General features: G+C 31.8%; 3 protein-coding genes across 5 annotated transcripts in view; 1 reads left to right on the plus strand and 2 right to left on the minus strand.

Moving 5' to 3' along the window:
- Positions 1-3,012: 3,012 nt before the first annotated feature.
- Positions 3,013-39,031, minus strand: LOC129227241 (eEF1A lysine and N-terminal methyltransferase-like). Of its 3 annotated transcripts, none has more exons than XM_054861754.1 (14): positions 38,878-39,031; positions 34,436-34,536; positions 33,085-33,313; positions 29,391-29,599; positions 27,801-27,921; positions 24,340-24,461; positions 23,473-23,607; positions 21,821-22,001; positions 20,011-20,191; positions 19,786-19,896; positions 17,027-17,097; positions 6,146-6,281; positions 4,302-4,430; positions 3,013-3,359 (listed from the first exon to the last, which is right to left on the minus strand). In XM_054861754.1, exons 2-14 carry the CDS (start codon positions 34,525-34,527, stop codon positions 3,085-3,087), a joined length of 1,992 nt encoding a protein of 663 aa, XP_054717729.1. In that variant the 5' UTR covers positions 34,528-34,536; positions 38,878-39,031; the 3' UTR covers positions 3,013-3,084. The 3 variants fall into 3 exon arrangements, with proteins under 3 accessions (XP_054717729.1, XP_054717728.1, XP_054717727.1); XM_054861753.1 differs by having other exon boundaries at positions 38,844-39,031; XM_054861752.1 differs by having other exon boundaries at positions 38,828-39,031.
- Positions 39,032-39,429: 398 nt separating this feature from the next.
- On the plus strand, positions 39,430-77,669 carry LOC129227707 (phosphatidylinositide phosphatase SAC2-like). The gene is given in 20 exon segments (XM_054862309.1): positions 39,430-39,526; positions 52,129-52,209; positions 52,294-52,430; positions 53,598-53,737; positions 55,578-55,689; positions 57,001-57,051; positions 58,108-58,296; positions 59,247-59,384; positions 59,386-59,629; positions 59,927-60,119; positions 60,272-60,349; positions 62,845-62,965; positions 63,044-63,172; positions 65,582-65,652; positions 66,089-66,334; positions 68,538-68,609; positions 69,730-69,803; positions 71,616-71,771; positions 73,573-73,982; positions 76,761-77,669. Coding segments are annotated over 20 exon segments (3,648 nt in total).
- Positions 77,670-95,001: 17,332 nt separating this feature from the next.
- Positions 95,002-144,179, minus strand: part of LOC129227228 (girdin-like) — a 58,396-nt gene continuing 9,218 nt past the window's right edge. The window contains exons 4-31 of the mRNA XM_054861736.1: positions 143,276-143,345; positions 141,190-141,332; positions 139,254-139,394; positions 138,497-138,645; positions 136,242-136,323; positions 134,671-134,742; positions 134,472-134,558; positions 134,131-134,277; positions 133,035-133,173; positions 131,513-131,649; positions 130,638-130,715; positions 129,532-129,702; positions 126,226-126,528; positions 124,275-124,463; positions 123,203-123,327; positions 121,810-121,887; positions 121,576-121,728; positions 119,854-119,950; positions 119,444-119,704; positions 118,599-118,772; positions 116,698-116,826; positions 114,939-115,133; positions 109,103-109,245; positions 107,639-107,731; positions 107,201-107,258; positions 104,281-104,395; positions 99,743-99,867; positions 95,002-98,336 (exon numbers count right to left, since the gene is read on the minus strand). Of these exons, the coding sequence (XP_054717711.1) occupies positions 97,923-98,336; positions 99,743-99,867; positions 104,281-104,395; positions 107,201-107,258; positions 107,639-107,731; positions 109,103-109,245; positions 114,939-115,133; positions 116,698-116,826; positions 118,599-118,772; positions 119,444-119,704; positions 119,854-119,950; positions 121,576-121,728; positions 121,810-121,887; positions 123,203-123,327; positions 124,275-124,463; positions 126,226-126,528; positions 129,532-129,702; positions 130,638-130,715; positions 131,513-131,649; positions 133,035-133,173; positions 134,131-134,277; positions 134,472-134,558; positions 134,671-134,742; positions 136,242-136,323; positions 138,497-138,645; positions 139,254-139,394; positions 141,190-141,332; positions 143,276-143,345 (4,068 nt within the window). The 3' untranslated portion in view covers positions 95,002-97,922. The remainder of the gene's footprint in view (positions 98,337-99,742; positions 99,868-104,280; positions 104,396-107,200; positions 107,259-107,638; positions 107,732-109,102; positions 109,246-114,938; positions 115,134-116,697; positions 116,827-118,598; positions 118,773-119,443; positions 119,705-119,853; positions 119,951-121,575; positions 121,729-121,809; positions 121,888-123,202; positions 123,328-124,274; positions 124,464-126,225; positions 126,529-129,531; positions 129,703-130,637; positions 130,716-131,512; positions 131,650-133,034; positions 133,174-134,130; positions 134,278-134,471; positions 134,559-134,670; positions 134,743-136,241; positions 136,324-138,496; positions 138,646-139,253; positions 139,395-141,189; positions 141,333-143,275; positions 143,346-144,179) is intronic.

Genomic DNA, 144,179 nt, shown 5'->3' on the forward strand with positions numbered 1-144,179 from the left:
CAAAAAAAAAAGCACGGTTTATTTCTACAAGATGAAGTACAAACTAACCCTTTTTGTAACATGTTTAAAAACAAAGATTATACAGTTATGTAACTGCTTCCGATTCCCTAAGTCACTGTGTATCATGTTGTATGTAAAAGAAATTCAATAATTTTTCCAAAAACGAATTTTTTTTTCCAGATAGGACAGCACTATAACAATATGTTTACCCCCCCCCATACTATGTTTTTATAATCAAGGTTTTAGTGTGGAAGGAGAATAGTATGCGTAGAAGGTTAAAAGTACATATGGGCATTCAAATGAAACGTGGTCAAAGCCTTAAGTCAACTAGCTTAAAGTAACGGTTACAATTTTATTAACTCAAAATAGTTGCCAAAACTGTTGGCACATTTATCCCATTGCAGCAGTAGGCGGTCAATTCCATCTTTGAAGCAATTAGTAGGTTGCTATCGGATTCAGGACTGTGTGTGTGTGTGAACCCAGTCACACACTTTGTCATCCATTGTGATATCTGCAATATCTGGTGTATCATCTGCGAATAGCTTGTTTTAGAGGTCCAAAACATGAAAGTCACACAGTGAAAGGACTGCACAGTGAAAGAGTACACCATTTATGTTCCAACTCCAACGATTTCCACCGAAACTACTGCAATGTTGTCTTCGCCGCATTGGCCGTATGTGGATGCCTTTGGACAACATGCTTGGCCGTTTTGATTTAATGGCTCGTCTAAGGCTCTCTCTATAAAGTGGCTCGATAATGCTGGGCATTGATGGTGGTTCTCCTGTTTCAAGAACTCGACAAGCAGTGGGCCCCCTCCCCCTGAGTGGGCCCATGTGGTCAAAACAGGACCTGTATTGTAGTGGACGATAACTTGTGTGACCACTTTCTCTTTGGCGATAAACCACACTGTCACTGTGCAACATGAAACGTTGCACATGTGTGTCTCTCTACCAATATATGGTGTGTCCATACATGCAGTTACATGGCATCGTCTAACGTCTAATGTGAAGTTAGATGCACTGACCTCGTTTCATTTGAATGAACCTTATACATAAGATCTGTACAGCATCTAGTTGTGTATCTTAAAAGTATTGGTAGCAATCGCAAGTTTCAAAAGAGCGCTTTACTTGTTTTATATGGAATACAAATCAATCCCCATGCCAAGTTTTTTTTTTTCAATTACTCCCTTCTAACTATCATTTTGAATCATGCTGGAAATCAAGTAAATGTATCGTGCCATTTAACGAGTGTTAAGTAACCCAGACCTCCTAATACATACCTTTTTGTTAATTTACTGAACACAATTAAAGAAAAAGGAAATAATTCATGCAAAGTTGCAGAGAACATCATGCACATATTTCAGGGTTACTTAACTACGGTAGGCAAGTAAACGGCAGTATCTGGAGAAACGAGTTTGAGACATTTGAAGATACGCATTTTGGATTCAACACTAAAAATAGGGAAAAGTTTGTAATGTGACTTTTTGGGCTATTTTTTAAGAGGTAACCAAATAAGCAAGCTTGTACTAAGCTAATGTACTATAGTTGACAAAAGTGCAAAAAAGGAAAAATTTGTAGTTACTGCCCTTTATCTCCCCATGGCAGTATACTATACTAAATTCCAGACTCCCCTGTATCTATCACTACACATGATTTAACTGGTTGGATGATGGGGATCTAAAGAGGATTATGTTTTTGATTCAGACCAGAAGTCAAGCAACTTTTCATTCGGCACTCCCAGAGGTATTGATTACAAGGTTCATACTCTTCCAGACAAAATGAATTTCGGGAGTTTTTAGGAGTCAAAAGCAAAATTTTCAGGAGTAATAACACGAGCGGTTTTTACAAGAAAATTAGTTTCAGTAACATTTAATCTACTTTGTCAAATTTTTATTCGATTAGTAATTTTTTTTTCACACACTATTCAATCAAAAAAAAAAAAAAAAAAATTAAAAATTGGATTCAAAATATTCGAAAATAACAGGAATACACAAAATATTAGATATATCGTCATATTATCAATACTAAATATACAACAAAATAGCAATAGCACTACTAATTAGCAATATAGAAAATATGCTTAATAGCTGTTGCTGTTAATACAAAACTAGCACATGCTCTTGGTTCATTCTCTACTGGCAGTTACAATCAGTTACCGTAATGGGTCAGTTACCGTAATGGGTATGTTTGAACAGAGTAGCAGGTCAGTCGGTTCCAACACACCCCATGTCTTTGCAAAAAGCACTGGGTGCTCTGTATAATACGAGAATTTTGATTGGTTGGCAGCGATTCAATATGGCTGCCTAAATGGAGATGACATGGAATTAAAATTAGCGATTGTTGTTGAAAATTATTTTCAGGAGGAGAGGGGAAAAATCAGGAGGTTAAAACAAAAATTCAGGAGTTTTAAGGGCCCTTAGAAGAAAAAACTAAATTTCAGGAGTTTTTCAGGATTTTCAGGAGGCAAACGAACCCTGTGATTAGGAATGGAAACTTGGAAGATTTTGTGACCACGGAGATATTTAATGTGCCACAGTTAAGGAGGTTATGTGGTACCCACACCAGAGTATTTTCCCTTTAGTCTCATAATGTACAAGTGATTTCACACTTTGAAGAAACTTTTGATGTTTTGCAGAATTCCTTTTTCAGATGCTTTACCTAAAGAGAGGATATGTTTCTGAATCAAAATGATAATGACCCCATAAAGAAACGAAAGGAACTGCATTCTTACTAACAAAGAGAGAAAAAAGTCTAAATTTTGCAAGTTTGAAGTTTTGCAATGAATTAAAACAAAACTTCAGAATTTTGAGACTTGGATTTTTAAGACTCTAATGTACATAAATTTCTTTAAATAAAAAAAATAAGTTTACTAACTTAATATTTCTGTACCCATCCAGAACATTCAAACCATTCATTAAAATAATTAATAAATAAATAACTAAATAAATACTGCCAATGCCATTTGTGTTAAACTTATTAAGTAATAAAAGATGAATAAACATTGTACAAAATATAAGTTTATTTTTTAACGCTCAATGTTACAGTTTCAAAATGCAAACATTATAAACTACGAATAAATCAAGGCTTATGTGATTTCATTCAAACTAGACATAATATCTGTAGTATCAAAAACATCATTATGCTTTGATCCTTTTTCAAGAAATGAAACTAGATTCTCAAACTGGTCCTTTGCCTTTTTCAAAATGTCTTCAGGAATTCCATCTTTTAAACAAAAAAGAACTTCATTAACTTCATTGGGAATTTTCCTTGAAAAAATATACTGAAATACGGATTTTAGTTTGGCAAGCGTGTCTTTCCGTAGTTCCAAGTTTCGGCATGCAAGGTTCAAAATGACTACACCTAAAAATAAATAGCAGAAATTTTATGAGTCTTAAAACTACATTTTATTTATTGTTAAAAACAATACACAACACAGCAGAAGTGTGAACGTAAAAAATAAACTATTTCTTATTTCTGAGCTATTTGAGGGGTAGAAAGTGTTTACTTTTATGGGGAAACTAAATTTGAGAGAATAACGGAGATGCACAAAGTTGCAAAATATCTTGCATAATTACGTTTTGGGAGTATAAGAAACCCTATTTCAAAATAAAAGTTTTGCATTGAAAAGGGGCTTCTAGAGCTATGGTAACAAGTGTATGAAATGCATTTTGTATTTATATGGGCTGCGGAGTCAGAGTCGAAGATCCGAACTGTTTATGGAAGGAGTCGAAGGTTTAAAATTTGAGGAGTTGGAGTTGGTCATTTTCCCTCCAAGTCTGCAACTCTGTCGGTGCTTGTGGAATCAGAGTCAGAGTCGGACTGATTTTGAGGTAAAAAAGTCGGAGTCGAAGGCTCTAAAATTCCTGGAGTCAAAGTCGGTCATTTTCACTCTGCAGCCCTGGCATTTATTGCACACACATTTAAAGAAGCCACTTTTTTATGTCAAATATTCTTCTTCAAACAGGGGTTCTTGTACATGTGAAGCACATGTATACAACAATTTTTGCATTTTTGTCTGATACAACTTTTTAAAAACTAACAATAAGAATGAACATAAAATTACATTTATCACATTAACCGTTGATAAGTAATTTTACTTTATTTTGACCATGGGTATTGGGGTGCTATCTGACTAATGGCACCATGCTTTAATGTTCAATATAACATTGTGCATGTCTATATAATAACTTTTCCCTCCTGAAATCTTTACATCAAAGATGTGCTGTGAGAAATATGCAGGGGGGTCCCAGCTAAGATCCAAATACAAAAGTGATGACCAACAACATGGACCTTTCGTCATACCTGAATCAGAAACAACTTGAGTCAATAAATCCAATACAGGTTCTTCAAGAAACTCAACTGGTGGACTGTTGATTCCAAGTGAAGGATCTTTGCTGTCTACATCTAATATCACAGTATCATATTTTTGTCCTACATTAAACAAAGTATTAATATTTATTTTTCATTTTATATAAAACAAATAGATAAGTGAAAAAAAATCAGTCAGATTCCACATGTTTATAAATTACCAATATACACATACCACCATAATTTGTGGTTGAACACTTTTCCAGTAATTTACAAAATTTAAACAGTTCTTGTTTCCTTGAGGTTTTTGTTAATGACTCATGTATAAGCTTTTTAATAGTCACTGTAAAACTATATAGCTTCAGATATGTGAAGCCCGTACAGTCATGTAAAATGTAAATGGTGAAATGAGTTTTTGAAATGATAGATCAATAAAACACTTACCAAAAAGTTAGCAAAAAAAGTAAAACTTGTCATATGGTATGTTACAGTAAAGCATAATGTAGCAGAGAAATAATAATGAACTGATTTTAATTCAAACTAAAACTAAAAAAAAAAAAAAAAAGGCTAAAATAATTGATTCCTTTATTTTAGCACTCATAATGTCATTTTTATCTTAAATTTCTACTAACACTTCAGTTGTAAATTTTTTTTATTTACATCTGAAATCTTGTGTAGATGTTTTAACACTTTTATATGAGATTTACTACTGATGTTATGATAAGAAATATTGTTCAATAACAGCAAGCAAAATACTTATAACTTCATTGCAATTGTATAAGAAAATTCATAGATTCATTGATTATATTAAATGTAAAATGAAAATAATAATAGTAATAATTTGAAACCAAGGAGAGTCTCCGAGAGAACGAAAGCACTGCCAGACATGTTTTTAAATATATGTGCGTAAGACTTTTATCTTTAATAGACCTGACTGACAAGGATATCTTATTTCTTTCCATAAACTTGATTTATTTATTGATTTATTCCGCATAAGGTATTATGATACTAATTTTTTTTTGGTTAAGTTCTTAAAAAAAATCCTATACAGTATGGGACCCCGAATCCAAAATGCTCGGGACCACGAACTTTCTGGATTTTGGATTCTGAGTCAAAAAATAGTGGAAATTCTCCTGTTGTGCAGTATTTGTCACATTTTTTCCTGGTTTTTCTAATGTTTGCGCTAAATTTCTTTTATTTTTTGATCAATCTGAATGAAAGTATACTTTATTATACTAAAACAAAAGTCGGAGATAATTTGCAGAGGCGAGTAATCAGCAGATGTTGCTTTTTTTATTATGCAATGTGTCGATCGATACAATAAATAAATCATATTTTTACTAAGCCTTTTTAACAACCTTTGTACTGCATATTTATGAGAAGATAAAAATAATTATTGTTAACTGAAAGTAGATGTTAAAAGATTGCTGCACCATTACAGCAAAACACTTATTTACACATAACAAGGCTTTGAAACAACTTTTTAAAAAAAAAAGTTGAACTGAAAATACTGTGATTTCAACAAGTAATCTCCAAACGTTAGGAATTTTAAACTTTTAAACAGAAAAATATGAGGAAAATTAAAAAAAAAAAAAAATATGGAAAAAGTTCCAGATTTCCCATATTTTGATGGTTTTAAAGGTGCACGGACACCCTGCATTTATTATTTGCAATAAAATACAAATAAATAATGTACAAGTGATATAAAATATTTGTACCATAAATTTCTTTTCACATCACTTTTTCTGAAAGATTGAAATTGCAACCATGTAATTACACTAAAATTTTAAACATAGGTTTGAACATTAAACATGTTTAACATGGGGGAAAAGTCATACCTTTCTGTACCACTTCTTTAAAAAATTCTATACCATCCTTGACATAAACTTTCAATCTATCATCAGTACCAAGTTGAAACCATTTCTTTGCAACATTTACTATTTCTGAATCCAACTCAACAGCTTCAATTACTGCCTTAAGGGAAGACAAGGAAAAAAAAAAGAAGCATTTAAATACAAATAAGAAATCCTACCACTCAAATAAAAGCTAAGCAAAGCTTATTTAGGCTCATCCTGATTTTCTTAGTCAATTAGAGGGTTTTTTACACTTAAAGTAAAAAAGATCTACTGATAGAATTACTTCCTATTGAATAATAAGCAGTGTGCGTAATCTGTGAGTCAGAAAAACGGATTACTAACACATGTATTTCATTTTTGAATACATAAAAAAAAAGTTTTTCTAGATACTGGCATCTTTTATTCATCTCTAGTGGTGTAAGGACCACTGTTTCTCACTCTGGGAGTGATCCTTGACATGGACCAAGCGGAGATCTCATCACTTTTCCCATATTCTATATACGGCAATCCTACTTCTTTCCACTAAAAGGTAGGGAAATGGATAGAATGGTTTTAGGTAAAAAATTATGTTCTACCATGAAATTTGAGAAAGATTTTCAATTCCCCTAGTGTGACCAGTTTTCCATTCACCATGTAGATCCTGTATTATTTCTACTGTATGATTGATAATATAAGATACCAGGGGTTTGGGCAGAGGAAATTTGGGTCCGTTAAAGGACCCTTCACAAAAATGTGATCAACCAAAACAGACCTTTCACAAAATCCCGATCAATCAAAACAGAGGCTTCCCAAAACTCTGATAAACCAAAACGGATCTTTCACAAAAAAAAAAAAAAAAAAAAAAAAAAAATTATTGAAAGAGCAAATCTGAAATCAAAATAATGCATATTTCTGTGTATAACCGAAATTTTTTGGAACCTTTTCTAAAGTTAGATTAGAGGAATCAGCTTATACAAGATCTACTAATTTTGCAAAAAAAAAAAAAAAATCAGGACTCTTGCTATGTTTCTGCAAGTGATAAATAACTAATACTAACAAATAAATATAGTTTTGTTTGCATGTTTGTTTCTTAAAAAAAAAAAAAAAAAAAAACAGCTGAAAGTCAGTTTTGTTTCAAGTAATTTTGAATGTTTGTTTTATGGTAGCTGTTTTGCAGCGGTGTTGATACTAACTTTTCGGAAAAGGTAGCAGACGCACTTTTCTCCTCACTCATGATTTAAACAACGATAAAAATAATAATAACATGTGTCAGAAAAATGAACTTAGAACTTCAAAAGGATAGTAGAGGTGAAGAGAAAATGATTGCTTCAGATACTACCAAAAGTTTCAATGATACAGTGTGCGTCATCTAAAAATTTTGTTTTTATAATTTTTTTTTTACAAATTATTTGATTTTTTACAAAATCAATTAATTTTTCACAAAAAACGAACCCTGTGAAAAATCCCGGACAGACCCCTGAATACTACAAAACAACTGCTGCTTGTAAGATAGATACATGCTCCGGAAGACTTCGAGGACAATATGACTACTGATACAAGAAAGAAGCTTTTCGTCTTCAAGTTCTGCCATTAAAAATGATTGCAAGGTATAAAATTTGAATATGAGTGTTGAATGTATGCTATAAATGCAAGGAAATTATAAAATTCTGACAGAAGGAGTTTTTTTTTACTATTTATTTGTTATAATTTCTAGCTTTAGATGTCTTTCATTATGTCTAGTGACTTGCTTAAAAGAAAAAAAAAACATAATTTTACAACAAAACTATTCTCCTCACCCTCAAAAAAAAAAAAAAAAAAAAAGTTCTGTGACAAAACATTTTGTATATTCAAACTAGTATGTTGTGGCCATCACGAAACTTTCTTCTATATTTTTCTTTTTTTTTTCTGATCCCTCCCCATGCTTGACAATATGCAGTATTCCCAACAAAAACAAAATTACACATGCAAAAACTAGACGCCACATCAATGTCTGAATTATTGCAAAAGCAAAGCAAAGAGCGAAAATTGAAAGTTAATTTAAAAGCCTTGCTTGAATTAATTATAAATATTTTATTTGTTAACAAACATAAGATGGCAACAGTTAAAAATTTTAAATCATCGAGATAATATTTCCGATCATTTCCATACAATTAAAATCACGAGAAATACGCAGACGACAATCTATTACGATTTATCTTTCTTATTGTTGCATTAATAAAGCTATTTTTATTCGCAAAAAAAAAAAAAAAAATCAACACCTCTTGGAGCGATTGGCGTCAAAATTGAACCAAAGTCTGTTTACATATGGATTAACATATATTCCAAATTTCAACCAGAACGTAGTATTACTTCTTGAGATAGGGCACTCACAATGAAAAAAAAGAACGGGCGATTGCGCTACCCCCTTTCTAGCTGTTGACAACAAAATAAAATCAGCTCTTATACCCACTAAGGGCTATTTGCCAATAAATTTTTCTTTCATTCCGTTCATTATTTCTTGAGATACAGCAGTCACAATTGACGACAAAAAACGTTCTATAGCTCAACCCCCGTTTGAGTTATTGACACCAAAATTGAATCAGCACCTGTTCCTGTTGATGGCAACATATGGACCAAATTTTGTTTAATTCCGCCAGTTACTTCCTGAGGAATAGCAAGCACGCGTAACTCAAAAAACGTCCCATTGCTCCACCACCCTTGGAGGAATTCGCGCCAAAAACCAATGGGCACAAGTTCACATAGGGGCACATATGTGTACCAAATTTCGTTCGATTTCATGCGGTAGTTTTTGCTGTAGAGCGGCCACAAAAAACTGGTCACACACAGACGTGACACACACACACATACACACACACACACACACAGACAGACAGACATTTTCCAAAAATAGTCGAAATGGACTCAGCACACCTCAAAACGTTCGAATCCGTCAAAATTCAAAAATCGAAAATTTGCACGAATCCAATACTTTCTTCTATATATTAGATATAGAAGAAAGTAAAAACAATACATAACTAGAGATGTAAAATTTCCAGAAATTTTGAAGTGGTGGGAAAAAACTGGTTTTTATCGGAGTTTTTTCAGAAAAAATTGGAAAAATAGAAAAATTGATTTTTCTATGAATGAAAATAGGGTTTCTTAATAGCTCTGTGTTTCTTGGAACACATAAAGAGTAAGGCATTAAATAATATATGCAATCCACACATCTTGTTTTTCTGCTTGACAGAAATACACATAAAGCTAAGTTTAATTAGAAAAAAATAAACTTTCTGTTTTATAACTGAGAGCTTTTTCGGTCAAACACCAGAACTCTATTTAGTAGTTTACTCAATAAATAAAATGTTTTAGGGTCATTTGATCAGGAACTACTTTTTTTTTAATTCTGGGAAAAAAAAGACATTTGAATAAATTATATGGAAGAGCTAAACTTTAAAACACATGTCTCAGCTTGAGCTCAACTGCAGATTCCACTTTAGTGCTTAGCATGGCAGTATACAAGTTGCGGAAAAAAAAAAAAACTCAGACAAAGGTTGCATTATCGAATGGAAGTAAAGTAATTTCATTTTAATGAGTGTCTTATTTATTTTTGCCTCTCACTTTATTAGGAAATAATTTACAATATATCTACTAGTTTATGTAGTGTTTTTCAGGTTTTTTTTTTAAAAACAATTTTAAGCAAAAGACCGGCAATTTAAAAGTTGTTTAACCAAGTAGAACGACAGTTCGTTTGCTTGTTGTGCCTCAGCAAAAAGTGTTTGATGCAGTATGCCGCTTCAAGTAGTTTGGAAATGATAGTCGATGTCCGGAAAGTGTACAAAAACAAACAGTGAACATTTCAGTCCCTCGTCAGGTCATCCAAAAGTGAGTTCAACAAAGTCCTTGGGTTTCCACGATAGAAAAGTTCATAAGATGGGGGAATTTGTGGCTGATAAATGCGACTAAGGGCAAAAGCAGCTCAAACAGAAGTTTTATGAGTTCCAAAAGTTCAGGCATTCTGTAACAAGAAGCTTGTCACAATTCAAGGTGATTAAGAGTCAAATAACGATTCACGCTTCCTGCCTAACATAGATGGCAGCACGAGCTTGTCTGCGAAAGGCCCGAACGAAGAACAGAACGCTGAACCATTTTGTTTTCCGTAGCGTCACTTGAGGTCTAGGTGAGAAGGATGTGTGTGAAGAAGCTTGACCATGGAGGCGTTGCCTGGAAGAGGGCAGAAACAAGGAAGAGTAGGGTAAAGACCCCAGTAATTGGCACTTTAAGAGTTTGTCCTTAAACTTACCTCTGCTTTCAGTACTTAGAAAAAAAATACTCTCTTGCAAATATTTTTGTAACAAAGAGTTCAAATCTGTGCATCTATTTGGTTCACTAAAATCAAAAATATCTTGAATCGATACTTTTATAAAAATATGTATGTAAAAAGTTACCAAAATCCCCAGTAATTGGCACCTGACACTCCAGTGTATGACACCTTGTGATCCAGTAATTGGCATATGTTAATAGAACTGGAAAATCACTTTATTTTTTACTTTTAAATTACATACAAATATTATCATCATAAGAAACATGAGTAATGTTAATGTAAAGTAGGTAATCTTTATTAATAATAAAGCAGAAAGTCTCTCTGTCAGGATCTCTGTGACACGCATAGCACCTAGACCTTTCGGCCGATTGTCATGAAATTTGGTTCACAGATAGTTTGTAGCATGGGGGTGTGCACCTCGAAGCGATTTTTCAAAAATTCGATGAGGTTCTTTTTCTATTCCAATTTTAAGCGCATTTTTCATATAACTTTGATAATATGGGGAAGAATGTGTTTATCTTTCTTCTTCTTTATCTTTACTAATAATAAACCTGGAAGTTTCTCTGTCTGGATCTCTCTCTGTCTGGATTTCTGTCTGTCTGTCAGTATCTCTGTGACGCGCATAGCGCCAGACCGTTCGGCCGATTTTCAAGAAATTTGGCACAGAATTAGTTTATAGCATGGGGTGTGCGCCTCGAAGCGATTTTTCGAAAATTCGATTTTGTTCTTTTTCTATTCCAATTTTAAGCCCATTTTTCATATAAATTTGATAATATGGGGAAGAATTTGTTTTCTTTATCTTTACTAATAATAAAGCTGAAAGTCTCTCTGTCTGGATCTCTGGGATGCGCAAAGCGCCTATACCGCTCCTCCGATTTTCATGAAATTTGGCACAAAATTAGTTTGTAGCATGGGGGTGTGCACCTCGAAGCGATTTTTTGAAAATTCGATGTGGTTCTTTTTCTATTGCAATTTTAAGAACAAAATTATCATAAGATGGACGAGTAAATTACGAAATTATCATAACGTGGAACCGTAACATGGGTACAAGCCAACTGGAGAGAAAATTCACCACACAGGGGAACCAAAAGACCTTTTAATTTTTCTATTACGGGCAAAGCCGTGCGGGTACCACTAGTTTTATATAAGTTAATGCTAAATCACTGTTCTTCATGATGGAAAAGTATTTTAGAGAAATAAAAACATAAATTTGGAATGTTCCATGGAAAAGATATTGAAATTAATGCTGTTTCATCCTTTGGTTTACAGTTTTGATTTTACGAATGCTACCAACTTAGGTTAGCCCCAAGTATAGTTAAAAACTCATATAGCATACTTTTTGCATAAGTTTTCCTCTTTTTTATTTATCAAATGCAACAAGTCGGTTTTCTTTCTCTGGAAAAACCACCCGCTGCAGGCGGCATTGAGATACCACAGGTGGCGAACGGGGGTTAGCGAGCGAATCGAGCAGAGGACGAAGCCCCCAGTATAAAACTAATTACTGACAATCTGTCATTTGGATATTTTTCTGGTGAGAGTCACTCCATTTGACAAAAAGCCGCAACTTCAAAAATTGATGACTTTCATGATTTTTTTTGACAATTACTGTACAAAAGCTACCGATTTCAATTTCCGCTTTATCACATTCGTAATCTACGCAAAAAACTGAAGATAATGACACCTCACTCAGCTTTATCACGAAAATGACGCTATTTCCCCAGTACTTGGCACACATGCCAATTACTGGGGACTAGCAAAATTGAAGCACCAGTAAATGGCACCCATCATTATTTTAAAATTCCAAATAGGGACGAAAATATACTTCTACACAGTTAAAGTAACACCTTTCAACTAAACAAAACTTTTGACAACGAAATTTTAAAATTTATTTTAAGTCAGATTTTAATGGATTTATGTGCATGCTTCCCTTAAGCCAGAGAAGAAGCTTTTGCAAAAAAATGGCTGATTTGACACAAACCACAATTGTTTCTCTTTCCTACGTACTGCTGCCATCTAGTAACATGAATTGAAGTTATAATTTTTAAAATTAATGTACATTCAGTTGGTATATAGCCTTCTATCTTAAAAAAATTGGATACAAATCTTTTTTAGGACATTTTTGTTGGAAGCAGGGGCGGCATTTCAGCATTTCATTTGGGGGGTCAAGTTTCTTAAATATGAATTACCTCAGTATGGAAACAAAACACATATTGGCTAAAAGCAAGTAATCATGATATTGAAGGGGCGGGGGGAGACTGCATAGTTAAAGAGCCCCCAGAAAAGATATTTGATGATGCAAAATATTTTTTTGAAAATTAGTATGTATTTTTAAAGTGTATCTATGAAAGCATAATATGCATTGTGCAGCAGAAACGTGTTTCTAGCAGAAGAAAGTGACGAACACTCATTAAATAGACACACTTAAAGTATGAGCGCAACAATGAATGTAAAATACCAAGGCATTTTCATGTGAAAATCAAGCAGCAACACCACTGCATGGGCCTCTCATAACCATCGTTACTCTGAGCACACAAGAACGACATATTTAGCCTATATAAGGAAATTACGTCTTTTGTGAAAATTAACCATGATTCTTCATCGTTTTTTTTTTCTGTTCTGAAAAGGCCGGTAAAGGCTTGATGAGTTTCTAATAATTTAAAAAACGGAAAACACTTGCTCTTGTCTGGAAATGTGTCAAGTTTCATCAACCATTACAGAGAACCAACAAGATTGTTTTTCTTCGACGTTGATTGGCGATTTACGTAAGTTGAGTTTGCTCACTTTTTATCATTCCTCTCAAAAAATTTGGGGGTGCGACCGCCCCCTCTTGAACCCCCTATTTGCCGCCCCTGGTTGGAAGTGCCAATCACTGGTGCCGTGCCAATTACTGGGGGTGTTACCCTAGTACTATTTTGTTTTATCATTCAGCACCCATAAAATAACTCTCATGAACTCTTCAGCCACTAAATAGGGAGCGACTTTCCAGAACAGAAAGACCTGGTAAACAACACCAATCTGGATGTTAAAGAGATCACCTTCGATGTTCGTCGACCAGCAAGAGACTGGACTGCTCCACCTTCCGACCGGAAAGCTGCAACCCCTGCCCTTCTCTGTACCACTGAAAAGACATTGATGCTCCTAGGAAGTGAATTCCTGCCCCTGCGCATGGGTGGCACCCCTGCACCCGTCCGGTTTTGAATCTACAAGCGAATCCGTGCCGGCGCCAGGATGCAGGGTTCATACTGTATTCGGATGAAAAAATTCCATGACTTTTCCAAGACTTTTTTATGACTTCATAAAAAAATTTCATGACCTTGTTACATGAAGAGACTAGTACTATTTAATTTCAAACTGGAAGTTTTTTGGAAATGAGCATTAGCGAAACTTCTATGTGAATGCTTCTACCTCATCGAAGCACTTACTTGTGATTGAAAAAATATCAGTGTACACCTAAAAACTAAACTATTCTTATTTGTCTTCATCATATAACTTTTAGTAAAGTTAGTAAAACTACAGTGAATGAAATATAACGGTACTTAAATGTCTAATAATCTTTATAAACAGGTAGAATGATAATGAATAGGACAAAGTTGAATGAGTCTTTACTAAGTTTCACTACATTTGCTTCAAAGGTTGCCTTCAAATGCAAAGCATCAGCAGTGCATTTAAGCATACACATAACTTGACAGTACTTTGATTCATTAAAGAAAAAGCATTCTTTAGTAAATTCACGTTTCTAAACCAAATATTTATATTTAAAAAAAAAGAAAAACATTCAGTAGCGAATAAATCTTCTGATTCAAATGTACTTGTTTACTTATTTGCACATTTTCAAATGCATATAAATTAGTAGATTCAGAAATTCCTGAACATAGGGTTTGATTCCTGACATTGAACGTAGCATTGGGTCGCATGTATTAGTTCTGCGGGCCGTATGTTGGGCAGTACTGTTTTAGAGTATTAGAATTCTCCTATTCCTGTTTTATCACCTAACCAAAGATCTTCATTTTCTAAAACTATCAACAAGTTGAGATAAACTCTGATAATTAGTAATAAAGTTCTTACAAGTGATGGAAACAAACTCGGATGCAATTGAATTGCATTTTTTAAGTGGACGTGGCAAAATTAAGAATGTGCAAGTTCGCTACTACAGAATATAAAAGTCTTGAAAATAATGGTTAATGCAAAATGAGTGATGTCAAAGCAGTAAAATCACATCGCAAAAAAAGACGAGCGGCTGCTAGAGAAGTGGATATAATGAGATTTCAAAATTCAGAATTGTTTTTGGAATCGATCAATTTTCCAGTTTTAATATGTAGGACTGTTAAATCACTCAATATTTCTGATGCTCTTTTAGCAACTGTTACTTTCTCTTTGGCCAGGACATTTTTTCATGACTTTAAATAATTTTTCATGACTTTGAACGAAAATTTCATTTTTCCATGACTTTTCCAGGTCTGAAATTCGTTAATTTTTTTCCCATGACTTTCCAGGATTTCCATGACCCGTACGAACCCTGAGGATGTTTTCTCCGCCCGGACTTTCGACCGTTGTGTGCCCTAGCCAGTGGATCTAGTGCGTAAGAAGCATCCCCACGCCGTAGACAAAGGCTCTGGTTTTGTGCAGGTATAGTGGCATGTAGGCGTTGACCCTACAGCCACCAGATTATTCACGCTCGGGACTCGAGCAAAGTGTCAGCGAAGGCAGACCGAAGTTTTTTATAGTGTTTTTGTATTCAAATAATCAGAAGTCATATTTATCCGCAATGTTCCTATATTATTTACTATGAGTACTGATTGTGATCACCAGAATGCACACAGGTGCGCGCCATGGCAACTAGCATTTTTATGATACATTTAAAGTGCATAAATTAATAAATGCTAACATCTAAACATAATTATCTCCTCATCATTTGGTGCGGCAATTCTTTTAAGTTCAAGCGGTTCCTGTAACCAGGACCTCTACTGGCAAAATTTATGTATGTTTTTTTTTCCAGTAACACAACACATTGTACTACCACTAGTATTTTCCGTCACACACGGACTTTCACCTTAACATATTCGTATGACTCCAAAGATGCCAGAAACGTTTGAGATGAGCCGCAAGTCCACGCTGGAAGAGATACCTTCCACTGATTTACCATTCAACCAGCAAATAACCCCCAGAACAATAGGATTTGGCCTGTAGACACTCCAAGCACCTTAGAAAATGTTAAACATTGCCAAAATCCGAAGTCAGCATTTGTCTTTGATGGAATCAGCACAAGCGACAAAAAATATTGGTTTTTTTGTGGATGAGGGCCATAAAATGAATGAAAAAGTGTAGCAGAAGGACATTTTAGAAACTGCTTTACTTCTGTGAACTAAAGAGAACTTCAGCGCAGTAATGTAGACGGGACATTCAATTTGACTTCACACCAGTTCATACAGCCAGAAAGACAAGAGTGGTGCAAGGTGCAGTGTTTTTGACATGATATCATCTTTAGAATGGACGCTCTACTCACTAGACCTCAATCCCATTTATTTCACTGTGAGGCCTGTTTTAGAGTCAAAGTTCTACCCTAAACTACACATAAGTTTGGACTCTCTAAACCAATTGCTTTCATAGGGAATGGGATTGATTAAATGGTTTGCGGCTCTTGAATGAAAATTTCAATAAGCAGTTGCACCTCTGTATTACTTTGAAAGGCGGCCAGTTAAAAACCAATTAATTTATTAATTGCTAAAGAACTTCTCATATTATTTTTTGTTAATTTATTTTTAAAAAAGTTACATGAAAAATTGCTTGCCCAGGTTTTTTTGCCACACCCTGTACATTTTTTTCGCACAGTCAGCAGAAACATAGTTCTGTGATTCAAATTATGATTGTTTGTTTTATGAAGAAGGAAAATAAATTCTTCACTTCTTCTATTAGATATTCATTTATTATTATTATTTTTTTCTTTTTTTGAGAAGAGAATCAAATGTTTTTTTGATCTATTTGCAAATTATATTATCATACTTGCATTATCAAAGTTAGACAGTATTTTACCATACAAGGAGGGGGTGGGGGGAGGAAAATGCATCAGAATTCAAGTATGGGAAAGTTCTAAGCACTTTTTGCTGAAAATTTCAATGAAAACTCCCTAAAAAGTTGAAAAAATTCATTTTTTCAATATTTCCGGAGGGAAAATAAACCCTTTTGGAATTTTTTTTTTACCGTTTTTTTCTGAAATTTTCCGTTTTTTTCTGACTGTTTTCATCTCTATGCATAACACACACCATTCCTATAACTTTTACATCTAGTGTTTAAAGATAAATAAAAGTAAATAAACAAAATATATGCCAGTTACATGAGGCAGGCCCGTCGTTTAGGGGGTTGAGATCAATGGCTCCCCCAGGCTTTTCAAAATTAATAAATGAGTGTGGTTTTTACTATTTACCAAAAAAAAAAAAAACAAATTTCATTGAGTATACACCCTCTCCCCCTTGAAAAATTTGAAATGACAGGTCTCAAGGAAGGTAATAATTTTAATAGCAAAGAAAATACATGATTAAAAACAATACCAAATGAAGACGTAGTAGAAACAAAAGGAAATAAAGTACCTCAGGAAAATGTTTATACAGATACATTGCTAAAGTTCCTCCTCCTAATCCAATTTGGAGTATTTTAGGACCTATAATAAAAAAAAAAGTTATGTACTGCAATAAAGGAAAGAAAAATGAAATTTTTACAATTTATTAGAGCAATACAAATTTCAAGCAATATCAGGTTAACCGGCAAAATTTATAAGTGATAATCCCATGTTTGAACTGAATGATGCAAAAACTATGGAGGACATTTAGTGAGCTAGTGAAGAAATAATTTTGTAATCTGAGTGCAGTTACAAAATAAAGTAGGCTCACTAAATCAGCCAAACAGGTGAAGAACCTAACAGTTTACTTAGATACTTACTCCAAAAACTTTAAACACTCCAAAAAAAAAAAAAAAATGCATTACAATTCCGACAGTCCGTGGCCCGACAGCCCGTGAGGGCCAAGGCCTGCTGGGCCCATCTCAGATTTCCTGACCGAGGTCTCTGGGGTGCAAGGCAGATGTTTTGGTTAGGTGATCAACCAAACGTGGAATCCCCAGGGTTTAGTTCCCAAGCACGCTTAGTACTTATTTCATAGCTGCCAACCTCAAGATACAAAAAATAGGAGCACTTAAGGGAAAAAATAGGAGCACTGAGGGCTAAAATAGGAGCATGAAATCGTGGCCTGCGCAAAACCTTCCTTCTGTACCATAAGTTTCCATAAATTCTAAGCACTTATAAAATGCTTTTCTAAATTTTCATGTTAGATTTTCAACAAAACTACAACCAAGTTTAAAACAAAATTATTTTACATTAAAAAAGCAACATTACATAGAAACATATTGAAAAGTTTTAAAAAAACACAATTACTGTTTGATTTAATAAAACTGCAATCCTTTTTAAAAATATGCTTTTATACATATTCTACATGCATAAGAACATATTGAAGATTAAAAAAAAAAATTCTTATACTTGGAAGTAAAGCAACTTCATAGTAAAGGTCAAGACTCTGAAATTTTGAAAGTGGCCATTGGCACTTGACTCCAAAAACTTAGTGGCCACCAATGTCATTAAGTTTTGAAATACAAACTGGAGAGGGGGAGGAGTTTTTACAACTTCCCTAAAAAAAAAGAAAAAAAAAAAAAAAAGAAAAAAAAAAAGATAAAATTTAAAATTTCCCCTTCAAGAAAATTATTTAAAAAAAAAACATAACTTTTTGCCTTCTGTTATTTTTAATAGTTTGTATTGAGACAAACAACTAATTCTGTTTTCGGGAACTTAGGCTATTAATAGTCTTGTCTACTTCATGTTGCAAATGACAAAACATGGCAACAACGCGAAAAAGTCAAGACAATAGATTTTTGAGTTTGTTGCATTAGAAGTAATTATAAATAATTAATGAGCCTTAAAAAAAAACTAAAATTTAGACGAAATACGAGTTTTTAGCACATTAGAGTCTAAACCAATGAAGATAGAATAATATTCTGAAGAAAAAATTTAGAATTTTCCGGAAAAAAAAAGCCTATTTTGCATTATTTTCAATAGTTTGCATTCCAATAAACAACTAATTCCAATTATGAAAACTTGGCCACTTAAGAGTCTTGTGTACTAAAATCTCGCAAATGACCAAATATGGCGACTAAGTCAAAAATTCAGATATAAAATTTTGAATTTATAGCATGAAAAACAATTATAAATAATTAATGACCCTTAAAAACTAAAATTTAGACGAAATAGCGAGTTTTTAGCACATTAGTCTAAACCAATGAGGATAAAATAATATTCTGAAGAAAAAATTTTGCATTTTTCAAGAAAAAAATTTAGAATTTTCCGGGGGGAAAAAAAACAGCCCATTTTGCATTATTTTCAATAGTTTGCATTGCAATAAACATCTAATTCCGATTTTGAAAACTTGGCCACTTAAGAGTCTTGTGTACTAAAATCTCGCAAATGACCAAATATGGCGACTAAGTCAAAAATTCAGATATAAAATTTTGAATTTATAGCATGAAAATAATTCAAAAATAAAAAATCCCCATGAAACTACAATTTAATTGCGAATTTTTAGCACATTCGTGTCCAAAGCAATAAGGATAAAATGAAATTTTAAATGTTATAACTGTTTTCATATTTCTCAATAAAATTATTTAAACTAACCAAAAAAAAAAAAAAAATTTTGCAGCACATTTTGCTTATTTTCATTAGTTTGCAGTTAAAAGAAACACCGAATTCTGCTTTGTCTTTGAAAACGAAGGCGCTTAAGTATCGTCTGCTAACTTCCATCTTGTGAATGACCAAACATGGCGGCTACGTTTTACACGTAGCTGAAATGCTCGATGAAAAAACGACGATCTCCAATCGGCGCTCCCCCTCAGTGTTTATCCTGACACTAAGCTTCCAAAGCATCAAATTGTCTTCTCTTTTGTTGAGTTTGCGCACAATTCCTGCCTTCGAGGATAGGGAATCTTCTTTTAGAGGATCTTCTTTTTCCTCAAAAATCGAAAAGTGTACAAGCAAAATAAAAAAAAAAACGGAGTTTTTTGGTAAAAATTGGATTTTCGGAGTACGCAATAAAAAATCGGAGAAACTCCGGGAAAAACGGAGCACTTGGCAGCTATGTTATTTTATCGACCCACTGAAGGGATGAACGGCTGAGTCAACCATGCCCAGCCCGGGAATAAAACCCCAGCCTGCGACATGGCATTGCAAAGTGCTACCACTGAGCCTCAAGATTGGTTATTTACTTATTTATTGATCAATTATTGCCTTGAAATGTGAAGATATACTTACTCAGCATTTTTGATTGCAGAAAAGCTAATCCATATATCATTGTCACGTGATGATCACAAGCCAAATAATCAAAGTCAATATCCATTTTGCATCCACCTTTCTTCTTCTGAACTTGAAAAATAATTATTGTTACTTTACTTAACTTCAAAAAGGAACCTAATCACTGTTTTTGATATCATATGGTACAGATAAACATCTTACTGGTATTTTTAAAAAATGTCTCACCTTTTGTTAGTTTAACTTCAGATTGAATTAAGTAAGGATTATTGAGAAAAATCAATCTTCTAAAAATGCTATTATTGTCTAACGTTACATCTTCTACAACATAATCACCACTCGTTTTACTTTTTGAGGAACATTTTATTTCTCTCTTGCCAATATCTTCTCCAAGTGACAAAATCGGTACCTAAGAATAAAGCAAATTTAAAAAAAATATATATTAATTTAGAAGTATACTTGAATATAGAAGAAGCAAGTTAATCTGGTGTGGATTAACAGAGTATTCAACTTTTAATGGTAAGAAACTAGGCACTGAATATCTCCTTTCAGTAATACTGATAAATTTCAGTAACAAGTTCAAAATATGTAAGATACATTAAAATTCAATCTTTCTTTATGATACAGTATACTCTCGATATTACGAAGTGGAAGGGACGTTAAAAAAATCGAGATATCGAGTTTTTAAGATAACAAGGTCATAATTATAAAATAATACTCTAAACATTAGTCGCAATAGCTAAAAATAAGTGGAAACATGTAATGAAAGTTGAAAAAAATTCTTAACACAATAACAAAATTTTAATTTTTAAAATGAGCCAAAAATAATGTAGAAAAGGGAATAAAAAAGAACGCTGTAGTGAAGTAGCAAAATGAAGTGATTTATCACGACTAAACTTACCAAAGATTTGGATTACCAAGTTACAGAACAGTTTCAAACAAGTTTCGAGCGCCCTGAAACAAAAGAAGTTGGACAAAGGATTGGTCCACTCCCTGTGTCTTTAAAGGGGGGTTTCCCGCTCACCTCCCCTTTTGAGAAGTGGGCGAAAAGTTTTAGGTAGGTTTTTGGACTTATAGGACTTACATTTTCTGACTCACCCGGTCTCTAGAATGAAAGCAACAGTAAATAAGCTCTATGAATCATTACTAGCCCCTGAGAGAAATTATGAAGGGTGTGAGAAATTTTTGGAAGCATTCCAAATTGCTTCAAAACAATAAACTGCGGTTTTTCTGGAAAAATTACATTTGACTTCGAAAAATATTCAACATAACAAGGTTTTGATTAAAAAAATTCTTCGATATAAGAATGAAAAATAATGTTAGATAAACATGCAAAATCAAGAAGAAAAATAATTTTTCCTCAAATCAAGGTTTTCGAGATATCGAGAGCATACTGTATTCAACAATTTCTTTGAATCATGATTTAAATCAATTAGTTTCACACCTTATCATTATACAGAAAGAATTCTTAGAATATTAATCTAATCAACAAGTGTTTCTCTGAAGAGTTTTAAAACAATTTTCTTGAGTCATTTGTGTATCTCAAACAAATATAGTAAAATGTCATTACAGCGAATACCAATACAATGAAATATCCATTTCAAAGAAATAAATGTGCAGTCCCATTCTAATTGCTATTATTGCTTAACTTCCATTACAACAAAATTCCTGTTACTATGAACAAAAGCTGTGGATTCTTGCAGTTTGTAGCAATGAGATTTTACTGTACTGACAGTACAATTGAATCGGTTATTTCAGAAAGGGCGTAAGTCCATTGGATTTTCGTAGGATTTACGCCCTTTCTGAAATAATAGATTCAATTGAGGTCCCATTAATGTAAAAAAAGCCCGGAGCTAGGAACTAGCTCGGAACCCCATTTAACAATTCTAATGCAGAAAAAGTCACGGTAAAAAGAACATGTAAGCAGTGAAACTCAAAAAAAAAAACAATGCTTAATTAGCTATTGTTTTTAGTAAATAATAACAGTAATATTAATAAAAAATTAAAAAATAATAATAAAGTTTAATTGGAAATTTACCTGAGATTTTAGTTCTGAAGGAGCAAGTTCTAAAATTTTAGCTGATATTTCTTTTTTCACTTCATCTAAATCAGTATATACATTATTTTGCAACAGATGTACAACAATTAAACGCTCAAATTTTGCATTCATCGCCAATTCTCTTCTACCTTCTGGTGTGGAAAATAGCCAATCAGTTTCTCTGTAACAAAATAAATATTTTATTAAAGAATACTGGTCAGTTGTCACAATGTACAACTTTTAAAATTAAGTGTTTTACGGCATATAATTTTTTTGTCAAAATATTAACAATAATATTTTTTAAAAAAAGGTTCTTTTTTCTTTTGGCTAAATGAACCCTTGAACTTAGAACGAAATATGACAGTGGGGATTATACTTACAAAAAACTAAGAAAGTGCAACAAAAACGAACAAAATCTATCAGCCTAGTAGAGTCATTAAATAAATAACATAATAATATTTAAGTTCTAACACCAAAAAAGTGGGGGGCAGAAATAACAATTACATTTCTATCATGTCAAAAAAAAAAAAAAAAACACAATTTGTTAGTCTCATAAATTGATGACTAACAGTATTTTTCAAAATGTGACATGCATATTCCATTTCAATAAAACACACAAACACATTTAAAGTACTGTTAAAAGGTACTTTAATTATTTCATAAAATTGAGCTGGTGGTTTTATTTAAATGATCAATAGTGATTTTTGATAGTGTACAATCATGTTTAGAGCAAGATATGTCAGTCTATGTAAAATCGGAAGTTTCTTTACGAAGAAGATAATAAACATGAAAAAATATTATTAACCCTTAGAGCATCTCAAATGAAAAATATGTACAATTTTTTAAAAAATGAAATAGTGGGAAAAAAAGATTTTACTTTCCTTTTATATACAAGATTTACGCCAATATATTAATAATTATTGTTAAAGGTTAAGGAGAAAAACTTTAAACGTATAATGGGAGGTAATATTACACTTGCATTACTTTTATGACAAACTCATAGAGATTTTAAATGATGAAGCCTTGTTATTAAAATCTAACATTATTTCTAATGTTCAGAAAAATATATTGAAATGGTTTCAATCAAATTGTATAGAAAACTGCCCATAATCAAAGGTAGTTATTTTTATGACATTTCAAGAATACTCAGATAAGGAACTTAAAATGTACATTTTAAGATTTACAATATCTTAACTGAAGAGTTATCAAAATAAAAGAAGTTTTGTAAACAGGTGGGAGGGGGGATAGATAGCCAATAGTTGAAAATGCAATTCATGCTAACAGTAAAATTTGTTTAACAATGCACCTACTAACATTTCAATAATATGAATAAAACTAAGACACCTCAAATTTGTAAATAATTTTACAACTCATTTGGATGCACTCATTCTGTAATTTTACAACACATTAGTTTATGAAGAAATAAGTGTTGAAAATATAAACTATTCGAGTCTCAATTTTAAAAAAACAACCACCCATATTTTAAAGTATTGAAATTTTATTATTAGTATGAACTGTCACTAAAAATATACACATGACAAAATGAAACAAGTAATATTATTTGCAGATTGAAATTTCAAATTTTCAAATTCAAAATATACCCAATAAAAAAAAAAAAAAACAAAGTTACAACAAGCAAAAAGTTTCATCACCTTCCTTGTGGTACAATAAATATGGCAAATTTTGAAAATGAAGCATCTTTACTATCAACAACAAACATTCTATACTTGACTTGGCCACTTTGGGAGCAGTAAAGTTCCAAACAAATATCTTCTCCAATTACTTTCCTGTGAAGAAACCAAAATTAGCATTAAATAGGCTGTGAACATGAGTTTTTACCTTTTGTTAAACTAATCATTTTACTGAACAAATCAAATGTACAATGTGTTTCAATGACTGCATTTCAAACAAGGAGATAACAGTCAAATTTTGTTTTAATTTTTAGAGATTAAATTACAATAAGCAAATACAGTGAAGCATCGTTTATACGTTTTTGAAGGAACTGTATGAAAAAAGCGTACAAACGAAAAAATGTATAACAGGTATAGGTTAACGTGTATTAGACTTTGCAGGGACCAATTTAAAAAAAGTAGAATTGATAAAAACATATAAAAGAGAAATGTATAAACGGTGCTTCACTGTAATATTAAAATATTAAGCAAAAAGGGCAACATAGAGAGCAAATGTGAAGCAAAACAATCACCTTAAATACGTTTTAGTTTTAAAAATTTTAAATATAAAGCAAAAAGTGGAATAACTGTGTGGCAAAACAATCAAATCAATGCTGTTTCAATTTTAAGAGATTAAAACATTAAGCAAAAAAGACATTAAAGGGAATAAATGTGAGACAAAAAAGTCAAAATAATTTTGTTTTAGTTTTAAGAGATTAAAAATATTAAGTAACAGGAGCAAAAACAGAAATAAATGTGCAAAAAACAGCAAAATTAATTTTGTTTTAATCTTATAAAATTAAATTATTGGGCAAAAAAGCCAATAAAATGAATAAATGTGCCTCTTACTTCTTGTGGAGGTAATATTTAAGAAAAGAATAGTGTTGTGCAGATTTGACATAATCAATTGCTTCTTGTTTTGATGAACATCTCTGGGGAGCATTCTGTCCATCATAAATAATTTCTAATATCTGAAAAATGAAAGATATTGATGTACTTCTGTTAGAGTTAAGAAAAATGGGAGAGGGGGGGGGGGGGGCGGGGCGCAAAGAATCACTTCAATTAGCTAAATATAAAATAAATACAATAGATTACATTCATAAATGTTATTTAAAACTAAAAACAATTTTGTTTAGTGTGTGTATTCAATTCACTATTTCATTGAGTTTAAATGATTTTTTAAGATTAGAATAGGTCTCAAAAATTGATCTGCACTTTTTACAATATTCTATAGATCTTGTCACATGAATATATTTCTATTTGTTTGTTCACAATAGCATTGTTATTTTTTAATAATCAGATTTTAAGCTGCCTGAAATGCATAATCCTAAGTAAACTAGAAATCTGTTTAAAATGAGTGACACTCCTTTAAATTCGTAAATTTTCTGCAAACTACATGTCTATCTTATAATGGAAATTATTAAACCACTATAAAAACGTCTGAGCAAGCATGCAGGTAAAAATGGGGTAAACACCAGTGAACATAGTTATAAAAGTTTCTAGAAAAGGAATGAATAGCAATTTCTTTCATTTTGATAGAATCGCATAGGAAAATTTAAACTGGCAAATGGAAAATTACACTGCTGTAGGAAAGTAAAGGGCAGCATCTGCATTTTTCATATTTTTATCATCTATCACACTTTAGCTTTTTTATACAAGCTTGGTTATTTGGTTTTTTCTGAAAATAGGGCATGAAAAAGCGTTGAATCCTAACATTTTCCTATTGTTAGTATGGAATCCAAAATGATTTTTTTTTTCAAGTATCTCAAAACCTCTTTTCTGCAGATACTGCTCATTACCTCTTCACGGCAGAACACTTCATAACTCTTTATTGCTTTTGCTAAAAATGAATTAATTTAGAAGCATTATAAATTTGCTAAAACTTTACAGTTCATGTTACATTAATTTTTTTTTCCATATAAAAGTATAAAAAACAAATTTTTCCACAAAACATATAAAGTACAACTTTTTTTACTTTAAAATTACTTTATGGTAATAAAAGAGCAAAATAATATGTTTCAATAAATGAAAATCTTAATAATTAATAAATGCAATGGAACTTCAAAAATCTGAACCCTAGAGATCTGATACTCCGAATAATACGAACCAGCTTGTGAAGTGAAGGCTTAAAAATAGATTTGAAAATAAATAAATAAAAATCAATAACTATGATTCAAAAGTGTAGCAAGTTTTTTAATGAGTTACTTTTTTAGAAACATTTGAATAAAATGTAATATACAGCTTTGATGAAATGTATTATACAACTTTGAGGAAAAATAAAAATAAAAAAACAGGGGGACTTTGTCACTCTCCAAGGCAAGGGCCCTGCCTTGCTCTATCAAGATCCAGCATTGCAGCTCTGAACCTTATTATGTATAACTGAATTTACTCTCTAAGACAGGCCAAGACTGAACCAGCAGCCTCCCTGGCTTACATCCAAAGAACTGCTTAATTTGAGTAAGAATGAGATCAAGAAATCTGTTGGGTTACTAAATGGACACTGCTCTCTTAATAGGCATCTTAATCTGATGGGTGTTACTGACAATCCGTCGTGTAGAGAATGTCATGTGGTTGATGAAAGTTCAATTCATGCGCTATGTAAATGTGACTTCTACTCTGCCCAAAGATTTGAGCACTTGGGATACCACTATGTAGATCCCTGGGAACTGTCTAGAATTTTGGTTAGACAACTGCTGAAATTTATTTCTGTTACTAGGCTCTTTTAGTAGTCTAAGCGGGGACAGTACAATAGACCTGGGGTCTCAAAGCTCGCGCTCATAACTGAATTTTATGATATTTCGGCGATGCAACAAACTGAAGGGGATTGATGACACAATGCTGAACCAGCAAAGCGTGAACATTTACACATAAGCTGGAGTTACTCAGGTTCTAATGCTGTTCTCGGACTCTATTCAGGGGGTAAAATTGCATTATTATAAACTCACAACACATACTTTTAGATCACTATTGAGCAAATAACAAGAGTTTGAATACGTCTTACAGTAAATACGACCTTTCAAGGATCTGATCGGGGCTCGGACCCAATTAGTTCAGATTTCAGAGGGGCCACTGTAGGTTGGCAGAATTTATAAATAGTTCAAAAACAGTAAACAACTCTCAAAGACATTACCACATGTACCACACATTCAATTCACTGTTGATATGGAATCTAACAATCATGTCTCTTTCTTGGATGTTTCCATCACTCGTTCAGACAATACTTTTATCACTACTGTTTTCCGCTAACTCTTTGCGGTCACTCCTTCCCCACATAAATTATCTGTTCATCCCCCTAAACAAAAATTAGCGGCTTTCAGAACTTTTATTTTCGGGGCATTAACGATTTCTTCTAACTCCATTTTACTTTCTTCAGAATTGAATTATTTAAAAAATGTTTCATTGGATTGGGGGTTTACAATTGATATTATTGACACCATACACAGGAAACTTATCAAGTCAACTAATAAAAATCAAGCACTGGCTAAGGTTAATTATTCTATTTCGTTTGTTTTTCCCTTTTTCCAAAAATCAGTCTTCAAATTGGAAAATTTTTAATTTTTTCTGTTGCATTTTCCTCTGCCAATAAACTTACATTTTTGCAATTAAAACAACCGGTTCAGGAACATGACATATGTGGCATTTATAGCATCTCTTGTCAGTGTCAAATGACATACATAGGACAGGCCCAACGTTCTCTTAAATTCTGTATTAAAGAACATGCAAATTATGTCAAGAAACAGGATTTAAAATGCTCTTCTATTGGGCAACACTGTTGGTCTTATACTCATATATTCAATTTTTCTTCTGCCAAAATTATTCATGGGTGTTCTTCAATTTACGATTTAGATTTTTGTGAATTTTATTACATCTGGAAAAATTCTGCTTCAGTAGCTAATGATTTGTCGAGTACGCCTCCTTTCCCTCGTGTTTGAAATTCTTATCTTTAAAAAACTTTTCGTCCATGACGTTTTTCTTCGGTATACGTGTCCTTGCTGTTCAGGTGACGTAATAGTTTCCGGTTCCTTGTCTGTGTTTACTTTGCTTCCTTCCACTTTCCATTCATTTGTTGTTTGATTCGCGCTGGAGAACCATTCATTCTACTTTTTATGTACTGGTAAAGGGGCTTGCATTTGATAGCCCCGAAATAGCTGTTGGCTGAGTTTTTACTCTTTTAAATGCTTTTATCTGTACTTCATACACGTTGTGTCATTTTAATTTCTCCACAGTACAAAGTTTTCGACTGCTTTTTTACAATATCAAGGACAAATTAAAATTATCTTTTAATTTTAATATTCAAATAAATCAAGTACCATAGAAGAATTCGCAATCTGCTTCATTTTGGTAAGAATAAGAAGAAATACTGGAAATGTGATTGAATCATCATGCCTGGTTTCTGCTTTCATACATCTATGAATGCGCACAAGCCAGCCCCTTGAAACAAAAATGGAAGAAGAAAAAAAAGTTTTAATCATAAAATATGATACACACTGATTTTTTTTACTGTAATTTTATCAGATATTTTTTTTTCATCATTTCAATATTTTGTTTATTTAAAACTATATGTAATTTTAATCAAAAGAAAAACATTTAAAAATAAATCTGCCCTATCTAATTGTTGAAAGTTAGTACCAAAATATAAAAATATGAGTAGTACAATAATTTAAGCGTAGATTTAGTAATGATGCTTAGTCTTTTTGTAAATTATTTTTTTTTTTATCTAGATGACACCATTAAAATACCAACATGCAAATTGAACTCAACATAAAATAGTGATGAAATTCATATAACACCACTGAAAAGAAATAATTACAATCTGTTGTGTAATAATAAATCTATTTTATTGAATCTTCAAGTATCAAATATGCATAAAAGATGTATGCATCGAAAACAAACACTGAATCCCCAAGGACTTAAGTTTAGCTCAGTATGTACCTTGCGAGAATATAATGACTGACATTTACAATTCTAATATTTATAATTTTAAAATAATGTAACATGCACAATAGTAAAATTGTTGTATTTTAGAAGATATTTTAATAATGTTGAACAAGTCACATTTAAAAAGAAAAAAAGCCGTAGAACACAATGAGAAATAAATAAAAACCCATATGTAAAAAAGGATTAAAATGTAACATAGCAATTATCAACACCCCCATAAACACCCGTAAAACTGTCAAAAACCAAATCTATTCAAGAAATTTAATATTTAGCTTAATGCCAAAACATTAACATCAGTGTTATTAGAAGAGATGACTCAAATTTACTATTATTAGGGAATGTCATTAAAATATTAAAAGGAAGACATTAAAATTAGGAGTGTACAAATGAATTTTTGAGACTCCCTACAGTGAAGCATTATTTATACATTTCTCTTTTATATGTTTTTATCAGTTGTGGGTTTTTTAAATTGGTCCCTGCAGAGTCTAATTCACATTAACCTATACCTATTACACGTTTTTTTATTTGTACGCTTTTTCATAGTCCCTTCAGAAACTTATAAACGGTGCTTCACTGTATTTAGATTGCAGATGATATTTTAAATAAAAATACACTAATGCAGTAAAATCTCATAACAACAAATACCAAAACAAAGAAATATCTGTTTCAAGGAAATAAATGTTCAGATCCGTTTAAATTCCCATTACATTGCTTGAATGCCATTACAACAAACAAAATTTGTAGTACCTTGAAATTTATTGTAACAGAATTTATCTGCAGTGCATTTCCTAGAACGCACCATCCACATCAAATCAACCAGTAGTCTGGCTTAAGACATTTTAGCTTTAAATAAATTTTTAAATTAAAGAGCATACTAAAAGAGAATAAACAAATTCAATTTATAATCAACAAAAAAAAAAATTTTTTTTAATTTTTTAAATGAACACTCAAAAAATACTTACTTATCCAAAAACCAGTCTAAAGCTTTGTTTAATATATGCTCTTGCAACAGTGATATGCATATGTATCTGCCACCATAACGTAACACTCTTTCAATTTGAGAAAACATCTTTTCTATTTTACCCACATTGTCAGAAGATTCATCTACAAAAAGAGCATCCAATGTACCTTTATCGAGTACAACTGCAAAACTGTCGTTATCATATGATAGCTGAAAGAAAAAATTAAAAAGAACATAATCAGATACATATGAGGTAGTGAGAAGCAAAGGGATACAAGTGGCAAAATTAAAAATTTCTATATAACCAGTACAAATGGTAGGTGAACTCCTCCTCTGTCTTAATGCAAGAGATGGTACTAGTAGCCCTGGTAGTTGCTGCTATACAGCATGATTTAGAAAAAAATTCAATGAAAGCCTACCTAAGATGTAATCTTTATATGCATTTTACTCAAAACTTGAAAATGTTCACTTACATCCCTTTGTTTCTCACTGCCTCATAATTATGTAGTTTGCACATAAGAAAAATATTACACAAAATTTGCGTTAAAAGTGAAAGTGCAATCTTTGTTACTCATATATAAGATATTAATCACACTTCATAAAAATTTAAAAGGATTACCTGGTTAAAGCATAATTAACATCAATCAAACCTGCTTACCTGAAGTAAAAGTTTTATGGTATGTGCAAAAAAGGCGATATTTCTTCAATCTCATTCACTCTTTATATTGCAATATTTTATTAACGTTTTAACTGATTACGTAGCAAATTAAAATATAAATATTATGTTGTGTTCAGTTAATGAGTATTTAATATACAGCTAATATTCATGTTTTAAAAATATTTACTCCTTTAAAATGCAAATATAAAATAATAATTATTGAAGGGATAATCTTAATATATAAAAATCTTCTGTGCGGATGTTTGTCACCATAAGGCTTTTAAACGGCTGGACCGATTTTGATCAAATTTTGTGTGTGTAATTAAGTTGTGTCAAGCATGGTTTCGAAGCGCGATGGATCAAATCGGAAACGTTTTTGCGAATTAATTAATTAATTTCAATATTGGATAGCTATATCTCCCAAATGATTAATATTTATTTTAATCTATTGTTGAGCGAGAACTGAAATAAATATTTAACCCGCTGCCAAAGGACAATAAGAAAGCCAGTTCTGCTTTTTGTAATGAAATTTCCAACTGTGATACGTCAATTGAGAATAGATAAAACGTAGAGAGAGAGAGAGAGAAGCCTTCATTTCTTGAAAGCAACATTTTAGGTCCCGAGATATATTTTAAAGTAAGGTACTGGTAAAGTAAAGTTCATGCAAAACGTGTGTTCTGTCATCTTACTTGAACCATGTGATTGGATCAGTGCTTTAGGTTTTCCTAACCAAATCAGAAAGTGCCGCACCTAGCAACATTTGTTTCTCGGCTGAAATCCATCTGAGTTTTGGTACCAATGTCAGGAATACTTTAAGGATTATCTAATTAATCAGTATATTATTAAAGGAAAAAATGGTGGAATTTAAAGACGAAACAAATTTAATTTTCCACCATATAAATTACAACAGGGTAGTTCTGTACACAAAATATCAGTGCAGTGGAAGATCTTTATCTTTGGTGGAAAGAACAAATTAGACAATATTTGAAGTTTTAAAAGTTTTCATTCAAAAGATCGAACCGCTAATTGGTCGGAGTTAGCTTCGCTCACTGATCCGCTGGATTACAGTGACTTGGTGGCTTGGCGACTTTAGCTTTAAACAATAGAGTTGCGTGATCATTTGTTTACATTTTAAAGCTACTGAATGTAATTTATTGTATTTTTTGTTTATTTGGCGAAATATTTCGAATTGCAAAGAATTGTTTTTCGTTTTTGAAGATTGTTTCGTCACCTTAATTCAAGAATGTGTTTATTTTACAACGGGGGGTGGGAGGGGGGAGTGATTTTTGCCTTATTCAAAGAAATGTTTTTACCTTTATCATTTTTTTTAATGATATCCTTTCGATTGTTTTATTCTTTTTGATGTGGGGGATGTTGCAGCGGGATTTTCCGTTTGTTCTAGATGGGTAGTTAGCTTTTTACACTTAATATCTGAGGACGCTTCTTATCCTTTGAGTATGGTTGAAGGAACAAACCATCAAATACGGGAGAAAAAATAGTTAATAAAAACAACTGCCCAGTGGGCCTTAGATAAATCAAGTTGTAATAAATGTACGCATTCTGAAATCAAGCAGCTTAAAACATTTTCTTTTTACTTATTTTTTTCAATAAAACGGTTCAAACACTTGATACTTTATTGAAGTTTTTTTTAAGTTTTCATTTTACAATGTTTGAACAGAACAACGTCTGTCGGGTCCTCTAGTAGTAATATAATATTCAACTGCCTTCATTCAAATCTAATGCATTGGAAGAAAAACTACATCTAAGCTGAAACTTTTTAAATCTGGACCGACCTTGTTGAACTGCTGCTGATTCTCTTATTACTACTTTTAATTTTAATCATTTATTTTTTTATCTACCTTTTTAATAAGTAAATGATATCACTTTAAGATGACCAGAGGCAGCCACTTCTACTACAGGCACCAAACTATTCATGCAGTTCTACAAATCTGTTTTTTTTTCTTTTCAAATTCCATTTGTAAATTTTTGAAACACTAAATAATTCCAGTTTTTAAAATGTTATTAAATTTGAAAGCAGACAAATCTGAAAGTAAAGTATTGTTTTATTAAGTAAAACACTTTTAACTGCATATTTACGCTTAAAATTAAAGAATGCAAAATATTGTCAACTGAATCATTAATAATGCAGTACAGATTAAAGTTTACTATATTACCTCTTACTAAATTTACTTTGAATTTGGGGACTTGTCTGATATTTATTGAGCAAATTTGTTTATAATAATAGCAATTAGTAATGTAGAAAACCTTCGTAGTCTGCAGTAATTTTGTAAATGTATACATGTTTAAATAGAGGGGTAAAATTTTTACAGGTTCCTGTCAGGCTGTTTAAAGTGCAGACATTTATCTGGAATGTTTAATCCACTGATCACTTCAGTTAAGCAAAGTTACACTGTAATTTTGCTTAAAAGTAGTACATTAAGGCATACATTTTGCAAATATATGCAGGGTGTTTGAAACAAATATACTGAATTTGAACAACTGATTAAAATTAAGTGCTACAACGATGATATTGGCCAAATTTGGCAGCTGAATTCCAGTTTGAGGACAATTTATTTCTTGTATCTGATGCAACTGTGCTTTTTATGAGTGGTCTAATGGGAGAATAGTGTCAAGAAAAGGCAAAAATTGTTCTCTAGTATGCAGAGCAGAAACCCGTAATAAAAATTGCAAAGACTGTTGCAAACAATTTATAAAATAAATAAACTCCAGGAAAAAACATTAAAAAGTGGCACAAAACTTTTCTTGAAATGGGAAGTGCACAGAAAAGGCCACTAAGCTATTAAGAGAGTTCAGGGCTACTAAGGAAGCACATACGGAATTGTACTGATTTTTTAATAAAACCTTTGTGAGTATTAGTGTCTAATTTTACTGCTTTCTAATGCCTTTAAACTTTCTGTTAGGTACAGCCATCTCTCCAAATTTAGTACATTTGATTTGAACACCCAGTATTGTAATAATTCTACTGAGCGAAACAAAAATGTTGCCTGATTATGTCTACACTTTTTTAATCAATTACCTCAAACACATCCATATGTTCAAAGACAAGGTTAGGTCGATCTTTGCAATAGTTTTCCTTCATTTGCTTAATAACGAGAGGGTTGGAGTCAATGCTAACGGAGTTGCTTAATCCAACATCATACAGATCAACAGACAGTTTGGAATTACCACAACCTATTATTAAGATTCGGTCTTTAATTTTGATGTATCGATCAAGGACTTCATTGAGACTGTTGTAATCTCCATACCTAAAATACAACACAAATAACATAATTGCTTTACTTACATAAATATAATTTTCACTGATTAATTAAATGTTACTGTACTTTTACACAGATTACATAATTTTATAAAGAAAAAAATTCTTGAAAAGTACTTAAATTACATATCAAAGATAATAAAACTTTGTAGTTCCCATAAAATTTGAGCTATAACAATTTTGATGCACATTTTAGAAAAAATTGCAAAAGTTGTCCTACATTATTTGCTGTAACTGCTGCAGAAATTTTTTTGAGGTATTCATTAAAACACATTGAAAATTATTAATATTTTTCAACATTTTCAAAAATACAACTTTGACTTTTTTAAGTTTTAATGTTCTGTGAAAAGAAAAAAAATCTTGAGAAGTAAGTGCATTGCAATTAATTCCTTCGAAAATGAACTATTACAAAACTCTGCAGTTTCCGTGAAACTTTAACTATACTTAACAATTTTGAAGCACATTTGTCCACATTTTTTGCATAAATTATCCTACATTATTGCTATAACTGTTGATTCTTTTATGGTCTCACTCAGAAATTTTTCAGATGAATTCATTTAAAAATCACGTAATTGTTTAAAAAAAATTTGATGACAATGTCTCGATTTTTTATTTTTTAAAAAGTATTTAAGTTGCATATCAAAATCAAGTGTATTTACTATGTATTTACTACTTAAATGAGCTATAGAACAACTCGGCAGGTCCCAAAAAACTTCATCTGCAAGATTTTAAAAGCTATTTTAAAAGCAGCCAGTTAGTAAAAAGTGCTTTAAAACAAATTTCCAAAACTAATTCATATATACCATCAAGAATACTTTGTAGAAATTGTCTTTCACAAGCGACAATTTGATATCCCCCCAGAAAATTTATTGTCTGAGTGCACTATCATTGGAAAAATTCCAAATGATGGAGCCTGTATAGAATAGATACATTAAATTGCTTTCAAAGAATTTTTAAATGAAGAACAAAAAATCCTTCTTTTTAACAAATCAATACGTCACCAACAGCACAATTTCATAAGAGAATATTAAAACGATTTTCCTTTGGAATCACTTATAATTTTAAACAATTTTTACAACTTTATATTGAGTAAATGAAAAATAACACATACCATTCAAAATGCTGAGATTTTTGCTTTATAAAAAAATCTTGCCAGTATTCTTTTGTGCTAAATTCTTTGTGATCTTTAGGCAATAAATCCATCTTTAGGATCTATAAAATTAAAAAATAATTGGTTAAAATCTACAAATTTATTTAAATATTTTAAACAGACTCATCTTAAAACCATCAAAAAAAAAAAAAAAAGTTATATCATAATAATATATATAATTATCTCATAGCATTAAAAACAGAATGTACCCATCTATGTCCCTCTAACTTTTTCTGAATGCTAGAGAATTGACAATCAAACTAGGTTATGATAGATTTTTAATTTATATGGCATCATGCTTAGGAAAGTTTCGTTTTTCTATGACTTTAATTAATGGGGATATTAATTAAAAACGTTTTGTTTCCCTCTGTAATCTACTGGTAGTCCATTTTTTCTTTCCACTTTTAAGCTTCTACCTTCATTTCGTTTCACAGCCATATCACTGTCTGAAAGGAGGAACTAATAAGGCATGTTCTTTGAATATCCTTTTCCTTTCCAAGAAGAGACAATTAAAGGTGCGCACAGATCTTGGAATGGCTCCAGCGAAAGTGAGTCAGGTTAGGTATGCCGTGTGAAAAATTAACGTATTGTCCATTAATTAGTGTATTGCCGCAAGAGGTAAGCAGGAGGCAAAGTTGATACGTCGCACCAAAAATTAATGTACTGCCCATTAATTATTGCTCCACCGCAGGCAACAAGGAGATGGTGAAGCTCCTAAAGTACAATGCCGAGGGCAGCTAGTATTCTACGGCGGCTACCATTAATAACACTAAATCTTTGACTCTTTTGAATGTATAACAAGAATATCCAGATGAAAGAAAAATTTATTAGTTTCACTGTTACAAACTATAAAAAGGAAATTTTTTTAACTTTAAAACCAACAAACTAATAAAAAAAGCATCAACTATTATTTACATAATTTTTTTTTTTTTTACTGTTTTCCTTTTTTCAGAATAAATACCTCCTTAACACTGAATGGCATTCGTTGATCAAAAACCAGGGTTTGCTTTTCCTTTTATATAAAAAACAGAATACATGGGCGGTAAGGTCATAACCCATCCCTGGATCTATGCTTAATTGCTGTCAAGGTTGGGTTTTTTGCCCCCAACAGGGACCCCCGGGACAGTGGGAAAAACCATGGCAAAAATGGAAAAAAACGGCAAAAAAGGAAAAAACGGCAAAAACCTAATTGCAAATAAAGTAGCATTATATTGTTAATCAAGAAATAGTGACAATATAATATAAATAATGAACTTTAATATTTTAGATACGTCTCTCCATGTTACTTCTAATTTAAAAAATGAAAAATAAATTAAAAACAAATGTTGGGATTGCAAAACTTAAGATTTTAAATGTTTGCTAAAACATTTTTTTTCAGAATGAGCCAACTTTTATTTCTTTTATTTTATAGTTGCATCTTGATTAAGTATACTTCATATAGATATTTAGTATTCTGTAAAAAATTCTATAATAAATAAGTTAATTACATTTTCATTGTAAGTTAATTATTTGTCTTACATGTTACTAACTGAAATTTTATCTTAATGTTTAAAAATTTAAAAGTAAAAATGTTCCATAACTTTAAAAGTAAGTTAAACCTTAATTTTTTTTTTTAAACTATAAAAATAATTGAATTAAAATTTTATCAAAATCTTTTCATGCTTTTACTTTTATATAAAAAGGAAAAAAAACTGTCCGTAAGTTGTTAATACAAAATCTATTTTTGCCATTTTGGCAAAAACCTATTTTTGCCGGGCGGCAAAAATTGTGGTTTTTCCCATGGTTTTTTCCGCCCCCGGCAAAAACTTGCCAACCCTGATTGCTGTTGATATTAAATGAAGCAGTGAGAAGCTAAGGGATGTAAGTGGTCATTTTCAAGTTTTGAGTTGCCTCAAATGTGGTTTTTGAAAAAAATAAATTCTGCTTTTTACTCTGAATTTGATTTTAACAACCCTCCCTAGCCAGGTATACAAACAGGCTTCAGGCAAGCACATATTTTAAGAGAAAATATGAAAAAATATATAAATGCGAAGAAAAGGTAAAAATTAAATCATTGCGTTTTGGGCAATTCCATGATAACTTCAACCAGATGAACAAATTTTCAAAATTAAAATTTCTAAACAAATGAGGTGTCATTTTAAAGGTAAAGAGTTGTATATTTTGACATGACAATGTCTAAAATTTGATGACTTCAGTTATAAATAAGTTACAGGAGGTTAAACTGAGGTCAACATCTTGAGTATTTTCAACCATATTTGGTGACTCACGAAGAAATTCTGTTTTTTCCAAAAAATACATAGTACTAATCTTATGAATTGAGATGAATAACCATTTAAAGATACAATGTGTTGCTCGTGATGTTGCAAAAATGTGTCAAAATAAAACTCATTTTGATTTGTAAAAGAATTCCCCTGGGGTACATTAAGTGTTTTACGTCCGATACCAAAGTGTGCAGTTAATTATGCTGAGTCAATAATTTTAAAGCTACATACATGTATTTTTGGGTACAAAGTGAGAATTTCAATCCCTTTGATGTAACCTATTTTCATTTTGTAACAAGTGAATATTTTTTACTAAAATCTAGGTGTCAGACGTAAAAATTTTTTTACGTCCGACACCATTTACGTCTGACAGTTACATTCCTTTAAACAACATATGTTTTCAACTGTGTTTCTTCTTTTTTTGCTTTTAATTTCAAAGTTAAAGTGAAACATGCATAAAAAACAACTTTGTGAATTTACTGTATATACATTTAGGGCTAATAGGGGTAAGTAGGACCCCTTTTGAGAAAAGGTGTATTGAATGAACGTAATACAGTTTATTAAGATCAATTTTAGCAAATTTACCAAAAATACAAGCAGAAAAAGAAATTGGAAACACTAAATGACTGCGTCTATGTAAAGTTGGCTAAGGAAGAACCATTATCAACATTCAACCCAAATAAATCTTGATGGTTTTCTTTCAGGTAAGTTTCACAAATAACTAATCACCAGCTTTTGTAGCTGAACTATCAATTCATACTAAGTCATCATAGTTGTCTTGTATTTCACTAACACAAATATTTCATCAGAGTTGCTTTTGATTTTCAAATCCTCACTGTTATGGGGGGAAACACTTACCCCATAGTGTGGGGACCTCTTATAGCGATATTTTACGGGGTAAGTGGGACCCCTCCTCTAAAATAGTTTTTAATAATATTTTACTCAAAAATTCTGATTGCAGTATGCACTTTAAGTTAAACTGTACATGAATGTTTAATGATCATAAAAAAATAAATGCTAACCGGGGAACACTTCTATGAAAAATGCTGACTCGCAAAAAAATATTTTTCAGATTTTTTTTTTGACGAAGTTCTATGACCTAGAAAAAAAAAAAATTCCACGTAACCCAAATGTATGCAAAACTAATCACTGTGATGAACCATGACATGATCAATGTAAAAAAGCATAAAAACCATATTGATGTTTCAGTTTTTGGGGGGTGATCCACTTACCCCAGTGTCCCACTTCCCCCAATCAACCCTACTTTTGAATTTATTTGATAAATTTTGTTTCAGTATATGTAACCTATAATTTACATATTTATAACTGTAATCATTGTTATGTATTTACATTTAAGAGCAATAGTTTACGTCCAATAAAACAATTTACGTTCAGACACCGAAAATTTACGTCTGACACCAAGCTAAAAATATTTTTTAAATAATTTTATTCTTTATAATATCATTTAAAAACTGTGAAATATGCTTCAGTCAGAAGTATACTTTAGAATTATTCTGTTTTTAAAATTAAAATGTAAGCCAATTCACAGACTTTTAATAATTTTTAAGTGAACCATCAGTTTTACTATTTGTGTGTTTACATCCGACACCAACTCTTTTAATTTTTTTTTATTTATACTTTAGGGATCTATTTTGAAAAACTAACATGTTTTTTTTATTCAGTGGGATGTAGTAAGTATCTTGTAAAAAACTTGATCATTTTGGAACATTTTATTTTTGGTAAATGGAATTAAAACTGAGAAAATTTTCTTCATTTTTTACGTCCAACACCATGGAATTGCCCTTTTGCTAGTTGGGTACCCAATTTGAATAGTTTTGCATTCATTTGGAAATAGCCTGACATTTTTATAGCATCCCTTTACCTGACCATATTGATTAGGTCGCCTTACTGTTGAGTTTAAATGGGTAGGTTGAAAAGTTTTGCATGTTTCCTTAACAGAAAATGATGATGTAAAGCAGTTTCACACATAAATTCAGTTAGCTTTCACTTTATTGATATTTTCAAATGAAAAAAAAAAAAAAAAAAATGCGATTTAGGAGAAGGTAGGTAATTGCAGTAAAATTAAGCTTACTAAATGCAAAACTAACTATCAACTATCAAAGGGACCTCTGGCCATCAAACTTCAAACAATGAAGGACTGCGTGCCAGGAGCCTTGCCTAAAACCAACTAATTGTTGAAAAATCTTTTATCATCTTCGTTCAACACTAAAGAAGAAAAATTGTTCACACTCATATAATTAAGATGTAAAATCTTTTCCACGTTTTTTCTCAAAGCTTTTCAAAGAATAAAAAAAAAAGGTAAACAAACGTAATCGATACCGATTACTTTTGATAGCTTGATTGCGTGTAGCCTTAAATATTAAAAGTAAAAATGCTATTTATAAGAGAAAAATGATCTATTTGAACACAAATAAGTTTTATGCAGTGAGTTAGTGACGCTTTATAAACTGTACTCTTGCTTTTTTTTACTGAAAATTAACCAGAAAAGTTCAGTCGAAGCCCATCAAAAAAGAGAACCGAAACTATTTGGCATGTGTCTTTAAACTGTGACCGCTCTTTACTTTCGTTATGGTTTTTTTTCTCCAGACGAAGTACGGAGTACGGGTGTTTATATGTAAAGTTTATATGTAGTCCTTTTTCAGTTAAACCCTTCAACGTTATTTATTTTCCAAGATGGAGCTTTTAATGAACAGTGAATATTATGTTCTTGTAAATGATGATTATAGTCTTTGGTGTAGCAGAAGTGATGGATCTTTTACTCCCAAGCATGGTGTGTAGTTAAAAATATCTTCCTTCTGGGTGAAATTGATAATTATGTTTTACGCTCTATTAACAAGAGTTTTTCAGGAAACTGTCTGCATTCTTCTTAAATACGGAAATGTTCTCAATTTTAACTGGGCACAATGTATAATAGTGCATTTAAATGTCACTTAAATTCTGAATTCCTGTTTATTTAAAAATTTGTTTTTTTTTTTGGGGGGGGGGGGGAACTCGTTTTAAATCTTTTTCATTAAAATGTTTCGTTCATAATTGCCAAAACTTGCTCTTGTGCTATTGTTTCGTGAAGACTTTTAATTGTACATATTTTAGTCTAAATATTGGGGGGGGGGGGGGGGTACAGATCTGTAATTTTTTGTTTTATACTGTCGAAATATTGCTTTTTATTGTGACAACATAACCATATATTTTAAGATATGTTGATATTGTAACTTTATGAATATGTTTATTCAGGTACATATCAGTTAATGCTATTATCTCATTACAATTGGGTATATTGGGGGCTTAAATTAGGGGTGGCCGGATGGGAGGCATGTCCTCCCAAAATTTTCCTTTTTTAGCAAGTTTTGCAGACAGTTTGGCACATTGGAAGACAACGTAACAACATTGGATTCCTTTTTTTCTTTTTACGTAAAAATATTTAAATTGCTTTTTAATGATGATTAATGTTCTTCTCTTTAAATGTTCTGTACATATGATGTGTATATACTCGTATTTTATCATTTGGAAAAATTTTCTTTCTCTTTTTTTTTTTTTTTTTTTTTAAAGATTGAGAATCTCCTTCCTCTCAAAAATTTGAGTTTGGGGTGAACCTGGCTAAAATTAAGTTTTATGTAGAGGGCAGAGTCTCTTTCAAGCTTTTATGTGTGGAGAGGATCACAATTATTTTTCTGAGAAGGAGAAAAGCCAGGGCCGATCCTAGCAGGTGTGCAGAGTGTGCATCGCACAAGGGCGGCCGCAGGCCGCATCATATAGTTCCTTTAATCAAGCAAAATTCCTCAAGAATTTCTCAAAAGATAACTTATTAGTCAAATAAATGTGCAGATTCTTAAATGTTCAATTATCAAAGTAAGTGCCAATTTCCCGACAGCATAGCATAGTTTAAGAAAAATAGATTGTTAGGGAACATTGTGTTGGTTCATTGTCCATTAATATCTACTCTTTACATACATGCTTCATTTGGTTGCAAAATTTATGACAGAACCGGTAATCAGGCATGGATGAAGGGGAAGGGAGATGAGGGAAATGTCCCCCTCCTGAAGCATGAAAGGGTGCCTTCTAAAAGGAGCACTCAGGGCCCAGGGAGGTCACTAATGTTTACCCTTCAAGCTTTTATAGACCTAAAAAATAAAGACATATTTTACATATTATATTTTAAAAAAGCTATACTGGTTAGATACTCTCGCAAGCATTTCAAACAACAAATTCTGTTTTCAACAATCGCGGCTGCATGGAGAGACAGTGAAAATTGCGACTCACCTGAAAGTCAAACATATATGAATGAACTAAAATTTTGTAATTTTCCCCCTTTACAGCATTTTTATTTAATTAAAATCATGAATGAACTGCCCGGTTTCAGATCAGGACTCTTGCCTCGGGTAGTAAATTTAAACGTAGCTCCAAAACGAAGATCCAAAAGGATGCCATGACTTTCTTGACGAGATTAAAGAAGGCTTAACACAGCGTTTTTAAGCCTTTAATTTCGGAAAATTTTGCTGTTTGAACCACCGATCTTGAGGACCCAATTAAATCTCTGACTCACACCCCTTCCAACTTACCTTAAACATAGCCTGAAAATGTTGGCTTTAAAATCCAAAATGTGTTTTCAGAGAACAGCCCTTCTTAATGTCATCACAAATTGCTTAATGACATTTTTCGTATTTCTTTTTCGAAATTTTTGCAATGGAGGGCCCCGAAATCCATTCCCAAACATTACTACCAAAGATAGTCTCAATTAGCATCTTTAAAGAGGTCCCTAATCCCACCCCTTCAGTTTAAAATTGACTTCAGTTTCAAAAAACTGTTCATGAGGGCACACTGAATCCCCGCCCGCTCTTTGTCCCATCGTTATCAAACAATGCCTAAAATACGATTTTGGGACTTCAATTTCTAAAAAACTCTAGAGGAGAACTGCCTGGCTTATATGTAACTTTTCACGGCGCTAGGGCATGTACCCATCAATCGTCGAAGTGAGGTGGACAGAAGTCTATAGTTGTGTTTTTCAGATACAGTGAAACCTGTGTAAGTTGACCACTCGCGGTGCAGTACTTTGGCGGTCAACTTAGACAGGTGGTCAACTTATAAAGGGTGGTAATGTTTTTTTTTTTTTTGTCATTTTTTGCACCATGTATTCATTTTTTGAGGAATTCACCCTTACTCTTTCTGTTCAGCTCCACTTTGATTTTTTAACATTATTGAAAGTAAAACAATAATTAAAAATACTATTCTAATACTTTTTCATTTTCAACTTGTTTTTAACTATATTAGACACTTAAGTTTTAGAAATTCATATATGCCAGCTATTTTTCTCTGGCTTTCTCCATTTTCAATTACTTTTAATATTTCGTGCTTTTTATTAATCTCAAGCTCCACTAACTTTCTTTTTGAAGCCTTTTTATGTAAAACTTATAGCACGAAGAGCAGCAAGCTCGACTCTCCCAGTTCATAAAGGCAAAATTAAAATGTCCTATCTCTTAATCCCTTGCACCAGAAACATGTAACTTTACTCATTCCTCATTAGCAGGCCCAGATCTGCGTACCCGCAGTGCGAGGGGCCCGCGTCCTTAATGGGGCTAACGGCCCTAGAAATTGATGAAAAAATAGGAAAAAAAAAACTAGCACTAAGGCTTATTCGCTTTTCAAATAGACACTGCTGGCCACTAGGGAGAGGCCCTACATATTTTGTTGCAGTGGGCCCAAAATGTATAGATCCAGGACTGCTCTTTTTAGCAGAATTCCCGTGTTGCCACAACATATTGCAACTGAAAGAAAGGACTTTGAACTTTTCTACTGACAACTATTTTCATTGAACAGAGTACAAAAAGCTGTCTCAAACAGAACAACAAATAAAAAATAAGTTTGGAGAATAAAGAGCAGCATAAGCTTTATGCTGCTGTTAAGTTCGTAAAATGCTATAGTATGTCATCAAAGCTTTTTTTTTTTTTTTTGAAAACTATCCAAAAAAAAAAGATATTATTATTATTATTATTACTATTATAAATAAATAAATAATAAAATTAAGTAATATTCTGAAGAAAGTTTTAAAAAATAAACCAAGTGGTCAACTTACAAAGGGTTTTTTACAATACTCCAGACCAAATTTGGCATACATTAGTGGTCAAGATAGACAGGTGGTCAAGATAGAGAGGTGGTCAAGTTACAGAGGTTTTCCTTTATTATATGAGATAGGGCTAGTTCCGTTCCTGACAAAAGCGGTCAACATAGACAGGTGGTCAACTTACAAGGGTGGTCAACTTTACAGGTTTTACTGTATTAATATCGAAAAATATCCGAAAGATCCGCCGAAGCTTCCCAAATTTGTTTAACGTCACCAAAGATAACATAAAATTGCGCTTTTAGAAATATCCACTTGGGAGCCCCAAAACCCTTCCTTCCCAAAAATAGCCTAAAATGGATTTTAGTTCCGAAAAATATTTCGGTTCGGAATTTTTTCACGTTTCCCCTATCGTTTTCAAATCTAGCCAAAAATGGGTTTTTGAAACAATAGTGCCGAGAAATTACCGGAGGAAAGCCGCCAGATCCCCTGCCGTCACCAAAGACAGCCTAAATTTGCGTTTTAAACTTCAACTTCGAAAACGTTCAATGGGAGATGATTGAATCTCCCTCCCTCTAGCAATGTCATCAAAGATAATCCAAAACTGCTTGCTTAAAACTTCAGTTTCGGAAAATTTTTGGGAAGAGCGCCGATCTTTAATAAGTTACGGTCACAAAAAATAGCTTCGAATTGATTTCAATTTTGAAAGAATTTTAGGAGAGAACTCCAACATTACTATTCCCTTGAAGTCTCGAAAAAGTTCCTAAAATAGCGATATTTGACGTCAATTTCGAAAATTTCTCCATGCACCTTGAATATACCCGACTCTTTTCTCCTTGCAACCAAACACAGCCAAAGATTACTAAAACTATTTTTCGTACGCCAATTTCGATAATTTTCTGGGGGCAATCCCCCTCCCCTGATTCCCACTCCTCCGTCCTTTCTCTGATGTTCCCGAAGACAGATTATAAAATGCATTTTTACGACTAGTAAATTTTGGTTTCTATTACTTTCTTCAAAGATATAAATTGTACCTAAGAAGTTTCTTACTATGAAACTTTTCTTCCTTTTTATAAGTTCATCATTCTTGTTTTTTTTTTTTTAAATTAGAACTTGATATAGAAATTTGAAGAAATATTTATATGGACGTCAAAGATTAGTCAAAATTTTTTAAATTACTGTAGAGGGGCGGCACATTAGGGCTTTGCACACGGGCGCCCGACACCCTAGGATCGGCCCTGAGAAAAGCGACAACATTGCTTTATTACATCAACCTTTCGATAATTTTATACAAAATTTTGCATTCAAAGTGTTTCTTGTCCCTCAACTTTTTCCAGATTTTAACAATTATTTACTTATTTTCTACTAAAGGTTCAAATATATTCCAAAAAATAAAAAAAAATCTGCTGCATGGTTAAAAAGCATTACTGCCCAACGCCTTTAATCTGGCATAACTTTGATGAATTTTCCAGGGGAAGGCGTCACTCACTTAGACTATTTTCAAGGAGGAGGTCTAGCAAATTGTGGCAGGAATCCTGCCATCTTGCCGTGAATTTAGCCATTGTATATGTATTAGCAAGTTTCTATCTTAAATAAATCATTAAAGAAGTTTTTGTAATTCAAGTCTTTTAACCTAACTAAGAAAAATCTTCCCTTTTTCTTCCTTTAATCAATTATTTGTTTTATTTTGTTTCTATGTAGAATGCTTGTTTGGCAAAATTTATGTTTGATACAGGTTCTTTATTATAGCATGTATTACATATTTTATTCTTTGAAAACAATTGTGTGCAAAAATGTAGAAGAATATTTGAAAATATAAGTGGTAAAAAAGTGCTGGTATGAAATAAATCTCTTAGTAAAATTAATTCAGAATAATTTTTGTTACATATTTATGAAATATAACATTTCTTTTTTTTTCCTCTAAGCTTTTGTTTTTATTTCCAGACATGTGTAACATGAAATTTGAAATAAATGTGTAATATACAAACACTCAGAATATTTTCAGTAAGTTACCGCCCTATAGCCAGGGCTAAGGCACAAATACATGAAATACATCGCCTTAAGAGGTTTTCAACCTCCCGCTCAGTCACTCCTGTGCCGGGCTGATGAGTGCTAACAAGCACAAAACTGCAGTCCTCGGCTGGAATTGACTGAGCTGGCAGTGTATTTCATGTATTTCTGCCTTAGCCCTGGCTATAGGGCGGGAACTTACTGAATATACCTGCCTTGCCTGCAATCTTCGAGTTGAACCAAACCATTGCTTCGGTTACTCGTCTGGTCAGTGCTAATTCTGTAATAGCTACCAGTTTGTTTGGCACTCTTGGCTTCCTTAAGAGGTTTTCCACCTCCAGCTCAGTCACTCCTATGCGGGGCTGATGAGTGCTAACAAGCACGAAACTGCAGTCCTCGGCTGGAATTGACTGAGCTGGTGGTGTATTTTATGTGCTCAGAATGTATTGAAATTTAAGAGAAAGAAAAAGATTTTAATACTTGGAGTAGGTTGGTTCAGTTCTATATGCCCTGCAAAATGTGGACTAAGATACACCACTTTCTTGGTCTGAAGAGATGATGTCATAATTTTTTCATTTGTGACAAAAAATATAAGAAAAACTACAAATAATTGTGAACTAAAAAAACTTAATGTAAAAAAGAAGTTTAATTTTTTTTTTTCTTCAATCTTGATAAAATCCATTGAAAAAAAATAAAGTTGCAGTTTTCTAACAATTACTCAGCACTACTGAAATTGCACTTTCTGGAATAGAATTTCTTCAATATAACTTTACCATGAGATTCTATTATAGAATCATAGGTGCTATTTGTTAGTCATAAGTTCAAATAAAAAAATATTAATAATATTAAAATAATTGGGACCAGTCCAATGTGTTCCACGGTCCAACCCGCCCCATCTCCCCCTATTTTGTACATTAGCAAGTTTCTGTTTCAAATAAATCATTAAAGAAGTTTTTGTAACCCTAGTTTATTCTTCTCATTTCTATGTTGCAAATTACTATTCAGTTTAAATTTGCTATGGGGCTGTCCACAAATGATGTCCTGCTTTGAAGGGGGTTCATAAAATTGGCAGTTCAGGGCTCTGGCCAGAGAAAATTTGGGTCAGTTAATGGACCCTTCACAAAAATCCGTTCAACCAAAATGGATCTTTCACAAAATCCCGATCAACCAAAACAAACCCTTCACAAAATTCTGATAAACAAAAACGGATCTTTCACAAATTGTTTATTGAAAGAGCAAATCTCAAATCAAAATAGCGCAGCATATTTCCATGTGTAAAAACAATAATGTTTGGACCCTTTTTTAAAGTTAAATTAGAGAGATCAACCTATACAAAATCTACTAATTTTGCCAAAAAAAAAAAAATCGGCACTCTTGTGATGCTCCTGCAAGCGATAAATAACTACTACATAATGCTTGTTGTTGGTTTCTTTGAAAGAAATTAACAGCTGAAAGTCAGTTTGGTTTATAATTTTGCTTGTTTGTTTTATGCAGTGGTGTTGTTGTAAACTTCTCTGAAAAAGCGTCAACCTTCTCTTAATAGGAGCTGCAGTCAACCTTCTCTTTATAGGCACAGCCATAAGCACTTTTCTCCCCAGCACATGATTTTATAAACGATAATACACAGCGAAATTAATTTAGAAACTGCAAAGGATAGTAGGGGGGAGGAGAAAATGTGATCACTTCAAATAGGGTAGACTTCAAACTTATCGCCGCTTAGCGTCTGGCAATGTTTAACTGAACTGTTATTTTGCAAGAAAATTATATGTATTTGATTTTTCTATGCTAAAAAAAAAAAAAAACTTTAAATAAACTCTTTTATTTACCGTTTTTTTCTTTAGATGCCTACATTTTGAAAAACACAATCTTTTTACATCCGATATGAGAATCATATTTTATTCTTTTTTCAAACTAACTTTGCTTTGTTAGGATGCAAATAAATGAAAAGTCTCTTTTTTTTGTAACAGCGCTTATTTCAAGTTTTTAAAGTGGAATTCCATTTTCTTTTATAAGTCAAAAATTAAAATGCTGAATTGATGGTTTATTTTATATGTATATTTTTTTTGTTTCAACTGTGTCCAGATATTAATATGTTTATCATAGGACTCTACAATGCAATTCTAAGAAAATTTTATCAAAAATATTTATTTTACAAGCCGTTTTTATACTTTTGATGGACTGCAATCTCTTTGCATCCGATATGAGTATCTGATTTTTCAATGTTTAGTACACTTTTTTAAAAGATAAACAAATAAAATATTTTTTTATTTTTGTAAAAATCACAAAGTTTATGAGTTTCAACGAAATTCTGAGCTTTTTAACAGTGTCTTGGTTCAAAAAGTTAAGTGCTGAACCACTGCCTGAATTTCTTTATTACAATTATTTTAAATACTTTTCATAAAACATTTCTGGTATAATTTAACATAATGTAGAATGGTAAATAAATATTGATACTTGAGGGGTGCCCATCTCCCCAGAGAGCTATGCCTCCCCCCCCCCCGAATACTCAAAAAAAATTCTCAACAGAAAAGAGGGAAAACACTCCACTTTAAGTGTCAATAATGCAGTTTGCGCTATCTCAAAATTCTAAAATTTCGTTTTTACAATTTTTTTTTTTTTTGCAAAACTATTTGATTTTTTACAAAATGAATTGATTTTTCACAAAAAACAGACCCTGAAAAATCCTGAACAGACCCCCTGCAGTTAGTAACAAAGGGAAGGAAGGGGGCAACAAGAAGTGACATCGCATATTTTTTATTAAGAATTAAAGACGTACCGAGTAGCACTTTGGCCGAGTACCGAGTTACCAAGTACCAATTATGTTTTAAGAAGAACCACCGACACACATGTGATGAATTTTGAACTTATTGGAATAGTAGTATAGACCTCCTTGTCCATAAAATAGTTTTTAAAACTAAATTCCTGCTGAAATTTAATTACGCATTATATAAACAATTTTGTTTGTGTCAAAAATTTTACAAAAAAAAAAAAAAAAAAATTTAAATTAAAAATAAATAAAAAGTATGATTTATCAAGTTGGAATTAAAACAAATTACAGTGAAATCCCTCTAATGCAGACACTAACAGGACAATTTTTTTTTTGCCCGCAATAGAGAGGTGTCTGCAGGACAGGGGTTAATAATGTTATTCGCATTGGAACTGGGGAATTAAAAATTGTCCGCATAAGAGGGATGTCCGTTAGGAGGGGTTTCACTGTATACCATCAATTACAGTTCTAGTCCGCTAAACATAAATAATTTTTAAAAACAGATAAAACAAATGTGCAGGAACACTGCAGACACGTGTTTCTGACCCCCAATTACAAGGAACGTCTTTTTCAGTGCATAACATGTGAGCTAAAGAATGTAAAGATATACGATAAAAAAATCCGAGTTTTGTCTTTAAATCCACGAGCTCCCATTTTGTGCATTGAAAAAGAAATTCCTTGTAACACCAAAACACGTGTCTGCAGTGTTCCTGCACTGTGCTTTTAACGTTGTTTTATTTCCTTTTATTTTTTAAGCAAAGGTATTTTTATATTTTTTATAACTAATTTTTGTTTGTAGCAAAAATTCATTCTTAATATAAAAATTCCATATTTTCTATACTTACCTTTTTTGCATAATTTTTAATAAATAAGTTTTATTAACTTTGGGGAAATTAAAATAAAGATTTATTCCATTGAAGCATTACAAACTTCATTTATCTCAAAATTTAAATTTGACTTATAAATTTTAATTGTAAATGATTGCAGAATATAATGTTTGCTCTTTTTTTTTATAAATTTTAATATCTGTCTTGGACATCATTCAACTTTTTGCAACTACTCGGTATTGGCCTAGTATCTGATCAGAATTTGGCCGAGTACCGAGTACTCGGCAAATTGGCCGAGTAGGCCGAGTACCGAGTAGTTACCGAGTACTCGGTACGTCTCTATTAAGAATATATTTAAAAAATATGTTGAATCTTGAAATGTGGCCATTTTTTTCCCTTTATGACAAAAAATAAGAAACTACAAATAGTTGTGAACTGAAATCACTTACTTTGGAAGAGGAATTAAATTTATTGCTCCAATCTTGATCAAACTGGTTTTAAAAAATGAAGTTGCAGGCTTCTGAAAGTTACTCATCACTGCTAGAAAAACACGTTCTGAAATAAAATTTGTTCAATATAACTTACCACATGATTTCATTATAGAATTTGTAAGAGTATAAGTGCTATTCATTGGTCATAAATTAAAAGTATTAACAGTGCTAAAATAATCGAGATTGGTCTAAAGTGCTCCTAGGTCTAATGAACCTAGCCTCCCTACTAGGGTGGACCGAAATAAGCCGAAAAATATTTTTTTACAAAATCCATTTTTGCATAGCGCACAAAAGTTGCATAGTGAGCTAGTTAACACTTACAAAAATTTCTTGGATAATTAAAAAATGTCTAGCCGGCACTATTTGACGCTGAAAAACCGAAAAAAGGAGAAAAATGAATTTTTGTCAACAAATTTTTTGAAAACTAGATTCCAAATTTTTTGCTGCAACGTAACGAAAATGTTATACAATGAGCCAGTAACTCATTGAATGTCAATGAACCCATAAAATGTTTTATTGATTTTAATGAGCATTTAACCGCACTTTTCTGCCATCAAAAATTGGAGAAAAATTAAAAATATTGGATTTCTTTGAAAACCGATATGAAAATTATTTTTCATAATTAATCCATAGACTGATTAATTAAAATCACTATTAATCATAGTAATTATTATCACAAAATAGTATCATACATTTTCTAGAATAGAGAGAAGAAAATTTTGAAAAGAAATCTACAAATTTGGTTTATAATACCTCATGCATAATGAATTTTTTTTTTCTGAATAATATTGTCCCTTGTTATCAGATGATGGAAGTTCTCTCCTAACTTGAAGTTTGGCTCAAATATATCCATCTCGTGCAGTTTCACCTCAAACTTTTATTGCAGCTTCTGTTATAAGTTTCACACAACGTTCCACAGCCTGCGTGTAACAGGGAAATTTCTTGAAAGTTAACTCTGTAGGCTGTTTTTTGCATATTTCTTTCAAGTCTTGGTCTTTTAAATGCATTGTAACAGGTGGCCTGTTACAACACAATTTGCCCAATCAACTAAATCAACATAATCAACTGCTTCAAAATTGAGTTTTGGACGCTTAAAAAATTGTACGCCATCCGAGCTCTTTGTCTTCTTATTTTTAGAGTTGGAAATGTGCCTAACTGCTGATTCTCGAATGTATTTTCTAGAGTCAAACAACATGTCAACAGTAGCTGTTGGGGATGAGCGAAACATGTATTGTTTGAGAAAAAATTGAAATTTATCTGTTTAACGTTGTCTGGAAACTGCCTTGCAAAAGAAATCATTTTCCAAAAATGTTGGGCACCATAGTGGCAGTTTGGTTTCATTTTTATTTCAAACCACATTGGAGCATAAACCAACATTATGTACTTAGGTTTTCTGAAAAACTTGGAGTGGCTATATACAAGCTTAACAAACGGTTCGAAGTCTGCCATTGTGCATGACTTGAGTTTTCCTGGGCCACTGTCTGCTGTGCTAAAAGGGCAACTACTATCTTTTACAGCAAGACAGATTTGATACAAATACTGTTGTTCAGTACTTATTTTTTTTTATATCTACCATATCTAAAGCCAAAAGATAACAGTCAATTTCATCGAATTTGGCCACTGGATTTTTTTTACAATCTCTTAGAAGTTGTCCGATAGCTCCAGAATATGAATGTGGTCCCTTTGTGCAACTGTTCATTTACAGAATAAGATGTCTCAGTGGCAACTCATTTGTATGTAGCAGACATATATTCCACTGTAAAATCTTTTGACATGTGTCTCAAGCAAACAAATTACTCCATTTCTATCCCGTATTTACAATTGGTCGGTCACATCCAATAATCGATAAGTTGAGCACGCTCATATTATACTTTTTAGCCTATAATATCTTGCGAAATTTCTTTTTTACTTTCACCAGCTGTTAACGATATATGACCGATGTACTTGCTACCTGGTTTTTTGATTAGTGCTACATGTGCTTCAGATACTAATTTTTGATGGCCAGATATCTTTTGAAGGGTGTTATCTTTGCGACCGTCAAAATGCAAACTCTTTATAGTTGCCTCTTTAACTGCTTTTAAATCCTTTTCTTGTGACTTGCTCTTTTTTTTTATCAAATTCCCTCCTTACTTTGTTTTTATGGACTATATATTTTTGTTTTGCTTAGGAGAAATTAAGTCAAAATCAATGAGAACTGCTGTAGCAATTTTGGTCACTGCTCTATTTGAAGCGCCAGTTAGATATGCAGCTAAGGCTGATGAGGCATATAAAGTCTCATTTGACTTGTCGATGTTGATGGGACATCAGTTCGCTTACGTTTTCTTGAAAGCGAATAATTCCATTTGAGATTGTCATCTGTATTTTCTGTGCTTTCTCCTGATTCAAGCACTGTTTCAGGTTCATTCACTGTAATATAACTTTCCTTAACCCTCAATCCACTTGTGCTGGGCATTGCTATGTTTTTTTCATCCAAAGCAATGTTTCAAGATGTTTCAATTTTCTAGCATCTTTTTTCTCTTTTTCGCAGTTTCTGGGTTGTTACCTTATCCACATTACCAATAGCCATTTTTCCTTCCGGCCTTTGATCAATTAGAAATTGTTTTTCTCTATCACTGGAACTAGTTTCAAATATATTTGTTTTTTAGACCCCCCCCCAACCCCCCATTTTTTTTAAAAGTACATTTTTGCCCTTTTTTCCAATTTTTCAAGGCTAAACTGGGCCGACTAGATGTTAAACATTATTAGAAATTTTTTGAGGGTTATAACAGACCCATATAGCAACTTTTTCACACTATCCAAAAACAGATTTCCAAAAAAAGTTTTTTCGGCCCACCCTACTCCCTATACTCCATGGCTACAACTCAGCTAGTGATATAGCCAGGGGGATAGGAGGGTTATAATCACATCCCCCCCCCATGAAGCATCATAATTATATGTTTGAACACACATACAAGGACCTTAAAATTGCGCTTTTTGGCCTTTAATTTTGAAAAATTTGATATGAACCACCCTACGAAAAATTTCTTGCTATGCCACTGGTCTTGGCATCATCTAATGTACTGAACAGTCCAGCATTAATAGACTTTAGTATAGCATTTCTTTTAGAGCTAGAGAATTTTCTTTAAAAAAGATGGGAAGGGAGTACAAGCGTAATTTCTTATTATGTATTGAAATTAAATTTCCTCTACAATCAAACTGACAATAATATTTTCCTTCTTTTTCCAGCTGATGCTGCTGAAACTTTACCTGATTCAGTGTGTATAGGAATCGTATTTGGTCTAATTGGGAAGTTTGCTATTCAACAAGGTAAAATTTTTCTCAGTTCATTGTACAGAATAATTGGCAAATTATTTAATGCGCTTTCTTTTGATTGTGGTTGATTTCTTCCAGATATTGATAAACGACTTGTGTTAATCCGAGAGCATTCTGTGGTTGGATGTCTCCCCGGAGGCCATGATGTGTATAAAATTCAAAAAATTGCTCTTTTACCACTAAACCAACAATATCTTCCTGATATAGAGTTTGAGGTATGTCTATTTTTTATTGTGTTCTACCATTGTGAAAAAAAAAAAAAAAAAAAAAAACTATATGCTAGTTTTATTTATTTATTTATTTATGAAGTATATTGAATTGTTTAAAATAAATAAGAACAAAAAACATTTACTGTATAGTACAAATATGAAACAACAAAGTAAAATTACTGATATCTGTTTCGGGGTTCCAAGGAAACATTTTTTCAGTGGAAAATAAGTGAGCTTATGAATGAAAAGACATCTGACAAAAGCTAAGCCAACAAAAGTTTTTTTTTTTTTTTTCAGATATCTTTTCATCCATAAGCTCACCTATTTTGCATTGAAAAAGGGGTTCTTTGTAAACTCAAAACAGGTATCTGTAGCAATTTGCAATTTTACGTTTTTATTTCTTATTTTTACTTTTCAAGCACAAAGGTATTTATTCAACTTTATATTCAGGATACTTTCAATCCAAAAATAGTCATTTTAAAATTACGTGATAAAATCTTTTGTTGAACCAGTTTACCTAAAGTTGGATGTGTTTATATTTTAACAAATGAATTTTACTGTTTAAGAATTATCATGTTTCATGCATCATACAGTGGTGATGACAATTCCAATTTATTTCTGAAAGTTAAATGCCTGAAAAAAATTATGAAGAATACAAGGAATAAGGTGAATATTCGTGTTCTCATAGTCTGTTCTTGTCCGTGCTGGATCTAGAGGTGGGGGTGGGGGTGGGGGGCAACAACTTCTGAGAGGTGGGGGTGGCAAATCCACCCTCTTTTTGTTAAAACTTAATATAAAAACTGAAAGGAAAGTGGCAGTTGTAGAATGAATGTGCCTTGGCTCAGAAAAATAAAGTTATGGCACTGGTTCCTGTATTTTAATATGTCAGTCCTTGTGGGGGGGAGGGGGGAAGAAGCTTTATGACTTTGGAGGAGTTCTTTATTTAAAGACTCAGCTACTGTTTTTTTTCCCCCACAAAATTTATGCATAAGTACAAGTTTTGAAGAACAAAGGGTTCCTGCACTTTTTTCTCGGTTCCTGCACTTTTTTCTCAGAACTCAAATCCTACCTTTTAGAAACTAGCACATTTTACCTTCTTAAGAAGTATGGTCTTTCTGTTATTTATGCCAGTTATTTTGTTTTCACATGAAATTAATTATTATTTATTTTCAGGTGTGTAAAAAGCACAGATTTAACCCTAAAAAAGTTGATAAGCCAACAACTAATCCTGATGTTCAGCAGAAAGCCTTTATGAAAACTTGGAATACATTAAAGACAGCAACATCTCAGGTCAAATCTCGAAAGGTAGATAAGTTAGTTGCTTTCTAAAACATATTGGCTTATTTCAAATTTAAATTTTTAGGATAATGGAATTTAGTTCATTGAACTGCAGGATGTGCTTTTTGGGAATCGGTATAACAACCAGGGCTCTAGTAGTTTTACCGTCCCATGCAATGTTTACAAGTGCTGCCCCCTGATCTTAATAATATCTATATTGCTGAATCGTCGAGTATCTCTCATGTATACCTGCACATATTTGAGCTGCAAAAAAAAAATCCTTGCATTTTGCAATCATGAAATTTGCCGCCCTTAAAATCTGCCATCCTAAGCAGTGGCACAGGTAGCCTGTCCCAAGAATTGGGCCTGACAACAATGCATTGAATAGTGTTGGCTCCCAAAAAAAGTCATATCAATTTTAAATAAAGACGTATGCTTCATTGTAAAAAGGAATCTATTTATTCAACAATGAACGTTAAATTCACTACTTTAATATCCTAGATAAACAGTATTTGATGCATTGAAAGGGCATTATCTCTCGCTGCAGTTAAACATTTTTCATGTATCTATTTATTATTCATCTATCCATTTGTTCGCATAAATAAATCAGTCAAAATGGGAATTTCTGAATATAAATTACATTTTTTCCCAAAGACTACAATAAAGTGAGCTGTTCACATGTCTGCAATATATGTATATTTTTATGAGTTGGGACATTAATTTCAATGTTCTTTCTTGGCATCCTGTTCATATTATGAAATAAAAGTATGCTAAATGGTGGTTAAAAATCCTGTTAATAGTGTTTTTCCTTGAAAGTATAATATTTCAAAATTGTAATATCTTTTTTTCTCTTTAGCATAGCAGTTAATTATTTTTTATTGCTTTGGTATGCTTACATTGTGCAATTTATGCTTACTCCTTAGCTGATTTTGTTCATATTAATTTTCATTTCCCTTTCTTTTATTTATTTATTTATTTTGGTTTGTTTTTCTAACTTTTTTTTATTTTTTAAACTCTTATTCTTATTTGTTTTCACTACTTTTTCAAACGGAAAATTTTTTCTTCTTTGACATAAGATAATTTTCAGTTTTTGCCTTTACATAATGATCTGTACGATTTTTGTAAATATTGCAATGTTATACTTCTAATTTTTGATAGTGGAAACATGGAAAATGCTAAGATAATTGTTCAAAAATTTTGTTTTCATTGTGAGAATCTATTTTTAAGTAGCTTGAAAAATATTTTTGAAGAATAATATGCATTTTATTGTGATAATTTGATAATTAAAGCAAAATGTTGACACAGTTTCAAAATTTCCTTTCTTTCTGTTCTTTTTTTTTAATCAATAGAAATATATTCCTTTTTTTTTAATTTTTAAATTTTTAATACATTTTTTGAAGATATGAAGTGCATAAAGAGCTGTCTATTTATTTCTAAGTTATGTCACTTATTGTTCCTTACATCTAACATAACTCAGAATCACATTTTCTGTGATATGGCTGGCTACTGTGCTACTCAAAAAAACCAAAAGAATTTCAGTGCAATCATTAATTATGTGCATTAATTATTATTATTGTTCTGTTACAAAAGTTCTGTGTTACATTAATAACATATACAAACACATATACACACAAAATAATGAAATAAATAAAATGAATTTGAAATAAAATAAAATGAATATTTTAAACTAAAAATAAATCAACAAATAAATTTAAATATTTAAAAAAATTTCTCCCCTTCATTTTTGAGGGCACAACCTGCGTCATAACCCCCCTCCCCATGTGGGAACCCCTGGTTTTTAAGGTAAACCTTACAGCTGTTCAGTTAATCCTTTTTTGCAATAGCATAAACAGCTGTTTTCCTTCAGGTTTGCAGCACATTGTTTACAGCTGTCTCTTTCCTGACAAGCAGAATTATCATTCCTGCAATTTTAAACCAAACAGAGTTAGATCCTTGGAATGTATATCCTGGAATGCTGCCTATTCAGGTACGATGGGTACTATTGCATGACTTTTAAGGCTCAGTCTGTGGCAGCTAACAACAGTTTCACTAACCCTCTAACTCCTTGTGATCAGTTTCTAGCTTATTTCTGTTTTATATGATTTGTAAATTTTCAGGGTAATGGTAGACTATATTCTTTTTAATTCTTTAATGAATATCTTCTGTTTTTGCTTCAAATTAACAATGTTATTCTTTCAATTATCTTCTTACATTTTGGCGACTAATTCATATCTGCATCGTGTTCATGAACCTTCTTGCAACTTTTTTTGTGCATTCAGGCATGACTTTTATAATGTGTTTTCTTTCTTGCATTAATTTGTAGTTTCTCTTTAAAAAAAAATTAAGGTAAAATTTTTAGAAAAATTAAATACAAGCATAAATTTTAATGTTTCGTAAGTCTTTTTATGATCTGTTTCATTCCTATTTTAAAACATTATCTTTATAATTTGTTCGCATTAAAATTATCTGTGTGATAAAATTCTAACAGTCATTGAGGTATCAAATTAAGTCTGTAATTTAAAGTGGAGAAATTGTATGTGAAATTTATATACAGTGAAACTTGTGTAAGTTGACCACTTGCGGTGCACTACTTTAGTGGTCAACTTAAACAGGTGGTCAACTTACAGAGGTTGAATTACATGATATAGATCTAATTCTGTGCCTGAAAATAGCGGTCAACTTAGGCAGGTGATCAACTTACAAAGGTGATCTACTTTATAGGTTTTACTGTATCTGTTTTTATTTCAGAAAGTTTTTCTTCATAGTATTTGTGCTATATTGATAGTTTTACAGTTATGCAGTTTAATAAAATGCTATATGTTATTAATTTCTACATATTAAATGGACCACAAAAAGCTGGCTATGCTGGTACTTGTGGTGAATTATAATGCAGCTAGTTTTATGGGGTCTGCTTTGTATATACATGCATATACAGGATTAATTTGATTTAATCTGCCAAACGAAAGGGGATAATAGAGGAGCCCAAGTGGAGCATAGAACTACCCACTATCTTGTCCAATCCCTAACTTAACTGAGTTAGGGCAGCTAAAGGGAAAATGAGTCAAAAAACAAATTTCTGAGAAAAAGACAAAATTTTGAAATTCATAGAAAATTTACACACGAAATAAGTACATATTCAGAAAGATCAGACAAATTCCTATAAAATGCGACTTTTTTCAGCAAGATAGTTGAATTTTTCAGTGAGCCACAAGCTTTGAAACATTGAAAGTACTCAAATTTGAATTGGCTCCACAAAATTGAAATTTTTTTGTTCATTACTATTTATTTTCTTTTCTAGCAACCAAAAGAACTGAGAGACAGAGAAAAGTTGGAGAAACGTGTGCTTGAAGTAAGCCCAAGTTTCTTTTAGTTTTTAATTTACTATTTTAAATTACTTTGCATACAAGCAGGAACATGCAAGGGGGGGGGGGAGGAACACCTGTTGGCCTGGTCCCAAGCCTGAAGGGGGCCCAATATTTTAAAAACAAGGCGTGTAATATAAGGGTAAGCAATATGGAAAGGGTGGGGGGCCAGAAAAGTCATTTGTGACAAGCCCAAAAATTTCTGTGCACGGCCCTGTGTACAAGTTGTTCCATATCTTAAATTTTTACTGATTCTCAACAGCAAGTCAATATTTGACTCATAATTTCATCTTGCCTCAACTTAAAAATATAAACCCACCTTTATTTACAATGAGAAAATCGCCCATCAAGTAATGATGGGTGGAAATTGCTTCTACATTTGAACGAAGCAATTACCTTTTTGGTAATATTTTGATAGTTGAAATTTTAATCCTCCAGTAGATAGCGTTCATTTTTGACCACTTTTTCGTTTCTTCATTCTCTTAAAATGAGTCTTACCAGTAAAATGTTAAGATAATGGATCCAGTTCAGCCTCATCAAGATAAAGCATTTCCCTGCATGTAACACATTATCAAAAAATCGTATCAAGTTATCATGCCGTGGAGCGAGTTTCATTGTTGATGACGTCAGGGGGCGTTACTTGATCATTCGCTATTATATATATATGATGATAATGACTACAAATGTGCACAAAAAATCTTTCTTGAGACAAGGAGACCAAAACAATGTGTGTAATTATGTAATTGTTTATAAGAATGATTGTTGTAAAAAATATTGTGCTTGTACTTTTTTTCTAAATTACATTGTGACTTAAGGTTTTTCATTCATAGAAATTTAGTTTTGTCACTCGAGTCTGGTTGACTAGCAAAAACTTAACTGAAGTGGTAACCTTGAATAAATGAACTCATTTAAATCACAGCATTTGATGTGATTCTTGTGCCTTTTCTCTGAATAATCGTGTAATAGACTACTAAATGTTAGTGCTTAACATTTTGTGAAGAAAATGTTTGTTCTATAATTTTTTGTTTTCGATTCTTTTGCAGGAATTCACAAAAATGTTCACTGAAACAGATTCCTTCTATTATTCACTTACTGGTGATTTAACAAACTCAATCCAGAGGCAGTACTCCCAGTCACGAGATCCAGAGAACAAGGCGTTACCTTTGTGGAAAAGAATTGATGATCGATTTTTTTGGAACAAATTCATGCTGTCTGAATTAATCGATCTTGAAGTATGTACTCTGTTTTTGTTGATATAAAAAACAAAATAATTGATTATAAAAAATAAAAATAGCTTTTTATTTTTTATAATCAATTTTGATCTTTTATTTACATTATTTTGATGATTCTACTAAGCACTGAATGACCACTCATTGTCTACTGTACCCATGACCTCAACATGGGGGGAGGAGGAAAGCTAGGGCATGCAACAATAATAGGACTCCAGTGGAAAAAATTATCAAAACTTTTTATTTTTTTTTTGTATGCAATTTTGTTCACAGGAAAAAAAGTATGTCATTTGACAGCATGTTTAATCACATGTTTGGCATGGATTGTTGTCTATTTAGATGGCAAATATGAGTTTTCTTTTTTATTGCAGAGAAACTCGCCAAAAGTGGCGATCCAATTGGCAACCCATTTTTTTTTTTCTTTTAGTTTTTTTTTTAAATGAAATATAATGACAAAAAAGTCTAGCTATGAGCTTTCTAAAAAATATGGGTACTGTAATTTATTTGATGTAGCATTCAAATTTATCCATTCCTGTTTTCAAGTTATTTTGTGAAGAATTATTAATTCAATCTTTTTTTAAAAAAATTTTTCCTTCAAAAGTTTTTAACAAAAGATTGACTATTTGCTCGTTTGAGCATAAGAAGTCTTGCAGTCCAGTATAAGAGCCCACCCTTCCCGAGAATGGCTTAAACTTTGAGGTTGTTGTTCTGGCACTTAAAAGGGAATTTATTAAAAGCAATAAAAGCCTTTATATAAAAAAGACTGTAAGGTAAAAGACCAAGGCTGTGACGCATCTTGCATTATCCAGGGTGCAACACGAAGAAGAGGGCTGTCACACTGCACCCCTTATTTGATAGTGGACTTCGAAATTCTCGTAACTGCATCTTTGGAAAAGAATGTTACAAGTACCTTATTGTATAACTATACTAATTGTTATATTTTTTTCTTTTAGGATACTCTTTGTGATCCTTGGATTATCCCTGTTATTCAAGGATTTGTGCAGATGGAGCAGTGCTGGATCGATACAGTGGATGATGCCGAATCACTCTCTGCCGAAGGCGCACGTTTTTTCCATCCTCCCCGCTTATCCTCAGGACTGTCCTGGTAAAAATTACACCATGATTCTGATCTCCAGGAGAAGTCGCCACAGAGCAGGGACCAGGTACAAAAGAAGAGGTGTTGATGAATCTGGGAAGTGCGCAAATTACGTAGAAACGGAACAGATATTTGAATATGCCTCTCACACGGTCTCTTTTGTGCAAGTTCGAGGATCAGTTCCCGTGTTTTGGAGTCAACCTGGCTATAAATACAGACCTCCTCCCCAGTTGGATAAAGGTAAGTGTTTGATCAGCAACTTTAACCATTCTTGATTAACCCCTCTGATATCTCTGAGACGTGAAAGAGTTCGTGACAAATAACATCTCAGAAACATCAGTCTGCAATGGTACTTGAAGTGAATGACATCTCTGAGACATCTGTCCGCAATGGCACATGGAATAAATGACATCTCCCAGATGCCATTGGATACCAAGAGGTTCAAGTTATTGTTAACTTGTTGTAACTGCAAGTACTTTTATTAGTATGCTACAAAGTTAAGTTTAACCTTTAGTTAATCTTTGTTCCTTATTTCAGGGGAAGAGGAAACTCAGTCTGCATTTGAGAAGCATTTTGCTGAAGAACTAAGCCTTTATAATAGTCAAGTCATCATCAACTTGATGGAGCAAAGTGGAAAAGAGAAGATTATTAATGACGCTTATTTGAACCATATTCTTGAATTCAGTTGTCCTGATCTTATTTATGTGAGCTTTGATTTCCATGAATACTGGTAAGAACTTTTATGAATAGAACTAATAGCTAAATATTTAAGAGTTTTGTCGGCTGTGCATGTTGTTTTCCGAATCAATTATTAGTAAATATTGAGTTGATCTATTTTATTCCATAGTTTTTAATATTGTTAATTAAATAATAAAATTTCAGCCGAGGCATGAAGTTTGAAAATGTATCTGTCCTAATTGAGAGCATTCAAGATGTTATAAGAGACATGCGATACTGCTGGTAAGTTTTAATAGATATTCAGAGTCAGTAGTTTGAATGTGAGTTAAGATATTTTCTGGTAGATAGTTTTTTATGGAAAAGCCATGAAAGTTAACCACACATAAATTGCAAATTTCAAAGAATTTATATATGTTTTGTAGTGCTTTATTTTTTCAGTTTTCTGTGTTGTTGCATCCTTCATAAAATAATTCAATTACATGTGCAATTCAATTCAACTAACTCTCAATTTAATACCCTCTTAAAAGGTTGCAGTTTGACTAATGGTTCGCATAGTAAAAATAAGCTTTAAGATCATGTAAAATATCAGATAAAATTGTGAATGGGGTTTTTTCTTGTAAAAGTTTAAGTTGTTATGAGAAACCAAATGCTATTATAGTTATCTGATATACATCTGATATTGGGCTGTGGTGGCCTGATTGGTAAGCAGGGTTGGCCGGATTGGACCCAATGGGTTTTTTTGAAAAAACCCATTTAAAAAAACTAATATTTAACCCACTTTTGTTTTTTTTTTAAATTTTATGAGAAGTTTTTTTAAAAAAAATAATTAATTTAATTTGTTCTTCACCACAGACAATGGACATAAAAAATGAATTTTAAACTTTATAGTATTTCTTAACTCTTTATGGCATTAGAAAAATACTTTAAAGATTTTAAATAAATATATTTAACTTTTTTCTTTAACTGATCAATAAATATCTCAAATTATCTTGACTAAGTCCTGTCACGTCCGATTTTCTCAATATTTGTAAGTTGTACAGAGGAAACTATTCTAGCTAAAAGGCTTTCATTTGAATTATTTTCTTCAAACCAACACGTCACAAATCTTGAATAAACAAGATATATTTTTTAGAAATTAACCGGTTTTACAAACGGTCGGACAGGAAACAGAATATCATGTACAGTATTTTCATTATCTTACGAAAAAGTTTAATATTTGTTACTCTATATACAGAAATAGAGAAACAGGCAACATAAAATTCAAAGAAATGTCTTGATTAAACTGGAATTCAGTAAAAAAGGATTTTAACTACTTGAGGTTCTACAGTAGTTTTGCATAACATAATGAAATACAATAAAGTAAAATGCAAAAAAAATGTAGTAATTAAAAATGAACAATAGGTTTTATCACTCGAGAAGTATTTTTGCCTTAACTGTTAGTAATCATGGAAACTAAAAAATCCGAAACTTCACCATTCTTGGGTTTCGTAGTCTTTTGTACTTTTCTTCAGAAAAGGCTGAATTTTAACTAGTTTTCCAGCTTGTTTTACCCCAAGACAATTTTTGCGCTTTGTCCATATATTCACGCTACAATATGCTACAAGTACCCCACATTTTCCCTAAAAAAAGACAAAAAACCCCACATACCCAGCTTTAGTTGGGTTTTTTGGGATTTTATTTTAAAAAACCCTGGGTCCATGGGCTTTTTTTTTAAAAAAAAACCAGTTTTTTTCCAACCCTGTTGGTAAGGCATCGGACTTGTGACAGGAGGGTCTTTGGTTTGGTGCTAGCCGGTTGAAAATCCAGCGTCTTTATTAAGGGTGACTGGGGGACGTTAAATATACTCGTGATCACAAAATCCTCCAAGTGAAACAATGCCTCTGGGGAGGCCAGAAGTTGTTCGGCTTTTGGTCTAGTTCTAAATTATCGAACTGTCCGTAGATGGTGCTGCCACCTAATGTGTTGTCTGAGCCAAATCAGACTTCCACGTAGAAATAGGCGCTTGATTAAACGGAAGCTGTATCCCTCTGCCTTAAAATCCAGTAGCATTGCTACTCGGACTCAGGTTCCCGAGTGACATAAGTAACAACAACACATCTGATATACATTTTAGCTCTTATGTGTTAGAGATACTCAGAGCTGCCAACTGCTACAAAAAAATCATAGTTTCTACGAGCTACAGCTTTGAACTACGACGGCACGAAAACGTGTCCAAAACCTATGATTTCTTTTTTTTTTGTTATCACAGGAAAATCTTCAATCATTACAGGTAACATCCATATTATATTTATTTAGATAATATTGCCTTTCTTGATAAAAATCTAAGCGTCTTAAAAAATAAACAAAAGCAATTTACTACAGTTAATGTAAAAAAATGATTTTCTCATTAGTATTTTTTTTTCAGAGTAAAGTGTTACTTGCCCGACTGTAAGTTCAGACACAAATTAGTCATTGCATCTGTTGCGTTCAGAATTAAATTTGCCGTTTAGCCCCCCCCCTCCCCGCCACTTGCATAAAACTCAGCTACTAATTTAGTTTTCCAAAAGTTGGCAGCTCTGGAGATACCTATACCAATTTTTAGCTTTTGAAAACTCAACACACATTTATATTGATATACCCTCTCCAATACAATTGTTATACCTCCTTCATACTTGCAAAAGTGTGGTTCCCAGTTATTCTTGCTTTGTGAAAGAAAGTTAAGATAAAAGGGCTAAAAGTTGTAAGTTTTCAAGTCATGAGTACTGTATTAATTGAGCAGTTTTACCTTTTGACTATAGGATTGACAGTGAAGGCCTAATTTGTGAGCAACGGGGAGTGTTCCGCGTCAATTGCGTTGATTGTTTGGACAGGACAAACATTGTGCAAACTGCGTTGGCAAAAACTGTAATGGACATACAAGTATGTTGCACGCTTCATATAATTAATTCATTAAACATGAAGTAATCTGTGATGGATTCATATTAATTTGTGTTTTAGTTCAACAAGCTGGGTTTGTTACCTCCTGAAGGTATTCTTCCTTCTGGATGTCGAAGAATATTTCAGATGCTTTGGGCTAACAATGGTGATATAATTAGCCGGCAATATGCTGGTACCGTGGCTTTAAAGGTAATTTTTTTAATTACTTGCAGAATTAGTATTCTAATTATGTGTAAATTGCTTTATATGATTATAATTTTTACCTCAAAATGCTTAATTGTTTTTGACATTTAATTTCTTAGATTTTTTATTTTATTTTTTCTTTGTTATTCAGTTTTATTTTATTTTGGCAATTTTCTACTTTGTCCACTCTTTTGATACCTCAATATTGTTGTTTCTTTTAGAAATAAAATCCATCTTCGATTTTTTTCATGATAAAGGCATTTAAAATCATAAAGTAATAAAATTACGTACATTATAACTAATTGGACAAGAAGCATATCAATCAAACCAGTTCTTATTCCCCCTTTTTTTAGTGTTGCCATTTAAAAACCAATAAGTATATGATATTTCAAGCAATATAAATACAAATATTTATTCATTTGATTTTGGAATAAATCTTTTATAACCAAAGGTGCTACTTTGTACTGAAGACTGACTGTTTAATTGTAAAAAAAAAAAAAAAAAAAGAAAGAAAGAAAATGTTCAGTCATAATTTTCTAAGAATGGCACCCATGTTTATAATTTCTCTTATAATTAACTAAAACAATCTAATGTTAATTGTGTATTAGTATTGATAATATTGAGATTAATCGGTGTTGTAGAAACCTCTTTGAGTGGCAAGTACGTTAGCACAGATTTTTTTTGATAGTTTATTATCTGGCTTGGGTTCTTACTCGTCATTATTGCATTAATAGGGTAACACGCCCAATAATTGGCAGGTCGCCAGTGATTGGCACTTCCAACAAAAATGTCCAAAAATAAGAATCATATCCAATTTTTTAAAAGAAGAAAGCTATGAACCAACTGAATGTACATTTACTTTAAAGATTATAACTTCAACTCGTGTTGCTAAATGGTAGCAGTGCGTAGGAAAAAGAAACAATTGTGGTTTGTGTCAAAGCAGCCATTTTTGTTGCAAAAGCTTCTTCTCCGGCTTAAGGGAAACTTGCACATCAATCCATTAAAATCTGACTAAAAATATATTTTAAATTTTGGTTGTCAAAAGTTTTGTTTAGTTGAAAGGTGTTACTTTGAGTGGATTGAAATACATTCCCCCCCCCCTTTTTTGGTTTTTGAAATAATGATGGATGCCATTTAGTGGTGCTTCAGTTTTGCTATTCTCCAGTAATTCGCACATGTGCATATAAATACTAATGTGTTGTGCAATATGTCACTAGTTTGATTTCTGATACATTTGCAGCAGCTATATTACATGGGTTCTACTATTTATTTGAATCCCACAGAATATACTGTTAAATTTTTAGAGAAATAATATACAGCAAATATGTTTGACCATCAGTCAGATATTGCCACTGTAGAGAATAGGTTCATTTTTTTTATGGGCTCTTAGAATCACCGGGCCAATGTTCCTTTTTCTGTAAAAATAGCTATAATTTGTAAAATCCAAACTGCAGGGGTGCCGCTCCCTCTGAGCGCAAGGACGCACCTCCTCCTCAATATTGCGGAGACTCATCCAAAAGTAAGAGCCCCCCAAATGAAAAAAATGCCCCTAACCCCCCTTAAAATTCCAATGGTGCAGCCTGTGCCATGATTCCCCCCCCCTCCCCCGCCCCGGTGGGCACCCGTGGAAACTGCATACCGACTAATGAAACAGCAATAATCTCGATATTTTTTTTCCATGCAACACTCCAAATTTATTTTTATTTCTCTAAAATATTTTCTCAACATTAAGATGTGTTATTTAACATTAATTTATGTAAATTTACAAACTTTAAATTAACGTTAATTATGTTTCTTATGATAATAAAATTTGTATGTAATCTAAAAGGGAAAAACAAAGTGATTTTCCAGTTCTATTAACATGTGCCAATTACTGGATCACAAGGTGTCATACACTGGGGTATCAGGTACCAGTTACTGGTGATTTTGGTAACTTTTTATATGCATATTTTTATAAAAATATTGATTCAAATATTTTTGATTTTGATGAATTAAATAGATGCATAGATGTGCATTCTTTAATACAAAAATATTTGCAAGTGAATATTTTTTTTCTAAATAATGAAAACAGAGGTAAGTTTAAGGACAAAATCTTAAAGTGCCAATTACTGGAGTTGTTACCCTACTTTGTAGTTTTTTTAAATAATTTACTCCTCCACAGATTAACAAGTTACTCCAAAACCAAAATAAATCTAAATCATATTATTGAGGAGAAGAAAATCATGTTCAAAGAAATGAATTTTTAAATTTAATTAAATTACTATGTGCAGATTTTTTATTGAAGAAAAATTGATGAAATAATAAGATATACTTATGTTATACATTATGTGTAACATCTTTCAGTCTGCTGATTTTTCACAGATAAAATCTAGGTTTAAGATTAATGCTTAATTATGCTTAATTTTTTTTTTTTAGGGAGACTTCACTAGAACTGGTGAACGTAGAATTGCTGGTTTGATGAAAGATGGATATCATTCAGCTAATAGGTAAAGTTCTGCTTACTGAAATTAATAGCATTGTTTTTGCATTTTACCTTAATCAGTCACCCCTTGTATCAGTCACCTTCCATACACCTTGCATGCAAGTTCAAAAAGGGAAAAATTTGCCAAAACATACTTCCTGCCCCTCATAAAAAGAGGTTCTGATAGAATTTACAAAAAAAAAAAAAAAAAAAAAACCTCACTTATGCATTGTATAAAAATAGCAAAAAATTTACTTCAAAATCTTATTTAGTTTATTTTGTGTACAGTTCTTCCACAAGCGTTTAACTGTAAGTGTGAACTGATTTATTTATTATTACTTGCAGAACTTGCTCACCAGCAAGTTCTGCCTTAGCCCTGGCTTGAGGCAGTAACTTACCACTTAATTATTAACTTGGTTTATTTTTTGTTTCACATTCATTGACTGCGTTTTTGTTTCCAGGTACTACATGAATCGTTTCAAGGATGCCTTTAGACAGGCAACCATTGACTTGATGATGGGGAATCCTCTCACGGAGGACATTAGTGCCGTCACTCCGGAGCGGGAGGAAGCGGATCCAGAAATCGAGATTAATGAGCAAGAGCACCATGAGAGAGTGAAGCAACTGATTGAGGACTGCAAAAAAATCTTAATTCCCGAGACGGAAGTGGTGCTGGGTGGATGGGCTCTCATTGATGCAGACCCTGTGTGAGTATTGATGTTTTTGTATTGGGTTGTTGGGTTGCTAAAATAAAAGCAGGTTCCCTTTGTATCAACAAAAACATGAACAGAATGTGAGCTTGCATTGCTGTGATTTGTGGCTTCATTTTATTGGATTTACTCTGACATAATTGACCGCATAGGAATCTTATATATTAAAGAACAAGTGTATGAATCTTTGTATCTATCTATGTCACTTCTATCTATCTGTCTATGTAACTTCCGAATGCCAAAGAATTGAGGATTGAACCAGATATTGATAGATTCGTAATTTTTCAGGCATCGTGTTTAGGTAGTTTTCGTTTGTCTACAACTATGATTAGTGTAGATATTAATTAAATCATAAATTCTCAAGGAGGTTTCTACCACCCAAAGAAAAAACACAATGGCAGGAAAGTGGGCACTTTGCCGAAACCTACCCTCAGTTCTTTTTTTCTTCAAGGTGATGTTTTTCTCGCTTCTGCAAAACAAAGGCCTCTTTTTGTACGACTTATAGTTTCTCTCTCCTTTTCTGCTTAAAGCAGAAGTGATTAAATGATTTAAGTTAATGGTAAAGTAGAGGAGCGCTGCAGATTGTTACTATAATGGTTTTAGAGGTGGACCGTGCTGAAAATTAATGTACTGCTCACTAATTAATGTACCTCTGCATTTGGCAAGAGCGGATTAAGTCCCTAAAGTACACCACTGAAAGCGATATACACTGATACATCCTGGGGTGCCATCCCCCAAATCAAGAGCCCCCCCCCCCCCAAAAAAAAAAGTGGAAAAACACCTTCCTAAAAATTTCAATGCCGCAATCTGTGCCATGACTCCCCCTAGGTGGGCATCCTTGAATCCACCGCTGGCAGTGAGGTAGAAGTGGCCAACAAGGTGGCCTTAATGGCTAATCTGCCCCCCCCCCCCCCCGGCGGCTAGTAGATTAATAATATCAGATGATGAACTGAGATATTTGACTCTTAACAAGTCTTGTTGCAGGGTTGTACTTCAGAGAAAACCTGAAAAAGTAGGATTGGAATATTAAATTTTGCTTCAAATCTTGAAAAATGGGGAAAAACGTCCCCCCCCCCCAATAAAACAAGGAAAAATGCACGTAATTTTTTTTTGTTCCATACTTGAAGTCAAAATGTATTATTTATACCAGTGGCATCACTATGGGAGGTGGGGGGGACGGTTTGCCCCAGTTATCACCCAGAGTGGAATTGCAAGTTTCTGAAAAATATGAAGCTAAAATGCATTTTAAAGACTGCAAATTTGGAAAGTTTTGGAGGGGAGACCCCTCAAACCCCCTCCCTTCCATCTCGAATCATGCAGTTTATACTATACTCAGGATTAGGCTCATATTGTCAGTACTTAGACTGAAAATTGAATGAATTTCATGCTTACATAGAATAATAAAACCTTTTATTTGTGTTTGTTGGGGGGGAGGGTTGACATCCCAAATTACCACCCCCCCCCCCTGTGTCACCCATGCTAGGTATGCCACTGTTTATAGAATTGCATGCATATTTCTACAAAGAATGCCAATTTTCTTATTGATGTATTGTTTTTTTGCTTCTCTAACTCTAGACTCTCATTGTCTTATGTATTATGATCCCCGCTATTGACAACTTGTATTGGTAGCATATGTCCATCGAACTTTACTAAAGCTTATTCAGATCAAATTTTGCTAAATTTGATGATTGATAGCCAAATACGCTCTGCAGCGTTTATGTAATATTAAGAGCACATGTGGAAAGTTGAAAGAATTTTTTTTCATTATTTCAGGTATGAGCCTTGCATTCTGTCTTAGGTTGTTTGTAACCCTGTTTAATGATGGAGCCAGCAATGCCCCAATGGAAGGTCATATTGCAGTTTTTAAATTTTTTTTTTTAAAATAATGATGCCTATTGTGTTTTTTTTATTAAATGCAGTCTTTTGGTAAAGTCCAAAATTTTGTTCAGTAAATTGAGGGTTTCCCCTTTTCCAAAAGTTCTGGGTGCCTCTGGATGAGGCAGCATAAACTAAATTCAAACTAATATTCAAATTTCCAATTATTGTACCATCTCAATTTCAAACTACCTTTTAGTGCATTCATTAGGATTTTAAATTGAACTTATCATTGATATTCTAAGCATTGCATTTTACTTTAAAAGGTTAAAATGAGTAGTTGAATTTTTTCAAGTATTTAACTGATTAACAATTATTTGTCTAGCACTGGGGATCCAGATAAACAAGATATGGATGCAATTTTAATTCTTACCAAGGACTCTTATTTCATTGCTGAGTAAGTATGATCAGAAAAAAATCTCTAAAAATGGTATGCATGATGAAATTTAATGTGTAAAAAATAAAATTTTTACTGCAATCTTTTAAAAAAATAAGTTGGATTGAGTGGTAATGAATGAAAATTTTTTCCCCCTTCTAATTTTGTAATTTTTTTCTGTTTATCATTTTTTTTTCAAATGCTCTAGATAATTTCCTTACATATTAGAAATTGTTGTAAAGAAAGTTATAGAATGTGAATAAAAATAAACTAAAAAATAGTCATCTCGTCAAATTTAAACCCAACAGAGACTTTCATTCTTTTGAATAAAATGTCACAATTAAATACTCTTAAAGTCATCACACTAGTAAATATTTTGATATTTACTTGAATAACTTGTATGAAGTCTAAATCTGTCCAACCAAATTTTCAGTCAATAAAATTTCTAGTTATTAACAAGCAAGTCATTACTCAAAAATTCTTCTGTATTTTGTGAATTTTTGTATGTATATTGCACCGGATGTAATCCTTATGTCTTTCCCTCATATCTTGAGTTTCAAATTGTTATAAAATATGATTGTTTTAATAAAAATTTGAGTAAATTTTTTAAAATTATTTAGATATTTTTTAAGGGTGTCATCTCATTCATATTGTATGTGTTATAGTAAAGGAAAAAATTAAATTTTTGTTTAAGCTTATTTAAATTGATTATTTACTGTTTTTCATTTACATAGTGAAACCTACTAATTTGCCATAAATTGTCCTTTTATGTCTTTCATCTAAAATCTTGTTATATTTTTTCACCTTGCTTATTTTATCCCTTAAAATAACAATTAATGCATTTTTGTGAATTGAAATGTCTAATCATACATTTTGCGATGTTAATTTGTTTACTTTCAGTTTTATGCATTACAGTAAATAAAAATGTATCTCTTCTTGTTATTTTTTTTTAAATTATTATTTTAAATTTCTTATGATTTGCTACAAAGACACGCATTTAAATATCCAAATGAAAAAATTGCTCACTTCCGAAAATACTATTTATTGTTTGTAACTTCGCATAAATATCAGTTTTACTAGAAACATTGAAATGATTTTAAAAAAAAAAAAATTCATACATTAATTATTCTTTCAAATTTAGATATGATGATCAGACTGATAGGATTATCAAATACCAACATGTGTTACTTGAAGATCTGGAACGTATAGAATTAGGTGAGTTGTGCTTTTTATTTAAAAGTGAGAAATTTCAAAAAACAGCTTTTGTCAAGTAAGAGTGTATGTTTATAAAAATAGCAATTTAATGTGATGAGTATTATTATCAATTATTACTTTGAATGACCAGTAAGCCAAGACTAGGCCTCTTTTACGAATTTAAACATATAATTTCAATTTTTTTTGTTCATATCATCAGGACGAGAGGCCATGTCAGCCTAGTGGGAAGCTAAGGGCTTAGCTCTTAGGAGGGCCAGGCTCATTATCAGAGTAGTGTTATGGGGATGTTAGCCCAGGGTGACCAAATTGACAAGGAGCCTGCCTTGACTCTCGGAGTCCCTGGACATTATTGTGTCCTATCTCTGTGATTGAATAATACATGTTTTAGTGCTGGAAAAACTTATGGGATTAAACAGTCATTAAAAAAATGTTATTGCAGTCAGATCCCGATTTAATGAACCTCTATTTAACGAATTTGGCGATTTAGCAAATTTTTCTTTTCCCCCCGTCTAAAATGAAGGCAAACCCCCCATTTACCAGATAATAAACCCGAATTAACAAATTATTTCAACAACAGATTTTTTTTTTCTTTTTTTTGTCAATTTGAGTTGGGAAATATTGGATTGTTTTCCAAATGAAAAGTCGATCTTGCAGTTTTTGACAGGGTAGGGGGCAAGCAAGGAATAGCGATTCTTATACAGAAGGCGATAGTGAAACTCCCATTAAAACTTACTTTTTCTGATGCTTTCTATGGCCTAGAAACTGAAAAAACATATCTCATGCAGCAGGTTGTAAATGACGTAGTATTTTCTTTTCTCCATAAAGTCGAAAGAACTATTTCAAGTCTAATTTCAAGGAAATTGTCAATCATCTGTTGCTCAGTTCTTTAAATTTTCAAATTGACTAGTGTGTAATAAGTCATGGAATGCTGAATAAAAAAGTGTACACTTTTCTAATTTTGGATGTGTTTGTGCAGTTGCTTATTAGGGCTTTTAGATAAGGATAACTGCAATTTTTTAAATATATTTTTTTTCACACGCGATATTACGAATAACCCCCATTTAATGCATAAAAGTTTATTACAGATGAATTTGTTAAATCGGGATCCGACTGTATCTGAAAATCTATGCCAAGGTTTTTACTGTGATGTAAATATTTTTTATCACATTAATGATTGTTGAGCTGATTTGCTAGACTTAAAACGTCTACTTGTATGCTTTAACAGGACCATATGTAGCATGCCAGAAAGTACATCTGTGTGTAAAATTCAATTGAAACAACTTTCCTTGTCTATTGCCTAAACCACAGTGGTGCCCAACTTTTTTTTACTCAAGGGCCACATCTCATACTAAGATAATTCTCACTGTCCAAAATAACTATGAAATTAAAATGCGTATATCATAAATTAAAACATATTTAAATGTTTTGAGATACCATGGGAAAGCACTGAAACTGATAGAAAATTGCAGACCAAGAATTGTTATTATCATTACAACAAGCTAATTTTGATTGATATGAAGTTTCCATCTCTCTTTTATAAACTAATTTCTGACTATTTGGCTTCAAATTTGCAACAATCATTTGAAATACCGAATGAAGATTTGCAGGCATTTTGGAAGGTTGCACAAATTAGTTTTCGATCCGTCACATCCGCTATAGCAAAGGGCCTCATATGGACCGCAGGGCGTAAGTTGGACTCTACTGGCTTAACAAAGTTGTTTATTAAAAATCCATAGAATGTTCTTAGTGTGTTTGAAACACAAATGTATGCTAGAGAATGAAAGTAATAGTTCTCTTTTCATATGAATATAGGTCCAGAACCTGGAGTTTTTAAGTCTAAGCATTATTGTCTACGCTTACATTACTCTGTGTATGGACAATCTGGTTATTTCCATATGTTTCGCTCTACAAACACTCGCTTCTTCAACAATATGGCTGTGCCCATATCCAGTGAAGAAGAAGCTGCAGGTAATACTAATCCCCCAGTTATGAGAAATCCTTATCATTCCTGATAAATTCCTTATATTTAGATGCTATTGCATGCTTATAATATGTGCCTGAATTGCTACTTGCATGAAATATCTTATGGAAAGATATGATATGCAAATTATTTCTAATATTGCATGCAAATACGAAAAAGTTTGTTGTAGCACCCAGATACAGCAGCAGGCCCGTGTCCAGATTTTCATAAAGGGAGGGGTTTTAAACTTACCAGTAGGGGGGGAGAATTCAACCCCCTTACAGCTTTTAGTTTTACGACAAATTGCCGATCCCAGTATGGCGTTTATTCACATGTAAGGACTGCTGTATTCTTGAAGGATACCTCTAGCTGTACAAGTTACCAAAGTATTCCTTCGTTTCACAGATTCGCTTTAATCAAACTTTGCTTGCTTCTTTTTAATTAAATCTGTTTACTATGTAGTATATTGCAATGAGTATTAAAAACTCTTCACAAATTCTTTTATAATGTAGAATGTATATCAGGTTATGTTCTGAAATAATGCTTAATAAACTAAAGAAGAAAGAGCTCTTTGCAGATGCAAATTACATAGCCAAGCACAATCACTAATGCATCTTCGTAGATGTAACCTATGCCAAATTCACCATAAGCTCCTTACAATAAGCAATATTCTTTCTTTGCATTGGTAGATCATTCAGCGGTTCGTCCGCCATACTTTTTCCGAAATATTACATCAGTTTGTAAGGCTTTAGCAGTTGTAAATCGCAAAAAAACTTCAGAGAGAAAATTAAAATAAAATAAAAACGCTGAACGCAAACTTTCTTATTAAAGTAAATTTAAGTCAAATATATATTTTATTCATTTTGCTTATTTTTTCCCCAAGGGAGGGGTTTAACCCCTAAAACCCTCCCCTTGGATACGGCACTGTACAGCAGTTTTACCTTTGTTTGAGCTCATCAGTCTGGAATAACAATAACAGAGGTCAAGGGCAGAAAACTACATGAAAAAACTGATCATATTTTCAGAAGTTACAAACATTTTGAGCACACGAGCACTTAGTCTACAAACGTGGTACAGCTGCACCTCAAAAAGTGAAGATAAAAGCGGAAGTATAAGCCTGGTGTGCTGAAATATTTTAGGTACCAGTGTACCAATATATTAGCTTCTTTGTGAAGTTTTGTGCTTTCTGCCTCTGGCTATTCCATACAGAAACGCTCAAAATAGGGGTGCAACTGCAGCTCTGTGTGCTATAACTAGCTGTTTGATATTTGCTTTTAATTTCGCCTCAGCTTTAAGTATGGAGTGATAATTTGTGAGGTTTTCTTCTATTAAATTAAAATTACATAAGTGTGTTATTTAACTTATTTTTTGAATCAATCATTATGAAATACTATGCTCTTACAAATATTTTTTAGCAAATTATCTTTTAAAGCAACAGCAAATGATTTTGGGATTATTTTAAAAATACTTTATTCTATCTGCAGTTTCTTATTAAGGCTTTATAAAGCCCAAAAGTAAAAGTGGAGAATATTCGTTGCTACCTTTAGCATTGAAATTTTAATTTATTTTTCTTAATCCTCAATATTTTGAATGATTATCATCATGTAATTTATGTTATCTAGTTCAAAGACGAAAACTAATAGAATGAATGAACATAAATTGCATGAAGTTTTATGTTAAAGCACTAAACTGTGCTTGAATACATTGCAGGATTATCTTTCAGTTTTTATGTATTGTTGAAAGAAATAAATTGAATGTTATCCTTTTTGATGTACCAAAGTGTTTCCATTTCCTTTTTGAATGCTCTAGAATCCTTGAAAGCTATTTGTGAAACCTTCAAAGTGGCCTTGTGTGTCAAAGAGTTGAATGTCCCAATTTTCGAGGGCAAACTAGAGAGAAGAAAGAGCAAGATGCCGCTTTCCCAGGCCGGTGTTCGAGCCAGCGTATTTCGCAGCAACCGCAACCATCATAACCACAACCAGAACCACGGCTTCCATCTGGAACTTCCCTCCTTCTCTTCCATGCCGCGCAACATCTCCGAGGGCCAGCTCAATTCCCTGAAGACAGTGGGCTCACGAGCACTGAGCAACGTCACATCCCATTTTGCAAAGCTCAACCCTATCCGGAGTGTGAAAGCATTGAGTAAGAAGAGTGGCAATGGGTCGTCTTCTTGTGTTCCTACAAGCTTAGCGTCTGTCAATGAAACCAGTACAGCAATGGTGAGTGTTTTTTTTGTTGCCAAAGATTGCTATGCATAGCTCTCACTAGCTACGGACTCAGTCACTTACCAGTAAAAGATAGGGTTTCCAATCCCAAAATCCCAATCCCGCAGGATTTTGCTCTCAATCCCGCGGGATTCCCAATCAAAAAATTTTTTTCTATTCAAGCGTTTTCCAGCTTTTGCCGCTCATAAAACGATGATTTTTAAAAGCATCGTCTGAAGTTTGAATCTTCTTCCTCGTATATCTGCGAGAAGAGCAAGAAAAACTGTGTTTCATATGACCAACGATGGATTTACCATTTAAGAACACAACAAGAAGAGTATATTCTTCTGAGAATTCATTGGTATTCTCATTCGATGCTTCAACTTTTATACAGTTGGCAATTGAAAAAATGCGTATAACTTATAAGCATTTTTGAAAACCGTTTCTATAATTTAAAATCCAGTAAATTACGCTTTAGAAAAAATAGAGAAAGTGTATTAAATCCTATTCCAAAACCCGCTGGAGTGGCCTGAATGCAATGTTGGAGAACTTCTGTAAACTTTAGTAATGCACTCAAAAAATTTTAATTTACAAAAAGTGCACTCCAAAGAAGAAAACAATGAAATATCTGACATTATTTATATATTCGGAACGACTTCAAAAGGGGTGACAGAAACTTGTATGAAACACAGGATGACTCGCATGGCAATGTGGTAAGTTAGGCTGCTCATGTTTTTGAATTCCTTTTTAAAGTGAGAGGTAAAATTAGCGAAGTTATCCAAACACTTTTACTGAGATTGCGACTTGGTGAAATGGTGAAATCAAGCAGTATTCACCCCTTGCTGTAATGAATCAAATTCACTGATACAATGACCAACGTGGATGAAGCAACAAGGGTATTATTAATGCAAGTTAAATTGGATACAACAAAACACATATCCAACAAACATCGTTTTTGTCCAACTGTCCGAAATTTGCAGTTCTTGAGCAAAAACCCAGCAAAGAAATAGGGCTAAATGCACCGTATGTGAAAACTGAACACAGATTTCCTGGAACTAGGATCTAAAACTATACACTGGGGTTTTGCCTCGACTATTAGAAGCCAATGGCTATCAATAATAGTCCTCCACTGTACCAACAGCAGAAATTCAAAGGTCTTACCTAATATTCTAGGTAAGAGCTCAGTACCATGTCCCGCAAGTCAGTGTTCATTCCAGTCAATAAAATGTAGATCCATTCAAATAAAAAGATATTCATCCATTAAACCAGTTCCGTAAAACAAGCAAAGTCGACCCAAAAACTAATTTCTTAAAACACCATTAACTAAAGTCCATGTGTTGTGGTTTGCTAAAAAAGTCCTTTCATTAGAAGCAGTTAAAGGGTTTACAGTGAGGCAAAGTGTTGATCAAAGGTTATACAAGCGAAAATGTTGTTGACAAGATTATTTGGGAAATTGTTTTCAAGTAATTTATTTTTAAGCAGAAAAATTTCATGGTTGAAAGCTGTAATGGTGTTGCAAATTCTTTTGATTCTGATGGCTTGTGAAACTATGATGCCGATAAATTTTTTTATTGAGGCAAGCAGAAAAACTGACAATTAACATTGAAACGAAACTCGCATCTTTTATCATAAATGGTGGATTTACAGTCGAATACAATATTAATTTTAATGTCAAGAAAATTAAAAATTTTACAATTAGAACTAGTCTTTTAAATTAGAACTAGTCTTTTAAATGTAAGGGAGTTATGATAGATTTTTTTGCTGAGTTCAGAAAAATTGGGGTAGTTGATACACAATAAATCATCAATATATCTGCAACAAAAAGGAACAATATCAGGATTATCAATAGAAAATTTCCTTTCATAAAATAAAAGGAAAAGATTTGCTAGGGTAGAACTAAAATTAGCATCTGTTGCAATACCATTGATTTGTTGAAAGCAGGAATTACCATTTTGGAAAAAATTGTTAAAGATGCAAAATTTGAAAAGTTTGAGAAAAAATTCCTCATTTATTTGGAGTGAAGAGTTGACTATTTTGAACAGTTCAGTAACGGCAAAGAGAAGTTCATCAAGTGGGATGTTGGTAAACAGATTTTCAAAATCAAATTCTTCTAGATGATCGATGTCCAGAAAATTAAGTAAATCATTTACCTCAATGCTGTTGTCAACTATCCAAAACCATTTCTCCTGACAAAGTTTAAGTTAGTATAAAAATTTTTAAAGATAGGATTCAAGTTTAATACTGAGATTGGTGTTGGTGGAAGAGCAGATAAAGCGGAAGGAAACTGGTGTTTTGTCGAATTTTGGAATTACATAAAGGTAAGGTAAACAAATTGAATCAGGCGGGGGTAAGTTCAAGAGTTTGCAAGCGGCTAGGAATTTTTTTAAGATGGAAGTTTCATTAAGTGAGGATTTTTTGTACGTGGTGGTTTTTTCCAATTCTGACAACTGATTTCTTAATTGATCATTGCCCTCTTACCCACTGCAGTGGAGAGTTTCTCACTTTGTAAAAGCTATCCAAGAGTATTCTTGTCCTCTTGTTTCAAGCATTAATAAAATAAACTATCAATGTATTTCCAAATTCTGTTTAATTCCTTATATACATGATTTTATTCAAGATTTACATTCCACATTTATTTTAAATATTGAACTTTACCATGAGACTTGAAACTACAACATAAAGTTTGAATAATCATCTCTCTGATATTTGAAACTAATGTATTTTTTGCAATATTATTCATAGAACTAATTTTTGAAAAATGTGTGCTATGAATTAACATATTTCTGTTTTTAGAATCCCCGCTTCAATATGGATAGTTCATCTGAATCTGAAGAAGATTCTGTCTTGCATCACAAAGCTTATCCTGTAGCAGGACTACATGGTCACATTAGTGATCGTACACTGAGTTCCGATTACTCTGAATTCAGTGACGTGGATGAACAGGAGATGATGCTATCCACCGAATGTTTAAATAATGGTGCTAGTGACAACAAGCATGACACCGTTCTTGAAAGTTGTGGCATTCTAGCAACATTTAACTTCAAGCAAGACGAAGCAGCTAATGACAATTTTGTTTTCTTGGAAAGTCATGGTCCCACAAACCACAGGAGGTATAACACGGAGGTCGACGACTTTGTATTGGATGCAATGAAAAGAGCTTCAATGAGGCAGATGAACAGAAAATCTTCTAAGTCATCAACAGATGGAATTAAGTTGCCATTGACCTCAATGCCCCAAATCCATATTAGCACAGAGAGTAATTTGGCTGCTTATGCCAAGCCAGAGGAGTGTGGTACCAACAAAGTTGGAGTGTCCCGAAAATTGTCCAAGTCTTCGGAGGACTTGGACTTCCGCCCTTGTGCAATGGCTACCTCAAACGAAGTATCTCATCTGCTAGTGCAGGAAGAAGTCATGCTCGACACTGATGGTCTCAATGCCAAGATGAAGACATCTCATTCAGAGAGTGCCATCCAAGACTTTTCCCTCTCCTCTCTCAACCTGTCCAGTACTCTGTCCCCTATTGCCATTAAGAAGGATCTTGTGCTGTCCCCATTGTCGAGGATAGCTAAAGGCATGCAGAACTTTGGCATGAATCTGAGGCCGGGCCATCGAAACAGCCCAGTAATATCTCCAGATAATGAGGACTATGAACGAATCAGGCAGAAACGAAAGAATTGTTCTACAAGAATAATAGAATTGTGATGATTGGTTTTCTCTTCATAAGGCCATGCTATTTCATAGCATGAGGTTCTTTTTAAATCAAATGCTATTGTAGCATATTGATAACTATGGTGTGAAAGATAGTCAAACCAGTTTATTGAAATTTGCTGAAATTTTCCTCGTGAGCTCGCACTGACTGTAAATGATAAAATAAATGTAAATAGAAATGCAATTAGAGCATAATTAAATTAAAAATTTTATTTTGTTCTATAATGTGTAAAATTCTGTGCATGCTCACTTGATTGAAAATTTTTTTGTAATTGATTTGATCGAGCTTTTCAACGCTGGTTGTTGAAAATAAAGAGTTTAATCACACTATTAAAAGGGGTCATCCACAAGTTGATAGTTTTATTAATACAATTATTCTTGAAAGTTTATGTAGATGACATGCATGCATAGTCTGATGCATCAATATCATTTTTAATTGAAATTTACACTAGAAGCAAATAATCAGTCCACTATGGTTTCAATTATAGTCGACTTTTACACAATGTGTGTATAACCTAGACTTACACATAGTATTAGCATAGATTAATACGTGTGTGTGTGTAGATTTGTACTAAAATAGTTGTTTTGCTTATCTTATTATAGATCACATGTTTTTGCAAGTCTAATGTTCATACATTATCAAAATTTATTGTTGCATTAATTTTCTTCATTCTTGCTTCCATGAGAGATTTCCTTTTTAATCTGAAAGAACATCTGGAGCATCTTTTTCCTTCAAACATTCTCATGACATTGACAGCAAAAGTTCAATAAATGAAGTGCCTTGCTATGTAGCTATCTGCGAAATGATGATGAAGAGCTATCTGAGAAAGTGACCTTTAGGCACAATTCGAATTGTTTCAACTGACTTTATTTAGTATGTAGTGTTGCTTATTTGTCTTGTTGACTAAGTTGTTTACGATAATTTTTCTGCTAAAACTTTGCAATATTTTGCATTGTGACTTTCTGAAATAAAATACTTAGATTTGCGAAGTAAATTTTGCAGCTATAGTAGAGCTATTAGAAAAAATATAGTCATTTTTTTAAATAAAAAATGTAAAATATGTTTACAAAGCAGAATTAGTAACTGAAGTAGTTATCAAGTATGATTTGTGCTTTGTATTAGATTCATTTAAAATCAAAGGGGATATTTTAAAAACAGCAAATAACGGTTCCAATCTATTTACCAATGATTTAACTTTGATTTTTTTTTTGTTATTTTTGATTTATTTTTTCTTTTCTTGTTCTGTAAAGCAAATTAAAGTATCATACCAAATTCATCAAAACATTCATATTCATAGCCTGTCAAAATATTTTAAGCAGTTGGAATAATAAAATAAACTTATTTCTATCACACAAATAAGTGCCATGCCATGAATTAAAAGGTCATACTCTAGGCTGCATGAGCTTAAGATATTCTTTTTAGCATTTTCAAGGTTGTGCAAATCATACTACCGGAGAGAAGGCAATTTTGTTATTCTGCATAATACTAATTTACATAACTTTACATTTTGTTGAAAAGAAACATTCTTTTTCTCATCCTGAAAACTAACCCTGTGTTTGAATCATGTTAAATCTTTCTTTTGCACCCTTAATATTAATGTGTTCTATGATGTAATTATTCTTTGATTATGTCACTCATTTATCTTTAAATGGCCATTTTAGAGTAAAATTCATTTTACGAAAATGAAAAAAGTGCTTTTTCAGGTCCTACCTACACAAAGACGGTTGTACATATTATTGGTTTTTTTTTTTTTTTTTTTTTTTTTTTTTTTTTTTTTTTTTAAATCATGGTTTGTTACGGATTTTTGACTGCCTTTGATGGGCCAATTACAAAAGCTTGTTGACTTGCTAGTTGAGTATGAAGTCTTTGAGGCACAAGTAGAGCTGTGGAGTCCATTTTGGAGTAAAGGAGTCAAGAGTCAAAAATTTTAAAATTCCAGGAGTCGTAGTTGGTCATTTTTCCTACTGAGTCCTTAACTCTGCCAAGACCACAGAGTTGGAGTCGGTCATTTTCCTTATGACTTTGTAGTCATGTGCGCAAGGAGTTTTGTTGGTGAACCCCACCAGAAGGCTTGTTCTTAAGTCATATTGTATCAGTATATGCACTTGAACTCATCGCTGAAAATAACTGTAATTTAAGGGCTAGCGGCTAAAGAATAAAATGTGGGTTCAAAGAAAATAATCTCATCCAGCCAGTAATCTCCATTTTATGTCACTTAATATGTTTTCCCTCAAAGCTCTTCAAAATAAATACAAAAATGCAAAATCACAATTTTTTTACTCATTTAAGAATTTTCTCCAGATATCACCTTTTCTGCTTTTCGAAATTACATCATTGCTCAATACTCTCGGTTATTAACTTAAACGTCACTGTTCTTTTCCTTCAAAAAACAAAATGCACATTTCTTGGAAAGTTGCCTGTTTAAAATTTTTTTAATGTTTGAATAATTATGTAAATAAGTTTTTAAATGATAACATTTTAATTTCTACAAGAATATAAATTCATACAAATTTCTATTTTCCTCTTCTCTTTTTCTTCCTCCCTCTCACTTTAAAGTGTCAAATAAAATGATATTCAATTATCTGAAATTGAATATTTGAAGATTTATTGTCTCTCCTGCTGGAAAAGCAATTTTTATAGAAAACAAAAATTATCAAAGTATTTTGCATCAACACGAAGGGTATATTCAAATAGAGCGACCAGTTAACCAGGCGGTTGATTTCCTGATGTCCAGTGTTAGTACGGTGAGTGTCCATGGAACATTTTCATATATAATCAGCTAGCTGGTAATCTATTCGAATGCTTCTGGTTAGTCACTGGTGAGCTCAAGTTAACCGGTTGCTCTATTTGAACATAACCAAAATATATCTTTCTTGTGGATGGCTCCTAATAGTATTGCTGGACAGATGCCTTCTGTTTACTTAGAAGGTTTAAAATAGAATCAATAATAGAATTTTTGAAGTTTACTTGCTTAGTAATGCTTGTTTTCATTATATGCATTGCAATTATGGTCGCAAAGATTTATACACCATTTTCCACCTTTGTATATATTGATTATCAATTTGTCTTTCAGGATCACATAATGTTTCTAAAACATTTTTAATGTTTTTTTTTTACTCACGGTAATTACATTTTTTTTCCTACAATGTTTTATTCAAAATAAACTTTTTTTAAGTTTGTTAAATATATCTGAGCATGGCCTCACTTAATTCTTATAGGCTGTGGCAATTGCTGAAACCCATGGCAACAAAGAGGGTGCTACAGGGCACCCTTGTTTTCATTACTTTGCCATTGATTGGTGGATGCAGGGGTTCCCTGTGTTGCCTCTTGCGGTCAAAATGGGCGACGTCCAATCAAAAACAAACTTTGAAACATTGACATTGATTGGTGGATGCATGAGCTGCATTAGAATATTGACATTGATTGGTGGACGCATGAGCTGCATCGGTTTAACACAGAAAAATCAAAAATTGTCAAAGCCTGTAAGCATAAGCGGAAATTGAGTGGGACCATCATCTGAGCTAATAGCATCTTGAAATACATATAGCAAGTGTAAATCAAATGCTTTTTTTACATTGATCCACTTATGTTTTTCTATTTATATTAATTCTTTTAAAATGTTTTTATACATTTTAAGTATTTTTCCATTTATTTACTTACATTAATACAGGGGTGATTGTGTTCCGGTATTTTACCGAATTTCCGGTATTTTCGGACGTATTTCCGGTATTTTTATGTCCGAAAATACCGGAATTATATATTTTTTTTGTTATGCTTTTATCTCCCTACCTCCGCAATTTTTTTAAAAATTCTATAATACTCATCAAATATACCTGCAAGAGCCTTAAGATGGACACCTATCCCTTAAGATGGACAAATGTCAAGATAATTTTGTATAACACCAGCTCAAAAGTAACTTTGTAACCCATTAAAATTTTAATCAAATGTACACACACTATTTTGACTCTGACTATTGGACTATTTAATACTGTAGCATAGGTGCACTTAAGTAATAGGGGCCAAAGATTACCCCCCCCCCCCCCGTTCTCGCTTTGAAACTTTCAGGTATTTTTTGATGAACTCACAATCACCCCAGGGCCTGATTAACGCACGGTCCGGCGGGTTCACGGACCTGGGCACCACAAATTTAGGGGCACCAAAATAACCTAGCCTAAATTCACTTACTTACTTCCTTTTTTTTTTAAAGCTCATTTTACTTTTTCTCAACTTTAAGGGAGGGGGGGGCTCAAAATTTTTTAAAAATCACCTCAAAAACTCATAAAGTTAAAAAAAATTCGCGTAAAGAAGTCGTTCTCCCCTTAGCTCTGGAATTTCAAAAAAAAAAAAATACTCGGATGACATAGATGAACATTTTCCAGAAGAATTAACACACTTTCAAATTTTTGCAAAAGGTAACCCTTCTACTGGAGAATGTTTTAAAAGGATAAGATCACTAAACATTACACCTACATTTCCGAATGTGGATTCACTCCTGCAGCTTCTTCTTACCTTGCCTATCAGCAGCTGTTCCAGTGAATGTTTCTTTTCATTTTTGAAAAGAATCAAAAATCATTTGAGAAGCTGCGTTTCTCAGGATAATTTATACAGGTGTTTTCCTTATTGACCATTGAAAATTCTGTGACATCAAACATAGATTTCGATTATTTGATCGACACATTTGCCTCTGTTAAAGCCAGAAAGAAGCCTTTTTAAAGCTTGATGTCAGAATTAGTAACATTTTTTTTTCAGTTTTTAATTGTTTTTTAACTCTTTTTCGCCTTAAGAGGCAATTTTAACTGTGATTAGTTTGGTGACTATCAAGTGTTTGGTATTCAAATCCGAGGTTTCCTTTTAAATGTAGTAATGTTCCTTTAAAATGTAGTTTTCTAGTATATTAGGCTTCTAGTATGAAACATTGACTTTAAAATTGTACGGATTTTCTCATGGGGGGGGGGAGGAGCACCAAATTCTACTCAGGACCTGGGCACCAGTTTGGTTTGATCGGGCCCTGAATCACCCCTGATTAATAGTGCAGACTTTTGCTAATCTTCAGTATATGTTCTAGAATCCGTGCCAACAGATTACAGTATAACCCCTATTTAACATTATCAAGGGACTGGATAAAGTTATCATTAAATCGAGGAGCATATACATTAAATGCAGTTAAATCCGGACCAGTGAAATGTATCATTAAATGGAGGAAACCATTGAATGAAGTGTCGTTAAATCGGAGTTATTCGGTAATTAAAATTAAAATGAACTCCAAGCGTGCTTAGAACCTCTGAAGTTTTGACTAATTGTGAGTATGTCAGGAAAAAGAGCTAAAAAAATAAAGAGCTAAATACCCTTGTATTAAATTTTATGAAATAGATCATCTCAAGCTTTATAAGCTGTAAAAACTTGAAATTTCAATAGGCAGCTAAAAATAGGACAGCTTAACTAGATTATACTTTGTCTCATGCAAGTGTGTATTACACAAAATATAAAAAAGCACAAACATGAACAGTAAGTTTTTAAACATTTGCTGCTTATATATCAGTTGTAAGATGGGCTTCTATCAAAATCATTATATGATATGAGCATTTGGGGTGTTAAAAAGTTTTTTAAAAACATAATGTTTTTATCCTGCTCTCATCTTCAGCAGTATACATTTGGCAAAATTCTGCACACTTAACGTTCTTACTTATACAATTATTTCAAAATAAGTAAAAAAAAAATTAAAATCAGATACATTTCTTATACTTGCTTGCAACTTAAGTTGACTATGACGTCACGACGCGTGGAAGAAAAAACGAGTTAACAAATAAAACATCACACTTACTAGCAAATAAGACGACATTGCCACCTGTTGCTATTGGCAGGCACGTTTGATTCAATTCGATAAATGCTCCACGCTGCTTGCTGGTAAAAATGAAAATATTTAACGATTGACAGAAATTATGACAAAAAAAGGTGGGTTTAACGAACTAATCCGATTCCTAAAGCAAAGAGCGTAATTTCACCTGAATATCGGACAAGGCACTAGGAACTATTTTCTTCCCTTGACCTCAGCTCATTTCTCCAATGTCAAGCAAGCTTGCAGTCAAGTATAAAAAAATCAAATCAATGGAACGACTATTGCTGTCAATGTTTAACAGATCTGACTTATTTTTTTAATGAATAAAACTATAGGAAGTTTTATAGAAAGTTTCAGTTTCATACCTAAAACTGAATCAAATTTTTAGGAGTTATAACTTCCTTGCTTTGTTTTGTTTTTTATGATTTTTAATTTGTTTTCATTTAATATGTAAACAGTATTAAGTTTTTTATGTGTTTCTATTGTGATTTTTTAAAACAATTGCTGTACTTAAACTTACATTAAGTAGGCAATGCAATATATTTTATTTATTTATCTTTTTTTATGTAAAAATTTATGTTATGCATCAAATTATGTTGAAACATAGTTCCTAGATTTTTTTTAATCAAGCTATTTAAAAAAAAATTCCATTAGTGTTAAATGGGGACACTTGTGTGGTTGATGCTCTGTATTGTGTTTTACACATTTATGCTTTGTTGTTATGATCTAGCTTGTTAAATTTATTCCTTTAAAAAAAAATATTTTTGCTACTTTTTTAAAAATCTATGTTGTCTCTTGATTTTTTAAAAAATTTGTTCTGTGTTGTTAAAAAACTGTAGTGAAAATAAGCATTAATTGCTGTTTTCTTTTTATTTATTTATTTATTTATTCTGGTGGTTTTGTATTCTAACAAGATACTAGTTCCATTTTAAGTCACATTTCAATTTTGTAAATTGTGCTGTGAATTTAAATGCAAACTGAAAGAAATCATTGTTTTTTTATCATTAGTTTTACAGAGTTAAAAATCATTCGGGTTAATTTTTCTTTTCTTTTTTTTTTGACTTTTAAAAATTAAAAGATTTTTCTTTGTTTTTTTTTATTATTATTTATTTAGCAATTTTAAATTCTATAACAAATTGTATAAGTCTGTTCTGTCATAATCTTAAGTGGCATAAAAAGTGGCAATTTATTGCCTGTTTTAAAATACTTCATCACTTTGGTACAAAATTTAAATTATATTAGTTAATTTTGTACATGCTTATTAAAATTCACGTGTTAAGTTTATAAAATAAATATACTCGTTTTGAATTAGAAATGAAAGAAAAATCATCTGGCCAGAAACTTGTTGATAAGAAATAATTTTTTTTTTTGGTATAATTTTTTTCTGAAAAGAAACGAAAAAAAAAAGCTAAATTATTTACTATGTGTTTAGCATGTCTCGCCATTCCCGTTTTAATGCTTGCATATGAAATCTTTAATTTGTGAGATTGATTTCATTTTTCAAATCTTGTGAAAACTCATAGCTCATATGATTGTTTTAAATAACATTAATTTTTTACTTTGAATTTCTGTGTCTCAGAGGTTATTTGTTTCTACTGCCTTTGCATCAGTATTATTTTTACGTAATTTTTATTGAGTAAAGTATACAGAGAGTAATGAATAAATGAACCTATCTCAGAAAGATGAATGATTTCAAAGTCCTTTGGTCAGCCTCCCTCAGAAAGTTAATTCTCTAGAATTGGATTATTGTTCGTGTTTTCCATTATGATTTTAAACTCAAGTTTTTTGATAGTAATAAATGTTTAGTTGAACAAAGATATTAAAAGATCTTTCGTTTGTGCAATCATGTCTTAGTTGATTTAAAGTTGACTTGTTCTTTTGAAGTGCTTAATTTTTATCTGAGTAAATAAATAGTATTCTGTATTGCTATTTACATTAAATTTTTAGTTGAAAATTTTTGAGAAATAAATTTATAAAATGCATAGCATATTCTTTTTTACGAGAAGTTTTGCTGCAGCTAATTAGATTTGATTGTTGTTATTAGTCAAGTATGTTGCTTTATCAGAACAAATTGCAATAAATTACACGTGAAATTAGTCGTTACAATGGAGGCACCTATAAATGTAAATTGTATATTCTAGATTAAAGAAAAATTGCATGAAATATTTTGAACTATCATTACTGTAAGATATCAGCCTCCTGTACATTCATTGCTCCCGGTGTTATTCTACTTCAAAGATCTAGTGAGATTTGGTGCTTTCTTTAAGAGTAGCCTAAACTAGGCTAAGTGTTGGCTAATAATTGTTATCAATTTTAGATAATGCTAGGCTCATAATACAGTGTTCTAGTCAACTTTTGTTTTTGAATTCAAATTTTGTGAACTGGTATGTTTTGTAAATGTAAACTAAAATATTTATTTTCAAACAAAAGTGACATTTCATTTGGTGAAATTTCTTACTTTGTTTTTGTAATAATGTACGTAAGGCAGGGTGCCCATCACCTGCTTTCCAAGTGGGATGCTGTTCTTAAATGCTGCAGAGCAGCCCCCAAATGGAAAAAAGGCCATTAAAAACACCTGCTAAATATTTCAATGGCACAGTCCTGCCTTTGGCCGCAACCCTGCTTAACGGTCATTGTGATAAATTAACTGATATTCTAAAACTCAAATCATGTTTTAAGAATTTTTCTTTTTAAATTCAATAATTAAACATATTTAATAACTAACTTTTCTGCCATTTTAAAAGTGTTTTTAATTATTATAGTGAGGCAAAAAAAGCATATATATTTTCAAACAAAATCCTGCTTGAAAAAAGAAATTGATTAATATTATATAAGTTAAATTTATTTGAAACACGTACAAAAATTTTAAGTTACTTATACTGTTAATTCTCAAAGTCGGTATTAAATTTATCGTTTGTTTCATTGATATCATAGGAGTAAGAGCAATTGAGCTGTTTCTTATTCCTAGAGGTAACTATATTTTGTACCTTTTCTATTTCAACCTACAGAGGTGCCTACAAATGATATCACACTTTGGGGGGGGGGGGAGAGGGGGGTGAAACACGAGTTTGTGACAAAAGGGATGAAGGGGTTGCACAATGTGTGATTTCACATATTTTAAAAATAATATGCTTATGAAAAACAGCGTTACATGGGAAAAGGGAGGTGGGAAGTGTGACAATTTGTGACAGAGGGGGAAGGGGGGTCAAACTTGTTGAAAAAAAGGGTGACATCATTTGTGGACAGCCCCTATATCTATTCATCTTTTCTACATTTGTTAATAAAAAAAAATTACAAATCTTTCAGTATTCACTTAGAAAAGTACTGAAAATGTATATAGCTTGGAAATATTTTTGCCACACAAATCTTTTGGAAATATTTCTCTGATGTAAAATAATGTTGCTGTTATTTTATTTAAATATAGTGCAATTGATGTATTTAAAATATTCATATTATGCAATTTTTTTTTGAAAATCAGAATGTAAAATTTAAATTATGGAAGTAATTTAATTTTATTTATTTATTTTTTTGAACAAAAGTAGGAATTTTAAAAATCAATGCAAATTTAAAATAATTATAAAATATAAAAGTAATATTATACAAAAAAAAGTTACAGGTTGTTAATTGTGTAAGTTAATGGTTAAAAAAAAGAAAAAAAGCTAAATTCTTCATGATCAAACAAAATTTCTTACTTCACAACATTCTATTTAGTTTTTCTTTTTTTTAAATCCAAGATTTTAAAATATAGTAAGATTTAATGTCAAAAACTCACAGCTTTCATTGTGTTCTGATGAAGGAGTACCTTTTAACCTTGAAACTCATGCATGCAACATTGTTTTCAGTCTGAGCCATATTGGTCTGCTTTATTTTAATTTACATTTCGTGTGTATTGTAAACAAGATTTTTTTTTCACAGATACATTATTCAAAGTATTTTTTAGCTTCTATTATAAACAGACAAGTTGCAGTTACATAAATACGTTGAACTGTTTTGAACTTCCCTTTTCATGTATAATATAAATGAAACTTGAGCTGCATTATTTTGGCAACATATCCACAAATGACAATGAAGAAATTGTTACACCCTGTACAGGAGTACAAATAATATTTAAAAGTTTTATTGATTTTTGATTTGATCAGTAAAGTCCTGTATTATTACACTAAATTCATTTAATGTACAGTATAACCTCATTATCTTGAATCTCATGGGAAGAAGGAAAAAAAAAAGATATCTAGTGTTCGAGTTAGCAAAGTAAAGAAAAAATTGCACTAGAAACTCTTACAATTAAGTACACACACGATATACCGGGTGTTCCAAAAGTCAGGACTAACTTTAAAAATGAGTTTTTCGAAAACGAATCAAGATAAAAAGACGGCACTAAACGGATGTAAAAGAATCCGGGTTTTGTCTGGCAAAGAACAAAAAATAGTTCTATTGGCGACCAATAGATGGCGCTGTCAGATTTCCGATCTAGGATCATGTAAAGCAACAAACGATATAAAAAGGAGCAATGGTAGCAGGTAATTGTAGTCAAAGCTTATATGCATCGAAATGCTGTCCATAGTTGAGGAAGCCAGTTTAGTCAAACAACACAGTTATTACAAGAAAGTTGGAGAAGTAACATGCTATAGCACCATCTGTTAGTCGAAAATAGAATCATTTTTGTTTCGTTCCCCCCCCCCCTCCCTCCGACTCTTTTTTGATTTTTTCAGTGCAAACTAGTGGTGCGACATCGATGGAAAAACATCGATGTTTCAGAACATCGATGTTTACATTAAAACATCGATGGTATTGATACATCGACCAAAAAACATCGATGTTTCCGAACATCGATGTTTTAAAACATCGATCTTTTTGTCAATATTTAATATACATTTATCAATATACTACACTAAAAAACTTACATAGATGATAATCTCTAATAAATTTTTTATTAATGAATCAGGGAATTCTTTTGGCATTGCGTCTAATTTAAGCAATACAAAAGAATACGAACCTCACAAATATATTGAAACTACTGAACCGCAAATCATGAATACAATTTAATAGGAATAATTTCGCAACATCTTGGTACTATAATAAGACAAAAAATGATAGTAAGACATGCAACAATTAATGCAAACTAGTTAAATCTACGAAAAAATACATCATAGCACTTACAGTCAAATGTATGATGAGAAAGAGTTGTGCAAATTATATTAAAAGTACAAAATTAATTCTGAAAATTATTATTAAGAGCAAGAAATATGTTTTGCACTGTAAGTGCTATATAATTAAACACAAATCGTGAGTAATTGAGGGACGGGTTGTTGGGGGTAGACGCAGTGGCGGATACAAGTGAGGGGGTCATACCCCCCTCCCCCAACCCGCAACAGTATTTGAATATTGGCTCGAAAAAATAAAAAATTTGATCGAAACCGCAAGTAGTGTATACAAGGAGGAGAGGGGGATCATGGGGGTCATGACCTCCTCCTCCCATCAAAATCTGCGACAATACTTGGTAATCTGTTTCAAGGTTCATTGCATTTGAGTATGAAAATGACTGCTTGAAAAAAAAAAAAAAAAAAGCCGGACCAAAACCATAATAAAAAACAGTAAATAGTTCTCGATTTTTTTTCAGGGGGAGGGTATTAACTGTCACTTTCTATTTATAGCATATGTATTTAAAATATGTAGACAATAAAAATAGCTTTTCTTGAGACAGTTAGTCTGCGGCGCTGGGTTCAGAAGCCAGTGCCAGTATAATGAAAGGTAACAAAGAAGTGTCTGACGCCCGTTTGCTTTTTATAAGCAACAACTTTAATCAACGATAGTTTTTGTAAAACCATATCCAAAGCTTCAGGCATCGCTTCAATCGGTAAAACATTTGAGTCCGTAAATGTTTTTTTTTTCCAATGTGAAGTCTCTATAGATTAGAATTTCTTTCTGTTGTAATTTTTAGATAGTTCAGTTTTAAGTCATGCTGAGTTTATTTTTAAATGTGCTGTAAATAGTTGATTAGTTTAAATCAGTGTTTAGGATTTATTATCGTGCAAGAAATGTAAAATTTGAGTGTCGTGTTAGTGCAAAACCTTATTATATGTAGGTTCTCGCAAGGGTGTCCACCCCGGCAGTGGCGGATACACGGGGAGGGTCATAGGGGTCATGATCCTCCCTTAAACGTCGACAATATTATCCGTTCGCATTGTATTCAAACACTTTATGGATAAAATGTAAATGATTTCAGTTTTCGTTTCCGTTTTTGAATCATTTTTAAAAGTAAAAACTTGAAATACTACTTCTATTGTTTATAAAATTTATTCGTGAAGTTTTTGTCCCATTAGGTGCCATATTCCTGACCGATGTAGTGTTTTTTAAACACCTAAGCAGTTTCATAAATTTTTCATACCAAAAACCATAAGTTTATTCATGGAGGAGGGGGAAAGGTCACTCTTTAGCATGAACCCCCTAAAATGTTAGTCTGTATCCGCTCCTGCTGGGTAGACGATAAGTAACCCCCAATATTTGGTGTTTAAGCGCATTGCTCTTTTTGCTGACTATTCCACCAGGCAGAGAAAAAACTCTTTCCGATGAAACAGAAGTCGCCATCACTATCAATTACTTCGACACAACTTTTAACAGTTCTGAATTTTTACAGTTATAATATTCACCGTAGTAATATATAGGATTCTCCTTTAGTTTAAGATTGGAGCCTTAGAATCGACTGCAAGTTCTGGCAACAGACTACGAGTGTGGAGTTCTTCCAATAGCTTTGACCTCTTCCTCACCCTCCAGTTATCTTTTACCATCTTGAAGTGATCTTTCCAAAAATCATCCTTTTGACAGAAAAATCGATCTTTTTAAATGTGCGCAAATAAATGAAATTTTTGGAGCAATTCCATAAGTAAACTTAATTACCTAGCGAGAAAATTGGAGCAAATTTTACTATAATTTTCAATTATGATACAAAAACATCAACATCGAAAAAACATCGAAACCAAAACATCGATGTTCCGAAAACATCGAAAGTAAAACATCGATGTTAAAAACATCGATGTTTTAACAAAAACATCCACAGGGTTGCCACGGAAGTTCAAGAATGAAATTCCCTGACATTTCCAGGTTTTCCAGGTGGTTTTGAGAAAAATTCCAGGTTATCGATCTCCACCTTCATTTTGTAACATTAATATATACATCTCAAATTTTGATAAAACTTACCTCATTTTCAAACTTTACAAACAATGGTTACCAAATTTAATTTACTCAAGCTGAAATAATCAAAAATATGTACTAAGGGTGATTCAATTTTTTTTTCTCTCAGCTCGAGTCTAAGACACCCTTTATGTTTTTTAGACTTACTAATAGTATTGTGCTGTAAAAGTTTTAGCTTCTTATTCAAATTTTAAGAGGATGCTCAATGACCCCTTAATTTAACATTAGCTCTAGCATAGAAATTCACAAATTTAGAAACATTTAATTTCCCCAGCTGTTTTTTTTTTTTTTTCATGTAAGTAATTATTCTATTGCAATGAATATGCATATAACTCGTGTAGATTATAGTATGTAACATTGTTTTTTCAGTTCAATGTATTTTTTAACCCCCTCCTCATACTTATGAAGTTTGAGGGAGGGGGTCGAGCACCCTCTTTCAGTTGGAATAGGAAGTTAAAATTCTTCCAGTATTTTACTATCCACAAGTCTAAAAACATTGAGTGGTGTCCTGTTTTCTAGGAGAAATCTTTTTTTTAAGTGTAATTTTGAACTACCCTAATGTACTAACACAAGTGAAGCAAATAACTGTAATAAACAATTAATGTAAATGTAGCATATCTAATTTTCAATAGCGAGGAGCCACTGCCTTACATCAAGTGAAAGAACTGCAAAATTAACAATTGTGACATCCGTATCACAAAAATAAAGTTAATTGCTAAAATAATCTGGACTAAAAACTTATGAAACCTAAACTTTTTCAATTATTGCCTTCTACCCCTCCAATCCATTGAACTCAAAGCGCTTTTAGACTTTGGCCTGTGAAAAAATCATGCATATTTTAGCTTCACATATTTCCCCTGTTTGTTGCTCATAAAACAGGGGTGCTCCCCCCCAAGTTCAATGGCACCCCCCAATATTTCTGAACGCCTTAGCGCTTTTTTTATTTTTAATCCTCTTTTTTTATTTTTTTTTTTACCTATTTATTTATTTTTAATTATTATTGTTTTGAAAGAAAAGTGCGCTCGCTCCCCAATAAAATACACACACAGAGATGAAAATAATAAAGTAAAATAACATGAGTAAATAATTTGAATAAAAATAAAGTAAAATAAATAATTAAAAAATCCCCCCCCCCCAAAAAAAAAAAAAAAAAAAATTTGATGGCGCAACTTGCGCCATAATCACTCCTGTGGGCACCCTGTCATTAAGTTAAATTTTGAGCAATGATCAGAAACTTCTCTGATGAGCAGATTTTTTTTTTTAATTGGATTACTTTTATTTTGAAAGAAAGAAGCGCATTGGAAGTCTTTAAAGATCACTACCAAAATACTAAAAGATTAGCGATACTTCTGTAAAAAATAAACTATCTAAGTTTAAAATTGTCTAATGAACTAAATTTACAGAACAAAATTGTTTAGAATAATACGATTTCATTAATTAATTTAAAGAAATAATATAAAATATGAAAAGATTATTGCAGCTCATTAAAAACTTCAGTCGCACTCGCAGACAAAACAATGTGCTGTGCATCATAACAACTTCAGAACTGCCGACGTAAACAAGAAGCGTTTAAACAGAGCCCGCTCGCTCAAACGAGGAGGAAAAGAAGCACCTTCTGCGCATGTCCGCCGCCGACTGCTATGGCGCACGCGCTAATGGCAGAGAGTTGATAAAAAGAACTGCAGGGGGAAGAAGAAAGAGGGGAATGACAAAACGACGAATGGGAAGGGAATGGCGGCGAAAAAACAAGGCTGAAAGTTTTTTTTTTTTGGACGTCGCGGGCCGCGCTAAGAACGATCGGAAATATGCAATTTTTCATTTTCCCTGACATTTCCCTGATTTTCGGACATTTTCATTTTCCCTGACAATTCTAGGTTTTCCTGGTGCGTGGCAACCCTGATCGACATCGATGTCGCACCCCTAGTGCAAACCGCATCTTTTTATCTTCATTTGTTTTCGAATTATTCATTTTTGAAGTTGGTCTTGAGTTTTGGATCACCCTGTATATAATTTATATAGGTACTATGCAACCACTTAGTAATCAAATCAAATCACTTTGCTTATCAATTAACAAGTCGTTTTGAAATAAGTAACAATTTCTTATACTCTCCAAGAAAAGGGATGAAAAATTAAAAGCAGAAGTCTCCAGAAATGGATCTCCTACAAAAATTACGCAGGGAAAACAACTTTTAAAACTCTGTTCTGTGTAAAAATTTCAACATATCAAGGGTTGTGAAATAACTATGGGAAATACATAGGAGTTTTTATGTAAAATGCAGGGAAAATTCTTTTTTGCAAGACATTAAGAGTTAGCAGATGAAGAGGTTTGAGATATCAAGGTATGGCTGTACCTAAAATTGAAGAACCAGCTAAATGGTAAAGGAGTAAAATCCATAACTTTTTATAAGGGAAGTCTCATTCTTTTGAACTTTTCTAAACTTCGTCTACTTTTCTTTTTTTTACTATTTCCTGCTACCTCAAATAATGCACTGAATTGGTGGAACTGAAAACTTTTGTTTATTTGTGCTTCTACACATCACCTTTTTTGATGATAACGTTTTACATTACTCTAAGCAATAACTTGATGTCAACGTCTGTGTACATCACTCAAAGTTGTAGAATTGTGTTTAAAAATATTCCTTCTGGTGCTCCATGGCCTAATTTTTTGGAGTTTTATCATACACTGCCTTTAAAATGTCCTGTTTTAACTATATAAGTTGTGAAATTTTGATACAAGTAGATGTCTCAAATTATATTTTCAATGTTTTAACCCAACCTTTTGTTATCAGAGGGCCAATCTAAGTTTAGTGTGGACATTCCAGAAGTAAAATTAATTATATGTATATATTAAAAAAAAACTCTTATTGAATTTATTAAAAAAAAGTTGAATGTATTAATCCATTTAATGTACTACTTAATTTTAGTCAACAAATTTATAAATAAATTTCTATGGGCCATTTTAAAAATACGAACATTCATAAAATTAAAATTAATGAGGAATCTTGTGATGTAAGAAAAAAATGCTTCAATGCAAAAGTTGCAATAATTAATTTGTAGTAAATATTAAATATTAATACACAGATAGTTTTCATTAAATGCATTCTCCTTTAATACAGTAAGTGTTCCCGTGGATTAAAAAAATGTTACGTTATTATGCAGGACATTGAAGTAACTTGCATCTGATTTTAAATATGCCAACTAAGAATTTTTTTATGAAAGGAAAATATCTGAAAGTAATGTTTTTGATTCTAAACATCAATGGTATACTAAATTATCATACATTATAAAGAAAAAAAAAAATCTGACATTTTTCAAGGTAAAATATTAATAGTTTAAAAAAATAGTGAAAGTGCCTGATATTGAAATATGAATTTGGCTGTTCTGCTCGGAATTAAAACATTACGTTAATGAAAATCAAACTTCTGGTAAAATATTTAACTATAGTGTTAAAACACTTCACTCATTTTTCAGTCACGGTGTATGAAATCCTCATTCATTCATTCATTCTTAAATTCTTTATTTTACACAGACTTGTATAAAAAAAAAATTCTATTTCTATAATGTGCAAATTCTTATTTATTGTATAATATTTTGGTAACTTGTAGATAGAAGTTGAAACCTTTTAGTATTCCTATGCATTCAGTGATTCACTCCCTGTGATATGCCTAGCTTCACAATCTGCTAAAAGAATTGCTGTATGTAGATGAGATATTGTAAATAAAATGAATTAAGCAAATTTCTATATTTTTTTCTTTACTTTTCGAAGTTAATACAAACTCCAGGAGCTGTGCTGCAAACCTAACCTGATTTGGAAATTACCCCCCCCCCCCCCCTCCCTCCACAAATGACGTTTATTAAATAGAGACAATACAAACAGGATATCAGATGAAAAAAAATTCTATTTTGCCTGAAATTTGACTCCAAAGTTTGAGTATCTGGGTACTAACATAAAATTTGTTTGCAAGATAAGTGTAACCACTTATTTCTGATATTTGTTAATTGTAAAACATTGCTTTATGATTGCTTCAACTTTTCAAAATGAAAGTTACATCATTACAATTTACAGAACATTAAATTAATATGAATGAAGACAAGATAAAGAAAAAAATATTTGAATTTTTTTTTGAGTGGGATATGTTCAATGTGAATTTAAAATATGCCGACTTTCTTGACATATGAAATAGTTTTCCATATTTTTGAGGCTTGTAATGTCAAAAAGCCAACCCTGAGCAATAAATCAAGGGTTGCGAATTTCATAAATTCAATTAAGAAAGAAAAATAAATGCATTTTAGTCATCAGAGAATTAAATTTTATTTTCTTGTATTAGCTACATATAATCATTTTATAGATATACACTGAGTAAGCTTAAATAATTTGCTATCCTTTGCAATGCTACCTGAGTGATAAAAATTTCTATCTAAAATTTAGGAGAATAAGATGCTTACAAGTTGAAGGAAACCTGAATTGAATAGCAATAAAAGCAAACTTAGTATCACATATAACTTCTAATAAAACATTGATCATTTCTAGTATGCATGACTTCCTAAAACAGAAAAAGAGTTACTTTTTTCCCAGAAAAAAAAATTTAAAAGTACAAATCAACACATTTAGGTGTTTTATAATGAAATATGTTTCACAAAATGAAAAAGAACAACATTAAAAAAATGCCAATTGAATAACATTTTCAAAAGCCATCAGTAACATTAAATGCAGTTAAACATGTGTAAGATTTAAAAAAATGCATTTTAACAATTTTGATCATTTAATATTTTGATAATAATATAAAAACATAACGATGTAAAACAAAATTTATTAACTGTTAAGTGCATAAAAAAATTCAAAATATTCAACTGTTTTTTGATTAATAAAACAAATTTCCAGTAACAAAATTTCACACATAATTCAAAGTTCCTCAAACATGCTCGATTGAGTTTTACTTATGAATTTTTTTAGACTATTTATTGTAAAAACTTATCTTGTTTAGCATCGATTTCATATTCTAGTAAAAATGCTTAAATGCAAATTCAGTAAGCTTCACAATTGAAACACAGTTACATTTTGACGGGTGATCAGGTCAAATGAGTTTAAAATCCTCCCTTCCTAACATAAAATTGAAATAAATTGAAAAAACAAGTATAAAACTTCAAAAGTAAGTAGTAGTCATAGTACACAATACATATTTGAAGAACTTTTAATGAAAGCAATATTAGTGTGCCTTAAATGTTCAAATTAAAAAAAAAAAAAAAGTATAGTTAAAATACTAAAAACTTATACTTAACATGAAGTGTAATCAAACTAATTAAAAAAGTTAAGTTACATCTGACTGTACACCTTAAATATTTAGTCAACTAGAGTCTTTGATATTTTACATTGAACACTAAAAAATAAAAATTCTTTATGCAAAAAGAGAAATTGTGCTATTTAATCACAGACAATATACCACATGCATGAAATAATGAAAAACAAAGGACAAACTTTCATACAAACAACTCAACATATTCACAGTAAATCTTTTGTACAATAAAGAAATTTCATACAGTAACATGCTTACTAAACAATAAAAAAATGCTACTAACAGTAGAATATTTGAACAACTGTTTATAAATGCAATATAAGGCATCAAAATATACACATTTTAAATATCCTATTTGAAATCCAGAGTATACATCAACAGATTTTAAACTATAATGGACAATATACATTTTTATAAGATAATTATATATATCTTTGAAAACAAAATCATAAACATTTGGTTCCTTTACATTTTTCAAAAATATGAACACACTAAACACAACCATTTTTTTTTTTTTTTAAATTTCACATAACAAATGGGCAGGTTGTCAAACATAAGAAATTGTGGCAGTATTTTATAGAACAAGGCAAATAGCATTCTCTTAATGTTAAACATAAGCAACATTTCACTTTAAAATTGAACTGTGAATGTGCATATATAAATAATTTATCACTATTTTATTTATTTATTTCCATTTTAATAAAAAATAGGAAAGTAAAAGTTTTCCAGGAAGCTAAACTAATTATTTCAACAGTAGCGGTAGCTCTATTTTTAAATATCTTAAGAGAAAAAAATGGATGAATTTATATAACTACTATTGCAATTGTTTTTATATAACGCTGAATAATAAACAGTATAATACTGTGATTAATAAACACAGTAAATTTGAATACAAATGAGATCATACTAAAATAGTGAAAAATAGCAACAAGTATAACTAATAAATATATATTTTTTAAAACTCAAACAAAATTTTACCTTTGCATTTTAATACTTAGAAATGTACATTAATAATGTCAATTTGCTAATTTTTTAGAGATGGGTGAACTTGTAACTACCTGTTTTTTTCTTTCTTTCTTTTTTTTTTTTTGACACCTCTCATCCATTTTACATATAACTTTGGGACTGCACAGCCACAAGATGTTTAATATTGATAAGATCTTATTACACAAAAATAGACGCACATGAATGGGTTTACAATAATAAAATTCATTTATTCGTTTCATTTTGACTACTAAAGACAAAAAAAAAAAAAAAAAAAACTAAAAATTTAAATTGTTTAGGTATTTGCCTTGAAAACCCAAATGAAAATAAGTCTGTAAAAAGGAAAGAAAATGAAATTGATCTTAAAAACTCTTACGCTATCAAAGCTGAATATTATTGCTAGGTGAAATTTAATGGGATCTACTTAAAAAAATTTCTTATTTTATTATAAAAGCACAAGATGTAAAACCTGAGGTAGTTCCAAAGATGCAATTGTATTTTGTCAACCAAAATAATTTCCTTTTCACTTATTTAAGATCATTTTTTGTAGTGGTACTATGCAACTTATTTATCACCTAACTCGGTTAGAAGTAGTTTGATCAAGAAGGAAATATTTTTAAGCATTTCTGTAAAAAAAATATTTGAGTCTTGGAAAATTACTAGATTGTTTAACGTTATATGATTAAATTGGATTGGTTTCAGAGCCTCAAAAGCTGAAATTGTTGGCAGTCAAGATGTTGGCAGCAAAAATATCAATCATAAAAGAGGATATATATATTGGAGTGCAGCAATAGTTGGAAGCTCTCAAGTTCTTACTGTAGTGAAGGATGAAAAGCCAACTGGCCAATTCTTTTTTTAAATCTGGCAGCAATAATTAAAATCTTTTCTTAAGCAATTTTCACCCATCTCTAATTTTTCAGTTACGAATAATAAATAATCTGTTATACACAGCCATATTCATACCACACTGAATTCTCGAGCGCCTTTTCTTTGGGAGTATTCCTGGAACTCTGGTCACAGCTCTTGTCTGATTTAGTCCTAGAAAATTTGGAAGCCTCAGTAGTATCAATGTTGCTGTTGGTGTCTGAGTACCCAGACAGGGGTCGAGGTGTTTTGTTGCTCTGAGAGATGTCGTTGGGGGAAGTGACGAATGGCAGTGGCTGGAATGAGTTGTCAGCATTGCGATGACGTCCGATGTTGTAAGGTGAGATCTGTTGAGAGGAAGCACTTCTGGAAAAGATTTGGCCAGGATTGTTCGTCCCTTCTGGTTTGGTCAAGTTAGTGATGAAGTTCAAGGTCATGTTGTTCTCTAAAGTGGTGTGCTGAAGTCCTAGGTCGTTGAGATCAGGTGAAGACTGGAAACAAAATATGGACAGCTTGAGTCAAGTTTTCATGTAAAGAACAATATACAGTATAACCACGATTTAACGATTATCAAGGGATTGGAAAAAGTTGTCACTAAATTAATTATATTGTTAAATCGAGGAGCATAGACATTCAACGCAGTCAAATCCAGACCAGTGGAACGTCTCATTAAATTGAGGAAATCGTTAAATCAGGTATTGTCAAATCAAAGTTACACTTAATTATCATGTCTGCTTAAAACAAATACCAAAAATAAATAAATAAATAAAATTAACTGTATAAAAAGGGAGCTTTTTATTGTTATTGCAAAAAGCATGCATGATTCAATAATATAATCATTCTGCAGTATACAGGGTTGCTAACTGCTTCGCATTTTGTGGAGTTGCTCCGTGAAAATGGTCAACTTCCGAGGCTCTGCAAAGAAGTTCCTTTGCTCCGCATTTCCTGGGCAAAAGTTTTGAAGCTTACATTTTGCTATTTATCATAACGAACATGTAAATACGAGAAGTTAAAGATGCTCATACTCAAAGATTGAAAAAGTGTTTAAAGCTGTTTTAAAAATAATTATTTTCAAACTCAAGCTTAAAATGATTTAATAAAGCTATAATACAATTTTAGATATGTGATTTTAGTTATTTTTAAACAAAATACCAAACTGCTCCGCAAAATTTTAAATTTCTCCTCAAAATAACCACAGATGCTCCTCAAATCGTTTCTCCAAGGTCGGCTACCCTGCATTATACATTGTTAAAGTATTTTTTACAGCATCTTTTCAAAAATTTTTTAGCATTTTACATTTACTTGTGCATGAACTTCAGCTCACATCAAAATCAAGTTTAGGAAAAAGCAACTTTTCAATCCAACACAAAAGTTTTATTTTCAAAACAGATGGAAAATTATGCAGTTTACTTAAAATTGAGTATGATCTGATAAATAAGAAATCAAAAATTCCAAATTAACTAAAATTAACAGTAAAACACTTTTTAAAAAAAATAAAAATAAAGGTCTTTTTTTTTGGGGGGGGGGGGGAGGCTAGAATAAGTACTTTTCCACTCTCAAAATATTTCAAACATTTACAGGGTGCAAAAGGATTGAAATCTCAAACACAGCATGCAATTTGAAGCGAAGCAATGATTTGTTATTGGCATGTTTCTAAACATATACTTTAATTTATGCCTGTTAGACATTATAAAAATTCAATAAATGTACAGGAGTTACACAGAAAAATTTAAGAAAACTGTTTCAACATTAGAAAATTTGATTGAAAGTCAGAACATGTTTTATAAAAGTAGATTTTTTTTCTTTCCTTAAAAAGTCAAAAAAAAAAAAGGGGGGGGGGGAGGGGAATCCCCAATCCTGTATGCTAAAAATAAAACTATGCCGCAGAGCAACTCACATCATGTTTGTTTGAAGGCAGTAGAGTACTTTGGTCATTCCCATCTTTCTGCACAGCTAAGCCAACATCTCTAACTGGAATGTGATCCTCTTGGCAGGAATCCTCCAAATTCAAAATCAGGCTTCCTAAATAAATAGAATATTTGGATGAAGATTGATTACGAAACATTTCAAACATGATCAATAATTTTGGGCAGGCCCAATATTTAAGGGGTTAGGTAATTTAGGTCAAGGGGTACATTGCCCTCCACTAAGTGTTAAATATGCTGAATTAAACCTTAAGGTTACATGGCTCTTATTGCATTTACTATAGTTTTCTTGACAACGGCTGAAAGGAACTGCAATAAATTATACAGCTTAACAAATGAAACAGCTATTTTTTGATGTTAGAGGAATAATGCAATTTATTTTTCATATTAATTCAAAATTGCCACTCTCTGCGGCCAAAAAACATTTTCAAGCCTTCTTTATTAAGCCTTTTCAAAAAATCTATTACAAAACTTCGGACACAATAAAACATTACATGCAGAAAAATGCTTTAAATGGCTAGACCATAAATATACAGTAGTACCTCCTTTAAGGGACACCTCAATGGGACTGGTCCCAGTCCCATTGAATAAGGACCTCCATGTTTTTGCCTCTCATTAAGGAACAGTCACAGAGAAAAAATATTATAGATGCATTATAAATAAGAATTTATTCGAATTCCAGGTCCCTTTTTTATTCAAAAATTAACTGGTAAAAATTTGACTTGACATTTACATAAATATTAAATACTAGCAGTACCCACACAGCGATGCTCGTGCGAAAAATTTAATGGAAGTCTGTTGAATAAAAAAAATTGACGCCCCCCCCTGATGTAAAATGATCATTTTTCTTTGTATAAAATGCGTACACACCTTTTCAAAGAATTAAATTTCAAAGAATTAATAGTTAAATCATTCAACGAATTCTTTAGAATTAAATGTAAAAGCGCATACAAATACAACTTCCATCCCCTCCTGCTTTTACTACGATGCACTGGTTTCTTTTCATTAGTAATTTCGAAGATGTTTCGATAACTGGGGTTTGGCGCTATCTACAATTATGGTCTATAATTGTTCGCTTCTGTCACTATCAGCAAGGCCATGGCCGAAGTACATTAGCCTTGGTCTTTGGCGTCCACAAATTTGGCAACAATTGGGAAAATTGCTAAGACTTCTAGTTTTCAAACTCTTCCCGTAATTTCTACATTGTCTGGGGGAATTACCATAAAGTAGATCGCAAAATATGCAGAATTGGCGAAAACATTTCCCCATTGTTTACAATTCCTTGGCGCCAAGTTTGTGGACCTTTAAGAAGTTAAAAAGAAGTGAAGCTAAAAGACATAACCATGGCAATGCGAAACAAAACATCAGTAATTTTAATGGAGATTAGATTTATTCGAACTTTATTTTTAACGACTTGTAACTTTTTTTCCTTTGGAGATAGGTTATTTTTCCGACCATAGGTCGAGATATTTCTGGAGTAAAAAATGTCGCTTTTTCCAACGGTGTCAAAAAGAAAACTGTGGGACAATTCCTTCACTTTTTATTGATATATTTAATGAAGAAAGTAGTGCCTAAATTTCAGCTAAGCCTTAAAAAGTTCGAGCTAAAAACGCAAATTACTCCTGCCGTAATTAAGTTAGAGCATTGAAATAAATCGTTTAGAACGCAGAAAATTCTATTCTTTTTAACGATATATAATATTAATATGCGCAAGTAATTTTTCACCCCTTTAATAGCCAATAATAGGCAATTTACGTGAAATTTGGGCCTAAATTTGAATAAAAAAGAGCTATTCATCGGATTTTTTAGAATTATAGCCTATGTTACTCAGTAAGAAAGCACCTTTCATATAGTGAAGGAATTTTTCAAATAGGTGCAGTGGTTCCGGAGATTACCTCGAACATATAAACACACAAAAATCAGCCCTCTCTCTTTATAATATTAGTAAAGATGTACTCTACAATTTTTGCTGAGACCTCTACATTCATGCTCTTCCCTCTCATCAATTTCTTCATAGAAGTTGAGTCCCGACAGATAGTATGTCGTCCATGAGTAACTTTGCATAGTACACTTGAAATATGAACAGTTTTTTGCATTGTAAACTATATGAAATCAAACAAATCCATGTAGCACAAAAATTCAAACTGGTAACTAGTGAAAATCAGTTATAAAACTTTGATACTACGAAAGTTTTGAGACAATTTTATTTTTTTATTTCAAGTTGGAATAATTCTGAATTTCATTTAGTAACTCTGAAACATTTTCAATATTTAATCTTAAATGTTATTAGTTTACATTTATTATGAAATTATACTGAGTTTAGTACACGGTATGTAGCAATTCATCTACCTCTGAATAAGGGACAAGTTGTCCGGTCCCCTTAGTGTCCCTTATTCAGAGGTTCTACTGTATTTTCAAGAGACTAGAAGTATAAAAGAAGTAGAAGCTTTGTTTTTGCAAGATCATTTTTTAAAACAATGCAAAGTGTTAAAAGTGATTCTTTGAAAAAAAAATTAATTAATTCATACTATTTAGCATACATATTTTTAAGTGTCTCACATCAATCAATAATTTTAATCTGCTAGGAATATTCTGGCACTATTTTTAATTATTTTTATGGTACAACATATGTATCTTCCTAATCATTTTTTAAGCACAAATTTACAAGAAAAATCACAAATAGCAAATATTTTACATCATTGTGAAATCTAATGTTGCTCAACCACTAAATTCCCCCTTCAAGAATTTTCTGGACCTCAAACTGGGAAACAAAATTTTAGACTTTTTAAGGATTATAACAGTTAAGCAATTAATGAAACAAAATTCTTAGTTTTTTCTTTTTTTTTTTTTTTTTGACTAATATAGAATGCCAAATAAAAAGTTAGAAGTAGGAAAATTACTACTTCAACAGGGTTGAGTCATTTGAAATAGTTTACTCAAAGCATCTGTTAGTTGCAATGGAGAGGGAAGCTTTAAAAGGGCTTTTAGTCTTCTTTAAGAATCAATAAATTGACTAAGATGAGTCCAGCTAGGCAAACTGTAGCTGGCCATCAAGTTAGTACTTAGGGGCCATTCATTAATTATGTAAGGATGATTTTTGTAATTTTTGACCCTCCCCCATTATAAGGGTACATAAGACCTTTCAAACTCCTCCCCCCTATTCTTACGTAAGATTCCATTTCGTTTTTCAAAATAATAAAATGTTATAAAAAGATCAGTAAACCAAAACTTAAAGTTTGACGTAAATCAAACATTTTTATTTTTCAAATATATGATGTGATGTGATACTAATTAAAAATAAAACATACTATGCATAGTGCGATACTTTTATCATATTTTACACTATTCATTCTTGGTTATATAAGTAAAAAACAGCTCATACTAATATGTTTTTAAATTTCAGACGCAAATGAAGTATCTTTTCAGCCAAACCATTTGATTGCGCAATTTCTATAAAATAGCGAATTGAAAAATATTATGTAAGAACGGGTTTGACACTGCCCCCCACCCCAAAGTAAGCATATGTAGATGTTTTTCTAACCCCCCTCCCCTTTGGGGGACCTTTACATAATTAGCGAATGGCCCCTTATATTAATAACCATAAACAATTTGTAATATGTAATGCAGTTATTGCACTATTTCGAGACGGGTTTCAAAACATCAGAGAGGGTCAAAAATGCATTATGTGCATTAAAAAGGTGGGACAGTTTGAATTGCATTATTCTCCTTCAAGTTAAACATATAAATAAACCAAAAATGCTCTTTTCTTGAATAGTAGAAGGTAATAAAAGCTTATCTTCATCACATTTATATAGCCAGAATTTCCTTTGACAGGCTTTAATTTTCAATTAATCCAACAAAAATGGAAAGTTTTTCAAATCATGCTAAACACAGTTCAGATTTTTTCCCCCTTCAGAGGCTTTTATAAAAAATAAATAAATATATATATATATATAAATAAATAAAGTAAAGTAATAACAACAACAATAATAATAGTTTATCAAAAAATAAAGAAATGCAAAAAAAAAAAAAAAAGATATGCTCCTTTGTTTTCTAGTTATTTGTTGATCATAAGAATTCTTAGAATTTAATAGCAACATAAGAACAAAAGTATGCAAATTTGGTCCTTGTCTTTGAGATTGGTTTGTCCTTGCAATCAAGATTTTTTGTTTTCACATTTGTGATTAGTGTTAATTGCTGTTTCTATCTCTTCTCCTCAATTCCCAATGTCAATTAAAGTTGAGGGGGAGGGGGGAAGGTAATAAATCATGCACTGCCCTCATTTGACGTTAGTATTTATGGCAATAAGGACAAAACCAAAAGTTGGAAAAAAAAAATAAATGAAATTATCACAGACTTGAAAATAAATATTGTATACATTTTAGGCATTAATTTTGAATCAATGAGGTAAGTAGAAAAAGAGGACATAATAACAATAATAACATAATAAATTCAACACATTAAAAGCATCATTATTTGGTGCAACAAAGACAAATAAATAATGAACTACCTCTGTTTTTGTGAGGCCACCCCAATGATTTGTTGGATCTACGCAGACTACAGTATAAGCTTGAATCGGTTGAATTGTCAGAATGTGAGCTCAAATGGTCATTGTGTTTTGAATTCTAAAATGAAACAATACATAAAATAACTTAATGTGTTACAAGATTTCTTTAAAATGATGCAGTTCAAAAAATATTTACAGCATTGAAATAAAAGAAATTTTAATGACTGTTTTAAACTTAAATTAATATTTAAATAAAAGATGACGACCCAAATTATAAGTTACATGGTTCATTAATTTTATGATTTTGTATAAGGAAATAGATTCGGCTTCTGGCTGAATGTTATCACTATTATTTTTAATCATAGGAGCATTCCCAATTCCGCGTAGGATGGTTATATGTGTGGGGAGGATAGTTTTAGAGAAAGCAGTCCATTGGTTGAACTTTGAGCTCTTTCTGGAGAAGACTATGATTTCATCATTTCAATTTCACATAGCCAGCAGCGTCTTGTATTTCGAATCATTTGATACTTTGATTTTTCTTCAGAACTAGTGTACTCTCAAGGTGTATTGATGTCCAAATGGATGAATATTTACTAAATAAAAGAAAAGTTGAGGATTCTGCATCACAAAATGCAGAAAATATTATTAGCACACCTATAAACTCCTTGTTAAGTTAAATTAATAAATTACATATTGGTTGAAGATTTATATGGGGTATGAAAGTTTTTATGCATAAAAATTATCCTCCTAAAAAGAATATTAATCATAGCTAAAATTTTTCAATTGCTATGAAGAGTAACAATACTCAGTTTTAATGGGGATTATGTCCCACTAATAAATGTTTTATTGAGGGAATGGGACTTGGGCCATTTTAAGAATCAAACATTGTGTTCTTTCGATGGTATGTATTATTCTTTACTATTATTACTAGAGGACCCGACAGACGTTGTTCTGTTCAAACTTTATAAATTGAAAAGTTAAAAAAATTCAATAAACTATCAAGTGTTTGAACCATTCTGTTGAAAAAAATAAGTAAAAAAAAATGCTTTAAGCTGCTTTGGTATCAGAATGCGTATATTTCAATTTGATTTATCTAATGCTCACTGAGCAGTTGTTTTTATTAACTATTATTTTTCTTGTACTTGACGGTTTGTTTCTTCAGCCATCATACTCAAAGGATAAAAAGCGTACTCAGATATTAAGGGTAAAAAACTAACTACCATCTAGAACAAACGGGAAATCCCGCTGCAAAATCCCCCATATGAAAAAAAATAAAACAATCGAAAGGATATCGTTTAGAAAAATTATAAAGGTAAAAACAGTTCTCTGAATAAGACAAAAATCACTCATCCCCCTCCCGATGTAAAATAAACACATTCTTCAACTAAAATGACTAAAAACTCTTTGAAAACGAAAAACAATTCTTTGCAATTTGAAATATTTCGCCAAATAAACAAAAATACAATAAATTACACTAACAGTAGCTTTAAAATGTAAACAAATGATCACGCAACTCTATTGTTTATAGCCAAAGTCGTCAAGCCACCACATAATTTGTTATCCAGTCGATCAGTGAGCGAAGCCAACTCCGACCGATTAGCGGTCCGATCTTTGGAACGAAAACTTTTAAAACTTCATATATTGCCTAATCTGTTCTTTCCACCAAAGATAAAGATCTTCCACTGCACTGAGATTTTGTGTGCAGAAGTACCCTGTTGCAATTTATCTGGTCGAAAATAAAATTTGTTTCGTCTTTAAATTCCATCATCTTTTCCTTTAATAATGTACTGATTAGTTAGATAATCCTTAAAGTATTAATGAAATTGGTGCCAAAACTCAGATGGATTTGAGCCGAGAATCAAAAGTTGCTAGGTACGGTACTTTCTGATCATTTAATTTAGGAAAACCTAAAGCACCGATCCAGTCACATAGTTCAACTACGACGACAAAACACACGTTTTGCGTGAACCTTCCAATACTTTACTTTAAAATATATCACGGGGCCTAAAATCGTTGCTTTCAAGAGAGAGAAATGAAGGCTTCACTCTCTCTCTCTACGTTTTATCTATTCTCAATTGACATTCAAAAAGCAGAGCTGGATTTCTTATTGTCCTTTGGCAACGGGTTAAATATTTATTTCAATTCTCACTCAACAATAGGTTAAAATAAATATTAATCATTTGGGAGATAACACCATCCAATGTTTAAATTAATTAATTAACAAAAATGTTTCCGATTCGATCCATCGCGGTTCGAAACCATGCTTGCCACAATTTAATTACACACAAAAAAATTGATCAAAATCAGTTCAGCCGTTTAAAAGGATTATAGTGACAAACGTCCGCACAGAAGATTTTTATATATTAAGATTTCAAATTTTAAAAATGTATATTAAGTGCTTCATTTGTTGAGAAACCTTAGATGAAAATTGAAATTCAAGTATCAACTTCAAAAAGAAACACATTAAGGCATGTAAGAAGATATGCAAACATATTCATTCCCCAAAAGCCATCCACCATTTTGCTAAAGCTTTTTTCCCCATTTTAACTTTTTTGCTAAAGAACTTCTGAACTCAGCTTCAACCCTGAGTTTTATATTTTAAAACTTTTCTTAGAACAAGTGAAAAGCCATTAAAATTTTCTAAACCACACAGACAACATGAAGAAAACATAAGAGAATTTCATTTTGCTGAATAAAATTAACTTTATTGAAGCAAATTTGTTTGTTAAAAATTAGAACACTTTAAAAACAAGCTCACACTCCTGTTCTTTTAAAACATTAAAAATTTTATTGTTTTTTGAATTAACTTTTTTTTGAATTAAAAATGGTTGCATATGTCCTAAAATTTTCAAAATATAATTTTTTTAAAAATACTAATATTTTTTTCAGATATCACATAAAAGCAATATTAATAATACTTTACCCGTAGAAAAGCTGAACGTGTTCTTCGCATCCGCATGGAGCCACCTGATGTTGTTTTCCTATGAAATTCATTAAGCATTAACAACAGTAGGATAGTTTTTTTTTACAGTCTTAGTTGGAAAACTCAAAATTGTGTTAATACATGTGATTCACAGTATTTTGTTTAAATCTAACTTAAACCAAACACTTCTTTAATATATTCTATTATGAGAAACAATGAAAGATATTATAAATAATTTTAAATAACGTTTACTACAAATATTACAAGATACGCATTACAGTAACACATGATCAAAACCTATGAAACTTTCACAGAAAAATTAACTTCATTTAAATACATTCAAATATGGTTGTCATGTCATTAAAAGCAAAAAAAAAAAAAAAAAAAAAACCATTCATACTGAAACAGTCATCATTCAAAAAAAAAAAAAAAACATACCGTTTAGGGGATTTCTGCAATTTTGAACAGTGGTCAAGAATTTTCTGTTCTAATTTTTCTTTCTGTTGACACAATTCTCGCAGTTTCTCTCGGCTGGAAGAGTTTAATTGTTGGCTTCAATATTTACAGTAATAGTGTTACTTATAACTCAGTAGTAGTTAAATTTTGTTGTGTTTACAGTTAGACATGTTATAGGTTTAGGTTTTGAAAATGTTTTCTTATTTACTGCACTTAAACTACACTATGCCATGCAATAATTTTGCATTTCTTTCATGTATTTTCCAATCAGTGCAAAAGAATATTTATGATATTGATACATTACATTTACATATTCATGACACATATAAATTACATTTTGATGTTTATGATATTGACACAATAGGTTTAGATATTTACAAGATGTGACATTTTCATTTTTTGGCTAGCTATCTTAATCTCTAGATAATGAAAGAAAGTATATTGATAAGCAGGGCTGGATTTGGAAGTGTGGCAATGAAGGAGTGGAGGCCCCTTATCAGGGTTCGAAAAGATCATCATATTTTCGAAAATATCCGATACTTTGATATATATCCGAATATTTTGATATATATGTATATATCCGATATTTTCGACCCTTGAAAGTTAGGATATTTTGTAAAAAATTTATTGTGGGGGTCCCTTTGCTGTGGAGGCCCAGGGGCATCACACATCACATCACACCCGAGGGTCCCTTGTTCATATCACAGTAGTGAATTGCCCAGATTAGGGACCCTCAGGAAGTTACAACGTTTTTTATTTAACTCCAAAGTAACAGAATAGAGAATTTAGAAAACAGTAACAAAATACGAAATACAAATAACATAATACAGAATACAAATAACAGAATATAGAATTTTGAACATTTTAAAATTTTAACATAAAATATAAAATACAATAAATATAACATAAATAACAAGTTGTTAATACATTATGAAATGAATACCAGGAAGAAGGGCCTACGTGGTACTTTGGAATAGAAATCCTTCTGAAGACAATAATTTGTAAATTTCATTCATTCTCCGCGTGCTGTGTGGGTGAGTGATTGCTTGTCTAATCTTTGTTGTTTCGATATATTTGTGGGACAACGTAAATGCAGGCGATCTGTCAGTGTACAATCGAATAAATAATGATATGCATCACCCACCCCACCACACCCGCAGAGTGGTGATTCTACGAGGCCCCGGGGCAGTAGCCCCGCCTGCCCTCTCTTAAATCCGGCCCTGCCAATAATCTTGTTAACAATAGTTGTGGCAAAGCTAACTTCGTAGCATACTGAGTGCTGTGATCAGAGCTTTTGTAACCTTCTCAATGCTGTCAAGTTAGCTTTGCCCTAACTGTAGTGAGTATAACAATTTTATTAGATTTGAGCTCTAGTACCTTGTTCTTTCAGCAGACTAATACAGTTGAGCTAAGTTTTAAAAATTAAAGTAAGAAAGACATACTTACAAACTGTTTTCCTCCTTGCGAAATTGGCCATGTTCAGAAACAACTTGATACAAAAGCTCATGGTACTGCCCTAATAATACTGATACATTAGACATAAGGGATTGCTGCTCTTCTTCTAACAGTGAATTTTTCTGTGACAATAACTGCAATAAATCAATAGGTAATTAAATATTTTAAGAAACTTCATGATTCTAGAACTAGAAAGTTTATTCATACTCAATAAGAAAATTTTATCAATTCAATCAAAAGTGGCATAGAATTATTTTTTACTAGAATCACTGAAAACAAAAGATTTTGATGAAATATTAACCGTAAGAGATGCAAGAGTGCTATTGAATTACTTCAATATAGCAAGATTTTTGATTTATGCATTCCATTATAAAAAGGATACTGGTGGAAATCAACCAGAAATTACTTAGGGACAAGAAGAATCAATAAACAAAATAGCAGAAGTTAAAAAAAAAAAAAAAAAAAAAAAACTTTTGGCCCAATAATTATAACATGAGCTTTTATGTATGGAAATAGGAGAGAGGGAGAGAATGAGGGATTTTGATAAATTTTCAAAATACAGTAGAGTCTCTAAAATCTAAGGGGCTGACGCCACTTCGGATTACTGAAAACTCGGATTATCCGGAAAATTTTTATCCATTACAATTTTACTCTATTTGGACTACAAAAGGGCATACATATCTTTCAGTTCCCAGTCCAAAGTATAGGGAATATTGTAAGGATGAAACGATTTCAGCTAGATTTCTATTTTAATAACCGATAACTTTATTTTCAAAAGTGATCCATAATGTCTACTAAACATGTGAGCAACTAAAAAGTCTAATTAGTCTACCCCCGAGTTCATTTCGATTAGTTTTCTTGAATTATTTTGACTCTAGTCCAGTTACAATTTCACGTCTCTTGAATAGTGCAGGCTGTTGACACAGCCCTTGCAATGGTTCTTTATGACTTTATTGTATAAGCAGTTAAAAATGTTTTATAATAAATAAAAGCCATTAATTTGTTGATAACAGAAATCATCTTTAGCTATTAAAAATGTTTGTTACTTAATCTGCGTACAAGGAAGGACCTAATGTAATTTATACATCAGATTGTTTTCTTTTACTCTAAAAATGTGAATGGAACTAAAGTGTAAAGAAAATGTGTAAGAAACACAGTTACTAAATTTTTTGCAGCCTTTTTCTTTTGAAACATCAAGAAAGGGAATATACCAAACTATGTGTTGTTCCAAAACGTATTTGCTCCATAAAAAAAGGGGGGGAAGGAGGGCAAAGCAAGGGAAACAATCAAACTTTTTCACAGCTTAGAATAAGCGGAGCCTTGGACTTTTGAGACTTCACTCAACTGATTTTCAAGACTTCACTGTACTGAAAATCCATAAAATGGCACAAAATTATTAAATATCATTACTTTAATTAATTATTATATCTGTTTATTAAGTTGATGTTTTATGATCCAAACTGTTCCAATAACGATGAATATAAATATTCATCCATTCTTTATAGCCCAGTGGTTGGGTAGTTGAATACGGAAGTAATTGGTGGAAAGCTGGAAATTGTTTTAATTTATGCCGTATGGGTCTGTAATGACCATACTAAGTTTTCCCCCTTCTACTAAGTGAGCTTTCGCCACAGCGTCCAAATTAGTGCCAAAAAACACCTGTTTTTTCATTAGTGTTACAATATCTCAAAAATGGCTCTTAAAACGACCAAAAATGCATACAGGTTTCTTGTAGAGCACAAAATACTGAACAAAATGAGTACCTACAACCTGCATTTTTGTTAAATATTAAGCTCACAACTCTATTTCAAAAATTGGCTTAAATTACTAATTAAGCGCTTAAAGCCAGAACGCACCTCGTTCCTACGCTCCCTAACGTAAAAAAATGGCAGGAAAACTTTATTATGTTCATTATTGTAATAGAAATATATCGTAGGTGGAATAAAAGTATGAATGAGAAGGAAGGAAGTTGAAAGTACGGAGGGAGGGGGGGAAACGCGTATCCAGGTTAATTATGCTAACCCCTTCCCACTCCCACCGGCTCTCCCTTTCTCCACTGAAATACCTTCATTCCCTCCCTTCCGTCCACTCACCCCTTTCTTAGAGGTCGAATAAACCTTTTTATGCTGAAATTTCTCCCATTCGCTAAAAATTCCGGAGGGTGGTTTCTTACAATCGAAATTTTAATGCATTTCCAATGGGAAACTATTATACAATATATTTAACAACACAGCTTTTATATCTAAGTAATTCTTAAAAGTAATTCTTCTAAGAAATTAAAAATAGTATAAAAGAAAATAAGTTCAGAAATGCAAAATTCGCTTCTCAGAGTATGTATGATGAAATTATACTCGAAACAGTATTCATATATCACTCATAAAAAGTAATCTTCTTTTTATCTAACTATTGACGATAAATAAACAGTCAGACTTATTTCAATGAACACTCAATTTTTGCATTCTAGTAGTGCAAAATGAAATATTGATCAAATTAACACACAGATAAGAGTAATTAAAAAGGTACTAGACACGTAATTGTAGAAAATATATTTAATTACGAAAACGTGAGGTACAAAGGGCAACATTCCAGATTTCAAAACAGCTCTTATTTTCTTATGTTAAATAAAGAAAGTCATTAGATATTAAAAGTAAAATGCAATATATACATATGGGTCACCTAAAATGATACGTTGAGCATCGCTAAAACATTTGACAACATGTGAAAGTTTCACATTGTGTGGAATTGTGATAAAAACTACAATAATTTTCTAGCTTAATGAAATTTAACATAAACAATTTTGTTACACATAAAATAAACAGTTAAATGAACTTAATTTTTTTTCTTGACGCTGAAAGTGTGTTGCAAATGTCAGTGTCAGTTTGGTCATTGCCACTTTCATTATTTTGCAAATGATCATATCGCTTCTCCAATGAGTCAACTTCTTCTAAATTGTCCTCCAGTATATCAATTTCCGCTTCTAAGTTAGTTGAGTTTGAAGTGCCGTCATCATCCTCCGGAGAGTTGGTGCATGCGTGCCCTCTGCAGCTGTAGCATATTGCAGAGCAGTTGATGCCCGCTTTTCTACAGCTACACGCCAGAGTACAGCCTTTTTTGCACTTACACGAAATCGTGGAGAGCAATTCTAAAGGAGCTGGTTCTTTGCGGGTTGCCATATTTGTCTTGCAACCTTTTTTTCAATGCCTTTTTGCTTGGAATATGCCCTTTAAAATCTTTCAATATGTCTTTCAAGGAAAACTGGCATTCATCTTCATTTCCCTCCAAATGTCGGCAAACATGTTCAAAAGCAGCGGTGACCTCATCGACTGGAGGGCGGCCAGGAGCAGCACCAGTTGTAATTTTCAAAAAATTTTTGAAACACGAACTGTGATACCTGCTTCTACTTTCACAAGTTCACTTACAGGTGTGATTCGAAAGGTGACCTCTTCACTCCACTTATCACCTCTCTTCTGAGCAGCTTTTAAAACTTGATTCCTAAATTCTGTTGTTTCTACACGATGAACTTTTTCACGTCTGTTAACTGGTTTTTTCATTTCAAGTTGGAGGAATTCTTGTGATGCGTCCTTACCACAAAGTACACAGTGTGTTTTAAAGTCAAAGTTCTGTAAATCTGATCGCGTTATGCAAACTTTTACCTTTTCTTTTTCGGCAGCAATAATACTTTGGCTCCTGGTGTAGGATTTTTGGCATTTTATATGCACTTGCACCATTGTAAGCTCTTTGAATTTGATATGCTTTCCGTCTCTTCTTATATGGCTGCTTTCAACAAATTTTTGAATACCACGTTCTTTGACTTCAATCACATCACCTTCAGTGTATGATTTATCGCAAATCACGCACAAGTCAGCCATGTTCCTCTCAAAAAGTTCACTCACGCAAGCACAGAGTTAACTTGACTTCGAAATCAATACAGCAACTCAGTGGCATATCCACGGAGGAGGGGAGGGGGGGAGGAGGTCCTGGGTTAAATTCCTCCCCAGAACTTCGACACATTCATTTTTTTAAAATAAATTTTAAGTAACGGTATTTAATTTTGTTCGAATGGGATAGATTTCAACAGAACAGCTTCTGACACACACCATTACTGCCATAAGAGAGCAAGAATGGTCTGTACAAAACGCAAAGGACATTATGGTCACTAAGCACTTCCAACGCAGCAAAAATCATTTTTAGGGAAACCAGGTGTTATATCTGTTTTGTGATTCTTGATGAACTGCAGATGAACACTCTATGAGTTATTAAAAAGCAATTCCTACCTGTGTATAAGCCTGTGTTCTATATGAGATGTTTCGTCCTTGCCTCAAGCTAAAAAATAAATGTATAACCGGAAGTCGCTAATTCCCCTCAATGTTACCATTTCTAAGAAAAAATATTAATTCACTCTACAAGCCTGGCACACCAAATTTTCTGTTATCTCCACGCTTGCAGTCAAGTTCGTCGATAATTTAGGATCTGTTACCAATTATTCAGGATAAGATTTTCGATTGCATATTGCAGCTGGAAAGTTTACTAGAGTTTTATTTCATAATTGCACATTGCAAACATCGTTTTAAGAATAAACTAGATCGTATCTTCAGTTTTTGATTTCAGATGCATGAAATTTGATGAAATTTATTTCAGTTATTATATCACACAGCAAACTTATGTGGATTTTTCAAAATGATATAGCATGTAAGCAGGCAACAATGAACTTTCATTTTCAATATTAAGAATTTTGAATTCCTTCTTGCTAAATTATTTCGCAAGAACAGTTAAATATTCTGAGTTAAATATTCTGGCTATTATGTACATTAAAAAAAAAAAAAAGAACATTACTGTATCTGAATGATAGGTTTTAAATGATTTCGAGGAAAATCCACGAAGAATTTATAAAAGATTATAACAAACTTAACGGTAAATATGTCGTCCCCCGCATTTTTAGTTTTTTTTAAATGGTTATTGTGTCAAAACGAATCGTTAATTATTGAGAGGGTGATATAATTAAACAACTTCTTAGCCATAAAAGCTGTTTTTTTAAATATATTGTATAATAGTTTCCCATTGTAAATGCATTAAAACTTCGATTTTAAGAAACCACCCTCCGGAATTTTTAGCAAATGGGAGAAATATCAGCATAAAAAGGTTTATTCGGCCTCTAAGAAAGGGGTGAGTGGACGGAACGGAGGGAACGAAGGTATTTCAGTGGAGAAAGGGAGAGCCGGTGGGAGTGGGAAGGGGTTAGCATAATTAACCTGGATACGCGTTTCCCCCCCTCCCTCCTTACTTTCAACTTCCTTCCTTCTCATTCGTACCTTTATTCCACCTACGATATATTTCTATTACAATAATGAACATAATAAAGTTTTCCTGCCATTTTTTTACGTTAGGGAGCGTAGGAACGAGGTGCGTTCTGGCTTTAAGCGCTTAATTAGTAATTTAAGCCAATTTTTGAAATAGAGTTGTGAGCTTAATATTTAACAAAAATGCAGGTTGTAGGTACTCATTTTGTTCAGTATTTTGTGCTCTACAAGAAACCTGCATGTATTTTTGGTCGTTTTAAGAGCCATTTTTGAGATATTTTAACACTAATGAAAAAACAGGTGTTTTTTGGCACTAATTTGGACGCTGTGGCGAAAGCTCACTTAGTAGAAGGGGGAAAACTTAGTATGGTCATTACAGACCCATACGGCATAAATTAAAACAATTTCCAGCTTTCCACCAATTACTTCCGTATTCGACCTTTTTTCACTCCCCAACCACTGGCCTATTAGATTATCATTTTGGCACAAGAAGAATAAAAATTATAAAATTATAGAATACTATTACTGACCTCACAGCAGCTGGTGAGTTTCGAGACTTCAATATCCAGGGAGGAGGTTTCATTTTGACATTCGAGGAGCTCTCCTTGCATGGCAGTGTGCTTTAATTTCAGTTCGTTATTTTCAGTCTTGAGGGATTTGTGGATAGCTTGCAAGGATTTCAGCTCTTTAGCTACATTTTCATGCGTTTCATGCAGAGATTTCAGCTGCTCCTTACACAAAATATAAATACAAATTACTAAAGAGTCTAAAGCCCTTTGCAAGTGCATTGAACTTAAACAGGTTCTTTAGAGATAAATTATGCAATTTAAAAATATATAACGTAAAAAAATTGGTAGTGGTCAATGGATACAAAGAGTTTCGAACATGCAGGGGGTATTACCTCCTGCACATTTAAATCCATTGGAAAACCTGGAATCCTATTTTTTCAAATATAAACCTTGTAGCGGCCACCGCTGAACCACTGACCACTACCGGTGTGTTTACCTAATCTGTTGTTGGGGTTCTTGAAATATTCTCAATATATACTTTAGCACATTTATACCTCACCACAGTTATAAATCAAGTAAATGAGGACTGTGGTGAGGCATTACATATTTCGTACTAAATTTTTATTTACTTTTTTCCATGTCATAATTTCCACTTTTTCAAATCCTTTCTGAAGGATCAAGTGTTTTTGTAAATGGTTGCTACATGTTTGGTAATAGTTGCTATCTAGGAATCATATCAGTGATTGCTGCTGCATCCCAATAGTTCAGGGTCCAAAGAGAAAAAAAAGTTAAAGAAAGAAAAAGTCTAGACAAAAAAAAAACATCTAAGCATAAAGCAATGGTTAACCTTATTCATCTTAAAAATATCTAGAAAGCAGAGATGCATGAAATGATTGTTTCATTTTAATATGTTCAAATGCATTAAGAAGGACTGAAAAGGGTTGAATTTCATGTGAAATCAGGCCACAGTTTTCCTCAAAGTGGCTACAATTTTCAAGTATGAGATTGCAAACCAGATGCTCTTCAATTACTGTTTTTCTTTTTTGTAATAAGTAAGAAATTATACCAATATATTTTGGAGAGGTCCATTAGCGACTGCAGTGGAGAATAAAACTGCATCTTATTACTTTATTTAGTATGAGTACATTATTTATAACCTTCTTCTATTTTAGTTATTTATTATATCAGTAAGTGGGTGTATCTGACATTCTTTGCATGAATAATTTGAATTTATCTGAGCCAATTAAATAGTTTTCACACTAAAAAACTGAAAAATTTTGATATTTTAAAAACTTAAACAACCAATCATCACAACAAAGACCTAAACCCTTTTTTTCTCACATACATTTATTAGACACACTTTTTTCTAACAATTTACTTGATTGACTTTTCAGTTTCTTCATTTTGTACCTTATCCCTATTTTTTAGGGGCAAGTTTTACCTGTGCTAGAAAATAAATAAATGAAGACAAAAAAAAAAAAAAAGTCGCCTTACTTTTGCTTCCTAATATAGTTTGTTTACAATATATTCATCACTTGGTACAGACAATCATGTTGTCATTGTTGTGATTAGCAAAAGGAATAAAAACAAATAAATAAACTAATTAGTTAAAAACAAATTAGCAAAAATATCCTATTGGGAAACCTTACAATTTTACTCGAAATATTCTTTTTACTAGTTCACTTAGTGGTATTGAGGCATTTTTATGTGATAAATTAGCTTAAAATAATAACAGTTTAGATTTTGAGCTCCTCTGGCTGCAACTCAGACAAAATATTACCTTTAGCTGCAAAGTTTCAGAACGTAATGTATTCAAAAGTCTAGTCTCGGCTCTAGCTTCATCATCTTGCAACACTTCTCGGAGTCTCATGACCTCTTCTTGAGAAAACTGTGCTGCTTGCAGCTTTTCCTAAATGAAAGTTAAGGATTGTCTCAGTTTTACACAGTTTTTAAAGGTGCAATTATTTAAGTTATTAGTTCAGATACATGAAGCATTTGCTTCAAACATGCTAACATTTTCTTGAAAATTTTGTACAGACCTCATATTTATTTCATAGTTAAAGAAATGTACAAATAACAGAAATGAAAAAGGAGGTGAAGTATTTTTAAAAGGAAGACAATAGTAAAATTAAAAAATTGCAGAGGAAAAAGTCCATAACCGGAAAATATCATAATTGGTAATAATATCAAAACTCATGAGTTCAAAAAAAAAAAAAAAAAAAAAAAAACCCTAAATGTAAGTAAGATTTTTGTTATTTCCTCATCTTCATAATCATTTGCTAGCTGATCATAATTTTTGTGTCAAACAAAAATTAAAGAAGGAAAAGTTTTTATTTATTTTAACTTTTTTTGAAAAACATTAAAATATTACATCATTGCTTAATTTTATTATTAATAGAGTGTGACGAATATTTAAGAGAACGTTTGTTTCATCAAAGAAGATTTCTATTCTATACAGCATTAAGAGAGAATATAGTACTTGAGAACCTGTTTTACATTTTCATTTTTAATTTCTATAGTTAGTCAGACTTACAGCTATTGGAAGACAATATTTAAATACAGCTGTACATTCTTGGATAATATATATTTCTTGAAAACTTACACTTTCAAATAAGAGTTTGTGAGACATTTCAAGTAGAAATTGCAGACTATCTCAAGTATAAACCTCTAGACTTAATTTTTGAATGGAAGCAAAGTTATGTAACTAGCTTCTCTCAATTTATCAAAGTTCACTCTATCTCTAATGCACTCTTTCACTTAAATTAGCATAACTTGCTCAAAAATGAGTCTGTTTGCACAATTATACCTATTATTAAAAAACATGAAATTTAATTGCTGCTTAGGGTGGTTCAAAAATACATGTAAAAAAAAGCTTCTCCTAGATAACAGGACACCCCTCAATATTTTTAGACTTGTGGATAGCAATATACTGGAAGAATTTTATCTTCTTATTTCAAATGAAAGAGGGTGCTCAATCTCCTCCCCCAAACATCATAAGTATGGGGAGGGGGGTTAAAGAAATACATTGAACTGAAAAAACAATGCTACATATTATAATATACACCAGTAATATGCATATACATTGAAATAAAATAGTTATTTACAAAAAAAAAAACAAAAACAGCTGGGGAAATTAAATGTTTCTAAATTTGTGACATTTTGTATGCTACGGCTAAATTAAGGGGTCATTGAGCACATTTTTTAAAATTCAGTAAGAAGCTAAAACTTATACAGCATAATACTATTAGTAAGTCCAAAAAAAAAAAAAAAAATAGGTGGTGTCCTGGACTCTAAATGAAAAAAAGTTTTTTTGAACCATCCTATTGCTGCTTTTGGACGAAATTTGTATGTTTGACTGTTTGAAGACAGCAGCATCTTTAGCCTCATGTGGTGTGTTATAAAAGCAACACACTTGGAGACGTCACTCAACTAAATTGCAGCTCATTTTCAAGGTCTAAAATATTGTGCTACAGCAGAGAGCAAAGCATTTTAGCGGATTTACCGACAGTGAAGGTCTTTTGAGGGTTAATTGAGTTTAATTGCCATAATTAATATTTTGCACCAGAATACAGCAAGCCAAGTAGAAATAGCGTAGGAAGTTGACTCATTTGTATTTAATTTTAAAAACATGATTTTAAAATATAACATAGGAATAAATTGAGATAAATTAATGTGTGCTACCTTTAATGAATTGTGCTCAACTTTCAGACTTTTATGATGAGCTTTGAGTGAACTGTGGATCTTGACTAAAGAATCATAGTCATTGGTCAACTGTTCATGTAAACGTTGCAGAGATTCATGGTCAGTGGCCAACCAGCGATTCCTACTGTCCAATTCAGTATATTGCTCACTAGCCTGAAAAGCAAAACAACTGCATAACGCAAATTTACTATAAAAAAAATATTCAAAAGTGGTAAAAAATAAATAAATAAATAAATAAATAAAAATAATAATAATGATAATAATTTAAAAAAAAAATTGCAATCTTATACACAAGAAAAAAAAATCATTTATTAATCGGCAAAATAATTATATTTCAAAGAAAATACTTAATCACATTTTTCAAAAATTACAAAGCAATTATTTATAGGTTTTAAAATCAATAATAAGGTCAAATAATTGAGCACAAAAAGAGATGAATGTTATAAATTTTTAAAACTGTAAATGCACTTAAAAATATTTCTTTTTCCTTTTAACATTTATATTTTATCAAAAATAAAACTTAAACTCAAATCCAACTCTTAGTTTAATTTAAAAGATATGTATATCTAAGCAGGCAAGTATTATATTCCTAGGAAATTTCTTCTTGATCATGAATATCATGCATTATATTATAATGCTCATGATCAAGAAATACTAAATGTTACTAAAGTAGTTCCTATGGCTCAAAAGATAAACTAAAAAATGCTTGCAATTAATACCGGTCATGATATAACTACATACATAAACAAAATAAAATAATCATAGGGAAAAGGTTAATGCATTGCAAAAATTCCTTTTAAGTACTACTATTGCTTCTTTTTCACCTTTTTCAGTTGTTCTTCAAGATTTGACACTTGTGTTTGGAAAAGAGAGTTTTGAGATGTAAGGGTTTTATTCTGAGATGAAAGTAGTGTAAATTCCACTTCCAGTTTCGCTAACTTCGACTGCAGAGTGCCATTTTGAGAAACAACGGAATTCAAATGCTGATCCAGAGATTCAACTTGACATTTTAGATTATTATTCTGATCTTTAAGGTTGGAAAGTTGATTGTTGAGATTGTAATTCTCCTCTTCAACACATGATTTCTATTTTTAAAAGAAGATAGAAAATATGATGAGTGACAAATGAAGTTTCTACAAAAATACTAAGTTTTAAAAAGAAATATTTGCACATAAAAACAAAACATGTGTCAAGAATAAAAATAAAAAGAGGCAAAAACAAAAAAGAAACTTACTCTTTTTTCCAAGTCAAGTACATCTGCTTTCAATTCTTGCAATTCTTCTCTTAGAGTCAGGAGGCCGATTTCTTCTTTTTCAATAGTAAAACTTAACCTTTGTTAAGAAATTTCAAAAATATTACTTAAAGCAATAACATTTGAAAATTTACAAAAAAAAGTTTTTATTTTAACAGTATAAGTAATCTATAAAAATTTTATAAAATAAAAACTTAGAAAAAAACCCATAAGTTTTAATGTGGGTATTTTCAGAGAAACATTAAATAATATTTAACTTTTTCAAAAAATATATTTCTTTTTTGAACATTGAAGTTTGATAAAACGGTTATACAACATTCTGATTTCATAAAAAATAAAACTCAAATCAAATTTACATTTAGAATTTTTTTATTTGAAAAATAGATATTGAACTTGCATGAAACAGATTCAAATTCAAATTCATTTTCTGAAAACTGGGTGTTTTACACAGTAAATTAAGTTAATTTTAAGAGCAACACAAACTCCAACTTGAAACATCTTAAGTCAAACCCAAAGCATTCCAAATGTTTATACAAAAGCTAAGAATACAAATTTGGGAATGATTCATGTGCATAATAACTAAATAACATGGTGCATATTACAAAAAGAAAGAAACTGAATTCATCAATGTGTGTTTCTGGGCGCTTGAAAATGCAGGGTTGGCTTTTTATCTTCAGAAATAAGACAATCTTAACTCAATCCTTTGCAAAATATATCAAACAACTATGCTCTTAAAATTTTCTTACATGTGAGGATAGAAAAGTACAAAATAGGTTGTACTGTTGTTGGCCCCGCTTAATCGAATATCGTCGGTTCCAAGAAATATTATTCGATTAGGCAGGGTATTTCATTATATATAAGCAGGGAAATTTCCCTTACCTTTCTAAATTGACAACCTTTGTCTTAAAACTTAATAATAGTAAATCAATAGCTATATAAAGGAAATAGTTAATGTTTTTGGGAAACTTTTTAAAATAAGCTAAATAAACAACAAAATATTTTAATGATTAGAATATATATTACAAGTATGTATGAAAATTACAAAAAGTAATACACAACTTGAGTTATGAAATCTTTGTTCTGTCAACTTTTTCCAGTACATTATTTTGTGAAAAATTCGATATTAGTGGATTGCAGGCTCATAGCGTTTTGGGAACACTTTTCTGACTCCCTTTTCCTTCTACCTGTCTACTGTGTTTTGCATTTAATATTTATCAATTTATTATCCTCTAAAATGTGTATATTTCTTTGTGTTACTTAATTTAGTTATCGATTGTGCTATTTTTTTTTTATTTTTATAACGGCAAAGACAAAAGAAATTTGATAGAACAGTGGAAATTTTTTTGATGGAATATGGATGTTATTTTTCTGGCCCGTTATCAGGGAAAAATATTACATTATATTTTTACGTCAATATATTTTCTTACTTCATTTATTTCTCATTTATTCAAAAGTTTTCTCAGCAAAAATATTTGTGAAAGTTGATCACTACTATTCCATTATCCGGGGAAATTATTCGATTAAGCGGGGACCTTTAACATTGCGTCTATGGGGAAATATTTGGTTCCGGGAGGTTTTATTCGTATAAGCGGGGTATTCGTTTATCCGTTACCTTATTAAGTGGGGCTGAATATACCTACTGTCAAAATAGATAAATAAATTAAACCACATTAAATCAATGAAAAACATATTAATTTTGCTTACTTTTTAGTTATATGTTTATTTTTCACTTCTGGAGAATCATCCAGTTTCTTTTTTTCGAATTCTGGGGAGGAATCAGAGGGGCTGTTAAGAATGAGATCCAAATGCTTCTCTTGTGTGAGTTTCTTGGATTCGCAATCACTGTTGTTACTTGTGCTATTCAGAAATAATAATTTCAATAAATGACCTTAAACAAAAAAACTAATGTGTTTATTTTAATAAAATGACCAAACATACTTGTAATTTGGGAGAAGTGATGTTTCCTCATTTATTTGCTCTTTGTCACATAAAAATTTATCTGCAGCCTTTAGTTCACTAAAACAAATTACAAATACAGTAAATATGAATCTGTATGTATGCTAGAGTTAGTATTATTAAAGAACAAGGTTGCAAGTTGGTTTTTGCAATATTTTTTACATTTTGTGCTTTAATAGAATTGAACTTTTTCTGCAGAAAAGTAAACATTATCATTTCTTATGATTTAGTAGGTAAAAAAAAAAAAATATGCACTTCTAAGCCCATCAATGCACAATTACAACATCTCTTTATGTGACAGTCATTGTATTAATAAAAAAAATTCGTCACAAAGGAGTTACTTGAGAAAGTGAAGTCTTGTGATAGAATACAAGAATTTTATATGTAAAATGTGTAAAAAATAAATAAAACAGTAGTGAAAAAAAAAAAAATGGGATAGCTTTGCTAAGTAAGATAATGAGAAGTACAGGGCAATTCAAAATGAATGGTGGTGTTTCATAAGGCTACCGATTTGGGAATATTGTTCCTACACTCACTGATGGAGCTTGAAGGAAAGAGAAAATTGTAAAATTTCAGTCGACTACCACTAGATGTCTCTGCATGTTATCCCATGGTCTCACTTGCTATTTATGGTTCAGTTGGTCAAAAAGGTGATCAAGGGAGAGGTGATTTAGCACTTGATGATTGGCCTCCCTGGGCCATGTAAGGATATGTAAAGGATACTGTGTGTGTGTACCTGTCTACATTGACTCCCTTTCATATCCTTAAATGACCGGCTGACTCGACTCTGCTAATCTTGTCGAACTGAAAAATTGGATCACTAGATAAATTGCTTCTGTGACTGTGTACAAGTTAAAACACATGTGGCAGGAATTTGAGCAAAAGTGCGAGATTGTTTAAGTGTCAAGACTCAGGCAGAAGGTACACAGAACATTTTTAGAATGATTTAAGCATGTAAAAAATATTTTGTTTTGTACCCTTTTATCCTACTTTCTCGTAAAAATAAAAACACGAAAGAAGCAATGTTTTAAAAAGAACACTTTACATAAACATTAATGCCCAAGTTGTTTAAGTTAAATGTAAATTTTCTTTTTTTAAATTATGAAAAGCAAACTTGATTTTTATATATTTTTTTCTCCAATGGGAATGGTTCAACGCCAAAAACAAATTCACCAAGGAATTGTTGGCAACACGTTAAATTGCTACTTGAAGTTAAACATATACAATACTGCACCTTAAAGGTCTCAAAGTGCCATTGTTTGTAGAGGAAAATATATATTATGATGAATAGAAAATAGTAAACAATGCTATGAAGCACATTTATATTTGTCACATTTTAATTAATGCAATTCCCAAGAAAATGGAAATGACTCACTTTTGAAGAATTTCTTGATTGCTAAAAAAGTGTTCATGAGGCAAATCATAGCTTTCCATCTGGGACTTGATTTTATGCATTTCATTAATCAGTCTTTGGTTTGCAATTTTTTCAGAAACTAAATCCTACAAAGAAATCGATTATTGTTTAACAGTGCACACTTGTTATAATGACATAGAAATAATTTCGCATGGATAAATAAATCAAGTCTAACTAGATTCTATGCACTAAAAGACTGAAAATTTTTGAATTGCTAATTAATAATAACATCATTACAATTTATTATTGGTACAGTAACTCAAAAAAAGTCCTTTATAAAGTGAATATATTTTGATTTCTGTTGATTCTGTACTAGGCAATTTACAGTGCCACAGATAGAGCAAAAGCAAAATTTCAGAACCTTCTTCCTGCATTTATTTTATCAAGATTTCTTAATTTCAAGGCATTTATTTATAGCAAATGAGATAATTATAATATTACCTATTTTTTAAATTAACTTCTTATACAGTGACATTACACAATTACTGAATTCCTAAAATACTGTTAACTTTTTTAAATGTTAACATGAACAATTCATATTATAAGTAGATTTGTTAATATTTATCAAATATTTGCAACCAGTTGAAAATCATAAACTTTTCAATCAACAAACATCAAGCATAAAACTAATACAATTTTTAATTCGAACATAATACAATAACATATAGCATAATTATGACATTGCGAATACTTTTTTCAATAACAATACTGAACCTAACATTGAATTAAAAAATAAACATAGTCAGAGGCAAAAATATATAAATAGTTACATATCAATGGCATACTCACTAGAAATTGAAAAAATTCTGGGTATTTTAAAAATTTTATACAGAGCCTGGATTATATGGCCTAAAAATCATTAAAATATGCATGCAAATCTGCGCTAACACTGGATAAAGCATGCACCAAAAATTAAAAAGATATGCAATGCTAATAACTTTTAATTTAAGCAGAAAAAAGTTGTTGAATCTCAATATAAAATAAAACGAAATGATGAACTCCAAAAAACGAAATGATGGATGAACATGCTTACCTGTCTCAAAACCTCCACGGCTTTTTTTTCCACAGCAGTCTGTTGGTTCAGATCTTTATTTTCCCTCTCAAGTTCTCTAACTTTGGTAGCTACCTGAGTCAAATTTTCCACCTCTTTTACTAGCTGCTTGTTCTCCCTATCCAAATAAGCGGCTCGAGAAGCATACTCTTCTATGGTAGAATCTTTTGACTGAACAACAAAAATCAGCTTATTAAAAAACTGCAAGCCTTTTAAATCAACCATAATATTACAGTAGTTGGTAAGAGATTGATGTTGTATGTTTAAATACATATATAAATTTGTGTGTGTATTATACAAATTTATAAACCAAATCATTAATGAAGTTCTATTTTTAAGCTTTTACAAAGATAAAGCAAATAATATGGTAAACACTAAATTGCAATTACAAAGGGATGTAAGTGGCCTGTTAAAAGTTTAGAGTAAAACTTGTGCTAAGAGCAAAACCTCAGTAGGCTTTCATTGAAAAAAATTTCTGAATCATACTGTATATCAGCATCTACGAGGCAATAGCTTTTGCCCAAAAAATGAGAATTTTTCCTGCTTCTTGTACTTGTTACTTCCAATTTTAAATATTGGCACTTAGCACTCCTTTGCTTCTACAGTTGGGACAAACCTAGGCTGACAGAGCTGTAATAATGTGAACAGGATCTGCATAGCCTTCACAAAGCTGCCTGGTTAGGTTTGCCCTAACTATAGCTGCTTTGAATCTATATCAAAATTGATATGCATACATACTCTACAGATACAGTGAATTAAGATGGTGTGTAATAATGGGTTCTAATTGAGAACAATCCATATTTCTTTGAAAAGTTAGCAAAAATGAGAAACATTCAATATTTAAAGAAAATAATAACATGTTCATCAACTAAATTCTGTCCAATGTCTAATCTATGCAAAATGTTTTAAGTTCAATTTATTTTATTTTCTTCCAAATCATTAATTACTTCATTATTTATCAAAAATGTAAATATGTATTATATATATTTCATCTACAAATGCCAATTTAAAATATCTTTTGTCTGAAGATAAATGTAAAACCTAATATTAAAAAAACCTCATTAATGATGTCGTAAATCTCTAGGGTACTAGGGGGTCATTATAAATCTCTCTTCAACCAGCGAAGAATGGGAATTTTTTTTAACTAATACAAGACTTGCATTGTCTCGCTAAATTTTATGACAAAAATTCGTTTGATAAGCTCAAAAATGTTTTAAATATACTTTTACATCTTCATTCATTCTTAGACACTTTTCTACTATACAAAAGAATATATAAAGTATAGTAAAGAAAAGGAATGGACTTCTAACAAACTTTAATTTAATGTTTCTGTTGGCATATGAAATCTGAAACTAAAACATATAAAATGCATGAAAGGAAAAAAAAAAAAAAAAAAACAATTTAAAACTGTTTTAGAATGACACTTTTAAATTGTATTTTTAACACAACACACTCCAGTTTCACTTTGCTCCAAACTAATGCAGAAAAGGCAGCTTTACAGAGATAATAAACTGAAATCTTGCTCAAGGTTTAACACGCGGTTATATCAGGAAACTTGCCAAATATCAACTCATTTAGCATCTCATATTTGGAATCAAATTTGATGACATACAGCCAATCTCTGGCCAATTTATGAGGTCACTTTTGTTTTCTATGGAAGTAATTTTGTTTTATGCTCAAATTTTACTTTCATAAACACCAAACTAAAACTTCAAATCTTTCTTTTTGAAGGGGACCTCATTTTTTTGAAAAAAAAAAAAAAAAAATTTCTTGTGTCACCAATCTTTTATTCTTTTCGAATAGAGATCCATGGATGCTTATCTAAATTTAAGACTAAAATTGGTTCGGATTTGCTTTTAACATATTCACAAACAGGAAAATACTTATGCAAGTAAATAAACATTGAACATAAAAAATTGAAAAATGTACTGACCTCAATAGCAGTTTTGAGCCTATTATTTTCCTTTTCTAAGCCTTTCATTTCCTGATCTAGCCTATGGTTTATAGTCTCCAAATTTGTAGTCTCACGTTCCAAATCATGGTATTTTCGAACAGACAACTTGAGACTTTCAACATTATTATTTAATTTCTGATTTTCATTCTCAGTTGCTTGAAGATCTTGCTGTAAATCTTTTATTCTCTGCTGGTTAGTCTCAAGCATTCGCTGAAGTTTTTGGTTTTCAGTAGTTAGAGAGCTTAAATTAAGTTCTATTTGTTCACATTTGGCAATCTCCGCCTGTAAAAGTAAAATGCATGTTTTGTAGAATTGTTATATCATGATGCAAGAAACTTCAAAACATCAGTAAAAGTACAAATAGGTTTTAGTTAAAAAGCCAAGCTGAAAATATTTTTTTGTTTAAATTTTAGAACAAGTCATGACAAATCAATCATAAAATCACGGTCTGACAGATCATATTTAATTTCATTTTAGATAAGTTATTTTTGTGTGATAATATTTTTCAGAATACTAAAAACAATCACTCTGTGCAAATAAACCACAAAAAAATATAATATAACAATCTTAATATATAAAAATCTTCTGTGCGAACATTTGTCACCATAAGGCTTTTAAACGGCTGGACCGATTTTGATCAAATTTTTTGTGTGTAATTAAGTTGTGGCAAACATGGTTTCGAAGCGCGATGGATCAAATCGGAAACGTTTTTGTTAATTAATTAATTTAAACATTGGATGATTATATTTCCCAAATGATAAATATTTATTTTAACCTATTGTCGAGCGAGAACTGAAATAAATATTTAACCCGTTGCCAAAGGACAATAGGAAAGCCAGCTCTGCTTTTTGTAATGAAATTTCCTACTGTGATATGTCAATTGAGAATAGATAAAATATAGAGAGAGAGTGAAGCCTTCATTTCTTAAAAGCAACGATTTTAGCTCCCAAGATATATTTTAAAGTACTGGAAGGTTCATAGATAACGTGTGTTCTGTCGTCGTAGTTGAACCATGTGACCGAATCGGTGCTTTAGGGGGTTTCCTAACCAAATGATTAGAAAGTACCGTACCAAGCAACATTTGTTTCTCGGCTCAAATCCATCTGAGTTTTGGCACCAATGTCAAGAATACTTTAAGGATTATCAAACTAATCAGTACATTATTAAAGGAAAAGATGATGGAATTTAAAGACAAAACAAATTTTATTTTCGTCCAGATAAATTACAGCAGGTTAGTTCTGTACACAAAAGATCAGTGCAGTGGAAGATCTTTATCTTTGATGGAAAGAACAAATTAGGCAATATATGAAGTTTTAAAAGTTTTCGTTCAAAAGATCGGACTGCTAATCGGTCGGAGTTTGCTTCGCTCACTGATCGGCTGGATTATAGTAACGTGGTGGCTTGACAACTTTGGCTATAAACAATAAAGTTGCGTGATCATTTGTTTACATTTTAAAGCTACTGTTAATGTAATTTATTGTATTGTTTGTTTATTTGGTGAAATATTTCAAATTGCAAAGAATTGTTTTTCGTTTTTAAAGAGTGTTTAGTTATTTTAGTTGAAGAATATTAATTTTACATCGGGAGGGGGATGAGTGATTTTCGTTTATTCAGAGAACTGTTTTTACCTTGATCATTTTTTTAAACAATATCCCTTCGATTGTTTTATTCTTTTTCATATGGGGGATGTTGCAGCACGATTTCCTGTTTGTTCTAGATGGGTAGTTAGTTTTTTACACTTAATATCTGAGGACTCTTTTTATCTTTTGAGTATGGCTGAAGGAACAAGCCATCAAGTACAGGAGAAAAAATAGTTAATAAAACAACTGCTCAGGGGGCATTAGATAAATCAAGTTGTAATAAATATTCGCATTCTGACACCAAGCAGCTTAAAACATTTTCTTTTTACTTATTTTTTTCAACAAAACGGTTCAAACACTTGATAGTTTATTGAAATTTTTTAACTTTTCAATTTACAAAGTTTGAACAAAACAAGGTCTGTCGGGTCCTCTAGTTGTATCTAAAAAATTAAAGTTAATGAAAAAAAAAATCCCAAAACTGTTCAAAATCAATTTTTTTCTTTAGCTTTCATTCTTTTAATTCACCTTCATCGCCTAATAAAATATTTTATCATCTTAAATAATTGACCATCTTTGTGTGGACAGTGATTTCAACAAATATACTGAATTTTCACAAATCTCATTGTGATAAATAATAAATTACAAAAGGCTACATGCAAAAATAATTGAAATGTAGGATTTTATCATCAAAGTTTCGGAATTAAAATAAATTCACATAAAAATTCAGCAAGTATGATAATTAAAGTGTTTAATTTTGATGATATGCAATATACCACAAAAATAGGAGATCATCTTTACTATGTCAACATTTAAAATTAAAACTCAAGCTTTCAATTTAGAACAAATACAGTATAACTCTGGTAACTCGACATGAGTATTACCTGACTACCCCACTTAGGTGACATTTATTTTTTCCAATCACATTTATTTTTTTTTGATCTAATGATAATTTCAATGGGCAAAAAACAACTTGACACATTTACAGGAACCCATGTAAGTTAACTTCCACTAACTATTCCAGGTCACTTTTTGCTTCTGTTGTTTTTTCACATTGACCATTTCTGAGAATTTTACATTGAGGGTTCTTGGTTTAAGTCAATTAAATCTTTTCTTGGAAAGGCTAAGATTTCTTTTTGTTTATTCTGGAGTCTTCACACCATATGCTGTTGATGTAGTCCTAAGGCTGGGAACGGATTGTGGAAGAAATAAATCCAGGAGAGCCCCAGAGTGAAACAAGGCACCACAGCACCTGCTTGCAGGTGTTTAGAAAGTGCATGAGCAGGGTTTCTCTCTTTATTAGACCTCACTGACCATGGAGGTGACTGACACTCTTTTCAAAAATTGTAGATTATTTTTCATCAAGTATTTGAATCAAAGCTATTTATTTTAGTATGAAACCTTTCAAAAAACTAAAACATTATGAACTGGAACTGAATTTTGTAATTTTAATGGTAAGTACTAGTAAATAAGCAATACAGAAAGTTACTTAAGAATGGAAATTATGGGCCCTCCGGTAAATTGACTATGGCTTAACTTGACATGTTTTCGTGTTCCCTCGGGTTGTCGAGTAATCAAGGTTTTGCTGTATTCGAAAATTTGATAAATTTGAATTGCACTTTATAATAAGTTCTGATTCAAAAAACTAATCAGAAATTGATTTTCTACAAATCTTAAAATGTAGCTAAAACATTGAACACAAAAATACCTGTTGACTTTTCAGGTTTCCCTTCAAGTCATTATTCGTTTTTTCTAGTTCCACAACTTGAGCTTCAAATGAGGACATTTTTTTTACTGTTAGTTTTAACTCAGCCAACTCTTTTTCTAAATTGTTGTTTTTCTCCTTTAGAAGTTTGTAATCTTTCTTCAGATTTCCAAGCTTTAAATAAAATAAACATATTAGAAAGGAACAGACGCACCAAATGTAAGATTCTATCAAATAAGCAACATTTTAAACGACTATTTTTCATGTCACAAAAATTTGTATGAAGAAATTAAAGTTGAATTTAAAAAAATACTCCAACAAGGGATACAGTGGACACAAAGCGATTTGACTTATGCAAAATGATTATAACATGAGCTTTTCAAGAAAAACGAATTTTAGAGGTAATGCAAATTCCTTGCTCGCAATACAAAAGTTTTCAGAAGAAAATTGCATTGAGTAAGTATTGGTTTTGTTATTGACTACTAAACATTGATTTTGCAATTTCATTCCTTTAGCGTCACTGACAGAGGAAGTTCTCATACTCTACTAGTCTAAACATTACTTTGTTAGTGTATGAAAATTACTACTTAAGCAAGATTGTTGAACATGCATCATTTGACATAACTTTTATTTTCGAGGTAGACCAGGCAAAGCAGCTAGTAGAGAATAAAGCCCTTATGCTTGTTACTTGTGAACATTTCAGTTTGCTATAGAGATAAAACTATGTATTTGGCTTTGTGGATTATCACGAGATCCTATATTGTTGGTTATTATTCTTTTTGAAAATACGTAAAATACAGATTTACTTATTCAGGGTTATTAAAATTAACGGCTAATATGAACAAATTGTTGAATTTTCGTCATTTCCTAACAACTAAGTTCAACATTTAAAAAGTAAATAGTAAAATTACGTTTTGCAATACTCATTTGGCATAAGCCATTGACATCTTCTTTGAACATTGTTGCATGAGCATTTAAATCAATTCATACGATATGAAAAGGCAAAGGCATAAAATATAGGTATAAAAAGAAGTTAAAATATTATAATTTTCTAAAACATTAAATAATAATAACAATAATTAATTTCAGGAAAAAAGAACACAACTTACACTATCTAATGTTCCTTTATTTTTCCAGCTGTTTAAATCTAAGTTATTCATATATTCTTCCATATCTTTCATTCCTTCCTTTTAAAAAAAAAAGCAAGATGAAAAAGTACATATGCAACAATTAAGTGACATAATTAAACATCTGTTGAAATTGTAGTTTAGCAGGACATACAAAAGTAAGAACAAAAATCTATGAACACTAAACCCTTTCACTGCTAAAGCTACCTATAAGCGGTAAGCAGTTGCAGTGAGTCACTTGGTATGGAGGTTCTGGGACAGGGTTGTGCACAAGGGGGGGGGGGGGGAGAAGGGACACCTGTTGGCCCAGGCCTGAAGGGGGCCCGATATTTTTTAAATGAGGGGTGAAACATATGTAGGGACATAGGGGTAAACAATAAGGGGGGGGGGACGGCCTGCAAAAATCATTTGTGATAGGTCCCAAAACTTCTGTGCATGCTCCTGCTTTGGGATGGCAAAAGCAAGTGCAACAAATGATAAAGACACTGCAGCTACAGAGTTTTCTGAACACAGTTTGAACTACTAGTTCATGCCATGCCATCTACTGGAGTTAAAATAGACCTGAGTAGTTAAAAATATTAGTAGGGTAAAATAATTGATTTTCGAAAGATACTTTTTAACATTGAGATGTTAAAATAAGACTTCCATCACTACATAAAATGTTTCTAAAAGCTAAAGGCAGTAAAGAACATAATTATTTTTAAAAATCTATCTAAGCAGCTCTGTAGCTTTAAAATTTCTTTGAAACATAAAAACGTACATCTGTAATAATAACATAACTTCAGCAATCTGAATACTACATGAAACAATAAAAAATTCAAAAGATTAAAGTAAAATTTTAAAAACACAATACTTACAGAATCAGTTATTTCAAATGAAGGGGATCGATTCAAGCTTTCAACCAGCATACGAAGTCTTTGATTTTCTAACTCTAACTGCAAAACACGGGTCTGGGCATCAGTATTTAATTGCTCTAAAAGGCTATGGTTTTCTACTGTAAAAAGAAAAACACTTTCTGAAAATGCTGTACAACCTTCTATAACATCTGATATGTGGAAGTATAAATGCAAGCAATCAAAATTGAACAGAAAAGAATAAATTTCATTTATTTATTTTCTAACACAAGGCTTTACATAATGTTCTTTACTTTTGCTTTGCAATTTGAAAATTGCAAAAGCGTTGCAATAAATTCTTAAAAATAAATTTGTTATTGATCGTAAATTATCTGTATGTTAAGGAATTAATCAAAATTCCAGCCACAAAACTAGGTTGGTGGCATTCTGTTTAGTTTTGCTGACATCTTAATGAATCCTCCACTGCTTATTTCAGTCCTGAACTAAATACATATCAAGATTCATTTATTTGCTGCATTCAATCCAGTGTAAAGCTTTATGAACAAGAGAACTACTAACAAAAATAAGATAAGATACTGTAATATGCTCCCCCCCCTCCAGACATTCCATAAACTAAACTTCTATAACCCTTAAAAACACATCTATTCTTGAATTGACCTACATATTCGTTTAAAAAAAGTGAGCAGTTAAATATTTCTTAAGGATCAATAAAAATTAATTTCTTAAAAGAAAGTTAAAATAACAGTATCAGATATATCAAGAACCTTTGCACTTATGAATCTTTAAATGAACAACCAAGTGTAAGACAGAAAAAGCCAGGAAATCTCCATTTCTACATAAATTCCTGTATGTACACTTTCTGGTCAGTGTGATTGTAAATAAATCACGTGAAAAGGACTTGGCATTACATGCATTTGATTCAAATGTCTTAGGCGTTTCTTGGAAATTATGTGATTTTGTCTTTTGGTATAACCTGAAAGATTTCAATCATTAGGTGTAACAGTTTTTTATCTATTTGATCAATTACATTCACACACATTCTTAACGCTAATTGTTTTGATTACAGTAATCAGCAAAACATATTCATGAAAAACTGCAAATTTAGTAATAGGAATGAAAGAAACATTGTTTTAAAATTATTTTTTGAAAATATTTGATTACTTTTTAACTGAAGTACCAAAAACTCCAAATAATATGAATGAACATAAGTTTCTCACTAACTCCAAAAGAAGTTAAGATGCTAGGTACTATACGCCATGGGCAGGTAAAGGGCCGTAACTGCAAATTTTTTATCTGTTATTTTTTTGCAATCGATTGCACATTAACTTTAATATGCAAGCTTGCTTATTTAGTTCCTACTGAAAAGAAGTCTAATTCCAACATTTCCTTATTGTTAGTATTGAATCCCACACGCATTTCTTCAAATATCTGGAAAACTCTTTTCTGCAGATACTGCCGTTTACCTGCCCATGACAGTACAGATGTATGTACAAAATGTCATACTGAACATACAACAGCAACATACGTGGGGAAGAATGAGTAAATGCATGAGAAAGTTCACTCTGAAGCTGAACAAGCTCTTCCATGGAGGCTTTCCGCTCAATATGTAACTGAGCATTTTCCTCCAACAATCCTTGGATTTTCTCTCGATCAGCTTCACGTTCCTTTAAATGAGAGAGAAAGGAATGTAACAAATATATTTGGGATGTAATTAATTTTGACACACAACACTTAATTAAAAATATCTTTTACAGGAAAAATATTTTGAGACATTGAAAGCATTGAGAAAAACAAAAATTTATTTTCTTGCAATGCAGATTCATATAGATGTACATGTAATAAGCCCATTAATTTCACTGAAATTTAGAGTCGGTGATTTAAAGACACAACATCGTAACACATTGACATTGATTAATGCTAAAGCTATAAGAGAAACAAGGTGTATGGCAGATCAGGAAATGATATTTGTTTGAACTGCCATATATGATCTTTTTTTTTTCTCTCAGAATTGACACTTTCAAAAGCTTCTAAATAACTGCATTAAAGATAAATTAGCATCATGCCCTAAAAGACTTAAACCAAAGCTGGAAATCAATCAGCAGAAGCTTCTGATTTTCCCCAAAGTAAACTTTTAATTGCAGTAATTTCTACTAAAATTTTAAGGAGATTGAGCATAAAAGATGCATATAGTAATACTATTCAGCTAAGTAAATACATAAGATTTACAATAATAGTGCTATTTAAAAATAAAGAAAAAATAATACACATTATGTATTATTTTTTCTATTTATTATTATTTTAAAATTTTATAATAATAATAATTATACTGAAAAATAATAAATGTACTATTATTGACTTGGTTGTTATTTAATGCATTGTAATTAAAAAAAAAAAAACAGTAAATGCAATTATCAGCAACAGTGCTACTGATTGCAAGCTAAAATATCATGTTGTTGTAACATCTACTCTTGTGAAAAACATTAAATTTTGTAGAGGTGAGTACACTATCATCTATTTTAGAAGTAACAACATGCTGTACACAAATATGCTTACACATTATTCCAAAAATGAGAAATAATTTAAAACATAATTACAGAAAAGTATACTAACAATCTACTTACAATGTTAAGTTCATTGATTTGTGAGCAATATTTAAGAATTTCAGCTTCTAATTCTATCACTTGCTCAGCTCTTTTTCGGCTAGCTTCTAACTGTTCTTCAAGCATAGACTTAGTCTCCACGAGAATCCTATTATCCTCTCGAAGTTCCTGTGCCAAAAGAAAATGATTAAAACATTGGAAGCATACATTAAATACATGCAAATGGAAAAAGTTTGCCTTTATAAGCAAAATTAAAGAGAATCATTAGAGGTTACGATAAAAAAAATGATTTAGAAAATATTGATTGACATATTTACTTTTGATGGATGTTAAAAAAAAAGAAATTTATTTTTAGGATGTACCTCAACTCGAGATTTGTAAAAATCCAGTTCATTCATTTTGTCTTTATATCTTTGGATTTCACTTTCTAGTCTGTCAACTTTTCGAACCTAAAACCAAAATAAAAATTTTAACAATGTTTAAAAACTATGATATACACTCAGAGAATATAAAACAGTATTTGCTTTTCTAATCTACCAAAATAATGGAAAACTTTCTTACCCTTTCTTTTAAAATATCTATTTCATCTCTATAGGTTTTGGCTGTACGAGCATCTTGAACCAATTCTAAATTCTAAAAAGAAATGTCAGAAGATTTATCAAAGGATTATAATTTGTAGTAAACAGATGTACACATTTGGCATAAAAATGTTTTAAAACTACACTAAAAAAAAGAACAAATCAAACGTATGACAAAAATGTTTTCTTCAATTTTTTATCTTATTGCAGTCAATGAAAACTTATCGTGTTATAATCTTTTAAATGACTAAAATAACAAAAAACTTTAAAAGTACCGTAATTTCGGGTAGATAAGCCGCCCTATCGTATACGCCGCACATGCAATAATTTAATAATTAAAAACAAAAGTTCATCGGATAAGCCGCCCCATCGTATACACCGCAGAAGAGCCAATCAAAACATGGCACCCCACCCTCTCTCTCTCTCTCTCTATATATATATATATGCATATGTACGATGCAATCATTTATTATAGTTAGAACAAAACTGTAACAAGCAACTGCACTTTTTGACAGATAGAAATGGAATAAACTTTGTGTAAAAAAAAGGTCAGAAAATGCTACGGTTACACAAAAAAGTAGTGTTGCCAGATGACACCTACATTTGGTTGGATGAGAAGTTTTCAAATCATTGTGTTATACTTAGCAGTTCATCAAAAAATTGTTCACCCTTTATCAATTTCTTTTTTTTTTCATATTTATCATCGAGACATTTTAAAACATTACTCAGACTATAGGGACTCTAACTCAGACAAGCTAGCTATTCCTCCATTTTTCAGCCTTGTGAAACGTATGTGACCATCACAAATCTGGCAGCACTGGAAAGAACAACAACAGCGAACAGTGGCAAAATCGGCGCAAACTAACGCAGGTTTAAGGGTGTGAGAAATTAAACTTAATGAAAAACCTGTTTCATGGTGCAATTTGAGAGCTCTACTAGCGTTTTTTAATGAATTTTAACATTGCCGCTCGATTGGGCGAACATGAAAAGCACTAAGAAAGAAGGGTGGGGGGAAAATTTCTTCAGATACGCCCTCCCTGGCAGATGTTAAATTTCAACTTTCAAACACGTATAAGCCGCGGCTTATCTACCCAAAATTATGGTAATATTGCAATAGACTGAGCACAACTGTAATAAAATTTATAAGAAATTAAAGCAAATAAGTATTATGATTTTTAATTTGTGGTACTCATTAAAGCTTCTCTTCAAATATATTGATCACGATTAGAAAGAAAAATTAAAACTAACAGTGTTGGAGGCAATTTATTGTGATCTTCGCTCATGCAGTGGTGAAAGAAAACAAACTCAAAGACATTAAGAATGGTTTACTAAAATACTAAAAACAGGTCTGTGATGTAAGGAAGTCATGACTTTTAATATTTATAAAAGTTGCTAATTATGTCTGAAACATGAAGTTCAGATTATGACAGCAGTACATTTATAAAATATAGAACTACATTTTCCAGCATAAATCTACTTATTTGGATAACGAGTGTTTTAAATTAGTATAAAAGTTTTGCCACTTTTTAAGAAACCCAATAAAATAATACTCACTTCTTGCCGAAGTTTACACTGAGATTCTTTGGCTTTTTCCAATTCTTCCTTCAACTCAGTAATACCTTCATTTTTTTCTTCTCTGTGAAGATAAATAAATTAAGAGGTTTAAAAACTGACCTAGAACTAAAAAAGAACTTAACTGCCTTGAAGCAATAAGCATAATACATTGTTCTATTGAAAGCAATTATAATTTTTTAGCAATTTCACTAAAATTACTTTCACTTAAAAAAAAAAGTCCTTTTAAAATAAGACTACTAGTGTACTTAGAACTCATTTAGTTAGTTAAAATTTGGCCACCTAGCATTCATTTTAACTTTCTATGGGGGTAGGGAACATGTTAACAAGTTTTAGAATTAATAGAAAATTTAAATATATTGTAAATTCTTCACGCATTTCACAAACATATAAAAACCCTTATAAAGGAAGGGGAAAAGACAATATATAGATTTTATATTATAATGTATATAATAACATATAATTCAACAATGATTTAACTATAAAGTTGGTTGAAATGGTTGGTTTAATGGCAGCACCTACTAAGGCTGCAACATGAATCACAAGGAATTATATGAATAAAAGTTTTTGTTGTTTTCAACAGTAGAAATATCTTGAAAATCATTAGAAACTACAATTATAATTTTTTTTTATTCATTCATATTCAGTTTAAAAATAAATTAATTAATAAAAAATAAAATTTCAAATGCTAAAAGGGCAGGAGAAAATAAAATATAAAACACAGCGACAATTCGGTAGAAAAAATGTGGTTCAGAAAGGTTACACTGAAATTTAAAGTACTTTTTCTTTTATATATGTAAGAACAACCACTAAATAAAAGGGCAAGCTGCAACTTTTCAAAAATTAATCCTTCCACTTCCTACATTTTTTTTTCCATTTGGGGTCGGAATAGAGGGTCTTTAAACACCCAGCTTTCTATTCTTTTCCCTAAACTGTCTTTTTGGAGTCTCTTAAGAGATAGTTCTTCTAAAAGATAATTTAAAGAATATTTAGTTCCAGAAACATGTAAATAAATAAATACATAAATGAATAAAATAAAATAAATAAATAAAAATAAAAAATGCTGAAAATTCCCACTCTTAATTATACTAAACAATAGTAAGGTTGAAAAATCATCAAAATCCAGCAAGAATGTAAAATATAATTACTATGAAAATTTTATAAAAACTATTTCAACATCTGAAACAAAAAGACTCATAATGCTTGGGATTTTAAACAGTACATCAAACAAGTAATACATTTAAATCATTAAAATTTTAATTCTCTTCCAAAGCTGTTTGCGATTAATTGTATTCAAAAAATGAATATTAAAATGGCAATAAAAGAAAAATATTCAGAATTTCAATAAATTTATGTTTTTACAATAAAAGAAAATATTGCAGGGTGAAAAAAGGTCAATACTTCAATCAGGACAATTAATTTTGCTTAAACAACATTCTAGTCATTTGGGGGGGGGGGGGGGGTCAGGGAGTGCCATGTGCCTCCTCCCCCAACTTAAGAAAATCTGTATGTACAAATAAGTGGGAGTGTGTTTTTTTTTTTGTCGTTTTTTCTAACGATTTTCTTGAGTATACACATCCACCAGCAAAATTTGAAATGAAAGGCATGAAACACTTCTTGATTGGAAACAAGAAGTTATTGGACATTAAATTTCAAATACAGTTGAGGGATTTTGTAGTGATCAACTGCTTTTAATTCCATTAAGATAATATGAGGTAGGGAGAAGCAAAGGGATGCAAGTGGACTTTTTAAAGTTTTGAGTAAAACACGTTTAAAGTTCAGATCCTAGGTAGGTTTTCATTGAATTTTTTTTTCCAAAATCAAGGAGTATTGCAGCACCCACTAGAGTTACTTGTTCCATGTCTTGCCCCGAAACAGAGTAGAAGTTCTCCTCTACCGTTTGTACTCATTATCTCCAAAAATTTAAATTTTAGTATTAAATCCCTTTGCATCTCACTGCCTCATATATAAATCTCACAAGTATGAACCAATAATGCATACTGTTACTGTACATGTTAACGAGTAGACAATTATAAAAAGGATTTTGTTTAATGGAAAAAAAGAAAACATGTAAAATATTTTTAATTGAATGTCAATTTCAGGCACTTTTAAGAACCCTATAACATTTTATGACCGTCCAAAACACAGTAAGACATCAAGGAAAGTAAAAGTCAAGCAATTTGCAAGATATGGGAGCCATGGAAAAATTGCATTGAATTACAAGCGGTAAAACTTACACTTCTTGTTGAAGCTTCCTCAGTCTTGCTTTGACATCAGCTAATTCTACAATGAGATGAGATTTGTCCATGCTACTAGCACTGGATGGGCTTATAGGAGTGGTCCCGGAAGTGAGGCACAGATTTTGCAAAGCAGAATGAACTACTTTCTGCAAAAAAGGAATCAAAAATAAAAATTTGCATGAAATCATGGTTGAAAACATTTTTTATTTTGAGATACAGAGCATCTTTTAAAATGAAAACAAACAAATGAATTTTTTATGCTTAAAGATTTTAGCAGTTAAGTATAATAAACTAAATAAGGCTGACTTTGTAAATGGTAAAAAAAAAATCCCAGCAGATTAGAAGCATGCACAATCAATTGCTACATATATTATAAAATTGCCTTCAAATTAAATAAAAAAAGACTTTTTGAAAACCAGGGTATTATATTAAGCCCTGCTTTGAAAGATAACATTTGATGGAGATCTACAACGATATTTTCAAAAATAAAACATTATGTTTGAATCTAGAGTGCAAAAAAATATGATTACATTTTGTTTCATCTTTGCATATTATATATTCCAGCTCATTCAATGAAATTTGAATTTTTCAAACATGACACCTATGCATAAAATACAATCAAAAAGGTTTGAAAAAAAAAAAAAAAAATCCAATCAACACCAGGTTTCCTTAAAAGTTTCGTCAAAAAATAAAATGATTAAAAGATTTTCAAAAATGATGTCAGGAGCTTATGTATCATCTTGAAAATTCTTACTTGAGATAATTCATCCCTTTCTTTGACTAGACGACGAAGGTGCTGGACCAGCATGTTATACATATGCTCTTGTTCTTCAGGTGGTACAAGACTTAATTCGTTCCATTCGTTGGTCCAAATGGCTTCTGGATTATCTGTTATCTAAAGTAGTAATTTGCGCATCAGACATTAAGTCAACATCAAAAACTTATCAGCACTTAAAAGTTTTTTAATTCCCACAAAGATTTTCTGCAGAACTTTTTCATACAGAAACAACAAAAAAGTAAAATAAGTACGTCTTTAAAACAGAAGGAAAATCAAAAGATCATGTGAAAATCTCTCAAAAGTTTAAGTTGCTGATTATTTTCTTCTTTGTTATGAATTTCAACCAGACTAGCCAAATAGTCTGAAAAGAAATTTTTTTGGGTGCTTTGCTGCAATTTGCTCCCTTCTTTAAAATAATACAAAAATTGCAGCAAGAAAGCATAAAACTTTTGCATCATGACAATGGATCTCAAGAAAATGCTGCTACTGTTCCAAAAAATTTGAAAATAACTAAAATTGATTCATAAACATAGATTCACCCCAAATGAATTTTTCCTACTTTTTAAAAGTATTTTTTTATTTCTCAATCATGTAAAGAAAATCCTTTAAAAGCTGAATTGTTTTTGCAAAAACCAGAACACACGTTTTGATGGCAATACCTTGACACAAATCAATGCATGTTGCAGTATGAAATTATTAAAGTTTTTCAACCCTAGCAACTAAATTAACAAATGAAATACAAATGTTAAATTTTACAGTACAATTTTTCCACAACTAAAAAATTCTGAAACCCCCTTTTTTTTTTCAGTACAGAAAAAGGAGATTTAGGGACCAATTTGACAAAAAAGGGAGTTATAGGGACTTGGGGTACGAGTAATCTGGGTTTTGACGGACATCAAAGAAATAAGATGATTCATAATGTTCCCTCCTTTAACAGCATATACAGGTGATTTTATGTCTTGAACAAGAAAAAAAAAGAAACATAGGAGAAAGAAATTTTTTAATACAGTGAAGCATCGTTGATACATTTTTGAAGGGAGTGCATGAAAAAAGCATACAAATGAAAAAACGCATAGTAGGTATGGGTTTATGTGTATTAGACTCTGCAGGGACCAATTTTAAAAACATATAATTGATAAAAACATACAAAAATTAATTTGAATTTTGACATCTTGAATTCAAATTATGTTTTCTCAATCACATGTTTTTTTGCGTGTGTGCAGGCATGGCATGTGTGTGGGTATGTGTGTGAGTGTGTGTGTAGGTTTGTGTCTGTGTGCAGGCGTGTGTGTGTGGGTATGTGTATGTATGTATGAGTATGCGTATATGTGTGCATGAGTGTGTGTAGGCATGCGTGTGTTTATGTAAGCATGTGTAATATTGACGCAAGCTGGAGACCGTTTTCGCTAGAGGAACAGCATCGTGAGGCCGGTCGAGGGTGGTGCTGGCAGAGGGAGGCGGAGGGAAAATAAAATCATAGCACGCCAAAAAAAGTCAACAAGCAATCGTGATTGCTCAAAAACGCATAAACGGTGCTTCACTATATTACCATTCTGAATAAACTTTCAAGATAAATGTAAGTTTTTTTGAATTAATTTTGGAAAAAATCATTCATAAAAACACAGCAAAGCAGGGACATAGTGTTTTGATTCCAGCATATGGCTGTTTTGTTAAGCAAACTTAATATACATCTGATTCTGTTCTGGAATATTTGATAACAATTATGATTACAGCAAAATTTATTAATAGGAACAATTCTAAATCAGAAGTTGCGTGTAAAATATTTTATATGTACTTCAAAAAAAGTCTCTTTGGATAAGATTATGCAACACAAATGACAGTGCAGAGATGCAGCAGAAAACAAGATAAAACATATTTATCAAAACTTTCAAAAGTAGTAAAAGAAACTCACCTGCTGAATATAATCTACTATTTTGTGTTGTATCTCCAAATCCATTGATTTAATAACTTCGATAAAATGTTCTTTGCGTTCACACTGAACTGCACATCCTAATATAAGCAGTAACAAAGTCTCCATCTCTCCAACACTAGAATCTAAAAATGCAGAATAATGTAATTACATCAACTTTCAGAGATAAATACAGAAAACAAGTAAATTAAAACCATATTTCAGACTACACAAATATATTATGTATCATAGATAATGAATGAATAAATGTAATAAATTACCGTAAAATCCCAAAAATAATCCCCCTACTGATTATAGCCCCGCCCCTCCTTATTTGTGAAAAGTGAAATCATTTTATAATCTCGAATTTACCCCTCCCCCCCCTTCACCTAAAAATTTTCCAATCATCTTCATTTGCCACTCTCTCCAAAAAAAAAAAAAGATAAAATTTTCTGCTTCACTTAGAAAGCCTTTACAAAGGTTTAGTTCCCCCTCCATGTGCAGGTTTTCTTTTCTAAAAAAAAAAAAAAAAAGAAAGAAAGAAAGAAAGAAAAGAAAACAGAATGACTTAAACAAACAAAAAAAAAAATTAATTTGAATTTTGTCATCTTGAATTCAAATTATGTTTTTCGCAATCACGAGTGTGTGTTTGTATGTGTGTGTGTGGGGGGGGGGTATGTGTATGTGTGTAGGCATGTGTGTTTGTGTCTGTGTGCAGTCATGAGTGTGTGGGTAGTTGTGTGTATGAGTGTTTGTGTGCGTGGGGGCGGGCTATGTGTATATGTGTGTAAGCATATGTGTTTGTGTCTGTGTGCAGGCATGAATGTGTGGGCAGTTGTGTGTATGTGTAGGTGTCTGTATGCATGCGTGTGTGTATGTGTTTGTGTATGTGTGTAGGGGTATGTGTGTGTATGGTGGTGTTTGTGTATGTGTGTATATGTGTTTGTGTGTGCCTGTGCGTGTGTGTTGGTGCGTGTATGTATGCGTGTGTGTGTGTAGGATATGGAAGCAACCTGGAGACGGTTTTCGCTAGAGGAGCAGCATTGTGAGGCCGGCCGACGCGACGGGTGGTGCTGGCAGAGGGTGGCGCCGCGCCGGAGGGAAAAATGATAGCACGCCAAAAACAGTCAAATGAAAGCAATAAGCAATCGTGATTGCTCAAAAACGGTCTCCACAGTATGAAAATGTCTAGACTCCTTTTGACGCAAGGGCATTTTTTTTCCTTTTTCTTTTTTGTTCATATGTATTACAAAAGAAATTTATGCAATTGCACTGCTTTTCATTCATTTTGGAAGGAGCATTTTTGTTCTAACTTGTGAAAATAAGCAATCTTCAACACGACGCCATTGCCATTTTGAAAACGCGAAGCTATTTTGGAAATGAGTTGCTTAAAAAGTAGCGCCAAACTTAAAAATACCCTTTTTTTTAAAGGAGAAATAAAGTACTTGAATGAGTTTAGGATCATCAGAAATGTATATTTTACCAAATCAAGTTCGAGATTTGTCTGTTTTTAATTTCCCAAATTTTGTAAAGCGCAGTTTTTGAAATTACGATTTTCGTAATGAATTAGCAGTCGTGATTGAGATTTTTGCTTTTATTTTGAAACAAGAACATTAAGATTTTGGTTCTCTTACTATAACCTTATTACATTCAGCACATGAAGAATTTTCAAGCGACAAATTATAGAGGTTTTGCTAACTTAAGGAGCAAAATCATTTCTTTCAAAAAAAAAAAAAAAAAAGGCGACCACGTGCAATTTATTACAAGGAGAAAATTATGAAAGGTTTTAATTTATTTCTCACTCTTCATTAATATTAACTTTTATTTACTTCTTTTTTTTCTGTACTCTAAAATTGATACTACTAAAAACAATTATTTTGGCTAATTTTTCAACGAAAAAAATCTCAATTATAACCCCCTTCTACCCCCCCCCCACAAAGGAAAAATATAAGAGGATGTGAGACTTGAAAAAGTAACTTTTTTCCTTTCGGATGCTAATACACGTATGCTGCACATTCATAAAAACAAATCCTCAACTAATAAAAAACAACAAAGGGAGGAATAAACATAAAATTATTTAAAAACTTACATTCATCATGCTGCTTTGCCAAAGTTAAAATGTCAGGAATCTTTATTAGTAGTAGCTGTCCAAGAACTTCCTGTAAAACAAGCATGTTTTGGTTGAAAAAATAGATTTCAATATGAAAAAGAATACACGAAATAATTTCTTAATGCATCTGGAATAGTAAACAATCATAAAATTTATAGCTCATGACTTTCCTGTTCCATTTTTGGATTAATTTCAGACATCCTCATACTGTCAGGGTTGCATTGCTACCCCTTACTGATGAGAAACCACCTTTATTGCTTACATCTCTTCATGCTTATTATAGTTTTGATGATTATTGGCTTAGCTGGGTTAAAAAGGCTTTCGTATTGGATACTAGTTTGCATACCCACTTTCCTTGTGTAATCCTTCATTTTCTCACTTGTTCATTCAGATATTTGACGTAATTAAAAGAGCTGTTTTATGCCCCTAGCTCTTGCGTGACCCTTTGTCTGGTCATGCATATTTTGAGATCACAAATTTTGATTTGATGCTCAAATTTAAAACTCAGGCATCAAATTTGATACCTGAAGTTATGGACAGCATCAAAGCATTTTTTTTTCTCCAACTCATTGTGATTGAGACCTGCTACTGACATGAAGAATAAATTTCTCAAAGAAATTTTAAAATAGAATCAATTTTGTCTTTGTAAAAAAAAAAGTTTTCTCTGCACATCTTGCATATTTAAAAAAAAATATGTCACCAGAAATATGTGTAGCATTTCAAATATTTTTTTAAAAATCCTGAGATGTGCAGAGTAGATTCGTTAAAGATGATGCCAAGTTTATTAATTTTGAAGCCTAGCAACTTATCCCAGATCATAATGAGGCCTAAATTTGAATTCTTATGTCGGTGGTTTTTTGCCTCCCTCATAAGGAGTCAAAAC

This window comes from Uloborus diversus, chromosome 8, assembly GCF_026930045.1.
Source record: "Uloborus diversus isolate 005 chromosome 8, Udiv.v.3.1, whole genome shotgun sequence".
NCBI classification, from domain to species: Eukaryota; Metazoa; Arthropoda; class Arachnida; order Araneae; family Uloboridae; genus Uloborus; species Uloborus diversus.

Coding starts and splice junctions, on each gene's coding strand:
- LOC129227241 (XM_054861754.1), bottom strand. CDS start 34,527: ATGGATTTATTGCCTAAAGATCACAAAGAATTTAGCACAAAAGAATAC. Junction 17,098..19,785: donor TCTGCAATCAAAAATGCTGA/GTAAGTATATCT, acceptor TTTTTATTATAG/GTCCTAAAATACTCCAAATT. Junction 3,360..4,301: donor TCAAGTTGTTTCTGATTCAG/GTATGACGAAAG, acceptor ATTTATTTTTAG/GTGTAGTCATTTTGAACCTT.